We start from the raw sequence: 144,179 nt of genomic DNA, 5'->3' as shown, positions 1-144,179 counted from the left end.
TTTCTACTTTATTATATGAATAGGTTTTTGAAGGTTATGTGCAATGAAGAAAATGTTGGCAAGATAAATAAGTTTAAACTTTTTATGTTAAAATTACTATGCAAGGTGACAAGCCCATTGCTAATTTTTTGAACTTATTATACTGAAATTAAATTCAGCATTTACAGTTTCAAAAAAAAAAAAATCCCAGAGAAGTGCCTGTGATATCCCAGGCATTTTTATTCCAGAGACAAGCCTTAGAATCCACGTAGTAAGAATCTACTTCACTGAGGCAAAATTAAGTGTGGCTTTCAGCAAAAATGTGCTGCAGTGTGGCTGTCACGTGGCACCTAGTAGTTCTGTGGTTTTTGTGGACACAAAGAATAAACAGTGAACTCAGAGAAGTACTACCACATTAGTCTATTTTATATAAGTGCCCTGGTACCAAACATTTGATGCTAACCACAGAGCAAAAAAGTTAGTGTGTAGATTAATACATGGTAAAAATTGAAATGTAAATAATCATAATCACACCACTATAAACCACAGGTTTTTTATAAAATGTCTCCATTTTACTTACTGGCAGGCTAGGTACCTATAATTGGAGAAAGGCTTCAGACTAGAAAAATATCATCTGTCTACTGTAAACGTCAATGATTTGAATTAAGATAGAAGCTATAAGTTTCTTGGTTTTTTTAACAATTTTGTGTTTAACAAAATTTTCTTGGTGTTTTAACTGCTGAATGAAGAGTGGTCCTTTATGTTTTACCAAATCAATATGTTTTAATATAAAAATAAACATGTTGGAGTTATATTTGTAAGAAGAGTTTCCAAAATATAACAGGTTTTTAAAAACAATACTTATCTTTATATTTTCCATTTTCTTTATAACTTGCTTATATAATCTACAAAGATACTTTGAATTATTGGTATCTGGATTCTTCAGTTTTAGTGTTTTGTAAAGTAGCAACACATTGACAGTGGAAAGTGTTAACTCTTAAATGAGTCAGAAACCACTCACAGATTTCTTAAAGCCAAAGAAGTAAACAAGAATGACCTAATCACTACTGCCAAACCAATTTCCAAGTTGTCATCTGTAGTGATCTACAAAATGAGTCGGTTTGGTAAATTATGAATGAGTTAAAGAGATAATATTATTATTTGTACTCTTTTTATACTATAAAAATAAAATATGTCAAGTTATGGAAGCCTATTATGAAAAGAATCTATTGCTTTATGATTAAAATATATCTATTTTTGATAGCTCAAAATTCATTTCACGGTAAGCTTTGATGGGATGAGAATAAGGGAAGCAGAACATACTGGATAACAGTAGTACAGTTCCTGTGACAGCAAATGGAAAATCATCAGATTGCAAGCCTTCTGGGCTGGGCTTTAAACTTAAATAAATACCACACACACGACACTCATTTTCTCCTGCTTGTATTGTCCCAGAGGTAGATACCAAGATGGAGTTAGAAATGCGAGTTACAGTGGAGGTAACACCCATGCAGAAGCAAAAGTGAAAATGATCAGAGAAAGCCTACAATCCACAGCACAAGTCTGATGCCGGTGAAAGTGAAAGGGGAAGGATGAAAAATTGAGGAGGAAGAGCCTCAAACCCCTTGCTGCAGCTCTGAAAAAGTTACAGTCAGCCCAATGGGGTGCACTGGTGCAAAAATTGCCCATAGAGAGTTTCAAATTGGGAGGAAATTGCCATGTTCTAGTACCCTGATGTGCTTAGTCTCTCCAGGGAGCTGCTTGAAGCCAACTTGATCTTGATTTGAACCCTGGGCTATATCCTGAAGGCAGTGTAGTAGGAGGCTGTACCCTTCATGGCAGCTTCTTTCTTGAGGGGTGATCTAAGCAGCTTGCCTTCATGGCTGCCACCTTTCCTATTCAAATTATAGTGATCCATAGAGATATCTTTCTCTTTAACAATAGGATAGAATGTTTTGTTTTGTTTTTCAGTTTTTTTCTTGCTTGTTTTATTGAAGTGTAGTTGATGTGTAATATTATATGTTACAGAGGTACAATATAATGTTTCACAATTTTGAAAGATTATACTCCCTTTATAGTTAATGTAAAACATTGGCTATATTCCCTACGTTGTACAATATATCCTTGTAGCTTATCATCTAGAGGGACATGATACTTTGTACCTCTTAATCCTCAACCCCTGTATTTCCCCTCTACCCTTCCCCACTGGTAACCATTAGTTTGTTCTCTATAACTCTGAGCCTGTTTCTTTATTATTATTATTTTTCACTAGTTTTTAATATTTTTTAGATTCCACATATAAGTATATCATAAAGTATCAGAAGTCTTTGTCTGATTTCACTTGCATAATATTCTCCAAGTCCCTCTATATTGTTGCAAATGGCAAAATTTCATTCATTTTTATGGCTGAAGAGTATTCCATTGTGTGTATATGGGGGAGGGGAAAGATGCATCAATAAGAATTCTGGGATAAACTAATAGTAATGTTAATATGGTTGGAGGCTCCTCGAATGACTGGTGGACATTGAGAGATGGCTAAGGTACTGATTTTCTTTAAAGGGAACATATCAATATTCTTTTGGTTTGCATTTTCCCAGAATCAGACCCTTAGCCAAGGATTTAAGTGGAAATATTTTACTTTGATGGTGACTTCAAAAAGCACAAATAGGGAAATGCAGAAGTGAGACAAGGAGAGGAAGAAAGTCAATACAGGACATACTAACGAACATGTTTTCACTTTGAACGATGAGAGTAAATCCCATTGGGACCCTCTGGGAGACATAGAACAGGCTTCAGATTTGTCCTATTTAAAGAGCAAAAAAACCTGGGTGTTCACCCACCATCTCCAGTTCCTTATTTTTTAACAGCTGTTCCCATGGTCCACACATTTGGTCCATGCAGCTGTTCCCATGGTCCAGTCTGCCACACATTTGGCCAAGCACCCTCCCAAGATCCAAGAAACCCCCTGGCTAAGGGTCACAGTTCTTGGAGTAAGAAATTGTTAGTATGTATAGGAAACATAATTGCACAGGGGATGTGGGTTGGACACCAATAGCAACTGCTGCAATCAACCCCTTGCACTAAAGAGATTTATCTATGCCCACCGTCTAACCACTATTCTTTAATCTAGTGGCAGAATCAATAAACTAGAGAATGACAAAAAGAAAAAAAAAAAAGAAAGTGAAAAGGAGAGATCAGCAAAACCAAGAGCCAGTTCTTTGGGAAGCTGATAAGACAAACAAGTAAATACACATGCAGCCTATGACTCAGAAACCCTACTTCTGGTATAATGCCAAGAGGCCATCTTACACAGGCCTATGCAGAAACAGATACAAGATGGTTTATCTCAGCATTATTTGTGAAAGTGGGCATTTGAAGGGCCTTAGTTGTCCATCACTGAGATAATGGATAAATAAAATATGATGATGCATATTATAGTATGTTCTGAAGTAGTCAGAAATAAATGAACTAGATGTAATCAAAGCCACATGGCTAGATCTTGAAAACATTAAGTGAAAAAATACATAGTGTAATATTATTTGTGTAAATTAAAAACACATGAATACAAAAGAAACACTGTGTGTATTAGGGATATAAACTTCTTCAAAGACATAAAATATATCAGCATATACCTTGAGAGAAAGGGCACCTATATGAGTTGGAATAGGATCTGAAGAGAAAATATAGTAAAATTAAGACAAAACCAAACAAGAGAAGCATTGTGCCAAATGACAGTGTACCATGAACCTAAAAATGAGATGGGCAACTATTTTCACCTGAGGTTAAAAAATAAATTGTATGGCACTAATTAAATGACGTGGAAGTTGTATTTTATATGATGTAAAGATCACATTCTTTCATAGAGTCAGATACATGGACACCTGGCTTTGAAATAATTTGAAATTTCATTTCTGATTCAGGTTTCCCTTGGGTTTTATTATGTTTTTTCTGTGAGCAAAGTTTGGCCATGATATTCTCAGTCCCTAAGGAATTCAAATATCCAACTTAAAACTTCATATAATATTATCATTCCAGAGGAATTAAAATAATGAATAACATTCAGTGAAAAAAGTTCAGAAATATTATTCATAAATTAAAAAATCAGAAAATGTCTTCTACTTAAAGATATCTAAACAAAATATATTTCTTTCTGTTTCAAATGTTACAGGCAGAAATTGCTAGACTTCTGAATTCTTAACATTTATTCACATAATTTGAGGAAACATTTTTCTAGTTAACTTCAAAATAAAAATCTAAAAATAGACACTCAGAATAAAACATTCCCTCAATAGGGTCATAATCAATTTTATCATTATACATTTTCTAAAATTTTTATATATAAACAGAAAAGTTTAATCATGGAAAAAATATATAGTTAACCAAATATCAAAATATCCTAAAAATAATGAATTGCAATATCTGATCCTAAAATCCTAGTTTTAGATGTACATTTTTAATGTTTCAGTTCCATTTTTTTGACCATGAAATATTTTAATGATTTTTAAAGTCAGTGTACGTTTTGGGGTCTACACATTTTGGGGTCAGATTTAACTACAACTTTACTTATGTTGTAAAGTATATATTTTATACATTTTAAAGTATATATTTTCTAACTATAAACATATTTAACAGAGATAATAATTTATCTCTGTTTTGGACACTTTCAGAACATAATAGCCAAATTCACATATTTTTCTTTGTTTTGAATACTAATGATAGCTTTGTCCTAAGCCAAATACAGTTTTGTACAAAAACAGGCATATTTAAGTTTGGTAATCAGTTTTGGAGTAGAAATAGAATAAAATCTTCCTTTAGGCAAAAGCAGTTGTCCTAAAGAAATGTCTCCAGGATCACGTGACTGTATCATCACAGTATATCATTCCCTTTTTAAAGTCCCTTCATTGAACTCTTTTGTCTAGAGTAGCAACAGGAAGGCTCAGGAGGCAGGGGATAGGGCTTGGAGGATGGCGCAGGCGGAGTGAGCATTTGTCTATTCTTTTTCTATTTTCCCATGTTGCCTCTCACTGAAAATATATCAGGAAGTGTACATTCTTAAGGGTACAGATTAGGTGATTTTCAGAGCTGCTGTACCTCAGGTTAAATATACATATGTAAGGCATTCACGTTGGTGATGGGCTACTAAGAATTTATTCCCATTACTTTCACTTTCAGTTTCTCACGGTATAGTGGTCCGGTTTGACAACGAGTGTTGTACTACTGGCACCAACTGTTCAAATTTACCTTGCTTTAAATCTCTTTAACAAGAAAAGCGTCATCTACCAAACCTTTTACAAAATGCTATCCAAAGGCTTATTCTGCACATTTAATTCACTTGGGTATTTGTTACCCAGATTTTATTTAGCAATATTTTTCTTGTTCTCAACTTCTTCTCTGATTATGGTTTTCAGAACATGGTTTGTGTCCAGCTTCATTCTGGGCTTGTAGATAATCTCTCCTGCTGAATTTCACTCTGAATCTTAATAGAGTCCCTGATTTTTGTGTTTTGTTCTTTTGCTGCCATGATGTGCAAATGAGCTCTTGCAGTTCTGCAGGTGGAAGTTGTCTGATTTTACATATGTGATTTAACCTCCAAATTTGATCTCTGAGCTCCTAAAAACCAGAAGCTGTTACTTATCTTTGTACCTCCTATATATATATCAGAGCCTAAAAAAATGGCAAGCATTCAGTAATTGTTGAAGTGATTACAAAGAGAAGCAAATTTGGGACTGGAATCTGGGGGAAACTTATTTTAATCATCAAATTCATTCCATACAATGTCATATTATATGGTCAGGTTATTTTATGGGATACATCTTTGTCAATGAACAATTATCCAGTCGATCTAGGAAAAATGGAAACCTTGATTCAAGCCAAATTTGAGGATTATAACCCAGGAAGAGCAACTCAGTTCTCAGAACACTCTGAGAACTGTTCTGCCCCTTAGAACTCAAGGCACAGCTATGTAAGTTTCTTGAGACAGAAATGATACATGATTGGCATTTTACATAATCCAGATCTAAGAGCCATGTGACCTCTTATGAGATCAAGAAGGAATTTTACTTGTAAGGAGTTGTCTTACTGATGATAGGAGAACGTTGCTCTTTATGGTTGAGCAGGTATTTCTGCCGCTGGGGAAGGTTTGTTTGATGCATAATGCAGATACACAATACACAGTGAGGGAGAGAGAAGACCAAAGAGCAGAGATTTTTGTATTTATATTTTTCTTGTCTTGTCATAAAATATGAGTTTTAGGGGGGTCCCATTGTGGTTCAGCAGTAATGAACCCGACTAGTATCCATGAGGATGTAAGTTCAATTTCTGGCCTTTCCGTGAGCTGTGGTATAGATTGCAGAAACAGCTTGGATCCTGCATTGCTGAGGCTTTGGGGTGGGGTGGCAGTTGCAGCTCTGATTCAAGACCCCGTAGCCTGGGAACTTCCATATGCCACAGGTGTGGTCCTAAAAAGCAATAGATATGTGGTGTGTGTTTGTGTGTGTGTGTGTGTGTGAATTTTATTTCACACTTTGTATGTATATATTGCTACCAACCTCACAACAAAGAAGGAATTATTATCCTCATTTTATTTTTTTAAAGCAAATCTGATACTTAAGAGTGTTTGAGTGATTTGCCTGAGGTGGACAGGGTTAGTATAAGTAGTAAAAAATATCTTTCAGAAGTCTTGGCTCTTCTATATAAATTCAGTCAATAGAAAATAAATATGGTAATAGAAATAGGGAATTTCTCCAGTCCCAATATTCTCGTCACCCATGGAAGTCAGGAATATTGGTAGTGGTGGTGGGTATTGCCAATTTAGAATGAGGTCGTTGAGAGTTCCCATCGTGGCTCAGTGGTTAATGAACACCCAACTAGTATCCATGAGGACGCAGGTTCAATCCCTGGCTTTGGTCAGTGGGTTAAGGATCCGGCATTGCTGTGAACTGTGGTGTAGGTCAAAGACGTGGCTTGTATCCTGCGTTGCTGTGGCTGTGGTGTAGGCTGGCAGCTACAGCTCCAATTCAGCCCCTAGCCTGGGAACCTTCATATGCCACTGGTGTGGCCCTAAAAAGACAAAGACAGAAAAAAAAAAAAAAGAAAAAGAAAGAAAGAATAAGAGGTTGTGGATCTTACCTAATGGAGCGTGGATTTCCATTCAAGACATAAAGAAATTCTGATCCTCTAATTGGCAGGAATCCACCCAAGAGTGTAAAGGAGAAAGAGCAAAAAGATGTGTAGAAGTGATGCCGTTCTCTGTCTAGAGGTAAAACTCAACAAGACATCTAAAAGATCCAAGATTAGAAGATCTGATTCATAAACTGTCTCCCCAGTGTACCACATACCAAATAAAATTCCAAGGGAAAAAAGACTGACTTCTTTTTTTATCATATTGTTTCAGTTACCTATTGCTGCATAACTTACCCCAAGATTCAGGAGTGTCAAACAGCAATTTTGCTGTATCTCACAATTTTGTGAGTAAAGAGGTTGAGCAGGTTTTAGCTAAGAGACACTTCTCTTCCATGTAGGATTGATTGGGATCATCAAGTTACTTAAACTGATAAATGGAATGGTCTGGAGGGTCCTATAAGACCTTTCACTCACATGATTGTTACCATGGTAAGAAATTCTAGATGGCTGAGTTCAGCTGGAGCTATTGACCAGAGCACCAACATGTGATCGTTGTAGCATGAGAAAGTTACAAGGCAGTTGAATTTCATACATAACAAGCCAGGGCTTGCAGAAAGAGTTTTTCAAGAAACAGGAAGTAGAAGCTGCCAGTTTCTTATGGTCTGGTCCTGGAAAATGACATAGTGCTCTTTCTGCCATAATCTAATTGTCAGAGTGGGTCTAGAGCCCACAGTGATTTAAAGTGTGGGTACAGTACATAGATCCTCATTTCTGGATAGGAGGAATGTCAAAGAATTTGGGCTCATTTTTAATTGACCAAACAGCCAAATTAACATTCAGAATTCTTGCTTATAAATGATATCCTGCAATGTATTTTTTCAGTACCCCAAAGAAAGGAACTTTTTTGTTCCTCTCTGTTCTCAGATTACTATTGCTGTAGCTGTATCCCATTGTGCTTTATATTATGGCTACTGTCTAGATTTTAATCAGCACTTCTAAAGTCTACACGAAGATATTTTTACATTTATTCCCAAGTTGTTTACATACCAATATGAATGAAAAGTTAAGGCAGAAATTTTAGAATGCTTATTGTTGTCCCCATTCTTTCCTTCTTGGCCTCCAAATGTTTAAATGCTTCCAGACTCTTTGCTCTTCTAAAGCAGATTGAATATGCCATCCCAGCATGCACAGAATTTTTCTCATTGTCATTGAATGATAGAATGTAAACCCAATAAGTATTTTGGGAACCACATAAACCAGAAGTGAAATCTAAGGCTCAAAGAAGTTTGTATGAACTTGTCCAAATCATGCAAATAATTTATAGGCCTACCAGAACTCACATTGAGGGCTCATTGTCCTCTTCAGTTATACAAATGGCATATGTATTTTGTGTTCGTATTTTTTTTTTCAAATGGTATTTTATTAGAAAACTAAAAATGAAAAACTCTTTTTAAATTACAAATTTACCAAGTCCAGAATACCAAACCATAGAAATGATTGAATTTCCTCTGGTTACCCAGTTGGATCCTTCCTGGTCTTCCTAAGATAGTTCTGGTCACTTGAGCCTGATGGGACCACTGACTCTTAATTGTTCACAAGATAATTTCTTATAGAAAATAAATGCATTCCCCCTCCATAGGAATGCATTAACATGCTAGTCCCTATCTCAGACACCCAGCAGAAAACTTTAACCTCTTTTAAACTCTAAAAGGCAAAATCAACTTTATACTCCATCTTAACTTATAGGCCAACATAGTTTCCCTAAACTTCCTCAGACTACTTGCTTGATGTTGAGGATATAGTTAATAAATAGCACTTAAGTAGATAAGATTGTAACCCCCTGGTTTGTAATTAATGCATTTGTTCATTTAATTGATTTTACAAATAAGAGAAATTCAGTCATAAGAAAACTCATTTTAAGGAAATGGTAAATCTCATTCAGTCAAGGTAGCAAGCAACTCTTTCAAACCACAGAGAGAGAGAGTTTTTTCAGTACTTTTACTGAAGTCTAGTCTCATCACTAAAGAGAGAACACCTACTTTATGTGATCAAAGTCAGTAAGCTCTAGCACTGAAAGTAGGACAAAATTCTTAAATAAATCAATAAACACACTATTTCACTTGACTAATTCTATGAAATACCACACACATGCTAGTGTGTCACAGCAGTAGCTGGGGAAAGAGGGAGGATAAAAAAATGTTATATGATTCCTGCATTTTCAGAGTATCAAGCATACAGTGAAACAATGAACACCTTCTATACAGATCCTCAAGATTTTAATTCCAAATTAATATGATCACCATACCTTGGCCATTTCTCACACTCATAACAGCAGCACATATAAAACAGAATCTCTTAGAGTTCCTGTCATGGCTCAGTGGTTAATGAACCCAACTAGCATCCATGATGACATGGGTTTGATCTTCGACTTTGCTTAGTGGGTTAAGGATCCGGCATTGCCATGAGCTGCGGTGTAGGTCATAGACACAGCTCGTATCCCTCATTGCTGTGGCTGTGGTATAGGCCAGCAGCTACAGCTCTGATTCGACCCCTAGCCTGGGGAACCTCCATATGCCATGGGTGTGGCCCTAAAAGCACAGAAATAAAAGACAAAAAAAAAAAACAAAACAGAATCTCTTCATAATGGATGTGATAGGCTTCCATTTCCCAGTGGTCAATTGTTTACCCGAAAGGACATTTCCAGGTTAGAAAATATAAATATGCATATACCAAGAAATAAAAATCCCTGAGACTCTATTACCCAGAGATAGTGGAAACACTTAAGGATGGATTTATTTGTAATTCATTTTTTCATTTAATATAAAAATATAATGTGAACTTTTTTATGTCTAAATCCTCTTCTACAGCATCTTTTTCTAAAAGCTATATAGTATTCTACCCTCTGGCTGGTTTATAAAAATGTACTAGTTATTGGTCATTTAAATTAATTATAACTTTTTACTAATTATAACAATACTGAATGAATATCCTAGAATTATATTTGTTGCATACATTCATGACTATGCAAAATGACAGAATCAAAGTGGAATCTCTGGGCCAAAAGCTTTGCACATTTTAAGGTTTTTACTGCATATTCCCAAATTGTATCCAGAATCTACCAATTTTTATTCTCTAAGCATTCTATAAGCTATCTATTTTCCCATACACTGACTAACATTAAAAAATGATAGTCATTTTTATTAGCCAAAAATAACTTATCTCACTAATATTTCAATTTTCATTTATTTGACTAGAGTTAACTTACTGTACTATACTGGGATTTTTTTTTTCTTTTTCCATTTTGTCCCCCACTTAGAACTTCTTGAGAATAGGAGCCTAGTCTTGTGTCCCTCAGGTCTAGAGCAAAGAGTGTCTCTTCCAACACTTGATCAGTTCGTACCTAATAATGTATGTTGAATAAATAAATGAAAGTAACATCAGAATAAGTTAGTACAGAAACTTAATAGTGAGTATGGATCAGCCATGATAATGAATTTGTTAGACACACTTACACACAAATATGCAAAAGAGCAATTCACACATGCATAAATGTTATTAAGAATGAAATTCATTGTCTCATGAGTATCATACAGGAAACTTATTTAGTAGTAACTGGAAAAGGACCGGTCCAAAGTAGTGAAAATCTTTAATCTTGGAACTCTTTTATTGTGGTTTTACTAATTTATGACCAAACCTTCAAAACTTGAAGTAGGAGCCTCCAAAATCCTTTCTAAGCCTACTTGTGGGCTTGCTGCAATAAACAGAGGTGATGCATAAATAATTAGGGCTTTCCCTTACCTATATTAAATTCATAGTTTAAACCTCAAAAAAAGTGTATTCTCTTAAGTAATATGATGAATTCTGTTGATTATTCAAATGCTGACAAAAGACAAAACCTAGTTATCAAATAGAACATAATAAAAAGGGATATAGTTCAAATCAGTAGACTACTAGACACAAGTGTGTGGAGTGAGCGGCTGTGTTTCTGTGTGTGTGTCTTTCCATCATGCTACCAATGAATGAAAGAAGTTCACTACCCTGAAGATTTTCTAGGAGGAAATCTTCCTGGATGTCAAGGCAATATGCATCAATATTTGCTATTACCTCCTTGGGAACACAATTCCCCTCCTGAACTTCTTTTGTTTTATCATTCTCATTTTCACTAGAGCCTGGGGTTCAGTAAACAAAGGAGGAAGATAATAGATGATTCATTGCATGATAGAGATTAAAGTTTAAATTCCACTCATATTCCTTGGCCAGGATTCTATCACCTGGGAAAGGAGGCTGGAAAAGGTAATCTCACTATCTGCAGGTGTAGTAAGCCGCTAGCCATTCCATGCCACATCAACTTTTGGTTTTTGTCATATTTGTGTAGCATCACGTGGTGCCTTTGAGTATTTTGCTCTACCCAAGTCTCATAAGTGCTACAATTTCCTTGGTGTGTTTTACATTCACTTGCTTTATATATTTCAAAAGATTTATTTAAAAAGAAAACTATCAAAACTATAATTGGAAAGCCCAACTGAAATATCCATGAATAGAATTGAGCTATAAAAATAAATGTACTAAAAACAAAAAGTTATAAATACTAAGGTGTTAACAGTGCTTTCAGAAGCCTCTAAGCTGAGGTTGGCACTTTCTTTGTTGAGAGGGGGCTTATATAATGATAGAAAGAGGCACAGTGTATATTTGACCAGTATCGAAAAATATTCTTTTTCATTTTACAATTGTGAATTTCATTTGTTCTTGATTATAATATTGACAAAGTTATTCTCGTTTTCTGAACATTTGATTAATATAAAATTTTCAAAGTTTCAGTACAATTTTGTTGTAAGTACAGTTTTTCAATCATAGTTTTTTAAAAAATCTAACCATTCTTTTAAAAAATGTGTTATACTTGATTTACAATGTTCTGTCAAATTCTGTTATATAGCAAAGTGACCCAGTCATACATACATATACATTCTTTTTCTCACACTGTCTTCCATCATGTTACATCACAAGTGATTATACATAGTTCCCTGTGCTATGCGGCAGGACTTCATTGCTTATCCATTCTGAATGCAATAGTTTGCATCTACTAATCCCAAACTCCCAGTCCCTCCCACTCCCTCTCACTCCCTCTTGGCAACCACAAGTTTGCTCTCCATGTGTATTGAGTCTGTACCTGTTCTGTAGATAGGCTCATCTGTGCCGTATTTTATATTCTACATATAAGTGATACATATGACATTTGTCTTTCTCTTTCTGACATACTTAGTATGAGAATCTCTAGTTCCATCCATTTTGCTCCAAATGGCATTACTTTTTTTTTATGGCTGACTAGTATTCCATTGTATATATGCATCACATAGTCTTGGTTTGGTTTGGTTTGGTTTGTTTTGATTTTTAGGGCCACACTTGCGGCATATGGAGGTTCCCAGGCTAGGGGTCATTTCAGAGCTGTAGCTGCTGGCCTATGCCACAGCCACAGTAATGTCAGATCCAAGCTGCATCTGTGACATACACCACACAGCTCACTGCAATGCCAAATCCTTAACCCACTGAGCGAGGCCAGGGTTAGAGCCTTCGTCCCCGTGGATACTAATCAGATTTGTTTCTACTGAGGCACAACAAGAACTTTATACCACATCTTCTTAATCCACTCATCTGTCAGTGGACACTTAGGTATTTCCATGTCTTGACTATTGAGAATAGTGCTGCAGTGAACATAGGGGTGCATGTATCTTTTTGAATGAAATTTTATCCTGATATATGCCCAGGAATGGGACTCCTGGGTCATATGGTGGTTCTATATTTAGTTTTCTGAGATACCGCCATACTGTTTTCCATAGTGGTTGTATCAATTTGTATTCCCATCAACAGTGAAGGAGGGTTCCCATTTCTGTACACTCTCTCCAGTATTTGTTATTGTAGACTTAACAGTGATGGCCATTCTGACCAGTGTGAAGTGGTACCCTATTGTAGTTTTGATTTGCATTTCTCTAATAATTAATGATATTGAATATTTTTTCATGTTCCTATTGGCCAGCTGTATGTCTTCTTTGAGAAATATCTATTTAGGTCTTCTGCACATTTTTCATTTGGGTTGTTTGTTTTTTTGCTGTTGAGTTGTATTATATATTTTGGAGATTAAGCCCTTGGTAAAATACAGTCCCTTCAGCAAGTGGTGCTAGAAAAACTGGATAGCTGCACATAAATCAATGCAACTAGAACGCACTCTCACACCATACACAAAAATAAAGTGGCTTAAAGATTTAAACATAAGACAAGACACCACAAAGCTCCTAGAAGACAATATAGGCAAGACATTCTCTAATATCAACTGTACAAATGTTTTCTTATATCAGTCTCCCAATACAATAGAAATAAAAATAAAAATAAACAAGTGGGACCAGATCAAACTGACAAGACAAGCTTTTGCACAACAAAGGAAACCATTAAAAAAATGAAAAGACAATCTACAGAATGGGAGAAAATAGTTGCAAATGATACAACCAACAGAGGCTTAATTATTCTTTTAATAGAAGACATTTATATGTTATAACATATATTTGAACTTACTTACTTCTGCCATCTCATATTTTGTCTTTGGCACTGCTTTTTTTGTTGTTCTTTTTTTTGGATTTGATGTGCAATGGCTTGATGTGGGATCTCAGTTCCTAGACAGTAGTGAAAGCACCAAGTCCTAACCACTAGGTACCAGGGAACTCCCTTTTTGTTTCTTTCGTGATGTTTGATTGATTGAATTCTTTTTCTAGACTTCTTTTACGTTAATGGGATTGTGCATTTTTCCCCTCAGATGTGGGACACTACACCAATGAAAGGTCCTTCGTGGTACTGAGGAACAAAAAGCCACTGAAACTATAAAACCTGACTCTTGATCAGCCATACTTTCAGAGTAGGATCTTGATCAAAAGGGGAAAAACTAAAAAATTAATGAGCAGGAGTTCTTTTGTGGATCCAGGTTAAGAATCTGGCTTTGTCACTGCAGTGGCTTGGGTCGGTGCCGTGGCACGGATTTGATCCCTGGACTGGGAACTTCCACATGCCATGGGCACAGCCAAAAAAAAAAAAAAAAATTAATGAACAGAAACCTCCATTAAATCGCATATTCTGTGACAATAGCAGAGACCAACAGGGGGAAGAAAGAATCTTTTTTCCTGGCAAGGGCTCTTTGTTTACTATAGCTGTTACAACTTCCTTTAGCCCTCTATAAAGGTGTTCTCCTTACTTTGCACTATGGGGACTTGTATGTGGCTTTCCTTGGTTGAAGACCCCAAATTACAATTCTCTGCTGATCCTGAATAAACTCTTTCCTGGAGAAATATCTGGCAGTCTGTTTGATTTAGGTCAATACCTCCTTATCTGCCCAAAGAAAGAAAGCTTTACTTGGATGACATATTAGAATTCTCCAGAGACACAGAAGTGGTAAGACAGGTAGACAGATTGAGATATCTATATACCTTACTGGTACATATTATATGGATATGTATATATATATGAAGAGATTTATTATAGGGATTTTTTTGGGGGGGGGGTTATAGGTAGGGCCTATGGAATTTCCCAGGAAGGGGTCAAATTAGAGCCACAGCTGCTGGCCCACACCACAGGCAAGGCAGCGCCAAATCTGAGCTGAATCTGTGTCCTACACTGTATCTCGGGACAATGCTGAATCTTTAACCCACTGAACAGGCCCAGGGATTAACCCTGCCTCTTCATGGATACTAGTTGGGTTCATTTCTTCTGAGCCACAATGGGAAATCCTATTATAAAGTGCTTATGCCATTATGGGAGGCTGACAAATCCCAAGAACTGCAGTCAACAAGCTAGGGACTTAACAAGAAAGCCAATGTTGTAATTCCAGACTAAATATTCGTAAGCTTGAGGCCCAAGAAAACCCATGTCCCAGCTCAAGATAGTCAAGCAAGAGAAAATTCTTTCTTAGTCAAAGGAGTATTAGCCTTTTGTTCTATTCAGGCCTTCAACTAATTCGATAAAAGGATAATATTTTTTACTCATTCTACTCATTCAAATGTTAATCTCCTCCAAAACACTCTCACAGACAAATCCAGGATAATTTTTAACTGGGTATCTGTGTACCCCATGGCCTAGTCAAGGTGACACATAAAATTGATCATCACAAGTCCACCTTTTGTCAATTTGGCACCAATATCCATCTCATGAAACCATGCTTAATCTTCAAATAAAAACAATAATAAAGTTATAATTCCTGGAGTTCCCATCGTGGCGCAGTGGTTAACGAATCCGACTAGGAACCATGAGGTTGCGGGTTCGGTCCCTGCCCTTGCTCAGTGGGTTAATGATCCGGCGTTGCCATGAGCTGCGGTGTAGATTGCAGACGCGGCTCGGATCCCACGTTGCTGTGGCTCTGGTGTAGGCCGGTGGCTACAGCTCCGACTGGACCCCTAGCCTGGGAATCTCCATATGCTGTGGGAGCGGCCCAAAGAAATAGCAAAAAAGACAAAAAAAAAAAAAAAGTTATAATTCCACCTAACATGATACAACTATCTTGAGTACAACCAAAAACATACTAACCTCTTCCCTAGATATCTTATAATTTAAATACTATGATGTAAAACTAACAATACTTAAATACTGCAATATAAAGTCAATATACTTGTGTTACAACATAGGGGAATTAAGAAAGAAGACAAAGGTATATAGATATATAGATATACACACAGATGTATTCATAGAAAAATAAGGAGGAACTTCTCAATGACAATTATGGTCCTTAATTCCATCATTGTCGTGTGGTTGTTGTTCATATTTATAATTGCCTTCTTTTATTACCCACTTTATATCCCCTTGCCTTTAGCAAGCACCTCGACTGGTCATTTTTTTTTTACCTGATGGGGTGATCCAAACCTTCATTTCCCAAAGGGTTCAAGCCATTGGTAGTCCTTCCAGGATTGAGTTGTTGTAGTCCTCTATTGGTTTTAATCACAAGGCAAGGTAGTTCTAAGAGATATTTGTATTTCACACACATACTCTTCGATACCTCCATTGTGAGCAACAGTCCAGTTTCCCCTTGGTAGTCAGGATCTGACAGCCAGCACTGTTAACTCCCATCTTGGCCTATTGATTTAGAGGCATGAGGAATCCAAAGCAGCAGAGTGGCAGTCTTAATTTCTAGTTCAATAGAAAATCATGGTCGTGTCTCCTAAGTGAAGCATTCCTCCCTTTGGAACAAAGACCCCTAGGCCAGCAGAAAATAGTTGTAAGAACAGAAAGCTAGAGAAATTTTGCTTGTGGTCAGTAGGGGTAATAATGAGTGGTGCCCATGATTATGGCACTACCTATATGAGAAACTGCCCCACATATTGGATGTTGATTCAGACTATATGCAGCCTTCTAGAGAAGCTTGCCCCAACCCTGTGAGCTATTGCCACCTAGCTGGCCTTATTAGCCATTTACCCTGATGATTACTCAGAGGCAGTATCTCCTACTATTCATGATCATTTTTGAGCTTGCTGTTTTTCTGGATCTGCTCTGAATTCAGCAGTGGTTTTCTTCAGGATGTGGTTTTCTTCAAAACATTTGAGCTTTGGTGTTTCTCACTCTGCTACTTCTCAATCTAATACAAACTACAGTTGTTACTTGAACAATGGAGGAGTTAGGGGCATAGATCCTGCCTCCCCCACTGCTACACAGTTGAAAATCTGGGTATAAGTTATGGTTAGCTCTCATATCTGAGTTTCTACATTCTTGGATTCATCCAACCAAGGATCAGATTGTGTAGTGCTGTAGAATATATTTAGTGAAAAAAAAAAAAATTCCATGTATAAGTGAACCTGCACAGTTTTAACCTGTGTTGATCAGTTTAAACCTGTGTTGTTCAAGGGTAAATTTTTTTCCATCATCTATAAAATTTATTGTTCCATACAATCAATTTTTCCACCATCCAAAAATTCCTTAAGTCTTATCTATTCATGGAACACTTTCTCATTTTATAATGCTACTGTGAATTTCTTCTCAGATTTTAAGGATTTGGGGGCATAAAGTGAAGGAAGTACATGTGTTTAACCTCTTATAGATACCACATTCTGGTTTTTATGTTCAAATGTTACATTTTGAGATCAGAACCAAATGACCTCTGGTTTAAAACAGTGAATTTGCATGTATTTAACTCCTGTATCTCAAAAAACTTCACCAAGATAAAGATACATGAATTTTAAATATATATATGTGTGTGTGTATTTAAAATGCAAGGACAAATGAAATGAAAAAGGACACATAATGTATGAGAAATTTCCTCAACTTTCAGAACATAAAGTGTAGTTGGATAGGTAATAAGTGACTGAATGGAGGGAGTACACAGAGCCAGTCAGATCACCCTGCAGAACCCCTCAGAGGCTCAGCACTCGCAGGCTGCAAGGAACCTCTTGGCATGCTCCAGACCCACTTCCCTGGACTTCACCAGTAGGCGGCTTTTTCTCTACTCATGTCCACACCCCTCACCAAGCAAGGGACCAGAATGTTATTCTCTGAATAATTTGAACCAGAGAAGCTCCAGATTCAGGAAAGCCAGTTGAATAGGGGATTGTGATAGGCAAAAGACTAACAACATGAGATTAAAAGAATTATTACATATTGAACCATAAACTCCTATACTGGTTTCTTTGCACTGCTGTAACAAAGTACCACAAACCACAAAAAATTTGCTGGCTTAAACAACATAAATGTTTTGTCTCACAGTTCTGCAGGGTAAAAGGCTGAGATCAAGGTATAGGCAGGATTGGTTCCTCCTGAGGCTGTGAGGAAAGATCTGTTCTGAATCTCTCTCCTAGCTTCTTGTGTTTTGCTGGCAGTCTCTGATGGTCCTTGACTTCTGCCACATCACCTTGAGCTCTACCTTTATCTTAAGATAGCATTATCTGTGTGTGTGTGTGTGTGTGTGTGTGTGTGTGTGTGTGTGTGTGTGCAAAAGATCCTCTTCTCACAAGCACTAGTCATATCAGATTAAGGGCCCATCCTATTCCAGTATAACCTTATCATGACTAAGTACATTTGCAATGACCCTTTTTCTTTGTAAGTTTATATTCTGAGGTATTGGGTGGGTTAAGGCTTCAAGATAAAAATTCGGTGAGGAGGAAACAATTCAACTCGTAATAGCTCTCTTACTGATCCTGTTCTCAGAATTCCAGTAAGTGGGCATATTACACATTCTTGTGTTAACAGACTATCAGATATTTCTCCACCAAAGCTGGGTTTATTCAGGATCAGGAGAGAATTGCAACTTGGGGCCTGCAACCATGGTGAGCCATGTGCAGGCGAGCCTGGGGCAAGTCCCCACGTGTCAAGAAAGGAGAACGCTTTTATAAAGGGGGAAAGGAAGCTTGAGAGAGCTAGAGTAAACGGAGTCTGTGGCTTTTCATTGGCTGAGTCCTTTCCAGGAAAGAATAGGAGACTTTCTTCTTCCTGTTGAGTTTTGCTCTCATCACAGGGTATGAGAGGCACGAGGGGCATCCCCCTTTTGGTCTCCAGACTCTATTTAATTGAAGTTTCTGTTTGTAATTTTTTTACATTTGTCACCCCTCCCCCTGTGACTTTGAGGAAACTGAAAGCACTTAAGATAAAAGATTTTCAATAACTAACTTACTTTTGGAGTTCTTAAAAAATTGTGTGTTGTTTCTTATTACTCTACCTGTTTCGAGGTCCCATTCATGTGTGTACAGATTACAAATCATTATTTAGTTCTTAAATATGGATGAGCATCTATGAATCAGTAAATACCAGGAAGGGAAAGATTAAAATTAAACACTCTGAAATAGAGGAACCTGGAGAAAACAGAGACCGTGCAGGAGTAGAAGAAAGCTTTTCAAAAATTACAGTTGTCTCAGAGATAAAAGAAAACAGTGCAATTGTAAACCTAAAATGGGATTCTATGAAAAGGAAATGTTCGGAAAACAAGAAATTTTGGAATTCTTGGAAATCAAATTGGAAATTTTGGATTCTTGGAAATTGAAAGCAGTAAGGAATTATAATTCCTTCCATTATTAAAGGATGGAATAAGTGAAGGAGAGTAGATTATTAAAGAAATAATATAATATAAATATATATTCAATTTATTTCCCTAGAGACTTTCTTTCTCAGCCCTCTTTCATCTTGCCTCAATGTGAACCTGTTTTTCAATACAGTGGTTTGCCTAAAAGTTTGGATTAATGACTACATGGATTCTAGACATGAATTTGCTACTTCAACTCTTGTGATCTCACAGGCAGATTTTTTAAATCCCTTTCTACCACTTTGATTTCAGAGAAAACAAGTATAAATTCCATTACTTTATAAATTTGTGTCAGCCAAAGGTATAACATTAAGAATATGAAAGGAGAGGAGTTTCTGCTATTGCACAATGGATTAAGAATCTAATTCAGATCTGGTAAAAGCAGACAGGATTAAGATGGTGGAATAGAAGGACTGGAGCTCAACTTCTCTCCTAAAAACAACAAAATTCACAACTAAAGACTGAGCACTCTTCACCCAAATGGACTGGAAACCTTAAAAAAGATATCCTACTCCAGAAGAAAAAGAGGAGGACACATCAAGAGGCATACATACAAATTGAAAGTGAGAGGATGGAAGAAAACATTTCATGCAAACAGGGATCAAAAGAAAGCTGGAGTAGCAATACTCATATCACCCAAAATAGACTTTAAAATGAAGAATATTTTAAGAGACAAGGAAGGACATTACATAATGATCAAAGGAACAATCCAAGAAGAAGATATAACAATTTTAAATATCTATGCACCCAACATAGGTTGACCACAATATATAAGGCAACTGCTAATGACCTTGAAAGGACAAATCGACAATAACACAATCATAGTGGGGGATTTTAACACCCCACTTACAGCAACGGACAGATCATCCAGATAGAAAATCAATAAGGAAACACAGGCCCTGAATGATGCATTAAACCAGATGGACTTAATGGATATTTATAGGACATTTCATGCAAAAGCAACAGAATAAACATTCTTCTCAAGTGCACATGGAGCATTCTCTAAGACTGGTCATATCCTGGGCTACAAATCCAACCTCGGTAACTTTAAGAAAATTGAAATCTTATCAAGCATCTTTTCCCACCACAACACTATATGACTGGAAATCAACAACAAGAAAAAAATCTGCAAAAACCACAAACACGTGGAGACTAAACAACATGCTACTAAACAACCAATGGATCACTAAAGAAATCAAAGAGGAAATTAAAAAATACCTAGCAGCAAATGACAATGAAGATACGTCACTCCAAAACCTATGGGGTGTGGCAAAAGCCGTCCTAAGAGGAAAGTTTATAGCAATACAAGCCCACCTCAGGAAACAAGAAAAAGCTCAAATAAACAAGCTAACTTTACATCTAAAGCAGCAGGAGAGAGAAGAACAGACAAGACCTAAAGTTAATAGAAGGAAAGAAATCATAAAGATCAGAGCAGAAATCAATGAAATAGAAACAAAGAAAACCATAGAAAAGATCAATGAAACGAAAAGCTGGTTCTTTGAAAAGACCAACAAAATTGATAAACCCCTAGCCAGACTTAATCAAGCAAAAAAGAGCGAGGACTCAAATCAATAAAATTAGAAATGAAAAAGGAGAAGTAACAACAGACATTACAGAAATACAAAGGATCATAAGAGACTACTATATGCAACTATATGCCAATAAAATGGAAAACCCAGAAGAAATGGACAAATTCTTAGAAAATTGCAATCTTCCAAGACTAAACCAAGATGAAATACAAAAGATGAATGGACCAATCACAAGAACTGAAATTGAAACTGTGATTAAAAAACTTCCAACAAACAAAAGTCCAGGACCAGATGGCTTCACAGGTGAATTCTATCAAACATTCAGAGAAGAGCTAACACCTCTCCTTCTGAAACTATTTTCAAAAATTGCAGAGAAACTCAAAACTCATTCAATGAGGCCACCATCACCCTGATACCAAAACCAGACAAAGATACCACAAAAAAAGAAAACTACAGGCCTGTTTCACTGATGAACATCGATGCAAAAATCCTCAACAAAATACTAGCAAACAGCATCCAACAACACATTAAAAGGATTGTACATTATGATCAAGTGGTATTTATCCCAGGGATGCAAGGATTCTTCAATATCCTCAAATCCATCAGTGTGATACACAACATTAACAAACTGAAGAATAAAAACCATATGATCCTCTCAATAGATGCAGAAAAAGCCTTTGACAAAATCCAACACGCATTTCTGATAAAAACCCTTCAGAAAGTGGGCATAACGGGAACCTACCTCAAGATGATAAAAGCCACATACGACAAACCCACAGTGAACATCATTCTCAATGGTGAAAAGCTGAAAGAATTCCTGCTGAGATCAGGAACAAGACAAGGATGTCTGCTCTCACCACTACTCTTCAACATAGTTCTGGAAGTCCTAGCCACAGCAATCAGAGAATTAAAAGAACTGAAAGCAATCCAAATTGGAAAGGAAGAAGTAAAACTATCACTATGTGCAGATGACATGATACTATACCTTGAGAATCCTAAAGACTCTACCAGAAAGCTGTTAGAGCTCATCCACGAATTTGGCAAAGTCGCAGGATACAAAATTAATACACAGAAATTGACGGCATTTCTATACACTAACAATGAAAGAGCAGAAAAACAAATTAGGGAAGCAATCCCACTTACCATCGCATTCAAAAGAATAAAATACATAGGAGTAAACCTACCTAAAGAGACAAAAGAACTGTACTCTGAAAACTATAAGACACTGATGAAAGAAATCAAAGATGACACAAATAGATGGGAAGATATACCATGCTTGTGGATTGGAAGAGTTAATGTTATCAAAATGACTATACTACCTAAGGCAATATACAGATTCAATGCAATCCCTATCAAATTACCAACGATTTTCCACAGAACTCGAACAAAATATTTTAAAGTTTGTTTGGAAGCACAAAAGACCCAGAATAGCCAGACACCCTGAAAAAGAAAAATGGAGCTGGAGGAATCAGGCTCCCTGACTTCAGACTACACTACAAAGCAATCATCAAAGCAATCATCAAAACCATATGGTACTGGCACAAAGACAGAAATATAGATCAGTGGAACAGGAGAGAAAGCCCAGAATTAAACCCATGCAACTACAGCCAACTAATCTATGACAAAGGAGGCAAGGATATACAATGGAGAAAGGACAGCTTGTTCAATAAGTGGTGCTGGGAAAACTGGACAGCCACATGGAAAAGAATGAAATTAGAACACTCCCTAACAGCATACACAAAAATAAACTCCAGGAGTTCCCGTCGTGGCGCAGTGGTTAACGAATCCAACTAGGAACCATGAGGTTGCAGGTTTGGTCCCTGCCCTTGCTCAGTGGGTTAACGATCTGGCGTTGCCATGAGCTGTGGTGTAGTTTGCAGATGCGGCTCAGATCCCACGTTGCTGTAGCTCTGGCATAGGCCGGAGGCTACAGCTCCGATCTGACCCGTAGCCTGGGAATCTCCATATGCCGCGGGAGTGGTCCAAGAAATAGCAAAAAGACAAAAAAAAAAAAAAAAAAAAAAAAAAAAAAAACTCCAAATGGATTAAAGACCTAGATATAAGACAAGACACTGTAAAACTCTTAGAGGAAAACTTAGGCCAAACACTCTCTGACAGAAACGACAACAACATCTTCTCAGATCCACTTCTTAGTGTATTGATAATAAAAACAAAAATGAACAAATGGGACCTAAGCAAACTTAAAAGTTTCTGCACAGCAAAGGAAACTCTAAACAAAATGAAAAGACAACCCACAGAATGGGAGAAAATCTTTGCAAGTGAATCAACTGACAAGGGATTGATCTCAAAAATTTACAAACAACTTCTGCAGCTCCATACCAAATAAACAAACAACCCCATCAAAAAATGGGCAGATCTAAACAGACAGTTCTCCAAAGAAGACATACAGATGGCCAAGAAATACATGAAAAGATGTTCAACATCACTCATTATTAGAGAAATGCAAATCAAAACCACTATGAAGTACCACCTTATACCAGCCAGAATGGCCATCTTCACAATGTCTACAAATAGTAAGTATTGGAAAGGGTGTGGAGAAAAAGGAACCCTAGTACACTGTTGGTGCGATTGTAAATTGGTGCAACCACTGCGGAAAATAGTATGGAGATTCCTCAGAAAACTAAACATAGAACTACCATTTGATCCAGCAATCCCACTCCTGGGCATCTATCCAGAGAAAACCACGACTTGCAAAGACACATGTAGTCCAATATTCATCGCAGCACTATTTACAATAGCCAAGACATGGAAACAACCTAAATGTCCCTCGACAGAGGAGTGGATCAAGAAGAAGTGGTACATATACACAAGGGAATATTACTCAGCCATTAAAAAGAATGAATCACCGGCATTCTTAGCAACATGGATGGACCTAGAAACTATCATGCTATGTGAAGTCAGCCATACAGTGAGACACCAACATCAAATGCTTTCATTTGGTGGAACATGTGGAATCTGAAAAAAGGACAGACGGAACTGCTTTGCAGAACAGATGCTGACTCACAGACATTGAAAAACTTATGGTCTCCAGAGGAGACAGTGTGGGGGGTGGGATGTGCTTGGGCTGTGGGGTGGAAATCCTGTTAAATCAGATTGTTATGATCATTATACAACTACAGATGTGATAAATTCATTTGAGTAAAAAAAAAAAAAAAAAAAAGAATCTAATTCAGTGGCTCAGGTCACTGCGGTAGTGAGGGTTTGATTCCTGGCCCGGGATGGAGCTGGTGTAGTTCACAGCTATGGCTCAGATTCAATCCCTGGCCCAGGAACTTCCATACATGTTCCAAACATACTGCACTTTGTATAGCATTTGTGTTTTTCTTCAAAAGTGAGAAAATTCACTGGATATATGTTTTTAATTTAGCAATGTTGTAGGTGTCTCTTTTGATACATGCTTTTAGATCACTTGAATAGCTCCATAATATGGCTGTGTCATAATTTTTAGACCATCCACTATTGCTGGATATTCATAATATTTGCGATTTTTTATCACTATAATATTAAAATCAACTTCCTTCTACATATATCTTTATATATTGGCTATTTTGCTTCTGATATATTCATAAAAAAGGAATTTGTTAGATTAAAAGGAATACATAAAATTATTATTACTATGGAATAGATACTACATGAACATGGTAAGAAAAAAATCAAAGAGAAGGCATATAAAAACAACATGCTTCATTACGTATTGATTCTTTTTATGCTTAAACAGAAAATTTTGTAGAGTCTGTCATCTAAAATATATACCAGCTCAGGGGGTTGGCTTATAATCATAGGTACACCAGTGACTATCTTAATATCCAGTATTCAATGAAGCTCTTGATTTATCATAGGCATTGAACTAAAATGTGTGGCAGGTTATTTTATAGGCATTTAAATTGGTCAGACCCATTGTTTAATAATTTTAATCTAGAAATCGATATTTTATGGATAACATATACTACCAGATTTTCAAAGGATATGCAGACCATTCAGTTTGGAAATTTTCAATTTTTATTGCTCTTCTTATACAAAATAGGATTTGGAGAATCAAGATGAAACCAGTGATAACTATTTTGTTGGTAATTTACTAGTCTTATGAGGAATGCTTAAAGAAGTTGGCTGGAAAAAAACAGTATGTGCCTTCCCCTGCTCCTGCTCCATCACTGTATTATGACAATGAATCATTTTTATTTTCTCTGATGTATCCCCGGTGGCTAGAGTAAACATCAGACACATGGTAAGAACTCAATCAATACTAGTTGACTGCATATTATTCAAATTTAACCAAGAACTTGAAGCCATGGGCTTTTATATTATCTGGTTCCAACATACAAACAAGAGAGAGCTAAGCATTCATTCTAAAATTGTATGCATATAAAACAAGGGAAATCAAGTAACATATTAGAGGAGCAATCCAATGGAAATAATGCCATAAGTATCAAATTTATTACATCACAAGTTCTAGTCTACTTCCTGTTGTTGTCTTCACAGGGCTAGGTTAGCTAGTCTGATCCCAGGAGCATCCATGCATCATGAGATACTATATTACAGGTATATAATACAACTCAATTTACACACAGGAAAAAAAAAAAAAAGGAACAATTAGGACCCAGAGGCACAAACATTCAATTAATTAACATTTAATTAAGGTTATGAGGAGATACTTCTGGAAAAATCAAGACAAGCCTCTGATAGTTTGGAAACAGAAATGTTGACTAATTTCTTAAAGTCCTTTCTACCATTTTATTTCAGAAAAAAACAAGTCAATTACTTTATAAATTCATGGTTTTCTTCCAAATGGAAGTGAGTAGTAGGAGAAATATTTGCCTTCAAACTGTGTAAAACTAATAAAGGCAAAAGAATTTTCCACTTCTATGCACCCCACCCCCACTGTTGAATAAGAATATAGCAAATCTTTCAAAATCCCAATAAAAATCATGAGATACAAGTTATTTCCTTGTCTTTTATAATTAGTCTAAAAGTAGAAAACTAGAGTCTGTTTCCAATTCAAAGTACTGATTATGCTTATTTAAATATTACCTATATAATTCTAGGGAAGGTGCTGTCTGTAGCTATGATGTGAATCTGATTTGACAGTATACTTTTACATTGGGCACAAGGACTAATAAATCTTATGAGATATACTAGTAGAAAAATATATCTGAATTAGTAAAATTTTATTAATCTTTTGGAATTATGAAATATATGCTATTGACTCACAAAACAACATGCTTTCAAAAACTTCTGAAGCAAATTCTTTTTGAAATTTATTTCTAAAAGTCACAGAGACAAAACTTTAAAAGCGACACATTTATACTAAGGATACATGCATGAGCAAAAAAAAAAAAAAAAGGGAATACAAAAAATGAACATAGTAAAATTTTAATGAATACAGTATTCCAGATACAAGTAGAATACCACTAGATAAGAACTGTATTTACCTCAAAAGTCTATGATAGTATGGATTGAGATAAACCAGGTTTAGGATAGTCAACTTCATTATTCACATTTTAATCAGTGCTGACTAGAAGCCAAAGCAACTTATTTCAGGCTAAGGTTTTCAATGAAGTTATAGGATGAACCTTCTATTTAATAAGCATGTTTTAAGGTGACCTGTACTCATTTAAAGGTGGCTGGGGCAAGTCAAACCATGGAGAGCCCTTACAAAGACTAAGCACCAAATAATAAATTGTCTGTGGCTTTCATTTTGGGCCACCTTAAAGTTTATTTTGTTTAAATGTGTTTTCCATTAACATTTACATACAAATTCTTTTAGGCAAAAGATTTTAATATGGAAATGTCTGCTTGGAGATCTTGCCAAACTGTTACTTACAATAGTTTTTAAGCAATGACTACTTCAGAATAATCCCAAGCTGATGCTTACTTGGTGACAAGTTTAAGATGCAGAACTTTCTTAGTATTCTGGTCCCTGAAATTCAGTAGGGCCAAATGCATTAACTGGAAGTAGCATTTGTTTGTTTTTTAAAATATTACTCAAAGATGATAATGAATAAAGTAACTATTTAGGCTCCAATACACAATCTTCCTAAATTTTCACCCTGTAAGAAATGATTATAATGCCTTTCAGGCTTGTTATCAACAAGAATCAAAAGAACCAACAAGGAATTTAACATTTCAACAAGCTAGGAACTACTTACTGTAAGCATATAGTGAAATTTTGGAAGACATACTACCATACTTTGAGAAAACACTATTAACAGGTAAGCATGTGTTGAAGGCAGTTTATAAATGAAACATTACAAATCTTGTTTATGCATACAACTTATAAAATAGAAAAAAAATGTGCTATTTTTCCAATAGTATAGAATCATACTAACACTATATAGTTAAGATTGAAAGCTTCTGTACACATGTCCACTACACCTCCACAGCAGCACATGCCTCTTAGACATTCTCCATTTGTTATCCAACATATGCCAACCACAGCTTCACGGATTTCTATCAGTTTGAGCAGGCTAAAATGATCACTCTGCCTTATCTATTTAACTATGAAGTAAAGTTATCCAGTTTCAGGGAATAAAGTTTCATAATCAGTAAAGAAACATATTAAACCTCCCCAACAGGATGGAAAACTCTAAGGTCATGATATAATCCTAACAGGAAGATATATTATGCCCCTAGATACAGTGTATGTGGGAAAAGTTAGAAGCCTGGATAAATATATTAAGATATATGGGACCTAAATGATCATCAAATCAGTAATTACTACTAGAAACTCAAATGTAAATTACTGGTGTTTTTCTAGTGCAACGTCATCCAGTTCACCACTTAGGACTACTCACTCAAAGTTGTCCTGCCACTATGTGTTTGCTGTTAGTGCAAATATCCAATAGGGAGCAGTCTAAATCATATGAAATTCTTGAAAAAAATTAGAATGACTGTATATCTAACCTTATCTTTGTATTCTGAAAACAGTGCTATAAAACTCAATTATTTTCATAGCTTCTTAGATCTTCTACCATCTTAGATTCAAATTAAACATGGTTGCCTGTAAGGAAGTAAAAAGCAAAGTACATTTTGGTTATGTTTTGCTGCTGTTCTCCTCTAGCATGTGCTTTATCAATGACAGCACTACTCTAGGCATTTATTGTACTACTTTAGCATAACAGAAGATAAGAAAAACTGGTAGCTGGAATTTTGACAAGTGATTTTTTTTTTTTGCGGGGGGCCTTATTTAAAAATGAGAGCCAAACAAAAAAATCCCACTTAAGATCTAAAATCAGAAGGGCTCTTTGACAACCCAAACTCAGAACTTAAGTCTGTTAAAAAACTTAAGACATGGAAAGCTGTTTCTGAAAAATATATAATCTAACCTTTTTCTTATTCACTTTGGCTTTTTTTTTTTTTTTTTTTTCTTAAATGAAGATTGGTGGTAAAATGACCTCAAAAGATAACTCCAAGTCACATAGGGCATCATTTGTCAGTGCTTTGTAATAGAAATATATTTTATAAATATTAACTTGAATGTTTTCAAAGAATTTAAGATTTTTTTTTTAAAGCTCTAGTCCAAGTTTTTAGCTGTTTAATTTTTTAAAAAATATAATTTGGGTATCCAACAGAAAGAACATAACTGGGCTAATCTACTTTGATAACCTTACAGGACAGTGAGGTTCAGATAGAGATCATTTCCTGAACATGGTTGACCTTTAACAGAACTGATTATTTCCTCACCCAAACAGTTATGCAGGATACTGCCAGATCTCCACTACAAAAATCTTGCCAGTATTTCTAGACAATTACCACCCATGTTTAAAAAAACCTTGTATCACCAGAGGCAAAGCACATAAAAGTGAAAGTAAGTAAACTTGTTCCTAGTCTATCTAAACTCTTATAAAATCATATGGAAAAATTAATGCATAGAAAGTAATTTCCTTAACTATCTCTCAGCCAAAAAGTAGTTACTCGTTCTCTGTAAAAACAGGAAACTCAATCATAAAATACCTACTTGTTTAAATTAAATGCCAATCTTGAAGTCTTTTGACACCATGACATAAAAAAAAAGTATGCAAATTCAAGATGATATTTGAAATGAAAGCTATGGTTCAAAATTTTGTGTTTATAGTAATAGACTAAAATCGTGTCACTGCAAAATTCCCCATGACTTTTGGCACTGACATTAGGAAAGATTTTAGTCTTTTGGTCACTTGAAGCTGCTACTAAATACAACAACAGGCCTTTAAAAAAAGGGAAAAGATAGTGAGGAACTGAAGGATAGTTAGGTAACTACATCATATACAAGCAAAGCATAGTCTGAAACAGTCATTTTCTGCTAGGAATCTGAAGACAGAAGAACAGTTTCCCACCATCCCTTCCTTTTTGAGGATCCTCTAATCAGAAATAATTCCTTTAAGTTACTCTGAGTGGTATTGCCTGGCAGCAGCTTCAATTTCCTAGGCTAGTCTTCAATCCAAGTAATTAAGTAATGTCACAAGGAATAATCATACATGGCAACAGGGTAAAAAAGCAGGGCAGTTCTTCCATGCACAAACATTTCAGGAGAAAAACCATCAATTTTAAAGATAACCATCAGGTTTCAGGTATCCTAGCACACTCTAAACCCTAAGTTTTGCTTTACACCATTGGTGACTAAAATTAACAATACGTTTTGCAGTGAGCTTTTTTTTTTGTTTGTGGTTTTTTTTTTTTTTTGCCTGCAACTATATATATACATTGCAAAACTATTCTGCATCACATGATTTAAAATGAAATAAATATAAAAATGAACCACACAATCAACACATAACTTTAATACTCCACATTATTTATCTTGATCACAATGGTGGTAACCTCCTTGTCAACAATCTTGTGAGTTAAGGAGTTGATTCTCATTCTCGTATCCATCAGGCAGATATGCTCTCCTCAGCTGGTCTGACTTGGGTATGGAGCCTCCATTCTTCACATGGCGAGACAGGAAAGCACGGACTGCTGGGTGATCAGCCTTCTCAAGTGGGATGTTAGCTTCCAGGCACATTTTCACAAAGTCCTGGATAACACTGACTTTCTCTGTTTGCGCAGTACTGTTGCACTGAAGGGATGCAGTTAGAGGCCTCTGCTTCTTTCTCACATTCTGCTCTTCAAATTCTGCCTTTCTCTTTGTGTGAGTCTTTGACTTGAGGTGGTCACTAATGGCAGACTTGCGAACATGATTCAGAACCACATTGCAAGAAGTGCAGAAGAGTTTTCCTCCATCTTCATGCAGCTCACCTCCAAACTCAGTGACTCGATCCAGGGGAGTCACATACAAAGCAGTCTTAGACCGGTTTCTAGCAGGTGGTGCTGTCACTACAAATCTTTCCATTCTGATGAATTAGGTTCTTTCAAGACAAAAGATACAAAGATAAGCTTTATAACAACACTTCATTTGGCAACTAATTAATAATAAAGGGTAGGTATAAATATTTAAAGATTAAAGGTTTCAGAAAACTTAAATTAATAGACTGTGTGTCTATTAGGTCTTAACTTACCTGAAATGTGTAAGAGAAGGCAAAACCAGAGCAAGTTACTAGTAAAACTAGGTCCACTCCTTGATTTTGATGAAATACAAATAAATTATAACTGTGAAAAAAGAACTCCAACTACCCCAGATATCACTATCCTTTAGAAAAACCCAATTACTAGTCAACATTTATGGTATTAATTGTATTACTCTCATCCAATTTATATTGTGTTCAAGTTTAAATTGTTTTAAGAAAATAAGTAAAAACTAAGAAAGAACACAGACCAAAAGCAACTAAAAACAGAAACAATGACATTAAATTTTAAAGTCAAAAATATAAAATATAGAGCTCCAAGTAATTTTATATATATATATATATATATATAGCTCTACTAAGAGAGCTTTCCAAAAGGCGATATAAAGATATGCAAATGCCTGTCCTAACACTTTTCTTTTTTCTATTAGAGACTAATATTTACATTTGTTAATATTTATTTCACTTATTAACTATTAAGTTAGACCAAAATTAAGAACTTAGCACAGTATCTTGTATCTGATAGGTGCTCAGTCACGATTTGTTGATATGGATTAAGTAGACGATTATCTTTACTATTTTTCCAAATATTTAACTCAGAAGCAGCTTAATAATTTCTCAGTTTATCCCAACAACATTTTTTTTGTGATCACTGTCAAAATCATAAAGTTATGGGCACTGAACATTTGAGATCATGAACAAAGACTGTCAGTGATAATTATTTGTTCCCTGGGGCAATTGGAAATTGAGCTCTTATTACATTAACCTAGATACAAGAAATTGACATGAACTTGATAGAATTCAAGATGGAATTCTGTCCTGATAAAAATATATTAGAGAAAGATTTCCAAGTGTGGTCAAGAAACTATGCTTTATAAGTGTAATCAGAAACAATGGAGTATTCCATTAATCTGTGCTAGAAAATTCATAACTGGGCAGCATAAAATCTTTGCTTAAGAATTTGTGTTAGACACCTGTGGACATAACCTGAGAGAATAACTCAACATTTCACAGAAATTGTGGAAAGTATGATTAGTTTAGGTTTTAATATATTTAAATTTTTTTCCATTAAAAGTCTGTTTAATGCAAGGCTCTTAGGTATCAAATATCATTTAGGCTATAGATTTTCAATGGCAGCTAAGACAATTCCCACTTACTAAATAGCGAATTACCATTACATATTTGTGCTTTAAGTTACTGTTATGTGCTTTATAATCATATAGCAAACCAGTGCCAACTATAATTAATGGTTCTAAGCTAGTTATGAAAAAATTACATATTTCTCCCCATTAATGCCTAAATCTTTCTAGGTGAAAAGTCTTCTGTTTTTGGATTTCAAACTCTAAAACATGTTCGTTATTCTTTGAAGCACAGAGCTCTTAATCACTTGTGCTAATGTGAAAGGCCTATACGTTCCAAAATCTTGTATATTTTAAAGTATATTTGTGTTACTTCGGAGTCAAACATCCACCCAGTAGAAGATGCTCGAGTTGAAGATGCTCGAGTTTACAGAACCAAAGAACAAAACTTCTGTGTTTTCTACAGAAGATATTTTAAACAAGGAAGTTAAAAAGTTAAGCGCAGGAATTGGCCAAGAACAACAACAAAGAGAGAGAAGCAACAAATCACTTACTAGATAAAAACAAAACTCATCGTAAGTTTTCAAGTTTAAATGTTTACCGGATTAGTTTCCAGTTTTTTTCGTCTTGATGCCTAGTAGTGATGGGTCTTTAGCGCAAAACCAAAGACGCATAAAATCCTGGCACTTTCCGTTTGTTCAAATCCAGAGATGCCTTCAAATCAGTTTTTCAACAAGTGGTGGTGAGGAAATAGTTTCTGGGCTTGCACCCTATCTTCCCTGAGGTGCCGTGAAGTCATGCCTTTACTGTAAAACACGAAAAGCAAATGGAAAGAAAAAATGGGGGAGGGGATAAAAAAGAAAGGTGGATGAAAAAACGAACAAGTACTTCCACAACAGCCACCACCCAGGTGTGTTTAAAATCGTTCTAGTTAGTCCACACCACAAATCTGGATCCCGACGTTCACTCCAACATTCCTCATCCCGGTCCCTTCTCAGTCGTCCGCCCGGCTCAGCACCTCCTCGCGCGCCCCAGGCCCCAGGGTTCGCGAGGAGGGAAAGGCGGGGCTCGGGACGCTCCCAGCGTCTAGACTCCCTCCTCCCGCGCGAAGCACAGCACGTCGGCGCCCCACAGCCTCTGTCCCGCTAGCTCGGCAGGGCCGAGTCCCAGCTGCCGGTTGTGGGCCCAGGAACTCGACAGCCGAGTTGGCGGCAGTCTCAAGGGAGGACGCGGCAGGCGCCTGGCGGAGGCGGCTGCTGTCAGGCTTCCCGTCTCCTCCCTCTTCCTCCCGCGGACAACGGCGCCCCGGCCCCGCCCCCGGCTCCAGCTTCGGGACTGAAGGCCCCGGGCCCAAAGCCCGCACCAAAGGCCGGGCCCACCCTCGGCCTCCCTAGCTCCTCGGTACCGTAGGATCAGGGCGGCCGCTAGGGGAAGTGGACGATACTCGGCCGGAAAGGAAAGGAGGAGGAAAAAAAGGAGGAGCAATTGAGTGAGGGAGGAGGAGGGCCAGTCGCCGCCGCCGCCGCCGCCGCCGTCGTCGCCGCCGCCGCCGCCGCCGCCGTTGCCCGACCGAGCCCCGCGGTGGCCGCCGTGTCCCCCACCGCGCCCCGTCCTCCTGCGCCGCCAATGGCTGAGCTCGTAGGCGGTCCCCAGCAACGGCCGAGCAACATTGACCAATGGACTGCGGATCTAGCAAACAGATAGCTGATTTGACCAATAGTGATGGAAGGGCGGGCATGCGCATGATTGGCGGCCAGAGTTATCCAATGAAAACTGGGGGCGTGGGTGGGCGGAGCCGGAAGTAGGGACAGCCGAGAGGCCCCTGTCCGGCTGGGGCGGAGGGAAGGGGGAGGGAACTAGAGGAGGAGGAGGAGGAGGTTAGCCTAGGCAGCTACAGCCGCGGCGGCGCAGGGGCTGGTACGCGCTGGGCGGCGAGAGCCTCATGGCGGAAGAAGAGAGCGATCAAGAGGCCGAACGCCTCGGAGAAGAGCTTGTGGCCATTGTGGAGTCCCCGCCAGGCCCTACTGGGCTTAGACCTACGGGCGACGGCAGAGGCGGCGCAGGCGGCGGCAGCTGCGGTGGCGGCGGCGTCGGGATCAGCAGTCGGGATTACTGCCGACGCTTCTGTCAGGTGAGGCGCCGGTCGGCCGCCCGGACTTGTCAGCCGGGTCCTGGGCCTCCCTGCTTCTCTTGGCCTTTTCGTCCCCGAATCGGCTGTGTTCGGCGCTCGCTCCACCAGCCCAAAAAGGAGAGTGAGGGTGAATCTCCTCCCTCCTTCTATCCGGCTTGGGGTGGGGGGCGGGGAGCAGAACGGGGATGACCCGCGCAGGTATAGGGTTGCAGAGAAAGTGAGAGTTTGGACGGGGTGAGGGGCTGGAGAGAAGGAGGGTCGGCTGGCAGGAAAGCTCTGTGCTGACATGCCTCCCCATCTCCATACAGACCCCTTTCTGCCCGAGGGTCCCGCCTTTCTTGTGTTTCCTACTCAATTTCTTGTCACTTCATTTGGAATCTCTGAAACATTTCCTGCCTTCCCTTCTCCGCCCCTTGCCCCCTGTATTCTCCCCTTTTTCGGAGATGAGAGGCTAGCCCTCTCTCTACCGCCCCTCTCCTGTCATCGCCACCCCTCCCCCTCTGCTAGGGTCTCCTGTCATCCCCTCTTGAGATCCCGCTGGGCCAATTCTCCAGTTGGCTTAGGCGCTGACCCACGGTGATTTAGTTACTTTCTTGTGAGGTGGGGTTAAGGCAGTGGAATTGCCATCTCTCCTTTTCTTATCCCCTTTCCCCGACACACAAGCTCTTTTCTAATTAACTGCTAATAAAGTAGTTTTCCTGAAACTATTGCTCCAGTTACATCACCAACGCCCCCTCTTTTAAATTACAATATATTTTATTTAGCCTGTAAAATACACTGTCAAAACAGTGACAGTAAATTATTTACTTGGTTGAGTGCCAATACTCTTTGATGTAAGGTGTTTAACCATAATCAAATATTAAAGCACCAAAGTACTTGTCTAGGGGTAAAATTTGTGTTACTTATATATATTTATAGTTTAAACATTTTGTTCTTATTCACAACACTTATTTTGCAAACTATTTTAGAAAAAAAATTAACTACTCCTTTTTCCATCCCATCCCATTATTCATTTACTACCTTGGATGTATTAATTGGCACTACTACCTCCAGCTCTGTTATCTTGAAGAAATTACTTAACCTCTTTGTATCTTAGTTTCCTCTTTTGTCAAGTAAAGATAGTGATTAAATGAGTGAATATGTGAATATTCTTTATATATTAATTAAAGTTGGCCATTAATTTCATTCTGGTAACAAGTAGGAAATACAGTTAAGCAGAAGTGGGCATCATGTTTGCTGAAATTTGATTTAATGTCTTTCCAAGCCTTGAAAGAAAAAAGGGTGGGGTTGACATTTTCAGGTAAGTTTTTTAATACTTTAAATTGCTTTTGATTTCATCCCTGGCTTCCCACAATATTAAGTTGGTTTGATGGTGAAAATTGTCTTGGTAAAAAGGGTATGTTAATTTTCTTGTCATTGCTCTCTATTTTAAAAAGTAAGTTTATTGGAAAAATTTTTTTTTGGTATTGGCATTCAGGATTTAGAGTTTCAGGTTTAGAGGTTACAGAGCTTGTCTTCTAACTACATTTTACATGTAGAAATCATTTTATCCGTAGACTTTGTATCTATAGGAATTTTAAATTTCTAAAAAATTGGTTTACAGTTGGTCTTTTTAATATACACAGGCAGAAAGTCGTTTTTTTTTTTTTGCTATGTTTTGCTTTTTATATCATTAATGAGCAACTTGGTTTTAGTTACATTTAGCTTTGTTAATTTATGTGATCAGATAACCCTTAATTGCTGTAGAATTTGGAATTTTATTTGTGGACCAGAACATTTTTGGAGAACTTTTTAGCTACTCTTATTCCATTTCTTGAAATCAACTTTAAGAACAAACAAATAAATTTAGCTTGTGAAACACAGTGAATAGTGACAGTAAATTATTTTAAGAACAAATGCAGTTGACTGTTTTGTGAAACTCTGCTACCTCCTAAAATATCCTAGGAAATAAAAGTAAACAGGAAGAACATAATGAACTTTTATTTTATGTTACTAAATTATGAGTGTTATACTGACATACTTTCATTTTGTCAACCTTTTACCTGAAACCTCATAACATATTTTATAATACTTTAGATTACCGGAAAACCTGTTCTTGGGTCTTCTCCTGGTTCCACCTTTCACATGAGCTTTATGAAGCCCCTTTTTGTATTAAAACTTTAGGATGGAATAAAGGATTACTGTATTACATTGAATTTTATAGATTGTTTAATAAAATTCTAGTATACTAGTTCTGTTTTATTTGCCAGTAAGGGAAGCAGTGGATTATGTAATTTAATTCCCAAAGATTTTTTCTTTTTAAACATTTGGTTTCCTAATATTTGCTAAGGGTAACTTACCTTCATTAATAAATGACTTAATTGTGAGTTATTCATAAAATGGATAATATCCATTTGGGTTGGTGATAGTTAACTAAACAGATGAATTATACACACAGTCTTGTGGAGTTGAGAAGAAAGGCTCCAATTTATCTGCCTCCTTTTAGAGAGAAATATGAATCAAAATTTCTTGGCAGTTAGTTGTGTGGGTGAAGGGAGAGAGGAAGGAACACTTCTTTTCAAGAATGGTTCTGTGTCTTTTACCATAAGGAAAAGTAAAACAGAAGACTCTAGATAATATAACTGATAAATTATGCAGGCACTCAATGCATTTCATGATATACTTTTCTATTTGAGAAATAATACCAGTAATTATAAAATCTCAAACAGAATGCTTCTTTAGGTTACAGATGATTTTGAGGGATGATGGGTTTGGGACATTGAAAATGTTACTTTCCAGTTACATTGAATAATGTTAGATTAACTGCTTCATCATGTCCTCCCTTGGCTCTTATTAGACATGCAAAAATGCTTCAATAGAATTGGCCCTTAGCTGATATTTAATTTGAGGATAAAAGGAAGAGAAATGTAATTTTTATTGAGGGCCTGCTAACTCTTACAGCCTTCACATAGGTCTTACCATCCAAGTTATGTCATTGAAATTGAGGCCTAAACAAGTTAACTTATCAGGTGAACAAACTGGGATTTTGAACCCAGCCTTCAATTTCTATTGAAAAACAGATTGAAATTACAAATATCTTCAAACAATTATAAGGTGATTTTTTTTTTTTTCTTGTCAAGTTGTACAAAGGAGAAAAAAAAGTTACTGGAAGAACACAGGGAATCATGGATGAAAAATATAAAAAGTACTCTTTCATTATGCCACAGTGTAAAAAATATTTCAAGAAACAGGTAATTATTTCTCTGACTTGTTAGGTGCTGTGAACATTTCCCCAATTCCTGAAGGTTTTGATAATTCAGCCTAATTTTGTTGGTAGAGATATTGAAATTATTTAATCATAAGTTGTAAATTAAGCAAGTAAAGGTACCGTATTCTTAGCTCAGTACCAGAATGAATACAGTGAATGATAAGTATTTCTGGAAGCACTTTGCTATCTTGATTAAAATACACTTTAAAATTATTTCATATTACAGTGGGGTTAATAGGCATCCCATGAGGATGTCATGAGTATAAATTGAGAGCATGAACATGAAGTGCTCAGTACTATACCTAGCACATAGATAGGCTTAAATAGATAGAAGCTATTAATATTTCTCTCATGTGAAATCCTCTGAAGGTTTAAGAGGGACATTAGAGATAATCTAATCTGTAGGTCACTTAGAGTTTGTATCCTACAGTAAACTTTAGAGAGAATTTAGAAATACTACAATCCTAAAATTCTGTTATTTAACTAGAAAACCCAAGTGTTCCTGATGAAGCACTAAATGATTTGCAAAAATAATTACAATTTTTTTTTCAGATTTTATTTCCTACAGGGGACATTGGACAGTGTCTGGAGATATTTTTGATTGTTTTAGAAGGGGGGCTGCCACTGGCATCTAGTGGATAGAAACCAGAGATGTTGTTGAACATCCTACAATGCACAGGGCAGCCCCAGCAACAAAGAATTACCTGGTCCAAAATACCAATAGTGCCAAAGTTAAGAACGCTGCTATATCTTACTTTGGAACTCTTAGTGGATACTTAATGGCTTAAAAAAAAGTATTTCATGATTCTAACTAATTTTAATCATTTACTGTGTACCAGGCACTTTAATAGATATCTAAGAGACAATCTAACAGAAAAAGGGTTTGCCTCGTAGTTTTATAAAATACATGCTAATGCCCCTTATTTTAGAGAAATTAAATTTTAATTGTTTTAGGAAAACATAGCCCTTATCCCATAGCCTTGAAATAAAGTTTACATAGTATTTATGGTTTCTTAAGTAGTTACTTGTGATAATACATTTTTACTATTCATGCCAGTAATTGGAATTATTATTTTTTATTTTTATTTACATTTTTTTTTTTTTTGCATCTTAGGGCCACCCCTGCGACATATGGAGGTTCCCAGGTGAGGGGTCAAATTGGAGCTACGCCTGCTGGCCTACGCCACAGCCACAGCAACGCAGGATCCAAGCCGTGTCTGCGACCTATACCACAGCTCATGGCAATGCCAGACCCTTAACCCACAGAGCGAGGCCAGGGATTGAACCACGATGGAACTCCTGGAATTATTTTTTTATTTAAATTTTTATATAGGTTTTATATGTACTTGGTTTAAAAAGTCATATAAGGCTAAAATAACAGGAATTATATTTTGCTACTAGTAGAGACATGACTTAAAAAGCTTAAACAATAGTACACATGTATTTCTTATGTGAAAAATCTTGACTGGATAGCATGGGGATGATATGGTAGTATTATCATTATCGTACTACTGTTTGCTCTTTCTCATTTTTGTCTTCCTATCTCAAGTTTGCCTCATGATCCAAAATAGTTGCTGGAGTTCCAGCCATCACATCTGAGTTCCATGTGGCAGGAACAGGGTGTCTCCGGGGTAAGCCAAAAACACTTTGCCCTAAATCCCTACTTAGTAACTTCCATTTCCATCATGTTAGCTATCCCCATCTGAAAAGAATATTGGGATTTTTTTGTTGTTGTTATTTTTCTCCCCTGATACATACATGTCCATGATTCAATTCATAAGTAATGAAGAAAGCAAGAATTAGATATTGTAGAGGCAATTATTTTTTTTAATTTTGTTTTTATTTTTCTATTTTGCCACAGCTTATAATAAAAAAAAAATAGCAGTCATACCTTGTCCCTTTCCTTCCCTGAATATTGTTCAGAGACAATCACTCTTGTAGCAATTATGATATTTACCTTCATGTTTTTTATTTATTATAATTGCTGTAGTTAGGAAAAACAGAACAAAAAAATGAACACTAGATCTTGATGGCTGTATTTTGGGAGCTAAATGCTTTGCTATTTATGCTTTTTTTAGGTTGACTTTCAGAATTGAATGGTACAAATTGTTCATAATGACATTGTTTGTTATAGCAAATTATTGAAAATAACCTAATGACCTAAATTAGGGGAATTGTTACGTGCAATGGAATCCTATGTTCTCCTAATAGTCATGTATTTAAAGTGTATTTATTCATATGGGAAAGTGTTTGTGGTATAATGGCTACTAAAATGACACAGAAAACAGATGATTTCACTTTTGTAAGTAAAAAAGACTGAAAAGAAACATACCAAATTGTTAACAGTGGGCAGTTTATTAGTGATAAGTTTGTAGCTAAAGCTTTTTTCTTTACATTTATTTATTTTTTATATTTTCTTGATTAAACCTACTACCTATATCAGAAGAGAAATAAAATATAAAAAGTACATTTCAATTTTTTCTCTATTTCACAGATAATTTCTGTGAATAAATTTAAGATTATTTTAAGCATGGTGAAATTTTAACTCTTTGTTTCCCAAAAATATGTGAAGTGCTTTTTTTAAAAAAATAATTGTTTATAAGTGAATTTATGAGAGTCTTTTTAGGTTAACTAGTAAGGTTCTAAACTTGTGTAACTTGTTTACACACAGTTTTACATTAGATACATGTGCACTGCTGCTTTCTAAAAACCACCCAAACATTGGCTCGAAAAAATTTATCTCAATTTTAATTTTGTAGATAAAATGGTAGAAAAAAATTAGTTTTTTAGTGATACCATTATTTTGCAGCTCTGCCCAGCAGAAGTAAGGCACCCATTGTACTATTATTGCTGACACTGAATCTTTTTGATTTTCCTGCCAAAATGTGCTAAACTATACCTTAGCAATTACTAACAAAAGCAAAAAAGAGAACTTTAAGTCAAATTTAAGAAAGCTATGGTAAAATGTGTGTTTGGTAAGGTATTTGAAAAAATAAAATATGATCAATAAAATATAGTCAATTAGTATGTCTTTTAAAATATATATTAATATGTAGTGGTAAGGACATTAGGCCATTTAAAATCTAATGTAATTTATTTAACTAAATATTCTAGTTATGTTGTAAATCAGAGTAGTAGCTAGTCTGATTTGGAGAGTATTTTTAAGGTTTGTGATTGTGAATTAATCTAATACAAGGTAGTCTTAACCTTTCATGTAATATATATTACATTGTTTTTTTAGCTCCTTATTTCTCTGACAGGTCAGCTCATCATTTCAGCAGCATACTCTATTCAGTATGGTTCTGCTCTCTAGGATCAGACCCATTCAACGTCATCTGATTAGAGCACTGGAACACTTTGTGGCAACTAAATCTGAAAGGAGGTCCATCTGTGTAATGTACTACATAAGATCCTAAAGTCCAGTGCATTGACACTCTTGTACCAACCACTTAATACCCTCAACTCCCCAAAGCAGCAATGAATGTGAAAATAGCTGAAAGGCTTTCCATTTAAACAGTAGAAAAAGAGAGTCATTGATACTAGGATTGACTTTTATTGTTTATAGACTTGGCCCTCCATATCCTAGGGTTCTGTAGCCTTGATTTCAACCAACTAGGGATGAAAAATTATTGAGGGAAAAAATCCAGGAAGTTCCAAAAAAGGTAAAACTTGAATTTGCTGTGCACCAGCAACTATTTACATAGCATTTACATTGTACTAGGTATTTAAGTAATCTAGAGATGATTTAAAGTATATGGGAGGATATATGTAGATTATATGCAGAAATATTACACGTTTTTATATGAGAGACTTGAGCACCTGCAGATTTTGATCTCTGTGGGTGGGGTGGGGGGTTGGGGGGGTTGTCCTGGAACCAATCTCCCAGATCCTAATGAATGACTTTATGAGGCACTGGGCATATACTCATAATCAAACAGGCATTGTCCATATTTTGGTGTACAGCTATAACTTTAATATGTTCTATGAAGAAAAGATATATAGTATTATAAGATGTGAGCTAATAAAAGACTTGTCTGTTTTTGCATTCTTGGGCAATTGGCTGAGATTCTTTGGTTTAGTTTGAACGTGTTGAATTTAAGATGCCGTTCCTCATCCAGGGAAAGATCTTAAAGATGGCTGGATTTCCACAATCAAGAGCTCAGAAGTGAGATCTGGTCATCAGAGCTATATGGACGGTATTTGAGACCATTTATATGAATGTGCTCATATAAGGAGATAACTTCATTTAGAAGTGAACCTTCACAAACTCCATAGTTAAATGGTCTGGTAGAAAAGGTTGTATCTTCAAATGAAGTCTGAGAAGGATTAAACAGCTTAGAGAAAACCAAGGACCTATGGTATCAGAGAAGCCAAGAGAAAAAAGAATGTTCCAGGGTAGAGTGAATGGTAACTGGCATTGAAAGTCATTGAGATCCAGCCACTGAATTAACATGGAGATCGTTGGTGATTCTAGGCAGAGCTGTTTGGATGTGGTGATGGGAACAGGAGTCAGAATGGAGTAGTTTGAGGAGTGGGAAGCAAAGGCAGTAGTATAGATAACTTAGAATTGATTGTGGATTGAAGGAAAGAAGGGTTTTTTCCTAAAATAAATTGTTGAAAATATGGCATGGTTAAAATCTGATGAGATTGATTCATTCAAAAGAAAGAGGTAAATCTCCAAAAGAAAGAAGGAATAATATATGAAATAAGATTCCAAAAGAGGAAGGAAGGACAAGATTCAAAGTATAAATGGAGGAGTTGCTTTGTATAGGAGCTTTGAGGTAGGTGGATAGTTCATCTGTTGAGAGTACATGGGGATGGTAGTTTCTTAGACAGGCAGATTGAATGAATTGACCTACAGAACCATTTGTGTTTGCTGACTTTGGGTGCTGAGTGACCACTAGTCAGTACATTTATTTCACAGAGTTTGTCTGCGTAGGTAAAGGCATGGAGAATATGATTAGCAACATTCATTCAGAGTTGAGTGATATACTATCATTGATTAGTTAATTAACTTTGAGAAAGAGGGGGACATCCTCATTTTTTGACTACCTTTGTGGTAAAACAGAAGTGAAAAGAGAAAGAGAAGGAAGGAAAGTAGTTCTATCAGTAGATATTAATAGGTGCACAACATTGCTCATTATACCTTGAAAAAATATATGTACATGTGTGGGTATATTTGATACCCCAATAAAACATGTACACAATTTAATAATATTTAGTTCTCTAACTACAGTTTGCTAAAATTAACTTGTATGTGTTTTGGTTACCCTAAAGTTGAAATATTCTAAATATTCACTAATCACTAATTCACTAATCATTGCCAGTGATTGGATATGTGTGTGTTATATTTTTAGTATCTGGAAGATTTATTTATTTTATTGAAGTGCTCTATATATGTATATAACTCATATATAGAGTGTTTCATGTGTGTCAGATACTGTGACAAGTCTTTTACCTGTTCGATCTCATTTAATTCACTCTCCAGTAGGGTATGTGCCATTATTCTCATTTTACAGATCAGGAAATTAAGGCCAGGAGAGATTAAATGGCTTAAGTCAGATTGGAATCCTGGCCAGTTTCTCAAGAGCCTGTGTACTTAGCCATTCCAATATACACATATATTGTATCTTGGTACATGCATTCAATATGTTATACCATCTATGCCTATGAATTGATATATATTATAGCATACTTAAGCAGTTATTGACTAAGTAAAAGTGATTTAGGAGTTCCCGTCGTGGCACAGTGGTTAACGAATCCGACTAGGAACCATGAGGTTGCGGGTTCAGTCCCTGCCCTTCCTCAGTGGGTTAAGGATCTGGCGTTGTCGTGAGCTGTGGTGTAGGTTGCAGACGTGGCTCGGATCCCGCTGTGGCTCGGTTCCCAGGCTACAGCTCCGATTCGACCCCTAGCCTGGGAACCTACATATGTCACGGGAGCGGCCCAAGAAATAGCAAAAAAAGACAAAAAAAAAAAAAAAAAAAAAGTGATTTAAAAAGACTCAAGGCACGAATTCATGAATGTAAAAGAGAGAAAAAGAATCGAACTTAAGCTATCAGAAGTTCCCTGTAAGAAGTGATTCTCAACCCCTTTTATTTTTTACCCCCACCTTCCTGAGTGGGATATACTTTTCTCTGAATCAGTCACTCACTTTAGTGGTTATTTTTAAAATGCAAGAGTTATGCTGATTACAAACCAGTTGAAGGCTGGAAGGTATGGAATACATTTTAGATGCTTATCTTAAAAGATTAAATTTTAAATTTTATCCCTCCATATTATTTAGATTTAACCTTGAATATCTTGAAATATTACTAACCCAGAGTACAGTGGATGTGCATTTTTAGACTTTATTATCTACATCTGTCTTTTACCATGCTTTGAAAACTCTTGCCAAAGATCTCTCAGGTTATAGAACTCATTAGTAAAATTTAAGTTTTGTATTCCATGCTCATGAGAATGTGGTGAAATGGATATCTCATTTTCAGATGGTAGGAGCAAAAATCACTACCTTTCTGAACCATAATTCACCGAAACATATTAGAAACATTTAAAATAATTTGTACCTTTTATTTGTACTTATAGCATTAATTTCTGAGGAAATATAAATTTGGATATAAAGCAGTTTATCATGGCATTAATTGTAATTAATGAAAGGAATGAGTTGAAAATGAAAAAGCAACCAGAACATCTAAAACAGTTGAACGTTTTTCAACCCTCATAAACTAAAATACTATTCGGCCGTAACAAATGATATTTTCATTGACTTATGTTATGACCTAGGAAAATCAAATATAATGACAAAAAAATTAGGTGGCAAAATTTGTTCGTTGGAGGATTACACAATTTGAATATAGGCTGGTCGATTCTCACAGTACTCATGTGAATATTTTAGAGGGGAAAAGTGCTGTAGAGAAAAATCAGATTAGCTGTTTCGCTAGAAATAGAATTTCTTTTCTTCTTTTTTTTTTTCTTTTTTGCATTTTGGGCCCCCACCCTTGGCATATGGAGGTTCCCAGGCTAAGGGTTGAATAAACTGTAGCTGCCGGCCATAGCAACGCAGGATCCAAGCCGAGATCCAAGCCATGTCTGCAACTTGCACCAGAGCTCATGGCAACGCCAGATGCTTAACCCAGAGAGCCAGACCAGGGTTCAAATCCGCATCCTCATGGATCCTAGTCACGCTGGTTAACTGTTGAGCCACAAAGGGAACTTCAGAAACAGGATTTCTTGATGATAATCCTTAGGAGACCTTCGTGTACTTCAGGAAGTGTGTGAACTCTAAGTTTTTTTGCAAAAAAGTTGTATTTGCATTTCCTTGGTGAGCAGATCTAAGAGTTTTTGGTTTGTTTTTTGTTTTTATCAGATTCTCATAAGAATTTCAAAACTTGCTAAACAAACACAGCCCACAATCATCCAAACAGCAGTTTATGGACTTTTGCTGTAAACCATTGATACATATAAGAAGCACTGCCTGCTTTTTGCAAATAAAACTTTATTGAAGTATGCGCATATATTTCTGTATTTTCTATGACTGCTTTCATGATATAACAGGGTTGAGTAGTTGAGATGGAGAATATATGGCCCATAAGTTGCATTCTGGCCCTTTCAGAAAAATTATGTCAGTTCCTGTCCTACTTTCTTATTTATTCATTTCAACAACTCTGCTAGATAGGTACTATTTTTATCTTCATTTTATGAATGGCATAGATCAGACCAGAGAGGTTAAACAACTAACCCCAAGACACACAGCTAGAAAAGAGAAATATACCAAGATGTTAATAGTGGTTATATGTGGGCAAACAATGATGTATGGTTTTTAAAAAAATATATTATCAAGATTTTCTGTAGTGAGTGTACATAACTTTTAATCAAGAGGAAGAAAGGTATAAAAAATTAGATACAACTGAGTTATGAGAATCTTAAAATTCATCCTTTTTTATTATTTTGATTTCCTACATTTCATCCTGTGTTTATGAAGAGGGAATTTGCAATTTCTGCTTCCCTGTATGGGACTTAACTCTTAATACGCAGCCCTTAACTCTTGATTTAAAAAAAAAAAAAGAAAAGAAATTATTCTATTTATAATCCTTAAAAACTATATTAACTGAAGACATTTTGGCCTTTACCTTACGGTGAGACTGTTTTCTCTTTTATATTGTGAACTTTTAACAGTCGTTAAGTACTTGTAGCTTAATAGATGCCATAAAGTGCTGCATACGTGTCTGTCTGAGACACACACATATATCTTACTTTTTCTTAATATCAATTAATTGAATTATTCTTAATTATTTTAGACATAGATCTAGATACATAAAAGTGTTGTAGAAGGTATTCCTAAGAGAAAGAAAATTGGCTGTGTACTGTGTGGAAAGCTTCATCCTAATGATTATAGAGGATTTAAGGAAGAAAAGGTCACAACCCCTTACCTCAAGGAACTGAATCATCTCCTAAGGGAGAAAAGGCATATCTGACTACAGCAACCACCATTAAAACCTTGATTCAAGCCATAGTCATCTTTCCCATAGATAGTTTCATCTCCTTGCTTCCAAGTTTTCTGTTTTTTCACCACACAGGCAAAGTGATCCTTTTAAAGACATGAGAGTGAGGTCTTTTCGAAACCTTCCATGCTTTTCTGTCTGTGTCAAAACCAAAATTCTTATAGTGGAGTGTAGGACTTCATGATCCAAACCCTGTCCCATTCTTTGATTTGTCTCCTATTGCTCTGTCTCCAGTACTTACCTTCTTGCACCTTCTTTCAACTTAAATAATTATTCTTCTGCCATTTGGCCTTGGCTTGTCTGCTAGAAACACTTCATTTGGATCAAATGAATTGTCTCCCATTATTAAGTTCACAAAGAGAGATTAAAATCTAGAGTCCCAAAGAGTTTAAGTTCCCAGATTCCTTCCTTTCTGGAATATTGCTTAATCTGAGCCAGTGTGCTTGGCTAGTTAGGGCTGGGGATTTTTTAGGAGCTGTAGCTTGAGAGTGGCTTCTTTTGCACCTCAAAAGGAGATTTATTTAACCATCAATCTTACTTTTTAAAGAATTCAGAAGGTCAGTAGGGCAAACACTTCTTACTCTATCCAGCCAACACCCATTAAATTTAGAAGCACTAGTAATTCCTTGAACTTAGTACAAAGTATAGTTGACTCTCATTACTTTGTTGGTAGGATTTAGTGATATCACTAAAGATGGATATTAGAGGGAAGAAGCATGCACAAAAAACAAGGTACTGAATCAGTTTTGGTTTCAAACTCACCAGGGTGCCGGTCAGTTATGACAGCTACTGTGTCTATTACCTGTAAAGTTTTACTAGGAAAATTAATCAAGTGGTTGTGCCACTGTATGCTTATGATATTTTCTTGAGGAGTGGGGGAAGCACTTAACCTGAACATTTCTTGTTCCTTGAAAGTTGTATCTGAATTTCTGTCTTGCAAAGTTTACAAATTTCCATGGATGGCAGCCCTAGGCACCAGGTCGTATTTGATGTCCCTTCCTTTAGATCTCCTTCATATTAAAAGCTATACATTTCTGTTTTTTCTGAGTTATGCTGATCCTCCTGTGCTACAGTAAGTGTAGATTTTATTAAGTGGCACAGCTTCTATACTTCCTCTAGTAAAGGGTATATCACTTGAGGTGTGTAAAACTCAAGGCATCATCTCTGTAAGGCTCCGTCCTTGTCGTTTCCATAGCTCTAGTGTTCTGCCTTTGTCTCTGGATTTCTCTGTCCCCAAGCTGTGCCAAGACATTTTTAGTCCTGTGCTGCCTTGGCTGTTGCCAATTCCCCTGAAATTCTTAGGCCTGCTGAGATAAAGTCATAAAAGCACTCCTGTTGCACCCCATATTTGTGTTAATTTGGTAATAACCTTAAGTAGGTATCTGCAAGGAAGCTGCTTTTAATGTTCCCTATGTCTGTACTCATATGAGCCCAGTGCAGACTGTAACTTTTTTGTTACTTGCTCAAGACCCTTTCTTTTTTTCTGCTTTTAACTGTTCTAGGCCTTGCATAATTTATTCTACTAAATTGGCAGTATAAAGATTCAGCTATAATGGGATATGCCATTTCAGATAGACATAGTTGGTCTCTGTTTTTGTTTATATCTTAGCCTGTTCTTAAGTTGTCCCCTCCTGTCTTCCTTTCCTTTTCTCTTTGCTTTTGGGCTTAGGTTTTATTATTCTTTGATTATCTCTTGTAAGATCTCCCATAATGTCAGATATAAAAGCCAAGGTATTCTTTTTTTTTTTTTTTTTCTTTTTCCCATTTTCTTTTTAGGGCCACACCTGCAGCATTTGGAAGTTCCTGGGCTAGGAGTCAAATTGGAACTGCAGCTCCCAACTTACACCACAGTCAAGGTAACATCATATTGGAGCCACATCTGCCTCCTACGCTGCAGCTCATGGCAATGTCAGAGCCAGATCCTTGCCAGGGATTGAACCCGCATCCTCAGAGAGTGTTGGGTTCGTAACCCACTGAACCGCAATGGGAACTCCAGGAATTCTGGGTTTATGAAAAAGCATTCATTATCAGACAGATTTTGCTCACTTTCATCTTCCAGTTTTAAGGAAATCTTACCAGCTCAATGTCAAACCTAGGTCTGACCTCTTATTTTATTTTTCTTCAGTTTTGCTTTTTTTTAATCCATTCCCTGAGGCCTAACTGAGTTCCTGGGGCGCTTTTCTTTGAGAGACCACGCCATACCATACATTGTCCTCTGTAAAAACTAGTAATTTGAAATGCACCTGGAATGCTTCAGGTATTTAAAGATAATCTTACAGGGGATTTCCCTTAGCGGTAACGAACCTGACTAGTAGCCATGAGGACGAGGGTTTAATCTCTGGTGTTGCTTATTGGGTTAAAGATCTGGCATTGCCATGAGCTGTGGTGTAGGTTGCAGATGTGGCTGGGATCTGACATTGCTGTGGTTGTGGCATAGGCCGGAGCTGAAGGAAGCTCTGATTCGGCCCCTAACCTGGGAACTTCAATATGCCACATGTGCAGCCCTATAAAGACAAAAAAAAAAAAATTTCAGCTTTTTTTTTTAACCTTTCAAATCTATGCAAATTTTGTTACCTGTAGCAGTCTTGATCTCCATGGTTTGGTTTTTTAGTTGTTCTTATTATGTAATATCTATTTCTTTAAAAGATCTGTCTTGCTATAGTTGGATTTGCAGTCTGGTTCACTGAGATTTCTGTCCTACAGTTCCTGTGCTCCCTCTGTTAGATACCTTTGGAACCAGTCCTTCCTTTCTAATGAGTAACACTAAACTATTCTTTTTCCACAATTCCATCTTTAAGAATACAGAATTGACAAATGGAAAAAAAGAAAAAAACCTATGGAATGGGAGAAAATATATGCAAATGATGAAACCAACAAGGGGTTAGTATACAGAATATACAAACAGCTCATACAACTCAATATAAAAAAAAAAAAAGAAAAATCCAATCAAAAAATTGGACAGAAGACCTCAATAGACATTTTTCCAAAGAAAACATATAGATAGCCAACAGGCACATAAAAATATGCCCAACATAGCTGAACAAACAATATGCCTTGTTGAACACTGGGTGGGTTTTAGGTTCTTGCTACTAAATATTACATACTTTTGCAGATTCCAAACAACTTTTAACTTATTAGAATCTGTTTAGAATCTGTTTTCTAAATCATTTCGTGGTTTTTTTTTAAGTTTTATTGAAGTATAGTTGATTTACAGTGTTGTAGATTACGCACAACTTTTAACTTATTAGAATCTATTTCTAAACCAGTTTGGCAGATTTTTTTAAAAATTTTATTGACCTCTAGTTGATTTACAATGTTGTGTTAATTTCCGCTGTACAGCAAAGTGATTCGTTTATATGTATATATTCATTTTTGTATTCTTATTCATTATGGTTTATCACAGGATGTTGAATATAGTTCCCTGTGCTATACAGTAGGACCTTGTTATTTATCCATCTGATATATAATAATTTGCATCTGTTAATCCCAAACTCCCAACACCTCCCTCTGCCACCTCCCCTCCCCCTTGGCAATCAGAAGTCTGTTCTTTATATCCGTGAGTCTATTTCTGTTTCGTAGATATGTTCATTTCATTTGTGTTATATTTTAGATTCCACATGTAAGCAATATCTATGGTATTTGTCTTTATTTCACTTATCATATGCATGTATGATAATATCTAGACTGCAAATGGCATTATTTCATTCTTTTTGATGGCTGAGTAATATTCCAATGTATATATTCATATATATATATATATATATGTATGTATGTATGTATTCCATTACACACACACACACACACACACATATCTTTGTCCATTCATCTGTCAGTGGACATTTAGGTTGTTTCCATATCTTGGCTATTATAAATGGTGCTGCTGTGAACATAGGGATACCTATATTTTTTCAAATTATAGTTTTGTCTGGATATTTGCCCAGGAGTAGGATTACTAGATCATATGGCAACTCTTACTTTCAGTTTTTTAGGAACCTCCGTACTGTTTACATTCCCACCAACATGTAGAAAGGTTCCCTTTTCTCCATACCCTCTATGGCACTTGTTACTTGTAGACTTTTCAGTCACGGTCATTCTGATTGTTGTGAGGTGGTACCTCATTGTAGTTTTGATTTGCATTTCTCTACTAATTAGCAGTGATGAACAGCTTTTCCTGTGTCTGTTGGCCATTTGTATGTCTTCTTTGGAGAAATGTCTATTTAGGTCTTGTACCCATTTTTTGATGGGTTGTTTGTTTTTTCGTTGTTGAGGTGTATGAGCTGTTTGTCTATTTTAGATATAAGCCCTTGATAGTTGCATCATTTGCAAATATTTTCTCCTGGTCTGTAATATGTCTTTTTATTTCGTTTATGGTTTCCTTTGCTGTGCAAAAGCTTGTAAGTTTCATTAGGTCCCATTTGCTCATTTTTTGCTTTTATTTCCATTGCCTTGGGAAACTGACTTAAGAAAATATTTGTATGGTTTATGTCAGAGAATGTTTTGCCTTCATTCTTTTCTAGGAGTTTTATGCTGTCATGCTTTTAAGCCTTTAAGCCATTTTTAGTTTATTTTTGTGTGTGGTGTGACGGTGTGTTTTAACTTCGTGGTACTTTTTTATATGACATTAATTTTAGATTTTCTTTATATGATTATCATGATAGGAAAAAATCACATGACAATGACTTTTTTTTCTGACAACTTTATTTTCTTTATTCTCAGTGAAAACTTAAAAAAAAGAGAGAAATCCTCAGCTATCAGTTCAGGCATGAAGTATTTATTTGTATTGCTGTATCTAGGATATCTTTCATTTGTCAGTGAATATTGAACTAAACAGTTGAAACTCAGCGGTAACTTTGAATAGATTTTATTTGGGAGTGGTCTACCTGCTTGCTAAAAGTGAGTAAAGTTTATTGTAATTAATCACATCTGGAAACAAATAATTAACCACTTTATACTGATGCAATGAAATGGTCTCCAAAGTAAGCTTAACCTTGCCACTTTTTAAAAAACATAAAGTACACTGCTAATAATAGCTATTTATTTTGTACCAGGAATTATCCTGGATTTTATCTTTTTTTTTTGCCTTTCTAGGGCCGCTCCCGCGGCATATGGAGGTTTCCAGGCTAGGGGTCTAATCGGAGCTGTAGCTGCCGGCCTACGCCACTGCCACAGCAACTCAGGATCCAAGCTGCATCTTCGACCTACACCACAGCTCACAGCAATGCCGGATCCTTAACCGACCAAGCAAGGCCAGGGATCGATCCACAACCTCATGGTTCCTAGTCAGATTCGTTAACCACTGAGCCGCAACGGGAACTCCGTATCCTGGATTTTAATATATTATCTGTAATTAAGGTAATATTAAATTCATTTACCAGAAACTTAGACTGAGAAACTTAATAACTTTGCTAAGGTTATATAGCTACTAAATGACAAAGCCAAGTCTGTCTGATTCCAAAACCTGTATTCTTTCCACAGTGCTACCACACTACCTGGTTTATTTTGCTAACTGTAAAAACAATCCCCATAGGTAAGAATAAATCTTGGTGTGAAGTTAGATAACTAAGTAAGGAAAATAAATGTAGAATTGTGTTTATATTATAAAATAGCATCCATGAAATAAATGAGAACAATTGATATTTGTTTTTAAATATTTAATATTTTTTAAACTTTTTAAAAACATTTAATTTTTTAATTTAGTTTTTTTTTTTTTCCTTTCTTTTTAGGGCTGCTCCTATAGCATATGGAAGTTCCTGGGCCTAGGGATTGACTTGGAACTGGAGCTGCCAGCCTACACCACAGCTATAGCAACACAGGGTCTGAGCTGCATCTGCAGCCTATACTGCACCTTGTGGCAACATCAGATCCTTAACCCACTGAGCGAGGCCAGGGATCAAACCTGCATTCTTGGGTTTTTAACCTGCTGAACCACAGTGAGAACTCCTAATTCAGCTTTTTAAAATTTTAATTTTTTTATTTAATGTTTTTATTCAAAAAACTGAATTTTATTTTTAAACTTAAAAATTAAACTAATTTTATACTTATTGAAGAGTACACTTGTCAAGATCAGGAAAGTAACATTGTATAATATTCACTAAATTACAGACCTTATTAGAAATTTACCAGTGTTCTAACCAGTGCTCTTTTTCTGTTCCAGAATGTTAATTTCTGATCTTACATTGTATTTAGTTGTTATTTCTCCTTATTCTCTTCTATACTGTAACAATTCTTCAGATCAGTTTTTGTTTGTTTTTAAATATCCTGCAATTTGGGTTCATCTGATAATTTCTCATGATTGGAATGAGGTTATGCATTTTTGGCAAAAGTGCTACAAAAACTCTCTTGTCTTGAGGCATCATAACGAGATTTATGATAATAACATGCTTTATTACTTACTGGTGATATTTACCTTGATGGCTTTGTTAAGTTTGTGCTTGTGGGTTTTCTCCACTCCAAAGTTACTATCTATCTATTTGTAGTTGATAATTCTCTTGGGAGAGATATTTTGAGACTGCAAATCCTACATCTCCTCCAGCTTGGCTCACTAATATTAGTGTTGAACCATGGTTCTTGTATGCAACATTCATTACTTTGTACAGTATTTGCTTAATGGTGATTCTCTATTTTTCTCCTTTCTTCTATGTTTATTGATTGGTATTCTACTGTGAAGAAGAGCTGTCTCATTTCTAGCATTTATTGATAAAATTGATTATTTGTATCAGTATGGACTCATGGATATTTATCTGGTTCCACGGATTAAAGTCCAGTACTATCATCGTATATTTTATTGTTCAAATTGTTCTAGCTTTAGCTGGTTGGAGTGACTTCAGGTTGGTTCCTGCATTCTTTTTTTTTTTTTTTTTTTGGTCTTTTTGCTATTTCTTTGGGCCGCTCCCACGGCATATGGAGGTTCCCAGGCTAGGGGTCCAATCGGAGTTGTAGCCACTGGCCTATGCCAGAGCCACAGCAACGCGGGGTCCGAGCTGCGTCTGCAACCCACACCACAGCCCACGGCAACGCCGGATCCCTAACCCACTGAGCACAGCCAGGGATCGAACCTTCAACCTCATGGTTCCTAGTCAGATTCGTTAACCACTGCGCCATGACGGGAACTCTGGTTCCTGCATTCTTATATCCCATCATTATTTCAGCATTTCATTACTTTCTGGCAGCACAAAATGTTCCAGTCTTTTCTTGATATTTTCCCTGCTCCATTTCTGCCAGAGGGGGGCTTGAGCAGCTCAAGTTCCCTGAGCTTAAGGAGCCCCCCAAGTTCCTCATACTGAAGAATAGTGTTTAGAAACCAAGATTTGGGCCCTAAGAGTGTATATTACTACTGAGGTGTCATTGTTCCTAGGCTCTTTCAATGTACAGAGCTAGGAAATACTTACAGATACAGTAGCTATATTATAAATGAATAGCATAATCATGCTGAAAGGGATATCAAAAAAGGCTAACTTAATATTTCTTACAGTGTTTATTTTAGGTATTTAGGTTTACAGATTTATTCAATGCATAGATTGGCATATAGTATAGCCATTTTTTGAAGCTCTTAGAATGGAAGGTAATTGTGGTGTGACTTCTGGTTTGTTGGTCAACTTTTAAAAGTGCGTGTTTTTAAACTGTGAACTGTGAGGTGTTTGAAATGAAATTGATGCCGATGGGAAGTTTCAGGTGGGAAAATGACAGGGATTTGAATGGCCAAGTAATAGTGAAGTCATGCTTGATTTTGTGTTAATGATCTAGTCTATTATTACCTAGATATAGAAATTAAGAGGATTGTTTGCTTAGTGACAAGCTTGTATTTGTTAGTTTTCATTGTTATGTGAGAAAAAAGGAGAGCTCGGTGAAGAAACAGATAACCATATTTGAGCACTTTACATTTTTTGGTTCCTAAACTCCTACGTTTGTATTATTTTTATAGATTTGTGTATTGGTCAGCTCTGGCTGCCATAACAAAATATCACAAACTTGGCAGCTTAAACAGTAGAAATTTATTTTCTCAGTTCTTGAGGCTAAGAATTCTGAGGTCAGGGTGCCTGCATGGTCAAGTACTGATGAAGATGCTCTTGCTTGCAGACTGCTGTCTTCTCTGTGGCTTCACCATGGCCTTTCCTCAGTGCATAGTTGTGGAGGGACGGAGCACTCTCTCTCTCTCTCCTTCTCATCCTGTAAGGCCAACAATACTATCTGATTAGGACCCCTCCCTTTAGGCATCATTTAACCTTAATTACTTCCTATAATCCTGTCTCCAGATACAGTCACACTAGGGATAAGACTTCAATGTATGAACTTTAAGGGGACACATTTCAGTCTGTAGTAGTTTGGATGGTGTATTTAATGTTTTAAAGTAAAGAATATAACCCTTGATACAGTAATTCTTTAATATAACAGTAAAGGCTGTTACTTGTTATAATACTAAAGAAAAAGAAAAAAATGTAAGATGGGTTGCTTGCTGCACAATGGCCTGGTAGAACACATTCAGATTATGATGTCATGGTGTCAGCTTTCATTAGCTGAGTGCTTAGGAGAACAGTTACAGTGCAGGAGAAAAATTTCAAAAAGACAGTGTAATATATAGTTTTACATATGTTAATATTTAAAAGAGAAGTAGTGTTATAATGAATATTATAGTGTTGTTAGTGTCTGGCATGACATTAAACAAAATAAAACGATACAGTCAGCCCTCTGTATCTAGGCTCCATATTTGTGTATTCAACCAGCTATGGATCAAAAATATTTGGAAAAGAAATTCTAGAAATTTTCAGAAAACATAACTTGAATTTGCTTTGTGCTAGTAGCTATTTACATAGAATTTACATTGCATTAGGCCTTATAAGTAATCTAGAGATGATTTTAAAGTATATGGAAGGATATGTATGTATGTAGTTTATATGCAAATATACCATTTTATATAAAGGACTTGAGCATCTGCAAATTTTGTTATGGGGTGGGGAATCCTGGAACCAATCCTCTGCAGATACTGACAGTCAACTGTATATTAATTTCAGCTAGTGTTGTTTATGTCCCTTCAAGGGTATTGTGGCAAACCTGTTGGAGGTGTGCCCACGGTACTTTTATTGTGTTAGCTTTGGGCTCAGCTGAATCAGGCAGGGTATTAATAGCTAAATTTTGGTGAATAAGGGAAGCTACAATGAGAATAGAACCTAAGAAAGTAGAATGCTTCTCTTCTAAGGAAATAAACCCAGCCCATAAGTAGGAGGTGAATAAGGTTTTAAGTAGAAATGTATTAGGGCACACTATTTGGGACTAAAGATAGGAAAAATGTGAGACGTCAGATATTGATTTTTTAATGTGGCACCAGGATTGTGTTGTGGAGGCCAAAAAGAGGCAATAAAGGTGGTCAGACGCTTTAGTGAAGAGAAAATTTAAAGCCAGGGAACCACTGTTTATCTAACAATCTTTTCTTCTATTTTATTTTTTGCTTGTAGTGGTTTGGAAAAAATCTGTCCTTCTACTTAGAGTCATCATAGTTAGTAGTAGTTTTTACTTCCTAGCAAGTAAAGACTACTAGATATAGAAGGGGACACAGTTTCACAGAGATAATACCCTCTAGCTTTCTTTTTTATCCATATATGTTTCTAGAAACACTGGAGACATGCCAGCCACCTGGCATTGCAGTTTGCAGTTGTCAAAGAACTGTGAAGGGTCTGGGATTTTATCTAAGGCAGTTGCCACAGTTTCATGAATGCTGGCCTAAGACATGAAACTCCTGGGTCAGAGATAACAGACTTTGTTACTCATGGCATAGTAAGCAGCATGAGCTTCAAGTTCATGATGGTTCCCTTTGCCCCTCAAGTTTCACAAAGGTGATGTGAATGGCCCAGGTTGATCCTGAACTCATAGTAAGTTTATATCTCGGCTCAGGAACATCAACTTAGAAAGTCCTATTCTTTCATAGTGGTTTGCAAGCATATCTGTCTGACCTGGGCTCTAGAGGGAGACATTGTCATGCTTATACTGGACAGTAAACAGGTTCACTGCTTTGGAGGGAGACATCATCTGTTTTTCAAGAATGTTTCCTATAAACATCTTTGAAAGGATGAAGGCAGTCAGGGCCTCTTTTAAATTGTGGAAATACATGAGACCCCTGGAAAATTGTCTCCAACAGGAAATGATTAGTATGTAAAGTCCTTGAGCTCGCTCTGAATGTCCTTGGCTTTTCTGCTCTGCTCTGCTCTGCTCTACTCTAGTTTTACCAGCTTTTAAATTATGAGTTGGCAACCATTTTGTGTAAAGAGGCAGATATTAAATATTTTAGATTCTGAGACGTGGTTTCTGTCAGAACTACTCAATGTGTTGTAGTAGGAAAGTAGCTATAGATAATATGTAAGTAGATGAACTGATTGTGTCCCAGTAAGCCTTTATGGACATTGAAATTTGAGTTTCATATGATTTTTATATCACAAAATTTTTTTTCAACCATTTGAAAATGTAACATCCATTCTTAGCTTGTTGATCATACAAAAGTGGGTGTCAGGCCAAATTTGGCCCACATGCCAGTTTGCCAACATGTTTTAAAAGATGAATTTCTAAAATAAAATAGTTTTATTATAGCAGTCGTGCATGCGAGAGATTATAATTAACATTTTGTAGTGATTGATAGTTTTAAAGTGTTTTCTCATAAATTATGCCTGTTTAGCTTCAGAGTAAATCTGCAAGATAAACATTATTACCTCCATTTTATGGTGAGGAAACTAATGCACAGAGAAAGATGACTTAACTGAATTCATAAAACTAGATAAGTGACAGATTGATTATATTCTATATTGTTTTCTCCATAATAAGAACTTTCATAATCAGAGCATCATGCCACTCTTTAATCCTCATTTGTTTCCAGAATGTTTAGAGTTTGGTCTTATAAATAATAATGATAATAATAGATTAACATGCTTATTTATAATTTTATTACTATATTTTGTGGTATAGCTATTTTAATATTTGATAATCGATGATTTGACAAAGGCTAGATATGGGATGTGAAGGCATCTGTTACAACATTTGGCAAAGATTTGGCAGTTGAACAGTGTGGTTGTTCATACATTTTATTTCTTTTCCACATTTTCAAATATAATTTATTTTCAGATGTATACCATGAAACCGTAAACAAAGAACTTTCTTTCCCTTCTCAATTATTTGTGTTCATGTTGAACTAATGTTTTAATTTATCTGATGTTTTTCCAGTTTTTTAAACTTGTGTTGAGAACATTTTCTCTAATAAAGTGCTTTTTTGATTGTTTCCCTATTAGGTGGTTGAAGATTATGCTGGAAGATGGCAGGTCCCTTTGCCACAGCTTCAGGTTCTTCAGACTGCACTTTGCTGTTTTACTTCAGCCAGTGCATCATTCCCAGATGAATGTGAGCACGTACAATATGTTTTGAGTAGCCTTGCTCTGTAAGTACTCTTTACTTATAAAAGTATTTTCTTGATGCATTTGAGAATTCATTTTTGATTATTTTCTCTGTGTAAGGAACCTTTCCTAAAAAAAAAAAAAAAAAAAAACCCGTCCTAAAGTCTTCCCTCAAAAAGGAAATTTCTGTTTCTTAATTTAAGTGTTTAGGTTTAATTTCGAATATTTAACCACTATTTTAGTTTCGGAATTAAATGAAATTGTTATATAGATTCTTAGGGTCACTACCAGCACTTTCCTTTCCCTTTTAATTCCTCAGATTGCCTTAGCAAACTTTAATGGTAAATCCCAGAATGTAGCAATTGAGGCCATCATATTAGCAGAGGGACCTTAAATCAGGCCAAAAAGAGGTTAGGAAACTTTGGTTTTTAAAAATACTTGTAAAGGACTTCAAGTTAAAGATCACAAACTGAGTACTTTATTTGTCCTTTTTGTCATCCTAGATCCTACTAAATTAGTACAGAAATAAAAAAGGGAAGTACAGTGAAAAGAAAATAGAGAAGAGTCATCAATGAATGACAAAATTTTAACAATTTTCTATGGGAAAGAAAACAGATAGAGGAATGATCTTTGAAACATGGCAGAGCAAGTCACAACTTATTTATTTATTTATTTTGGTGCCTCAACTTATATCATAGTATTCATAGTATTCATTTATTAACATTGCAAAATACAATAGAAAATATCAGAGTATGTCTCATAGGATAATTATTATTTTATGAATTTTTTGTTTTATATATTTTTATGCATACATATACTTTATTATTAGTAAAATATTTTTTGAAACTGTGGGTATCGTTAAAAAAAAATTATCCCCTGCCTTAAAAGAAGACTGTCCTGCTTCCCTTCCCTTGGAATCCTAGGGAGGTGTAGAATTTGAACATGCAAGGTATGAAATAGAGAGTAGTGAATGAGATACTTTGGGAAAATACAGATAAAGGAGTTAATTGCAGTTTTTCTATTCAGGCCATTCACCAGACCTTAAGGCCAGGGTAAAGTAGGGAAGCATCATTGCTACTTTCTTTTTCCCTCTAAAGAAATTAATTGACTTTGGAGCAGTTACCTTTGTATGCTGGCAATTAACCGTTCTTCTTTAAGACAGCTAGCTAATCACTTAATTACCCTAAAGACAAACTTACCAGTCCTCAAACTCTAGACAGCTTATAGTGCTCCCTGATTATGGCATTATTCTTAAATATTGATGAATATTCAGTAATCATCAGACATTTGAGGAATGCATGAAAAAAAATACAGTGAAAAAAAACTAAAAAAAATTCTGGGAGTTCCCGTCGTGGCGCAGTGGTTAACGAATCCGACTAGGAACCATGAGGTTGCGGGTTAGGTCCCTGCCCTTGCTCAGTGGGTTAACGATCCGGCGTTGCTGTGGCTCTGGCCTAGGCTGGTGGCTACAGCTCCAATTCGACCTCTAGCCTGGGAACCTCCATATGCCGCGGGTGCAGCCCAAGAAATAGCAACAACAACAACAACAACAAAAGACAAAAAAAAAAAAAAAAAAAAAAAATTCTGGACGAAACAGTGTTAAAGTTGAAAACAAAAAATTTAAAAGAGATATAAATCTGTAATTAGCATTTTCAGAGAAACCTGAGAGGACATTAAAACCTCAACATGCTGTGTAAAAGGAAAAATGAGGTATACCAAAAATGAGTTTGTAGAAATTAAGAAAATATGATAGTTAAAATTTAAAATTCTATAGGAGGGTATTCTTTGGTGGTGTAGTGGTTAAGGATTCAGCCTTGGAAACTTCCACACCCTGTGAGCAAAGCAAAAAAAATAAAATGGGAGTTCCCGTTGTGGCTCAGTGGTTAACGAATCTGAGTAGGAACCATGAGGTTGCAGGTTCGGTCCCTGCCCTTGCTCAGTGGGTTAAGGACCCAGCGTTGCCGTGAGCTGTGGTGTAGGTTGCAGACGCGACTCGGATCACACGTTGCTGTGGCTCTGGTGTAGGCCATCGGCTACAGCTCCGATTAGACCCCTAGCCTGGGAATCTCCATATGCCGCGGGAGCAGCCCAAGAAATGGCAAAAAATAAAATAAAGTAAAATAAAATAAAATAAAATAAAATAAAATAGTTAAAGTGGTAAATTTAAAAAAATTAAATAAGTAAAATTAAATTCTGTAGGGCATTTGAAAGGTAAAATTGAAGAAATAATTCAGAATGTAAAACAAAACCATAGAGAAGAAATGTGTTAAAAAAAATTGATACAGTGGCTTCATAAAGGAGGTTCATTATTGTATGTGCTGGAGTTCCAGAAGAAGAACTTAAAGAATATACATTAGAGAAAAATTTCAAAGACATAATAAAAGAATTTCCCAAAAATAAAAGCCATAAGCTTCCAGACTGAAAGAGCCCAAGAAGTGTTCAGCATAGTGAATATAAAAGATACTCAGCTAAACACTTCATTTTGTGATTTGAAAATACCAAGAATGAAAAAAACAGATTTGAGCACCTTCTAGAGAGAAAAAACTAGGTTACCTACAAAGGAACAAACATCAGATTGATATCAGTCTTCTTATAACCAACAGTACACGGTAGTTTGTAATGAATCAGTGTCTCTAAAGAGTTGAAGAGAAATTATTTTCAGTGTAGAATTTTGTACTCATCCAAACTGTCAGTGAAGTATAAGACTAGAAACAATATTTCTAGGCATGTAAGGACCTGGAAGATTGACTTGTCTACATAATCTTTTTTGGGAAGTTATTAGAGAATGTGCTCCAGAGGAATGGGGTGAAATATCAAAAGACCAGATGACAGTGGATTTAGAAAACCATAGCTTTTAGTTAAGGTAGAGGGAAGAATGGTCCCAGAATCACTGTAGGTCTTACAGATATGTCATCTCCAAGAGGGAACTATCCAGTAAAAATGGAGATTTGTAACTAATCTTGAGGATATGGAACCATATAGTTTTCTTCATGTAAATGATTCTTACTGACATTGTTTTTAAAGTACAAAAATAATTATAGTCATATAACTGAGGAAAATTATTAACCTATATAAGACTGTTTGATGGAAGGTGTGGGTTGAAAGTGAAGGACAAGGACACTAGTTCTCTTCCTTTAATTCTTATTTTACCAAATGGAGTGTCAGTAGTACATGAAACCATAAATAAACGTATAAGTAAAGTTATAAAAATAAAAGAAAAAATAATAATGAATAACTTTTGGGAAGATGGAACTGGTTGTATGAGGGGTTAAATTCTCTCACAGCAGGAAGTTGAGTAATACTGAAAATTGGTAAATCAAGAAATACTAGGAAAGCTTATTATCAGCAGCTATTAAAAATATTAGAAGTTGTTAATTCCGAGGCATTGGACTAGTGAGAGAGGGCTGAAGCCTTTCTGTATACTATATTGTTAAATCTTGAAGATATGTAAATTTCATATTTATATATGAACTGTATTTTTTGCATAAAGATTTTAAAGAGTACATGTACATGGTGCTGCTTTAAAAGTTTATTTATATGTGTTTAAAGTTGTAGGAGGGAGCTATGTGAAGTGATAGATATGTTAAAACTGGCTTAATTGTGATCAATTCACTATTTCTGTATACCAAAATATCAAGTTGTATACCTTATATATAATTTTTGTCAATTATGCCTCAGTAAAACTGAGAAAAAAAAATGTGGGAGAAAAGAGTTTAGAATATAATGTTATTTAGATTTGTAAGAGCATGGCAGTTTATTTTTTTTAAATATTTATTTTGTGATGCCTAAATGAATATGAGAAATATTAGGAGTTCTTGATTATAATTTAGAAATCTTAGGCTATTAGATGACTAAATCATGGAAGGTCAAGGGCTAGAACCAGTTTCATGATTCTCTAAATCCAGAGAATAAAATACCATCTAGAACTGTTCCTTTCCATCATTCTTTTGGCTTCATTCTCTTAGGGCTGCTGACTGTCTGGAGATTAAGTTTAGTTTAATAACCAAGGGAGAAGAAATCTCTGCTCCCACTTCTAATCCTCAAAATATTTTGGGAACTCAGGCCTAGCTTTGGTTATGTTCCCATTACTTGAACTAATCACCGTGTTGAGGACAGTATGGTAAGATTTTTGGCCGAGTGATGGCAAGGCAAGCCCATCCCATGGCTAGGGAAAATGGGACACTATGTTGGTGGCCCCGTGAGGACCACAGAAATGTTGGAGGGATAAGCAGTTTCCTCAAGAAGTGAGTGTAATAGTGTGAAAGAGAGGTAGTAGCTAGGTAGACAAAAATAATAGATGTCACTACAAAGAATATTTTTATATGATATTTTGAAAGGTACCAAAACAATTTCAATTATTTTCTGCTGATTTCTGAGGAAAATTAAATAAGTGTTGAAAGAATTACATTATTTGTAAGCAAGAAGTAGTATTCTTGATCCAGTGTCTATTTGGATATTTTCCCCCCTTTCATCTCTATAATCTTTGTCAACTTTAGTGTTGTAATGTAAAAATGTACTTTAAAAAAATTAAGTCATTTATTGACTTGTTTCATTTTTTGCTAGCTTTTTTACTTCTGCTTATGAAAAGAATAATGAATTAAGCAAAAGCAAATCTTATCTATCTTTCTAGGCAAAAGAAAATAAATTATCTTGGTGGTTTGTTAAATAGTAATGTTTCTTGTAAGGAAAACTTTCTGCATTATTTAAATTTACTTTAACTGAAAAGATAATTTTACTTTTGATACCAGAAGAAAAATGGGGAAATAGCAACATGATAGTACCATTCAAAGAGCAGTAAGTCTATAATAGTGTTCTATTTAAATATTTAAGCCAGAAAACTAAAAATTATTATTATTCCATAATTATTCCTTCATTCATTCTATAAATCTCTGTACTTGGTTCTAGGAATAAAATAGAAAAGATAGATAAGTTCTTGTTTTCACAGATCTTATAGAGCTAAGTTATTACACAAGCAGCTCCACTATTATGTGTTGAAATTATGAAAGAATTACAGGGTACAGTGAGAGAGTATAACAGGAGACCTGACTTGGTCTGGGAGGTAGGGAGAATTTGCTTGGTTAACTAATACTTGAGCTGAGCTCTGAAGGAATGATGGAAATAAATTTGATGAAGGAGCAAGAGACTCCAAGGAATGGCAAATAGAATGTTCAAGGTACCTGGAAAGGATGTCAGGATATTAATGTAGTTCATATGCCTCGTATCTGTTTGCAGAATTCTTATGATGTATATCATGTATTTTATATTTTTATTTATAACAAAAAAGTATAGATAAGCTAAATAAGTAGTGTCTCTAATATTGTCATATACTTGTGTGTGTGTGTGTGTGTGTGTGTGTGTGTGTGTGTGTGTGGTATGAGTATAAAAGATATATCAAGAAACAATAAATGGAGTTCCCGTCATCCCTCAGCGATTAATGAACCCGACTAGTATTCATGGGGATGCGGGTTCGATCCCTGGCCTTGCTCAGTGGGTTAAGGATCCGACGTTGCTGTGAGGTGGTATAGATTGCAGACATGGCTCCTATCTTGCATTGCTGTGGCTGTGGTGTAGGCCAGCAGCTACAGCTTGGATTCGACCCCTAGCCTGGGAACCTCCATATGCTGTGGGTGCAGCTCTAAAAAGACAAAGAAAAGAAAAGAAAAAAAAAGAACTCCAACAAACAGCCTAACTTTAGATGCCAAGGAATCATAGTAAGAGGAACAAACAAAGCTCAGAGTTAGCAGAAGGAAGGAAATAAAGATCAGAGTGGAACTAAATGAAATAGGGACTGAAAAGGCAGTAAAAAGATTGATGAAACTAAGAGTTGGTTCTTTGAGAAGATAAACAAAATTGACAAACCTTTAGCTAGACTCACCAAGAAAAAAAGAGGCCTCACAATCATAACTGAAATAGGAGAGAGTATAAGCTGATTCCACAATACAAAGGATCATGAGACCACATTCATCTCATGGTATGCATGGGGGCTTGGTTCCAGCACTTCACTGATACCGAAATCCATGGATGCTCAAATCTCATATATAAAATGGCATATTTACATATTTACATATAACCTAAGCACATTCTCTGATATGCTTTAAATCATTTCTATATCATTTATAATATCTAGTACAATGTAAATGCTATGTAAATCATTATATGTTGTGAGCCACATGGGAAGTCCAGTAAATCATTATAAATACAAAGTAAATGCTATATAAATCATTGCCAGTGCTCAGCAAATTCAAGAATTCTGGATTTTTTTTTACCCAAATGTTTTCCATCTGTGGTGGACTGAATCCATGAATGTTGAGTGTACAGATATGCAGGGCTGACTACTATGAAGACTTATACTCCAGTAAATTGGACACCTGGGAAGATGTGGATAAATTCCTGCAAACATACTGTTTACCAGAACTGAATCATGAAGAAATAGAAAATCTAGGTAGTCCAGTTACTAGTATGGAGATTGCATCAGTAATTCAAAACTTCTCAACAAACAAAAATCTAGGACCAGACAGTTTTACTGGTGAATTCTACCAAATAGTCAGACAACTAATACCAGTCTTTCTCAAACTCTTCCAAAATGTAGAAGCAAAGCAAACACTTACAGGCTCATTTTACAAGGCCAGTATTACCTTAATATCAAAACCAGACAAGGACATCATGAAAGAAAAGTGCAAGTCACTGTCCCTGATGAACATAGATGCAAAAATCCTCAACGAAATATTAGTAAAATGAATGCAACAATACATTAAAATTTTGACAGAAATAGAAATAATCTTTAAAATTCCTAAAATTTGTATGGAACTACAAAGAAACCCTTAAGAGGCAAGGCATTCTTGAGAAAGAAGGACAGAGCTGGAGGCATCATGCTTCCTGATTTCAAACTACAGTTGATCCTTGAACAGTGTGGGGATTTGGGGGACCAATTCTCCCACCTCTTATGCAGTTGAAAGTTATTTCTGTTTATGTAAAAACCCAGGTATAAGTGCAGTTCAAACTTCTGTTGTTTGAGCATCAACTGTATATTACAAATCTATAGTAATTAACAAAGTATGGTACTGACATAAAAACAGACACGTAGATCATTGAACAGAATAGACCAAAATTAAACCAACACATATAGGGTCAATTAATTTATAACACAGCAGCTAAGACTATACAGTGGGAAATGGATAGTCTCTTTAATAAATGGTGTTGGGAAACTGGACAGCCAAGTGAAAAAGAATGAAGTTGGATCACTATTTCATATCATATATAAAAATCAGCTAAAAATGGATTAAAGAATTGAATGTTAGACCTGAAACTGTGAAACTACTAGAAGAAAACATAGGTGGTAAGCGTCTTGATATTGTTCTTGGTGATAATTTTTTTTGGATTTGACACTAAAGGCAAATGAAAGAAACCAAAAAATCATCATTTGGGACTACATCAAACTAAGACATTTCTGCATAGCAAAGGTAATAACCATCAATAGAATGAAAAGCAGCTTTACTGAATGAGAGAAGAGATTTGCAAATTATATATCTGTTAAGGAGTTAATATCCAAAACATGAAGAACTCATACAACTAAAAAAAAAAAAAAAAAAAATCAGATTTTTTTTAAAAAGGGCAGATCTAAATAGACAGTATCGCAAACAAAACATATAGATGGCCAACAGGTACATGAACATGAGTTCATCATTACTGATCATCAGGGAAATGCAAATCAAAACCACAAGGGGTTATTACTTCACACTTACTAGAATGATTGTTATCAAAAAGACAAGAAAGAGTAAACATTGCAAAGATGTGGAAAGAAGAATCCCTGTGTGCTGTTTTGGGATATGTAAATTGGTGCAGCCACTATGGAAAGGACTGTGGAAGTTCCTCAAAAAGTTAAAAATAGAACTACCATATGATCCAATAATTCTACTTCTGAGTATTTATATGAAGGAAACAAAAACACTAACGCAAAAAGATTTTGCCACTCCTATGTTCATTGCTGCATTATTTACAGTAGCCAAGATATGGAAGCAACATAAGTGTCCATTAGTAGATGAAAGGATAAGGATGTGTGTGTGTGTGTGTGTGTAAAATTGACCATAAAAAAGAATGGAGTCTGGTCATTTGGGTCAGTGTAGATGGACCTTGAGAGTGTTATTCTAAGTGAAGTTAGTCAAATAGAGAAAATCAAATATCCTAATGATTTCAGTTACATGTGGAATCTAAAAATAAAATAAAACTGAACTCATGGATACAGAGAACAGATTGGTGGTTGCCATGGGTTGGGGTTGGGAGTGGGCCAAATGGGTGAAGGTAGTTAAAAGGTACAAAATTCCAGTTATTAAATAAATACATCATTGGATCTTTTGTATAGCATGGTGACTGTAAAATATAATAATAACTGTATTATAAATGTGTAAGATGCTAAGAGTAGATTTTGTAAGCTCTTACGATAGAAGAAACATTGTGGCTATGTGTGGTGGTGGTTGTCAGACTTACTGTGATCATTTTGTAATATATGCAAGTATCAAATTATTATATTGTATACCTGAAATTAATATAATGTTGTATGTAAATTATATCTCAATTTTTAAAATTTACCAAGATGAAGGCACCAAGACATTTTTAAAATATTTAGTAAAAATAAATATGTGACTCATCTTGACTGTAGCCTATTGGTTATATTTTTCTTAAGCCATGGACTTGAAAAAGTGTTTCATTCTTATTTTGGACCTGGGGAGATAGAATATAATTTCCTGCTGGTCTTATAGGGAATAATCACAGATTTATTTTTGTTTCCTTTTTAATTTTCTTTTTGATTAAGATAGGTTTATACAAGTTTAAGATAAGTTTATGAGTAATTGATAAAATTTATAGATTACTTAAGTGAAGATCTAGTTAGGGAAATGTAAGTCTTGCTAGATAATTCAGTAGGGGGAATTTGATTTAATTCATAGAACCAGTTTCATAATTGTTAGATGATCTGAGAGAATAGACCAAGAAGATGCTGAGCCTAGACTTGGCAACTGTAGTTAATTTGCTGTTAGCCCTGGAAATGGAAGGATGAAGGAATGATGATGGAATGCTAAATTCAGAGACTGGAGATGGATGGTTGCTGAGGGAAAGAAGCATTGACCTGCGTGAGAGGAGACCTTAAAAGAGATATAATCACCGCTAAAGAGGATCCAGAAGAAGAAGGGCAGAGGCAAAAGACCCCTCATTGCTCCCTTCCTTCTAACTTTCAGTTTTCCACCACTGCCTCCCTTGGCCAAACCTAACCAATTAGCCAGTTGGTTTCTGCATGACATAGAGCTCTGTTCCCCAGCATCCCCTCAGTTTAGGTAATATAAATGTATTGAGAAGTTTTGGGATGGTGGTTATTGCCTTCCAGCCTTAAGGGAGGAACCAGCACCATTGGAAACCACTGAAGAATCACACACTGACCCAACATCCCTGGCCAGCACAGTGAGGAAGAAAGTTATTCCCCTGAAAATGGATCAGTCTTCCTTCATCCAAAAACGGCTGGGAGAACAGGAGCAGAGGGGACCATCACATGATTCTGGGGGCTGGGAGAGGTTTGCTGGACCCCAACGGTGGCTCCTTAAACACTAAGGGAGAAACAGATTCCTTCTCTGTGGGCAGAATTCCTCACCAGAGCCAATTCTTACCCTTTATAAGGCTGTTACTTCCCTAACACTTTCATCCTGTAGGTTCAGCACAAGTTTGTCAGCAGTGATGTAGATATGATTCTGTGGTGTACTGATTGTCTTGGAGATCAGAAACCTTTATTTTTGAAAGCTATTTCCACTGTTTTATTGAATTTTTGGTTGATAGATTTTTTAAAACAATGGACACCACTGTTTTTTGTTGTTTTGTTTTCTGATGAAGAGTCTGCCATCCTTATTTTTGTTTCCTTGTATATAGTGTGCCCTTTTTGGGAAGCTGTGTATGGTTCAGAATTCAAAAAGTATGGTGAGCATACAAAGAGATATCCTTCAATTTACATCTCCATGCACCTTAGTTTCCATTTCCTTAGGCAACTAATGTAATCATTCTCTTGGATTTCCTTCAAGAGTATTTTATGCAAATATAAGAAAAAAATCATATTTTACTTTTCTTCCATTTAACAAAAATGCTAATATGTATCCACACTGTCTGGAACCATTTCTTCACTTGGATGTCTTTCCCATCATAGAAAGATCATCATCAGTCACTAAAATGGCTGCAGAGTAGAGTTCCCATTATGGCACAGTGGAAACGAATCTAACTAGTAACCATGAGGTTGCAGGTTCGATCCCTGACTTTTCTCAGTGCATTAAGGATCTGGTGTTGCCGTGAGCTGTGGTCACAGATACAGCTCGGATCCTGCGTTGCTGTGGCAAAGCCCGGCAGCTATAGATCCGATTAGACCCCTAGCCTGGGAACCTCGATATGCCACGGATGTAGCATCCCCCCCAAAAAAAATGGCTGCAGAGTATTTCACTGTTACGGATATATAAAAATATAATTAACTGGCACTCTGTTAATGGGTATTTAGATTTTGTTCCATTCTGTCGCTATTACCAAAACCCTTTAATGAATTACCACACGTGTGGCCCTTGGAATATGTACAGGCATACCTTGTTTTGTTGAGTTTTACTTTATTCGATTCACAGATAATAGTTTTTTACAAATTGAAGGTTTCTGGCCAAACCGGAAACCTGGTTTCTCAAACCCTGTGTTGAGAAGGTCTGTTGGTGCCCAACAGAATTTGCTGATTTCATGTTTCTTTGTCATATTTTGGTAATTATCATAATGTTGCAAACTTTTTCATTATTACTACATTTGTTGTGATCTGTGATCAGTGATCTTTGATGTTACTGCCATGACCCAGTGAAGGCACAGGTGATGGTTAGCAATTTTAGCAGTAAAGTAGTTTTTAAATTAAGGTATATACCTTGTTTTTCTTATATATAATATTATTGACACCTTAATAGACTACAGTATAGTGTAAACATAACTTTTATATGTACTGGGAAACCAAAAAATTTGTGTGACTTGATTTATTGCAACATTCACTTTATTGTGGTGCTCTGGAATTGAATCTCTAGTATCTGAGGTATACCTATACAATGATATTTGTATATCATACAGGTATCCTAGAGTAGAATTGCTAGATCAGAATCTAAAGTTTGTCACTTTGGTAGTTCCCGTCGTGGCGCAGTGGTTAACAAATCCGACTAGGAACCATGAGGTTGCGGGTTCGGTCCCTGGCCTTGCTCAGTGGGTTAACGATCCGGTGTTGCCATGACCTGTGGTGTAGGTTGCAGACGCGGCTCGGATCCCGCGTTGCTGTGGCTCTGGCGTAGGCCGGCGGCTACAGCTCCAATTAGACCCTTAGCTGGGAACCTCCATATGCCGCAGAAGTGGCCCAAAGAAATAGCAAAAAGACAAAAAATAAAATAAAATAAAATAAAGTTTGTCACTTTGAAAGTGCCACATTTTCTCTATAGGAGTTGAACCATTTGTTATTAAGACCTAATTCCTACATCTTTGTCAATGCAGTGTTTTAAAACTTTTTAAAAATTATGATTATTTTCAAACCTACACAAAAGTAGAATACCATAATAACCTGCCCTTACCCATCATCAGGTTCAATAATTAATTACCAGTATATCATCAGTCTTATTTCATCTGTACCTCCACACTCCTTACCCATTGCTAGTTCTTTTTTTTATAATTTTATTGAGGGATAATTTCCATGTCATTAAGTTTATGCAATTTAAGTATAATTATATAGATTATAGTAAATTTATAAAGTTGTGCAGCCATCACCACAATCCAGTTTTATTACATTTTCTTCACCTTAAAAATTTCCCTCATGGCTCACTTTCAGGCAGTCCCCAGTCTGTCACCAGTCCAAGGCAACTACTGATCTGTTTTCTATCTTAGTAAGCTGCTATATCTAGACATTTCATGTAAACAATATCACATAATATGTAGGCTTTTACATATGAGTGTTTTCACTTAGAATAATGTTTTCGAGGTTCATTCATGTGTTAGCACTTATCAGTAGCTCATTCATATTTGTGCTGGATATAACCCATTGTACCTTTTGTTTATGCTTTCAGCAATTGATGAATATTTAGATTGTTTTCAGTTTTTTGGCTATGAATATTGGTGTAAAAGTGGACAAATGTTATTTCTCTTGAGTAGATACTTAGGAATGGAACTGCTAGATGCTGTGATAAGTTTATGTTTAACATCTTTTTAACATAGAACTGTTAAACTGTTTCCAAAGTGAGTATACCATTTAAAATTCTAACCCGCTGTCTGTAAGTGTTCCAGTGTCTGTACATCTTTACTAACCCTTGTTATTATTTGTCTTTTTCATAATAGCTGTTCTAGTAACTGTGTAGTGGTATGGCATTTTGCTTTTAATTTGCATATCCTCAGTGCTGTGCAAATATGTTTTCATGTACTTTTTTGTTATTGCATACCTTTGGCAAAATATTCACATCTTCTCACCATTTTTAAATTGGATTGTTTGTCTTCTAATTCAGTTATAAGAGTTCTTTATATATTCTGGACATATTTCCTATCAGATCAGATATGTGATTCGTAAATACTTTTTCCCACTCTGTGGCTTGTCTTTTCATTTTCTTATTCAAAAAGTTTATTGGTGCTTTTAAGAAATTTAATTTTGATGTTCCTTGTGCAGTCTCTCACATTTCTTATTCTTAAGCATTTTAGAATTTTTGGTTTCTACTTTTTACCAAATTTAAGAAATTTCTTCAAAAGTTTTTTTAGAAGCCACAATTATGTTTTCTTAAAGGACGCCACTTGAAGGGAATCCATGTTTGACCCACACCTTACTGATTGTTCTGTTCATTTTTTTCAGTCTTTTTAAAATTTATTTATTTATTTAGGGCCACACCTGTGGCATACGGAAGTTTCCAGGCTAGGGGTCAAATCAGAGCTGCAGCTGACAGCACATGCCACAGACACAGCAGCATGGCATCTGAGTTGTACCTGTGACCTACACCATAGTTTGTGGCAACGCAGGATCCTTAACCCACTGAGCAAGGCTAGGCGTTGAGTTCGCATCCTCAAGGACCCTGTTGGCTTCTTAACTCACTGATCCACAGCAAGAACTCCCCTTTTTTAGAGTGTGTTTTATTTTAGTAATGCTATATTTTGTTTTCACTGATATTGTCTTCTGCAGTATAATTTGGCAGTAATCCCACAAAATGTTTTTTTCATCTCAGATATATTTTTTATCTATAAAAGTTTTAATTGGGTCTTTTATGTCTTCCATTTCTCTGCTTAACATGATTATTCTTTACCTCGGAGTTGGCAGACTTTGGCCCATCAGATCAAATGCTGTCCATGGCCATTTTTTTGTTTTTGCTTTTAATAATGGCTCCCAAGCTAAGATGGTCTATGTATTTTTATTTATTTTTTTATCTTTTTATTTTTTTGCCTTTTCTTGGGCTGCTCCTATGGCACATGGAAGTTCCCAGGCTAGGGGTCTAATTGGAGCTGGCTTATGCCAGAGCCACAGCAACGTGGGATCCAAGCTGCGTCTGCGACCTATAGTACAGCTCATGGCAACGCCGGATCCCTAACCCACTGAGTGATGCCAGGGATCGAACCCACAACCTCACGGTTCCTAGTCGGATTCGTTAACCACTGCGCCACAATGGGAACTCCTAGTTTATGTATTTTTAAATAGTGGTGTTAAAACAAAAATGTGAGAGAGACCTTAATGTTGCCCAGAAAGCCTAAAATATTATCTAGCAACCCAGACTCCACCATAAACACAATTTAACAGTGGAAGAATTTGAAGCCAGTGGTGCACTGAATGAAGGTCATGATAGCAGTAGCCCATGTGATAGCAATAACACAAATCCACTTAACTCTTGACCAGACTTATTTAAATCCTCCACAGTAAAAGTAAGTGGAAGAAAAGGCATGTCTGTTTCCAGGCTCAAATATTAACATCAGTCTATACTTTTGTATATCATGAAATCCAATTTTTGGCTAAAAAAATACAAACACATAAAAAAGAGCAAGAAAAAATGCACTATCAAGAGTCAAAGCAATTTGTAGAATCAAATTCAGATATAAAGGTCTGGGGAGGAGTTCCTGTTGAGGCTCAGTGTGTTAAGAACCTGACTGTTATCCATGAGGATGTATATTTAATCCCTGGCCTCAGTAGGTGGATTAAGGATCTAGCATTGCTGCAAGCTGCACCATAGGTCCCAGGTGCGGCCTGGATCTGGCATTGCTGAGACTGTGGCACAGGCCAGGAGGTGCAGCCCTGATTTGATACCTGGCCTTGGAATTTCCATATGCTGCAGGTGTGGCCGTAAAAAAAAAATTATGTGAAAAAAAAAAGGTCTAGGGGAAATAGTGGATAAAATGGTTGAACATACTGAGAATTTCAACAGAGAGCAGGGACACTTTAAGTCTGATTCAAATAGAAATGCTGGAAATGGAAAAATAAAGTAACAAATGAATAATGCCTCTGCTGGGCTCATCAGTGAAGTCAACACAAATGAGGAAAGAATGCATGAACTTGAATACAATATAGGTAAAAAAAAAAAATTAAACTAAATGACAAAAAGGAAGAGAGAAGAAAGAACAGAATATCTGAGAACTTTGGGAATATATGAAACTGTATAAAATGTATCTGCTAGAATCCCAGAAGGAGAAGAAATACAAAGTAGTAGCCATGAATTTTCCAAATATAATGAAATTTAAACCACAAATCTAAGAAACTCAACAACAAGCAGGATAATTTTAAACACACACGTACATCCACACATTCATTCATTCATTCTCTCTTTCTCCCTGCCTTCTCTCTCTCTCTCTTTCCATATCTTTCTTCTTCTCAGACTACCATATAGATTCCCAGATGCAGCACATTCAAACTCAGAAAATTACATAGAAAATCTTGAAGGCTACCAAAGAACAAAGACATTACCAACTTTAGAAGACTACAGCAGATATCTCAGATTATACAAGAAGGAATAGTTAAATGACATTGTTAAAGTGCTGAAAGGGCAACAGTCTTTTAACTTTCAATTCAAGAGGGAGAAATAAAGATGTTTTCAAGGAAGCAAAAATTGATAGTCTTTATTCCCAGAAGATCTCAACTACCAAAAAAAAATATGTAGCACAAATATGCCAGACGAAAAATCTACCTAAAGAAATTCAGACATCTGAAAAGGGTACAAGCTTAAGATACATTCGACCCTTGAACAATTCAGGGGCTAGGGGTGCCACCCTCTTACACAATTGAACATTCATGTAGAACTTTACAGTTAGGCTTCCATTTCTGGTATTTTGCATCCATGGATTCAGCCAACCACAGATTGTATAGTACTTTAGTACATGTTTATTGAAAAAAAAATCTACATATAAGTGGACCTGCACAGTTCAAATCCATGTTGTTCAAAGGCCATCTATAAATATAAAATAGAATTTTAAAAAATTTTAGTGAAACAACTGTCCATTGAAGAGGTTGGCAAACAGTTTTTTTTTTTTTTTTTCTTAAAGTTTAGATATTTTAGACCTGTAGATCAGTGTCTGGTATAACTACGCAGTTCTGCTCATGTAGCACCAAAGCAGCCATGGTCTGAGAGCATAAATGAATGCATGTGGCTTTGTTCCAGTAAAAGTTTAGAAAAACTGGCAATCTGCCTATGGGTCATGTCTTTTAAATGCTGAGATTAAAGCAAAAATTGGAATGAACTATTATTGGTTTATAGCATTAAAATTAAAAAGAATTATAAAGATAGGATTATTATCGTATAAGTAAAGCAGTATATATATTTTGAAGCTAGGCTGGGACTTATTAAATATATAAATGTGTATATATAGTTATATATATAGAGAGAGAATGATATATAGATATAAAAATATAGAGAGACATATAGTAAACGCTAAGATAAACACTAAAAACATTGAATACAGTGGTGGGTAAAATGGAGTCATAAAATTACTCAATCCAAAGGAAGGTGGAAGAAGAGTGAAATGGAGCACGGAACAGAGAACAAATAGAAAACAACTATTAAGATAGTAGGTTTTACTCCTACACCTTTGGTGGGACTGTAAATTAGTGCAACCACAACGGAGAACAGTATGGAAGTTCCTTAAAAAACTAAAAATAGAGCTACAGTATGGTCCTGCAATCCCACTCCTGGGCATATATCCTGAGAAAACTATAATCCAAAAAGATACATGCACCTCTATATTCATAGCAGCACTATTCACAATAGCCAAGACATGAAAACAACCTAAATGCCCATTGACGAATGAATAAAGAATATACACACACACATATGTACACTATATATACTATATTATATATATATGTGTGTGGGTGGGGGCGGTGTATTAGCCTTAAAAAAGAATGAAATAATGCCATTTGCAAAAATTTGGATGAACCTAATTATCATGTTAAATGAAGTAAGGCAGACAGTGAAAAACAAATATATCACTTGTATGAGGAACCTAAAAAGGAAAAAGAAAAGTGCAAATGAACTTATTTTCAAAATAGAAATATATCCACAGACATAGAAAAGAAACTTACGGTTACCAAAGGAGAAAGGGGTGAGGGATATATTAGAGGCTTGGGATTAACATATACACACTGATGTATATAAAATAGATGACCAACAAGGACCTACTTATAGCACAGGGAACTATGCTCAATATTTTGCAGTAATCTATAAGGAAAAAGAATCTGAGAAAGAATGTATTCATATATATATATAACTGAATCATTTGACAGTACATCTAAAACTAAGACAACATTGTAAATCAACTATACTTCAATTAAGATAGGTTTTAATCCAAGCATGTTAAAAATTATATTACATATAAATTGTCCAAACCTATTAAAAGAGACAAATTAGTTGGTAAAAAGCAAGTTCTAAGACATATATCCATACCTCATACCCTTTTTTATATAAGCAGTCACACACTTTTCTACACTCTGCTTTTTTCACTTAATATTATATCTTGGAGATTACTCTATAGTGAAATAGACATAGTCCAAATTCCTTTTTACAACTTACAGTATTATGTAGATGCATCATAATTCATTCAGGGTGTCTTCCTGTTAAGTATTTGGATTGCTCCCATTCTTTTACAAATAATGCTATGATTAAAATCTTTTTGCTTATATCTTTTTGTGTGTTTGCCAGTAGATTTTGGGAGTAGGCTCCTAGAATCTGTGTCAAAGGATGAATAGATATGTAAATTTGCTAAATGGTCTCACAGTTCCCTTTATACAGCTTGTGCCATTTTGCAGTCTTACCCATAAAATGAGGCTTTTTTTTTTTTTGTACCTCTGAACTCACCATAGTTTTTGTTATCAAACATTTGATATTTTGCTGAACTAATAGAAAAGAAATAGAATGTCAATGTGATTTTAATTTGTATTTCTTTTTTCACATTTTTTCTCCAGCCCTTTCTCTCTCTCCTTTCCTCTGGGACCCCTATAATGTGAATGTAGATGTATTTAATGTTGTCCCAGAAGTCTCTTAGACAGTCTCTCTCTCTCTTTTTTTTTTTTTTTTTTTCTTTATTCTGTTCCATGGCAGTGATTTCCACCATTCTTTCAGCTCACTTGTTCATTCTACTGCATCATGTATTCTGCTCTTGATTTCTTTCTAGGGTATTTTTCATTGTAGTTATTGTATTGTTCATATCTGTTTGTTCTTTAAATCTAGCTCTTTGTTAAACCTTTACTTGTAATTTCTGTTTCTGTGCATCAGTTTTTTTTCTTGAGATCTTGGATCATATTTACAATCATTATTCTGAATTCTTTTTCAGATAGGTTGCCTGTCTCTACTTAGTTGTTCTTAAGGGATTTTGTCTTGTTCCTTTGTCTGGAACATTTATCTTTGCCATCTCATTTCATCTAACTTCTCTGTGGTCTCCATTCTACAGGCTGCAGTGATATAGCCTCTCTTGCTTCTGGTGTCTGCCCCCTGGTGGGTGAGGTTGTTCCATGGACTTGTGTAGGCTGCCTGGTGGGAGGGATTGGTGCCTGCCCCACTGATGTAGAGCTGGGTTTTGTCCCTCTTGTGGGCAGGGCCATGTTGAGGGGTTTGTTTAGAGCCAGCTACGTGTCCAGAAGGACTTTAAACGGCTTGACGCTGATGGGCGGGTCTCTGTTCCCACTGTTTGTTGTTTGGCCTGAGGCTTCCCAGCACTGGTGCCTAGAGGCTCTTGGGTGGGGCTGGTTCTTGTTTCCAAAATGGCCAATTCCCAGGGAGCTCATGCCAATGATTATTCCCTGGTGGCCTCTGCCTCCACTGCCTGCCCCCACAGTGAGCCACAGCTGACCTTTGCCTCACCAGGATATCCTCCAAGACACACAGCTAGGTCTGGCCCAGATTCCTATAAATTTACTGCTTTGCCCTGGGACCAGTGCATGTGAAACCTTGTTTGTGTACTCCTAGAGTGGAGTTGCTGTTTACTCCAGTCCTGTGGAACTCTTGCATTCAAGCCCCACTGACCTTCACGTGCTCTGGGGGTTCCTCTTCCTGATATAAGACCTCCAGGCTGGGGAACCTCATATGGAATTCAGAATTTGCACTCCTGTGGAGGACCTCCACAATATAGTTATTTTCCAGTTTGTGTGTCACCAATCTGGGGGATATGGGATTTGCTTATTATCATGAAAGCACCCATCTTACCATCTTATTGTGACTTCTTTGTCTTTGGGTGTAGAATACCTTTTTTTTTTCTTTTTTATTTGAGGTAATTTCTAGTTTTTTTTTTTTTTTGTTAATGGTTGTTCAGCAATTAGTTGTGATTTTGGTGTTTATGTGAGATGAGTTAAGTACTATTCTGCCATCTTCTTCCTCTTGTATTTCTCTTAATGTGAGTTAAAGTGAACATCTTTTTGCATATCTTGAAAGACCATTTATGAATTTCATAAGCTACCTGTTTATAGCTCAAGCCCATTTTCTATAAGTTAGTTGGACTTTTTCTGCTCAGTTTTCATTAGCTCTTTATGTATTAGGGATATTAACACCTTCCTGTGATGTAAGTTGTGAATATGTATTTTTTCATTTTATGTTTTCCTCTCCTTATGGCATTTATAGACATTTTTAAATGTAATTAAAATCTATTGGTATTATTCTATTGCTTCTAACTTTTGAATCATAGTTAAGAAAGATTTCTCTATAACCAAGTTATTTAGGATTTTTTTTCTGACATTTGTACTTTTTTATGTTTTTAATCCATTTTGTATTTTTTTTATGTTTGGAAGTTGGAACAAAGCAATTTGTTTTTTTAATTTTGGGTTATCTGATACGAAGTCAATATTTTCCCTATTGATTTTAGATACTGCTTTTGTCATATACATTTTTCACATGAAATTGCCCTATTTGGGAATTTTCTATTTGATTTCATTAGGCCACTTGTCCATGTGCCAATATAATGCTGGTTCAATTATAAAGGCTTTACAAAATGTTTTAATACTGGCTAGTTGCTTCTCATTGCTCATGCTATTTCATGGTTTTCCTAGATATTCAACTTTGTAATCAACTTGCTACTTTCAGAAAAACTTGAAGGTATGTAAATTTATAAATTAGTTAAGGAGAATTTAACTTACTGAAGTGTATTTTTTTATATACTATTTATCTTCCTTCAGTTCAAGAACACTGGAACACCAAGGCTGAAACTTCTTCATACATAAATGCTATTGATATCATATATTTTTGCTATATTTTTTAAAAGCCCAGATGAAATTATAATTATGGCTTCATGCTGTCTAAATTTTTTAACCTATATGTTTACTAATTTGCATCTTAGACTCATCTTGCTAATTTAATTTCTCATGTCTTTGTAAAGAATCTGTATTTTTTTCTCTAGTTGTTTATACATTGTTCTTTGTATTTGGTATTTTATTGTTTATTATGATTAGGTATAGATTTATTTTTATTAATCATTATTGTGATTTCCTAGGCTTCCTAGATCTGAAGATTGGTATCTTTCATCAGTTATGAAACATTCTTATGCAGTTTTGTCTTTGCCTTATTCTCTCATTCTTTCTCTTCCCCTCTTTTCTTTGCTTCCACATGCATGTGTGTATAAGTATGAATAGATGTGTACACTTCATTCCCATGTCTTTAACTCTTGCTTGTATTTTCCATTTCTTTGTCTCTCTGTTTGCACTTTAGTTATTTTTTCCCAGATCTTTCAATCTACAAGTTTTTTTTTCTTTAGCACTGTCTAATCTGTGATTAAATATGTCTATTGACTTTTAATTTCATTGAATTTACTTTTTATTTCTAGAAGTTATTTTTGACTGCTATCAATTATTGTTGTTTATGTTTTTAATATTTCTTTATTCTTTAAACTATGCTATACTCATTTTATATTCTGGGTCTAGTTTAAATATATAAAGGCTTTGTGAACTTTCTGTTGCTTCTTGCTTGTGGTGTTTTGTTTCCTTATATGTTGTGTTTTTTATTATCATCATTGTTTATTTATATTCTGATTGTATTTTCCTGGAATTAATTCACTTCTAAAAATTGAAATATGGATTTGAAGTGGGTATTCAGAAAGGATTTACATTTTGTTTCTGCCAAGGACCTGAAGGTATTACTAGTTCGGGACCAGTCTTATCTAAATTCTTGGCTTGAGAATTTTTAGACCATGTATGTAATGAATTCAGGTGACATCCTATATGAGAAGATTTTAAATGAAAGGTATTTTTTTTCCTCTATTTCTGTCTGGTTCAAAGTACAGCCAGGAAGTTTTCCTTATAGTCTAGAAATGTGGTGAACTGGATGGGAGAAGCATATTAGAATAGCATTTGAAGTTTTAGTTAAGTAAAAGGCCAGCTATTTTATCTAACATTTTACTTATTTTCAGAGAGTGAATCATTAAGAGTACATAGTCTGTCATATTTGAAATAAAGTAATGTACATTTCTTTTTCAGTATATATTTGATAGAAAATTATAAACCTTTTCTTTCCTCAGTAAAGGCATTACTGAAGAAAGTATTTTGAAGATAAATGCATTGGAATGCTTGAGTATGACAAAGTAAATGCTCTTTGTTAAGATTAAGTAGTGCTGAGTTGAAATATCTATATGATCAAAGATTTAGAGTTAATAAGTGTAGAATTTGATAAAAATTGAATGTTTAAAGTGTTAGCAATGACATTTTATTCTAGTCTTATTTAATTCATGTACAATAGACCTAATTTTCTTTGGCTTAAGTTAGTAAGTGGATTTTCTTATATCTAGATAGTTAGACATTATAATTTAAAGGCATTTGCCTATGGTGGATAAATGTACAAATCCACATTTTTGTACTTCAGTGTGAAAATTGCTTATTTGCTTCAGAGACCCCAAAAAAGAAAAGTAATTCTGGTCATAATTACCAAACACTTTATTTATGTGTTTCTGTATTTTAGGAAGTCTGGTACTTTATTAACATAATGTGAAAATGTGGTCTGAATTCTAAGCAACACAATGACAATATAGTTTGTTTCATAAATGGGGACTCTAGTTGTACTGCAGTTATTTAAGCTTGGGTAACAGGAATATACTGATTGATGAAAGTCAAATAAAAATGACTAAAAGCTTTAATTTTTTAAATTCAAAAGGCATACCATCTGTAATATATTGGTCCAACTACAAATAATTTATGTTTTTGTATAAATCATTTTGTTTACATAATTCTGTTTTCAATAATTATTTCAACATAGGTGAATGAACTGGAGGTAGCACAAAATTTAGATTAATGTTAATTATAAATTGGTTAATGTACAGAATCTTATATACTAAACATTATACTAAATATGTATTTTATTATACAATTATATTAAACATTGTACTGATCACATTCAACATCAAAAACCAGTATAACATTATAAAATAATAAGTTTTTGGAAGGAAACCTTTTGATGAATTTAGTTAGGTATCTTAAAAATTTTTGAAGTTGCCATCATGGCTCAGTGGTTAACGAATCTGACTAGGAACCATGAGGTTGCAGGTTCCATCCCTGGCCTTGCTCAGTGGGTTAACGATCCGGCGTTGCCATGAGTTGTGGTGTAGGTTGCAGATGCGGCTCGGATCCCACGTTGCTGTGGCTGTAGTGTAGGCCGGTGGCTACAGCTCCCATTGGACCCCTAGCCTGGGAACCTCCATATGCCGCAGGAGTAGCCCAAGAAATGGCAAAAAGACAAAAAATAAAATAAAATTAAATTAAAAAGTTCATCCTCTTTAAAAAAAAATCTATTATTTAAGTGAAGAAAAATTGGTGTCTTATATTTCAACAAAATTGACATTCACAGCTGAGAAGAACAAATCTTTGAAGATAGGTTTCTTCTTAGATTGTTGAAGGAAACTTTGACAGCAATGTTAATAATAAAAATAGTACTACTATATTATTATTAGCAAGTGCCTTTAGCAGTACCAAGGATTGATTTAAGTGCTTTATAAAAGGTAGCTATTATTATTGTTCCTGTTTTATAAATATATAAACTGAGACACAGATATTAAGTGACTTAACCAAGGTTACATGTCAAGAAAGTGATGGAGCTGAGATTGAAATCCATTGTGGTTCTAGACCATGGGTGAGTAAAGGGCCAGATAGCTAATATTTTTAGGCTTAACCTATAAGATTTCTGTTGCCACTACATAGTTGTGTCATCTTAATGTGAAAGCAGTCATAGTCAACATGTAAATATCTGGGTGTGGTTGTGTCCTAATAAGGTACTTACTCACAGTGATATTTAAATTGCATGTCATTTTTGCTTGTTATGAAATATTATTCTCTTGTGTTTTGTGTTTTTTTAACAATTTAAATATAGCTTACTATTCTTAATCTCATGCATTTTGCAAAAACAGGTCTTCCTTAGGTCAGATTTGGCCCATGGCTGGTAGTAGTTTGCCAGCCCTGCTCTAGACTGGTACAATCTATTTTGGAGTCCTACCTTGTTCTATTGTGAACTCATTTACCCTGACCCTTGTAGAGTTTGCTTCCAGAGAGCTAGTCAAATTGATCTCTAAACATTTGGCTGATCCTTCACACTAGGCAATAGGAAATTCAACAGGTTTGAAACATGAAATTTCTTTTTTTTTTTTTTTTCAATAATTTTTTTATTTTCCCACTGTATAGCAAGGGGGTCAGGTTATCCTTACATGTGTACTTTACAATTACATTTTTCCCCCACCCTTTCTTCTGTTGCAACATGAGTATCTAGACAAAGTTCTCAATGCTATTCAGCAGGATCTCCTTGTAAATCTATTCTAAGTTGTGTCTGATAAGCCCAAGCTCCCGATCCCTCCCACTCCCTCCCCCTCCCATCAGGCAGCCACAAGTCTCTTCTCCAAGTCCATGATTTTCTTTTCTGAGGAGATGTTCATTTGTGCTGGATATTAGAGTCCAGTTATAAGTGATATCATATGGTATTTGTCTTTGTCTTTCTGGCTCATTTCACTCAGTATGAGATTCTCTAGTTCCATCCATGTTGCTGCAAATGGCATTATGTCATTCTTTTTTATGGCTGAGTAGTATTCCATTGTGTATATATACCACCTCTTCCGAATCCAATCATCTGTCGATGGACATTTGGGTTGTTTCCATGTCCTGTGCTGCAATGAACATGCGGGTGCACGTGTCTCTTTTAAGTAGAGTTTTGTCCGGATAGATGCCCAAGAGTGGGGTTGCGGGGTCATATGGAAATTCTCTGTATAGATTTCTAAGGTATCTCCAAACTGTTCTCCATGGTGGCTGTACCAGTTTACATTCCCACCAACAGTGCAGGAGGGCTCCCTTTTCTCCACAGCCCCTCCAGCACTTGTTATTTGTGGATTTATTAATGATGGCCATTCTGACTGGTGTGAGGTGATATCTCATGGTTTTGATTTGCATTTCTCTTATAACCAGCAATGTTGAGCATTTTTTCATGTGTTTGCTGGCCAACTGCATATCCTATTTGGAGAAATGTCTATTTAGGTCTTTTGCCCATTTTTCCATTGATTGATTGGCTTTTTTGCTGTTGGGTTGTATAAGTTGTTTATATATTCTAGAGATTAAGCCCTTGTCAGTTGCATCATTTGAAACTATTTTCTCCCATTCTGTGAGTTGTCTTTTTGTTTTCTTTTTGGTTTCCTTTGCTGTGCAAAAGCTTTTCAGTTTGATTAGGTCCCATGGGTTTATTTTTGCTCTAATTTCTATTGCTTTGGGAGACTGCCCTGAGAAAATATTCATAATGTTGATGTCAGAGAGTGTTTTGCCTGTGTTCTCTTCTAGGAGTTTGATGGTGTCTTGTCTTATATTTAAGTCTTTCAGCCATTTGGAGTTTATTTTTGTGCATGGTGTGAGGGTGTGTTCTAGTTTCATTGCTTTGCATGCAGCTGTCTAGGTTTCCCAGCCATGCTTGCTGAATAGACTTTCTTTTTCCCATTTTATGTTCTTGTCTCCTTTGCCAAAGATTAATTGACCATAGGTGTCAGGGTTTATTTCCGGATTCTCTATCCTGTTCCATTGGTCTGTCTGTCTGTTTTGGTACCTGTACCACACTGTTTTGATGACTGTGGCTTTGTAGTATTTCTTGAAGTCTGGGAGAGTGATGCCTCCTGCTTGGCTTTTGTTTCTCGCCAATTGCTTTGGCGATTCTGGGTCTTTTGTGGTTCCATATAAATGTTTGGATTGTTTGTTCTAGTTCTGTGAAAAATGTCATGAGTCATTTGATAGGGATTGCATTGAATCTGTAGATTGCTTTGGGTGGTACGGCCATTTTTACAATATTAATGTTTCCAGCCCAGGAGCATGGAATATCTTTCCATTTCTTTACATCTTCTTTGATTTCTTTGACTAAAGTTTTATAGTTCTCGGCATATATGTCCTTTACCTCCTTGGTCAGGTGTATTCCGAGGTATTTGATTTTGTGAGGTGCAATTTTAAAGGGTATTGTATTTTTGTATTCCTTTTCTAATATTTCATTGCTGGTATACAGAAATGAGACTGACTTCTGAATGTTAATCTTATATCCTGCTACTTTGCTGCATTTATTAATCAGTTCAAGTAGTTTTGGGGTTGAGTCCTTAGGGTTTTCTATGTATAGTATCATGTCATCTGCATACAGTGACAGTTTTATCTCTTCTCTTCCTATATGGATACCTTTTATTTCTTTTGTTTGTCTAATTGCTGTGGCTAGGACTTCCAAAACTATGTTGAAGAAGAGTGGTGAGAGTGGGCATCCCTGAAACATGAAATTTCTATTTGTACATATGGTCTAGTTTCTTCCCCTAGTTATTTTACTACTTCGTAAATGCTAGTTTACTTCCCTGAATCTTACCCTAAGGCAGAGCTAGCTAGACCATGTTGTTTTGTCATTATTTACTCTTTACCTATTTTGAATGTAATTTTCCTCATTTCAGTGTCATTATTATGGAGTTGGGCCTTGTTATTGAGGTAGCTGATAGTGAGACATGTACAAATCTCTTGTAATGTTGGCTCCCCTTTCATGTTCACGTAACACAGACATAATTCTGCATGTTTGGTAAATTATCTACAGGGTCATATTAATCTGCACACTCATCTACATTTATTGCCATAGCATATTTTATTTCTACTAAAAATCTTTGTATCTCTACCTCCTTCAGTAGAATTCAGTGTTCCACTAGTCAATACTATCTACTCAGTGTAATGATACAATTTCTACTCCATTCTACCCAGTGCAAATTTAACACATTCATGTTTCAACATAATAGAGATAAATGCTAAGTACAGTACTATGATAATACAGAAGAATCACCTATATATTTGGATAGAAGGAAGGGAGTATTTAGGCTAAGTTTCTAGGTGAAATCTTATAAATAATTCTTAAGGAAGCAGTAGATCTGAAGACCTTTAAGCACACAGTAAGTCTAGGAAATGTAGGGAAGTTTGCTGCAGTTGGAGAATATGGGATTTGGTAAAAACTATGTGTGTAAGAGTAGTTTTGGATCATACATAAAGGTTCTTTTTTTATTTTTATTTTTTTGCCATTTCTTGGGCTGCTCCTGCTGCATATGGAGGTTCCCAGGTTGGGGGTCGAATCGGAGCTGTAGCCACCGGCCTATGCCAGAGCCACAGCAATGTGGGATCCGAGCCGCATCTGCAGCCTACACCACAACTCACGGCAACACCGGATCCTTAACCCACTGAGCAACGCCAGGGATCAAACCTGCAACCTCATGGTTTCTAGTCGGATTTGTTAACCACTAAGCCATGACGGGAACTCCAGACATAAAGTTTCTTATGTCAAGATAAGGAATTCGAATTTCCTGCTCTACATCAGTGATTTCAAATACCTAAACAGAATGGGAAGAGAATATAAATAGTACATATTTCAGGTAGGCCATGTGTGAGAGAAATGAGAAGTGGATGGAGACTGGCAAATTCGAAGAGGTCTCTGCGCTGAATCAAGGCAGTAGCTGCTCAGCTTATTTTGCTATGGAGAGTTGCATGCCCTGTGTTAACAGGGGTTTCTATTTTTCAAAAGCTCAGATAAATAACACCATTTTTTAAATATTGGCAATTAAAATACTTTAAAATAATATTTTAGTCATATAAAACAACTGTGTCAGCTGAAGGTCTTTGCTTTAGGTGGTACAACCTAAACAGCAATTGATAAATTTGGTAAATCTGTAAGTAGTCAGGTAATTCTGTGTTTTAGAAACATAACAATGGTAGCCATGTTGAACATGGATTTTAGGTAAATGTGGAATAACAAGACAAGAGATAGGGTCTGTTAGAAGTTTTAAGGTAAAATAGATGTGAATTGATGCTTTCTTAATAGGAATAGAGATCCAGAGGCACATTGGTGGGGCTATTTTATACTTATCAATGGTAAAATAAATGCATAATTAATTAATACATAATTGATATTTCTTAATAGGAATAGAGATCCAGAGGCACATTGGTGGGGCTATTTTATACTTATCAATGGTAAAATAAATGCATAATTAATTAACACATAATTGATAGTGAAAAATAATTCTCCTTTTCATTCCTGATCCCTAGTTTCTGTTTCCTCTGTGTAGAGGTATCTGTTTTTACCAGGTCATTGCATAATATCCCTCTAGCAGTATGGCAGTACATGCATTGGTATATATGTGCCCACTGCTCTCTCCCTTCCTTTACACCAGTGATAATGTAATGAACAGATTTCTGCTTAACATATCTTGGAAATTTTTCCCTTATCTATTCACATAGACATAAGTATATTCTCATTAATATTTGTGTTATGTTTCATGGTTTGGGTATGTTATAATTAATTTTCCCAATCTTCTGTGGTAGACGTTTGGTATGTTTCCATTCTTTTTACTATTATAAACCATTTGTGGATTCGTACCCATATGTGTGTGTGTGTGTGTGTGTGCGTCTTTGAACTTATGTGTGTATTATTTGGAGAATTCTTTGGAGGATTAAATTCTTACAAGGGGAAATGGTAAGTCAAATGTTATGTGTGCATTTAAAATTTTGTTGACTATTACTGTGTTGCGTTTAAAACAGTACCACTTAACCATCCCTTCAGCAGGATATCAAAGCCTGTTCTGTACATACATCATAGCCATCATGGAATTTATCACCACTTTTAGTTTTGTAAATATGATGGGAGAGAGAGAGATATTTTATCTTTATATTTTCACTTATGTAATTATAGTAAAGTAGAGGATCTTTTCATATTTGAAAAAATATCCACCTGCAATTTCTTTTCTGTAGTCTTCTCCCAGTTTTCTACTAGGTTGTTGAATTAAAAAAAAAAAATTACTTGTAGAACCTTTTTTTTTTTTTTTAAGGGCTGCACCCATGGCAAATGGTAATTCCCAGGCTAGGGGTCGAATCAGAGCTACAGTTGCTGGCCTACACCACAGCCACAGCAACGTGGGATCCAAGCCACGTCTGCTACCTATACCACAGCTCACTGCAATGCCAGATCCTTAACCCACTGACCGAGGTCAGGAATCAAACCCACATCCTCATGGATCCTAGTTGGGTTTGTTAACTGCTGAGCCATAAAGAGAATTCCTTGTAGAACCTTTTTAATTGAGGAAATTAGTGTATCATTTTGCTTTTGACTGCTTTTGTTTTTGGTGCATTGGCATTTAGAAATTTGAAGTAGTCAAATTTATAAATATATCAATTTATGGGATATGGTCACTATGCTCTATCTAGAAGAGTCTTTATCATTATTATGTAATACTTAGGTCTTTTATACAGTTTTTTAAATTCTCAGTTATATTCTTATCTTTGCATTTAAAAATTTGTCTTTAGTGATTTATTTTGATTAGAGGCAGAAAGTGAAAAGTGAAAAGACAAGAAATAACACTTGTTGGCAAGCATGTGGAAAAAAGGGAACCTTTTGTATACTGTTGTTAAGAACTGTAAATTGGTGCAGAAGTTATGGAATTTCCTTGCAAAATTAAAAAAGGAACTGTATTTGATCTAGCAATTCAACTTGGGTATTTATCCAAAGAAAATGAAAACAATAACCCAAAGAAATATATGCACCCCATGTTTAGTATAGCATTATTTACAATAGCTAAGATATGGATACAAGTGTCCACCAATGGATTAATGATAAAGAAGATGCAGTATATACATATATATATATACACACACATACACACACACACATACAAATAGAATATTATTTAGTCATAAAAAAGAATGCTGTATTGCCACGTGTGATAACATGGATGACCCTTAAGGGCATTATGCTAAGTGAAGTAAATCAGATAGAGAAAGTCAAATACTGTATGATTTCACCTAGGTGTGGAAACTTTAAAACAAAAATCCCCAAATACCAAGCTCATAGATAAGGAGAGCAGATTGTTGATTGCCAGAGGTAGGGAGTGAGGCATAGGTAAAATGGGTGAAGGGAGTCAAAAGATAACCCCCCTCCCCCAAAAAAATGACTACAAGGGAAAAAAAGGTTCAAACTTCAGTTAGAAAATAAATAAATCATGGGAATATAATGCAGAGTATGATGACTACAGTAAATACTGCATTGTATATTTGAAAGTTGCTAAAAGAGTAAATCTTAAGATTTCTTATCACAAGAAAAAAATGCCATATGATGGATATTAACTAGACTTGTTGCAGTCATTTCACAGTATATTTAAGTAGTGAATCTATTGTACACATCATATGTCAAGTATGGTTCCAAAAAAAGGATAAAAAGTGTTTTAAAAAAAACTTTAGGTATTCCTAGTTGAGTGTTTTCTAGATTAATAAAATTTAAATATTTTCAGGGATTTGTGGTATGTGCTACTTTAGAATTACTAAACAATATTAAATAATTTTTAATAGTTTTCCATGCTCATGATTATGAAATAAATCATATATCTTCCCATGTGAACTCATGAATTATTGAAGAAACGAAGTATTTAGTATTAGTATTTTCCAAATAACTTATTTAAAAAGGAGGAACCAGAGTTTGGACAATTTATCATCAGTGGGATTATCAAGGTAAGCTTAGGATTTGAGGACTCATCTGTCATTTATTAGATATAGAATTGGCGATGGTGCTATAATACAAATATTGGCTGGAAGTTTTCATTGTGACTCTAACTTGTATTTTTGTGTCAGTTTTACCCATTCCCTTTATCTCTCTGAGAAAAATTAGATTTTGAATTTTCTCTGGGGTCCTTATACTGGGGTGAGGCTGGACTCTGCTCAGTTTGAATCATTTTGACACTTGTAGACACATTTTTGCCACCTGGTATACCATTGCATTTTTTCCACCACTGTGAACACTGGTAGGCATAAGTAATATAATTGTTCATTCTATAGTTGTAGAACTTTAGGTTTCTTTTTTATTATAATTTTACTGAAAATATGATATGAATCCAAAATGATCAATACAATTTTTCATAGCCAATTATTGTAAAACTAAATATCTGATATTATATAACTAGTATCTCTTGAGAATCTTTTAAATTGGGGCAAAAAAAAAATCAAAGAAGCAATGCATGTTATCTTTCACTTATTCTTTCTAGGAGTTTCTTTGAGTTGCTGCTGTTCTTTGGAAGAGATGAGTTTTATGAAGAGCCCTTAAAGGATATTCTTGGATCATTCCAGGTAAAACAGTTTACTACTTAACGTTTTGTCTACATTTAAAACATTTATTTCCCCCCTAAAAGTATTTCATTGATTAAGTTTTTATATTTACTAAGGTGGCAATACTTAAGATTCTGTCATGCTGGGGCAGAAAAAGTTCTTAAAATTAACTTTTAGCTGTATTTTTAAGCAGTTCATATCTAGGATTCTAATTCCACATTGACTAGAGCTTGCTGCCACCACCCTTGTAGATTCCCAAGCACATCTTGGATATATACTTGCTTTTTATATCAAAAGCCCTGTGTAGACCTCAGCCCTAGAAAAAGAACTCTTTTTACCTGTCCCATGCCACTTCTTCCCTTGGCTGTTTGCCGATTTTCTTGCCTGTTTTCTTAATAGCTTTCCCCAATAGGAGGCAGATTTTTTTTTTTTTTGCACATGCTCTATGAGTGAAGAGTAAATCCAGAAGAGAATGACAAAAGATCTAAGACTTCACCTGTAGATACAAGAATATTTGATGTTTTTATCATTTAGTTGGGAAGCAATACCTAATACTATATGTAGCTCACTTATGTGTACTTAGCTGTATCATTGCACCTCTCTCTGGGGGCCTAAAGGAAGGTGTACTTTGAGCTCCCCCTAGGGGTAAAGTTGTTCACAGGGTTAACATTGCTCAGACAACAAATTGCATTCTACCTTGAGGAAGGAAATCGGAGTAACAGAAAAGTTGTGCAGTGCTTTCTCTCACCTAGAATTTTTATTTCATGTTTATAGAAAGGGCTTTTAGACTAAATTAAAATGTATTTTTGTAATCGATCACTCTTGTACATATATAAAATAGGAAAATTCTAAGCAAGCGTAATTGGCTAAGGTGGGCCTAAAACTTCTTCACATTCAGAATCTGACTCTAAAATTGCTTTTCCACTCCAGTAATCAGTGTCTGTTTTTCTATACCATTTTAATCTTGAGTGGTATCAAAAGTGTTGGTGATACAGCATTTCCTAAAATAATTAATAAAATAACTAAAAGCCATTGGTACTGAGCTTTTAAAATCTTAAGGTTGTTTTATAATAAGTTCTGTTTAACCAGTCAATTTTGGACTCGTGCTTCAGGGGTACTGTTAAATTAGGTTAATTACCCGATACCATTTGATAGCCAAGAGTTAAAGGAGTGGTCTCCTAGTCTCTTGGATTTTATTCTGAGTCACCAATATACCTTTTGGCAAATTTTCATGCATGCAGAATGTCTAAATCCATCATGACCATTACCAGACTGACATGGATTTAAAGATAACACTGTATATGAAACATTATCTTACTTCAAAGTTATAAAAACCAAACCCACACCATAGTAGCAACCCAAGTCACTGCAGTGACAATGCTGGATCCTTAACCCACTGCAAGAGAACTCCATGGCAGTCCATTCTTGAACTTTTACTTCATCAAGTTTTCATATAGTCCCTACTATTTGCTAGGCACTAAGCTCTGGGGAAAAAAAAAAAAAAAGACAAAAAAACAGTAATAAGCAAAAACATAAAAACCTTGCTGTTGTGAGTTTAATTCTAGTATAGAAACAGAAAGACAAAAAGTCAAACCTTTGTAAATGAAGGGTATTTTAGAAAGTGGCACATGACTTCACTGGGAACCACTGAAGTTGTTTATAGAGGAGATGAGAGACAATATTTGCCTTCTGTTTTAAATGTGTGAAATCATAACATTTGTGAAGGGATATATCCTTTTTTTTCTCCTTGTGAACAGGGTTATCAAAATAGTTAATTCCTCAAGGGAGATTTCATGGTTTTACACTGTTTTTTATCTCTTACTTAAATTCTAAAGCTCACCCCTTCTATTTTTTGTTTTTAATCTCTGCCATTTCTGCTACTTTTGTTGCTGTGGCTTCTTTCTCTGAATTTTTCCTGCCTCCTTGGAGAGTTTTCACCTTTTGTTACCACTTTAGCTTTACCTGGAGAATTGTCTTTCATTTTCTAACCGAGCTGCTGCTGCTAGTGCTTCCCAGACTTGTACTCTGAGGGACCCAGGAAGGGCCATATTCTTTTAAAACTTCACATTTGCTAAGCTTTGTGAATTCTTCAGGCTTTTGACTGACCTTTGATAATCCAATGACAATTCCAATGCCACATTTTGAAACTTGATTAAAGATTACTAGTGCAAACCCTATTCCCAAGTAGGTCATTTCTATCCTTTCATACAAAGTCACACCAGCTTAAGATCATGCTCTTTCTCCTTTGCTAGAAGTAGGACAAGCTGCTGTTCATACTGCAATGTACATAAAGATCACCTGGGAATCTTTTAAATCCAAATTATAATTCATAGTTCTGGGGTGGGGCCTGAGAATCTTCATTTCTGACAAGCTTTGAGGTGATTCTCATGGTTCTGGTCCCTGAACCTCACTTTGAGTTAGGAAGGGACTCATATTCTTTGCTGGATTTCAGTTAATTGTTCCTTCTTTTCTTCTCTTCTCTCCTCTCCCATTTTCCAACTGTGAGTATCCCAAATTTTCCACTCAGTCATCTTGGGCAAGTTACATTATTTCTTTAGTTTCCTCATTTGTAAAATGGGGACAATAAAGTACTTAATATATAGGGTCACCACTTTGGCATTGCTCATAGCAAAATGATCAGGCTTAAGGCTTAAGCCTGGCTGGGAAAGTGTGTGACCTCTGAGGTCATAACTGTCTGGATTTCTGTTTTTCACAATGAGACCAAAAACCTGGCTCTTAAGCTTATTCTGTTCTTCCATGGATTTTGGGTTTCCTAAAACTTGGGCAGTTCAAGTAGAAATTATTAATTATTCTTCTTCTTCTACTATAATTTTGCCTCTGCTTTATTCCAAGGGGAAACTTCATTCTTAGAGCCAAATGTTCCATCTATAGATGGTCCCCTACTTAAGGAAGGTTCAACTTAACGATTTTTCAGTTTTACAACAGTGTGAAAGAATACCATTCAGTAAAAATTTTAGATTGAATTTTGAATTTTGATCTTTTCCCAGGTTAGTGATATGCCATGTGATACTGTCTCCTGATGATGGGCGGCAGTAGCAAGTTGCAGCTCTCAGCCGTGCCATCATGAGAGTAAACAATCAATACACTTACCAATCATTCTGTTTTTCACTTTCAGTATAATATTTAATAAATTACATGAGATGTTCATCTTTTTATTATAAAATAGGATTTGTGGTAGATGACTTTGCTCAACTGTAGGCTAATGTCAGTGTTCTGAGCATGTTTAAAGTAAGCTAAACTAAGCTATGTGATGTTTGGGAGATTAGGTGTATTAAACGCATTTTTAACTTACGGTGTTTTCCAGTGGTGGTTTATTGGGACTTAACCCCAGTGTAGCCTGAGAAAGATCTGTGCTGGCTTCTAAAAGCTTGCTTTCTTGGCACTTGGCTTCCAACAGTTTTTCTTTACCTCAACACAGGACGATGACAAATTTCTCATATGATGAGCCTACCTCATTATTATTTTTAAATGTGTTCATTTGTGAGCTTTCCATAGGCTTGTAGTTGAATTCATGCACTTTTTCTCCAAAACCCATAATTAAATATTTTAGATTCCCAATGAAATAACAAAAATAAAATAAAATTTGGAAAAAAAGCTCCTTGTGAATGCTGGAAACTAGGATGAGGGTTTATTAATAGTTGACAAACTGAATGTGATTAAATAGGGAAATGAGATAAAAGAGAGACCTTACAGTCCTATCTAGTAATACCCTGCTCCCCGCACCAGTTTGTAACAATAGGGGCTGGAGGAAATAGCAGATGGTGGAATATTTGGTGTGTGGCCAATCTCAGTTTTGTTGGTGCTTCTTGAAAATGACTGGGTGTGTATTGGAACTGACAGAGTAGGAATCTCGATGTGACTGTTTTACCTACATTAAAAATGGAATCCATGGCTCTGCAGGAGGGCATTCTTTCCATTGAGAGAATAATAATACAACCCAAACTAAATGCAGCCAGCCCCAATACCAGAGGTGAGAAAGTTTTGTAAAGAGGTGTGGTTCTTTTCCACTGTAGCTTCATCAAAATTTACTGCCTCATGGGCCATTAATCTATAAACATAAATTTCTTCCTTCTCTCTTTGACTTTGAAGGATTTGACAGAGACCTATTTACTCACTAGTAAAATGGCTGTCTGCTCTAAATTCTCTAGGTAAGGAGGAATAAAGAGACTAATACCAGTTACCATCAGTTACATGGTAAGACACCACAGTTTAAAGAAAAAAAGGATCAGTTATGTTCTTGCTGTGGTTGAGTCTAGGGTATTGTCCATGAAACTGGAAATGAAATTGTAAAGAAGGGACAGCCCCAAAGAATGTATGGAAGTAAATTATTGTATGGAGATGAAACTATGAAATTAAAAGTGTCATGAGGCAATCAACAGAAGATTAGCTTCAGAAAAAAAGTAAAATAAATCAGTGAAGGAAACTTTCTACAAATTTATTTTCAATTAAAGCTACATGCAACCCTATCTTCTTATAGTCTTGAGTTTTCAGAATAAACAAAAGTTTCTACAGATGCAGGACTCATGTAGAACAAATAGGACTCCCACAAAGGAAAAAATAAAATCAGGCCTGCAACAGACTTCTCCATCATAACAAATGCCAGAATAAATAAATAATGTCTGGAGTTTTTCAAGGGAAAAATATATTATTTAATAATACAGCTGCCAAGCCCTATAGTTTATGAGAGAGAGCAACAGAAAATAAACAGTCCAAATGCTTGGAAGACCAACCAGCTACACATCTTTTGTTTGGAAAACAAGTAAGTATTCCAGCTGATTTAGAAATGATCAAAACAAAAGAATTTACACATACAGTTGTTGCAGAATAAAAGAAATAGGACTGAGCTGAAGAAACAGGTAAAAATTAGTACACTGTTGTTAATATAGTTATTATGAAAATCCTATTAATATCAGAAATGATTCCAGAAAAAGAAAATACTAGTTTTAAATAAAAGCACACACACATAATTGGGAAATAAAGTCTCATTATGGTATTGACTGAATGGAAGTAAAGGAAGATAGGGAGGAATCTTGGGCACCTAAGCTGAAGTAACCACATGGAGTAGTGCCATTCACTAAGTGAGCAGTGATTAAGGGGAAAGAGGAGGGATATAAAAAGAAGATAAGTTCCATTCTAGACAAAAGAGTTTTAGATATCTTTGGAACATCCAAATACTAATACGTAATGTTAGATTTTTGGTTTGCATATGAATCTTCCTAATTTTTTTAAACTAAGACCTTTTATTAATCAAGAGAAAAACATATATTTTTGCTCACTTATTTAATTTAGGGGGAAAAAAGAACAAGAGAGAGATCCTGAAGTAGTCAATAAGATGCTAACCAATAAGCTAAAAGTGTTACTGCTAGAGCTCTGAAAATGTTTTAATGAGCCTGCCTTGATCTCAGAGGAAACTCTCTCCATCCCTTGGGGTCAGTGTGTAAGTCACAAAGATCTTTTCTGTTCAGACTATAAGTTTGCCTTAGTTAAGCTTTTTTTCCTGGGACTCCACCCAATTTTTTAATCTTGCATGCTTCAGTTGAGTGGAGAAAGGTGGAAGGGGGTAGTTCTTGTTATGGCTCAGCTGCTTAAGAACCCAACTAGTATCCATAAGAATGCGGGTTTTGTCCTGGCCTAGCTGACTCAGTGATTAAGTATCTGGCATTGCTGCCAGCTGAGGTGTAGGTCACAGATGGGGCTCGGATCTGGTGTTGCTGTGGCTATGGCCTAGGCCAGCAGCTGCAGCCCTGACTCAGTCCTTAGCCCGGGGACTTCCATATGTTGCAGATGTGGCCCTAAAGAGTGAGGAAAAAAAAAAAAAAAAAGGCAAAAGTAAAAGACCAGACCAGACGCAAGAGAGAATTTTAAATAAATGATTATACCCATCCTGTTTCAGTGGGGGAAGTATCCATCTCCCCTAAGAAGTTAGAGTAAATAAATAGTCATCATCATAAGACCAGCAGGTCTCTGAGATTTTATTATTTTTAGCTAATATGAATAAGTTTAGAACTATTGACACTAAAATCTTATCAATCTTATCTTTTAGCTAATATGAATAAGTTTAGAACTATTGACACTAAAACCTTATCAAAACCTGGATCATGTCCCCTCCCCTAAGCTACTTGGAATAAATTTTTCAAAGACTTAATTGGACAAATTCCTCCTCTTAGTATTCAAAACCACCTTTGTAGTGCCAATGAAAGGCTTTTAAATACAACCATACCAGCTTACGGGCAAGAAATTTTCTGAGAAACAATTTAAAAATTGTGTTCGCATATTTTCTGCTCGAATAGAGCCTCTCCTGTCTCTGCTCAACTCCATTTTGACTGCATATGCCTTGTCCCACCTAAGGTTTTCCACAGTTAGCAAAGCACTAATCCGTCTATACTGTGATTTGATAATCTCTCCAACTACATTATTAAATTGGGTGGGCGAAGAACTTTCATCCTGATGTTTCCAATGCTACTTTAGTAGTCTAAGTACTGGTGTGTTTGCCAGTACAAAAGAAGGATAAATAAGTCCTCAGACATTTCTGTCTGATGTCTAGCTATTTCTTTCTTTTAAAAAAATTCTATTTAGAGGTGTATTATCCTTGCTGAACTGTTTAAAAAAGATAGGAAATAATGAGGTATATTGTTGAAGCTGCTTACTTCATGGTCCATTGGTTACCAATGTGTAGAGTAAGATGGGGGGAGCTGAATAAATGTATTCAGAGGATGAAACCATCAAATTTTTACTTGTTGATTCCCATTGATAATGTGTAGAAAAAAGAGAAACTGAAGTATGCTTAATTTTGAGAAAAATATAAGGGAAAAGATTTCACTATCTATGAAAGAAATGTATTTGACAAGTGAGCCACATATTTAGCATTGGGAATAAAAGGGATTGATGTTAAAATTAAAGTTTCAGGTTCTGAAATCATTTTGCAAAGATTGTATTCTTTAGATAAATCTTGTGTTGAAATGGGTAAAGCTTTAATATTTTTCCTCTGGCATTTTTATTTGAAATTTACTAATAATTTTTTATATCACAACCCCAGAAATATTTTCACTTTCTGTGTGTATTTTTTTAATAATCTGTTTGAGTAGAAACCATTTCTGTTCGGCTGTTGAAGTTCTGTAATCACTTTGAAGAGATAAAAGACCCAGAGTTATTTCAAGCATAAAATATATAATAAACCTGAGATAGTTAAACTCAAGGGACCAAGAGCAAGCCTCCAAAAGATAGGGGTGTCAACATCAGTAAGTTGCATATCTCAGGAAAGGCCAGTATACTCGGACACATGGAAGAGCAATCATCTCAAAAGAAATGTGCATTGACAGTTATTCACACCATAGTATCCAACCATAAATAAAGATCTTATGTATTCTATGCAATTTTGTGTTGTCAGGAGTAGATATGTAAGTGCCTTTAAAATCAATGATAGGACTTTTTGAAACTACCTATGAAAGCATATCAGGTTCTTTGAGGCATTCATTATTCATTGAAAGCTGATTGTGTAGTGTCCTGATACATAATAATTAGAATTATCAGCATATTAGTGCTGAAGTAGTTTCTATTTTCTCAGAGAAAACTTACCTGTAAAGAACTATAGAGGGTATTAAGTCCAATCTAATTTTTAAATAAATGATGAAACCAAGAACCAGAGATATTCACTCATTCATCCATTCAACAGTATTTAGTAGAGATAAGTAACTTGCTCAATCTGAGGCATAGCCTATACTGTGACACGTTCTCTTGACTGACTCCAGTGCTCTTTCTCCTGAATAAGATTTTATATTTATTTCTCTGCATAGTATCCTGTACTCAAATAAATCTTGCATATAATTCTGCTTTAGGGTCTATCTTACAGGTAGGAACCATAACAGTAGCACTTCTCTGCTGGCCATGTTATTTCATTACTTGTTTTAAAATATTGATGGTAGGATTGTGATTTCATTAGCGTGGCAACCACCAGTTAATTCTGAAACCCAATTATACTTCCCCTTCAGAAGGAAATTGATAATTTCACATTTACATTGTTACCTAAATTCTTTCAAAATGTAATTAGGTTTATTAAACAGGAAGTAATTACTCATAATTAAATATTCATTTTTAAAAAAGCCTCAAAAGATCTATCTTAAATACTTGACTAAGTGCATGATTCCAGTTATTTACAAAAACTTAATATGTGTAATTTATAGGCTTAATGCATTTTTATAATTTTGATACTGAGAGTCATCTTAGAAACTATTTAATTCAACAGTCCCTTATTTTATAGATAAGAAAATTAAGGTCCAGTGGAGGTGAGGTTTATAGAAGCAGAACAAGGACCTAAATCCTATTCTCAGCCCAGCATTCTTTCCAGTATTTCCTGATCTATTATTTGAAATTATATACCTGTGTGTTTGCAATAATATATACATCAAAAAAATAGGTTTAAAGACATGTTTCTTATTTATACTACTATCTTAAATGCTTCAGAGCCCTAACGTTTTAAAACCTTTTCAAGACTGCCTTACTGGGGAGAGGGTGGAATAAAACTTTAGTGTGGTTATCTGAGTGAGAGCAGATGAAGGCCTAGACTAGAGTGTAAGTTAAAGAAATGGCAAGGAAGAAGCAGATCAGATCAGGAGATATTAAAGAAAGCTGACATGACATTAGGGTCAATGGAAAATGAGTTTTATATTTGATTCCAAACACAGATATAAAAACAAATAATACCTAAAACCAGGAATCCCCAGACTTCTGATATCATACCCATCTAGATTTTTTTAAAGTTTGAGCACATATCCCCCAAATTAGTATAATTTGTCATTTAGTACATGTACTAATACTATATACATTATAAAACATAAAACTATATTTTAAAAGGATAAAAATAAAATAATATTTTAACAGCATTGACTTTAATGACACAAGTATGACTGAATGTATTTTTGAAAAATTTTAACAGTTGGTCATAGAGTAGTTCGGTCTGACTTTTAAGTTCAGTTTACTTTGATACTTGGTTTTAACAGTTGTCATAGGTAAAAAGTAAACCTTTGGTCCAAATGGAGACATTTTCTATTTGATACTCAGTTTTAAATGCTCTCCATCAAACTTACAATTTTATTGCAATTTGACTACTAAATTTCTATTGTTTCTAAAAGCATTGTTTTCTTGAACACTAATAATTTTTTAACAAATAAATTGAAAACTCATTAAAATGTTCCAGATGAAGGATATATAAACAGAAATTTCTAATTTTAGTTTTTAAATGTCAGTGGATACAAGCATTATATGTGACATCGATTTTCAGCAACAGTCATATAATGATGCAAATACGTTGAAACATCCATTTACAATTATTTTCTCCTTAAGAACTTCTTTTACAAAGCAGTAGCTTTTTTCATTGTGTACTATTGTCTTTATATGAGCAAATTTATTTCCTCAAAAACATGGTAAATACTTCTTAGGAACTTAGCCCAGAAAAACAGCAAATTTGTGAGAATTGTCTTTATGTAAAAGAAAGTTGCATAACATCTTTGAATTTAAAAGTGTTTTGCCATAAGATAACCAATGAAAGCATAATAATAAAAGATATGATCATTCTTATCTCACTTCAAAGTATTATAAAAATTTTACTGTATTTTTAAGGCTTCATTTTCGTAAAGTTAACCACACTGAATACCTTTTTATATTTTTTCCTTTGATTTGCTGCGATAGCTTGCTTATGAATGAGTTTGACTTGGTATTTTGTAAGTTTATTCTGGAATCTGTATTTCACTTAAAATAAGACAGATGTTTCATAGTGCTTCTATGTATACAGATTTCCATAAACCCTGTTTTGATTTTAAAAGTTATTTATTACTGAGAATGACTTCTCTGGTGTACCTTTCCTTCTCTGATTCTGTTGAAGCTTTTAACTACCTACGAAGTAAGATAGCAACACTTAATAATGCAGGGCCTTCCTCCTTTATGGTAAGTACTAGAAGAGTGGAGTAGTACAAATTTTGAATATTGCAGGAGAAAAATTATTATGAATTGAAGTAGTTACTGGAGGCTTTTCTATGTGGAAAGATGCTTAGAAAAGGATTTAGTTAAGTTTATATGAAGTTGTAGGAGAAAAAGAGTGATACAGAAAAGGCATAAGCAAGAAAGTACAAGGTTAAGTTTGGGAAACAAGGAAGAAACTAGACTGGAGAAAGAGTCACGATGTGCAATAGTAAGTGAATGAATAGGTAGGTAAATTGAGAGGTCCTTAATCAGAGCATTAAGAACTTTCATCCTATGAGAAGTGAAAGCGTTCAGATCAAGTTTGTGAAATGGCCAGAACACTGACCTGCAGCTTCACAGACATGTTGTAGTGGCCAACTCTAAAGTGGCAACAGGTTCAAGGAAGAAGAGTCTTTTAAAACTAAACAGATTCCGAAAGAAGAGTGAGGAAAGTTATGTTTTCTGCAAAGACACAAGATTGTCTTTTTTTTTTTTTTTTTTTTTTTTTGTCATTTTTCCAGGGCCGCACCCAGGGCATATAGAGGTTCCCAGGTTAGGGGTCCAATCGGAGCTGTAGCCGGCAGCCTATACCAGAGCCACAGCAACGCCAGATCCGAGCTGTGTCTGCAGCCTACACCATAGCTTACAGCAACGCTGGATCCTTAACCCACTGAGTGAGGCCAGGGATCGAACCCACAACCTCATGGTTCCTAGTCGGATTCGTTAACCACTGAGCCACGATGGGAACTCCAAAAGACACAACATTGAATGGAAGTTTCTGAGGGAATTATATTTAGTACACTGCAGTGGGTAAATAAAGGATTACATTCATATACAGGCCCAATTTTTTACTTCAGGAAAGCATTCTTTAAAAATACAATATGAATATACTCTAGAAAAGTTGTAAATTCTGTAGTGATTTAAGTGCTTCCTTTTTCACTTGGAGGGCTTTTAAACTGAATATCATCCAAAAAGCCTCTATACTATTTAGAGAAAGAGCCAAAAGATACTTAGAAATTTGTTTTCTTTCATCCTATGAAAGACCAAAATGAAATCTTATTTCATCTCTTTTTTTTTTTTTTTTTTTTTTTTTTTTTTTGTCTTTTTGGTATTTCTTGGGCCGCTCCCACGGCATATGGAGGTTCCCAGGCTAGGGTCTAATCAGAGCTGTAGCTGCCAGCCTATGCCACAGCCATAGCAACGTGAGATCCGATCCTTGTCTGTGACCTACACCACAGCTCAGGGCAACGCCTGATCTTTAACCCACTGAGCAAGGGCAGGGATCAAACCTGCAACCTCATGGTTCCTAGTCGGATTTGTTAACCACTGCGCCACGACGGGGACTCCTCATCTCTATTTCTTATCCAGAGTTATTTCCCCATAGAAGTGGTCTCCAAAATATGATGTACTTGACTCAAGGAGTGTCCACACACAAAAAACAAACCTTTCATTTATAATTTTTATCTTAGAAAAATGAACTTAAGCTAGTTTATTAATTTTAGTGAAGGATTGATAGGTATACAAGTATATAATTTATAGTATAAACATTTATGAAAATGCACAGTAAATGTAGCCGGGTGCAGTCAAAAAGTATGCCAGAGTTGACTCTGGGGTGAGGATTGTTAAATATAGATTATCAGGGTTTTCCCCTAAAAACTTTGATTCAGTAAGTTGGAGTTGGGACCTGGGAATCTGTTAACAAGACCTCCAAGTGTTTTTGTTTGTTTGTTTATCCAGTTTTCCAGCTTTAAGAAATCAGCAGTAGATCTATTCACCATATATTGACTTAGGCCCAAATCCTTTTCTAGGCCCCACAGTGCTGATGGCTGTGTGATTGGTGCCTCATACACTTTAACACTGTTAGAAAGATAGGCTGTCCAAGAGCTCAGCTGCAGAGCTAAAGCCTAGTTAGTGAATCAGAGGCTGGCATCTAGGTCACCTTATTTCTTATGCTTTAATTGGACCAAAAGCCAGTTTACAATAGTTTAATTTTATGGACATCAATATGTATGTCTACATGAGTAGACATACATGAGAGTAATTTAGGAGTTTGTTTATGGTGAGGTTTGAAATTGATGATTGTTTTTAACCATGAAGCTGTTGCCACAGATGATTATGTTACATGTGTTAAAAAATCATGGCTGATCAGTAACTTTAAACCTTATTTTAATGACTGTTGTAACATGCTAACACAAGAAGTGTAAAAATTAATTTTATGCTAAGAATTAGGTGTCCTAAATAAAATATTTACTCAGAATCTTAAACTAGAAAAAATAATAGCTAACTTTTTTTTTTTTTTTTTTTTTTTTTTTTTACTTTTTAGGGCCACACCCATGGCACATGGAGGTTCCCAGGCTAGGGGTCCAGTTGGAGCTGTAGCTGCTGGCCCACACCACAGCCACAGCAATGCGGGATCCAAGCCACATCTGCAACCTACACCACAGTTCACAGCAACGCTGGATCCTTAACCCACTGATCAAGACCAGGGATTGAACCTGCATCCTCATGTATGCTAGTTGGGTTCGTTAATTGCTGAGCCACGACGGGAACCCCAATAATAGCTAACATGTATTAAGTGCTCATTATGTGCCAGGCATTATCCCAAGCACTTTTCAATAATGTGTATTATTGAATCCTCACAACAATCCTATGAAGTAGGTGTTATTAGTATCCACTATGCAGAGGAGTTAACTGAAGGAGCAGAGAAGGTTAAGTAACTTGCCCATTGTTTATAGTTTCTTCTTGCTTGCTCATTTTAATTTGGAATGCCCTAAATAACTTTTAGAAGATACTTCCATGTTTTGACTTCTTTGAATGATTCTTTATCTTGAAACTTGATTTCTTCTACTTCTTTGTTCTTTTATAAAACAAAACCTTTTATGTATTTTAATAATGAATGAAAAGTGGCATATAGATATCATTTTGGAATGCTAAATGATGAAAACATGGCAATTTAATAAAAGCAGAGTGTTTATTGCCACTTTGAATATGTAACCTAATGATTAATCTGATAAGTAAAATTTATAAATATATATGGTTTTATCCTTAAACTTCACTTTATAACTGTTATTAAGTTTTTCATGTCTGAGTGATTTTTTTTAGTACAATTCTGACACATGTTTGTGTTTTGATGTGCAGGTTATTCTAATTTTTACCATTGCCAATTTCAATATTTACTTTTTTCTTAAGGCCTTAGGCTCAATTTATGCATTTAAAAAAAAATCTGCCTATACCTCCACTAGGCCTTTAGTTAATCTTTTTAAATTATGAAATTAAATTCCATGAAACATTTTAAAAAATATCTAACAAAGTATATAATGAATCAAGAAAGCATAAACAAATGATTAAACCTTATAAAATTTAAGTCTAATAAATCTATAAATTCAGTAAACCATGTTCTCCTGAATATTAAATATTATTTACAAACTTATGTTGCATAATTAATATTTTAATCACAAGGCTAAGATAACAGATTCTCTAAAATCATTTCTAATACCTTTAAATTCCCCCAGAGGACATAGACAAATTATCAGTTAATGCCCAACTTATCAATAATGCCTTTATCTTAGATCTAATGCAAAGTCTTCATATTATAAGCTGGATTTATTCCTTCAACCTGTCCTTTTTCAGCCCAAGACTATAAATTTATTTACATAACAAAGGGGAATAGAATTTCCATCTTCCAACCTTCTACCACATCTAAAATTCTACCTTGGGAATCAGAGAAGGGTACCTGTACCTACCTGCCAACCAGAGTTTGCATTGGACAGGGACCTCTCCATTCCCTTATTGTCAGGCTCTTGCCTGCCATAATTAAAAACTTAAACTTTATGAGCCCTCACATAAATTTACTGAACATACACGTTTTACATTTTTGCAACCTGGTTCTTTTCCTAGAAACGCTGCATCCTGTGAGTTTTTCCATTAGGTTTTTGAAATCTTTTCTTTGCAATGATGCATCCCTTATGTTTTTCCCTTAGGTTACACTCCATCCCTGATGAAATGGGATTTTCTAAGTTCAATTATGTACAAACTGTGTAACCTTTGGCATTAAAGCCTATTTGTGTACTCATGGGGCTTTGACACCCTACTTAGGTTACTAAAGCAACCCTTTCTCTTTTAATAGTTTATCAGCTGCCTCATTGACCATCAGTCATTTTACTGACAATGATGATCAAGTTTAGTTTTTAACCCCTTTAAATTTACAAAGCCAAAATGATTTTTCTCTCCTAGGAATGCCAGAATCACCTCCGCAGATATGGAAATGTGAATCTGGAACTGGTGACTCGAATCATTAGAGATGGTGGCCCATGGGAAGATCCAGTGTTGCAAGCTGTTCTTAAAGCCCAGCCAGCATCTCAGGAGATAGGTACTTCAGGAGACTCAAAATCTAAACCAACATTTGTGAGAAGCAAACACAATTTCATTTTCTAACTAGAGCAGTAATAATGATTTTTCTTTATTTTATAATATTGAATAAGAGTAATGTATTTTCACATGAAGTGTGTTTAATTTGTTATATTAACTCAACGAAAGAGTGATTTTTTTTTTTTTTTTTTTTTAAGGAGTTAGGAGAACCTCTGTTCTTCTTCTTTCTTTCTTTTTTTTTTAATAATTTTTTGGCCATGGCTTGCAGTAGCTTGATATGGGATCTCAGTTCCCAGACCAGAGATTGAACCTGGGCCACAGTAGTGAATGTGCTGGATCCTAACCTCTGGTCCACGGGGGAACTGCCCTAAGAGTGATTTTTTTAACAGAAGACTATGTACAATTATTTCTACTAATCTCCCATTTATTAATGGGAATTCAGTGTTAACACATTTACCATCCAGATATTGCTTATTTACAAATTTTTTTTTTTTTGGTCACTTTATATTTTAAAAATCTAATTAAGTAGGAACACTCTTAAAATGCCCTGTTTAAGCACATAGAATCTCCATTATATAGGAAACTCTGTGAAGGATGGAACTCAGTGTTTCAGTTTTTGTTTTGATATACACTACTGTGTATCCTGTATCTAGCCCAGTGCCTAGTACAGAGTAGGCACTCAGTATAAGTAATAGTTCATTGAATGAATCACCACATGATGAATGCATAAGTGAATGAATGACTTAATTATGTGAATAAGTAAATTTCAATTCCAAATACTCTAAAAGCAGTATTTCCCAAATATTCATTAATAGAAATTGTTTGTCTTATTCCCTTACCACCTGCATACTTTTTTTTTGACATTACTTCCTCTCCAACCTAGATCCACAGTGGTTCCTGTTAGCCAAAATTTCCTTTTGAGTCAGGAAGCTCTGTCAACTACTTCTAGTTAAATCTTAAAAAAAAAATTTTTTTTTTTTTGCCATATTAGTCCTGAGCCCCAAAACATTTTGGTCACCAAAACTTAGAGTGTAAGCTCAGTAGCAGTGAATAAGCACAAAGTGAGAGCATGGTGAGAGCCTGTGGAGTGCAAGACAAGACCTCCCAGCCCTGGAACCATTCAGACAATGGTCTGGTGAGAAAGACATTTCACATCACTGATTGTCATGAGTAGGCTAAGATCTTTCCATTTGTCCCAGGTAAAGGGGTGGGAGTGGGTTTTGAATAGAACTGAGTGGAGAAGGGGCTATGATTCTAGGGCTTAAGAGCAAGCTGACCCTGGATACAAGTGTAGAGGACTAGAACAAAGATGTGAGAGCAGATGAAAAAAGAGATAAGATCAGAAGTAGTACATAGTGGTGGAATGAGATGGAAAGTAGGCCAAGACTATAGAAGTAAAGAGCTAAGGTATATGTGACAGTGGTATAGTAGTATAAATATAAGGAATAATGCAAAGGAGACTAGCACTTCATGTGAGGGTCTCAGAATGGAATTAAAAAAAAAAAAACTGAGATCAGAGGAGGAAGAGTTGGATCATTGAGAAAAGGTATGAACCATCAAATACAAGGAAGGTAAGGGTGACAGTATGAAGGAATCTCTGAGGAAACTGGGGAATGTGGCTGCAGGGGTCAGGAGCTATGCAAAGGCAGATTCATAGGGATTGAGAACAGAAGAAAAGAATTTGGGCTTTTAAAGTAGCTTTAGGCTTCTCTGAGTAGGAGCTAGAACCACAAAGGAGTAGAAAGGAAATAGGAGCTGGTTGGTGTGGGGGCTGATGGGCTTAGTATATACAGTTTATGTATAGGTATGTATGTATGTGTGTATGTGTACATATACACATTAATAGTCCTTTTATATTTAAACTAGCATACCTCACTTTGGGAAAAGCTGCTCTAGAATCTCACTAATGTGGATGACTCTCCTCTAGTTGGTGATCATTAGGGTAAAAATAAGTCTGAAGTTTATCTTTGCATTAGAAGTTTATATATACATATTAGTGTCTGCTTATATGTTATAAACAGAATTATAAGGCAAATGTTGAAGCTCAAACAAAACAGTATTTGTAGGCATTTCAGAAGCTAGTGATTAACCATGTGTAACCAATTAAAACACTTTTGGATTCGAAGTCATGAAAATGGGTTCCAGTTGCTGCTCTGCCACTTATTTAATTAATTCTTTGTCCTTGGGCAAGTCATTTGACCTCTCTGAGACTCAGTTTTGTGATCTATAAAACAATGATTATACCTGTCATGAGGTTGTTGTTAGGTCTAAATGATTATATAAAGGTGTTTGTATATTTTAAAATTGTGTAAAAGCAAGTATTAATTAGTAGTTATCCTTAAGGATGCATGAGCATATATAAGCAGTCCTATTTGGCACTACTGTTAGCTTAATTTTTTTTTGGAAAGTGATAAAACATATTTCTTTTAATGATTGAACTTCATTAATTCAGATTACATTTCTCTATAACTAATCTGAATTAATGTGATTTTAATGACAAATTAGGATTTGGCCTTTTAATCTTACAGTAATGAAAATACTGGGCAGCAAGAAGATAACATACATAATCTTAGACTGGAAAGAAATTCCAGACCTCATGTCATTTGAAATATATTTTAACATAATAGTGTATATTAAAAAAATTTCATGTTTTTTTCTTTTTATAATTTTGTTTACTTTTTAGACTGAGAAAGAATCTGCAGATATTTCTTGAGCACAGCTTTGATGTCACTCATATTTCCGTTTTTCCAGTCATTTAAATGAATATTCTTTTCACAAATAAACTCTAAGGAAAGTGATATTTAATTAAATAACTAGTTAGTTTAGTTAGATACCACATGTTACTGCTAAAGTTTCAAAGAACAAAGTTTGTGACAGTCTTTTTTTGAGAGTAATAAGAGTCTGTTTTCTTTTTAATATAGTGAACAAATATTTAAGTTCTGAAAATCCACTATTCTTTGAACTACGTGCCAGATACCTAATTGCCTGTGAACGCATACCTGAAGCAATGGCTCTTATTAAATGTTGTATAAATCACCCAGAAATCAGTAAAGACTTGTACTTCCATCAAGCACTCTTCACGTGTCTGTTTATGTCACCTGTAGAAGATCAGCTATTCCGGGAGGTATTGTTTGAGATTATGTTTGCCTATTACCATTTGCACCTTACCAAAAAAAAAAAGTACCCATTCTTATTAAATTCCCTTTACAGTAAAAACAAAAGTTTTAAGATTACAATATTTAGATGTGTTCCCCTTGGTTCCATTCTTTATGCTCATATTGAATTATACTGAGTCTGATATGAACAAATGATGAAATAAAAATTTTCTTTGACAAGCCTTATTTGGGTTGAATGAGCTTCTGATGTGACAGAGAAGAGGTTAAATAAAAACTGTGAAGCATGATTTTTGCTTCTTAAATAAATAGTAAGAAATTAAATGCTTATATTTGTTATTTTGTTGTGTTTTTTTAAAGCTGAAAGAATTAATCTTTTCCTAATATGAACCCTGTGTTCCTACAAGTTGTGGACATTAGTGAGATTAAAAGTAGTCACTGTAAACTGTAGGTGCTGTATAGTGAAACTATGAAACCATGAAAATATTTCTATACAGTTCATCATTGTCTTTGTAGAAGAAAACTAGAAATCTCATTTCTGAATGCTCAATTTAAATATTTATTGCAGCTGTCTTTCTAAATATTTTTAACGATACAAGTTGATTTTTCTTTTTCTCTTATAGCATTTACTGAAAACTGATTGTAAGAGTGGAATTGATATCATCTGTAACACTGAGAAAGAAGGCAAGACTATGTTAGCCTTGCAACTCTGCGAATCCTTTCTTATTTCACAGCTCCAGAATGGGGATATGTATTGTATCTGGTAAGTATTCCTAATACATAAATTGAAATGGTGAGATGGGGAAAAGAATTGTTTAGCAGAGACTGTACTTAATATTTTTTAAAAAGTTATGTGAAAATGTTAAGCCACTGTCTTTTTCTTGTTTACTATACAAGAAACAGTAGTAGGTTGCAAGACCTAAAGGATTAAAAAAGTGATCATGTACCAGCAATTGTGTTAATGTTTAAGGAATGTATTATAGTGAAATGATTATGTTTTAAATTTAGTATTTTTTTAGTTTATTTTTTAGAGCAGTTTTAGGTTTACAACCAAATCAAGAGGGAGGTACAGACTTTCCCATATACTCTCTGTCCCCACAAATGCATATCCTCCCCCATTATCAAGATCACTCACTGTGAATAGCACATTTTTCACCAAGGATGAACCTACACTGACACATATTAGTCATCCAAAGTCCACAGTTTACCTTAGGGCTCACTCTTGGTGTTAATTATTCTGAGTTTGAGCAAATATATAATGACATATATTCATCATTATAGTATCATAGAGTATTTCCACTGCCCTAAAAAATCCTCTGTGCTCTACCTATTCATCTCTCCCTCCCACCCTGCCCCCACCTCTGGAAACCACTTTTTTTTTTCTTTTCCCTATCTCCATAGTGTTACCTTTCCAGAATATCATATAGTTGGAATCATACAGTATGTAGCCTTTCAGATAGGCTTCTTTCATTTAGTAATATTCATTTAAGGTTCCTCCAAGTCTTTTTACAACTTGATAGCTCATTTCTTTTTAGTGAATAATATTCCATTATCTGGATGTACAGTTTATTTATCCATCACCTCAAAGGACCTCTTGGTTGCTTCCAAGATTTTGCAGTTATGAATAAAGCTGCTCTAAACATCTGTGTGCAGGTTTTTGTGTGGACATAAGTTTTCAACTCCTTTGGGTAAATACCAAGGAGCATGATTGCTAGATCATATGGTAAGGGTATGTTTAGTTTTGTAAGAAATTGCCAAACTGTCTTCCAGAGTGGCTGTACCATTTTTCATTTCCATCAGCAACGTGTGAGAGTTCCTTTGCCACATCCTCACCAGCATTTGTTATTTTCAATGTCCCAGATTTTGGCCATTTTAATAGGTGTGTAGTGGTATTTCGTTGTTTTAATTTGCATTTCCCTGATGACATACAATGTGAAGCATCTTTTCATATGCTTATTTTCTATCTGTATATCTTCTTTGATGAAGTGTCTGTTAAGGTCTTTGGCCCACTTTTTAACTGGGTTGTTTTCTTGTTGAAATTTTTTTTTGTCTTTTGCCATTTCTTGGGCCACTGCCACAGCACATGGGAGGTTCCCAGGCTAGGGGTCTAATCGGTGCTGTAGCCACCGGCCTACGCCAGAGCCACAGCAACGCGGGATCCGAGCCGCGTCTGCGACTTACCCCACAGCTCACGGCAACGCCAGATCGTTAACCCACTGAGCAAGGGCAGGGATCGAACCCGCAACCTTATGGTTCCTAGTTGGGTTCGTTAACCACTGCGCCACGACGGGAACTCCCGAATTTTAAGAGTTCTTTGTATGTTGTGAATAATAGTAATTTATCTGATGTGTCTTTAACAAACATTTTCTCCCAATCTGTGGTTTGTCTTTTAAGTCTCTTGATATTGTCTTAAATGGAGAATCTTTTAATCTAAATGAATTTCAGCTTATCAATTATTTCTTTCATAGATCATGTCTTGGTATTGTATCTAAAAAGGCACCATCATATGCAAGGTTATCTAGGTATTCTCCTGTGTTATCTTCTAGGAGTTTTATTATAAGTTTTGGCATTTTCTATTTAGACCATGATCCATTTTTAATTTTTGTAAAAGGTGTAAGGTCTGTGTCTAGATTCATTTTTTTTTTTCTAATGTGGATGTCTAGTTGCTCTAGCACCATTTCTTAAAAAGGCCATCTTTGTTCTATTGTATTGCCTTTGCTCCTTCATCAAAGAACAGTGACTGTATTTATATAGGTCTATTTCTAGGCTCTCTGTTCTCTTCCATTGATCTATATGTTTGTTCTTTTTCTAGTACAACACTGTCTTCATTATGTTTGATTTATATTAAGTCTTGAAGTAGGGTAGCATCAGTCCTCCAACTTTGTTCTTCAGTGTTGTATTGGCTATTCTGGGTGTTTTGTCTCTCCATATAAACTTTAGAATAAGTTTGTTGATATTTATAAAATAACCTGTTGGGATTTAGACTGGGATTGAACCTGGGATTGATTAAATTGGGAAGAACTGATAACCAACAGTATTGAGTCTTCCTACCCATGAACATGGAATCTCTCTCCATTTGTTCAGTCCTTTGATTTCATTTGTAAGAGTTTTGTAGTTTTCCTAATACAGATCTTGTAACCTTGTACATATTTAGTTAGATTGATACCTAAGAATTTCATTTGGGGGGTGCTGGTATAAATAGTAGTATGTGACTATTAGTTTTTCTCAACATTTTTAAAACACTTAAAAGTTATTAGCAGAATATATGAAGCATCCAATTTACCCACCAATCATGTAATTAAGAATGTGGTTTGAGAGTACGTTTATTATCAACCCTTCAAGTGCTATTAGGTGAAATCATGAATAATAATTAGGAAATATTCTGACAACTTCTGCCTCTCCTACCCCAGTACACACAAACACAACCCTACCACTCTGACATATCATTAATTCTTAAGAGAAAACTAGGTTTCATTTGCCTAACATCATAATATGATATGGGCTATAAACATTTTTAAATAAATGCTTTCAAATTTTTAAGTTCTTAAATACTTAAAAAATAATAGCTTGAAGAGGTTTTAAACTTATTTAACATATTATAGATTTTATAGATTAAAATCTTCGGACTCAGAGATAAGGGTCAAATAGCTGATTAAAAGCACAGGGTCTAGAAATTAGTGGACTTATCTTTTACTCTTATTATACAAACTTTTATTAAAAAGTTTACCATGTACATAGGAGATGGTGGTAAGACATAAATTTAAATAATTTTTTTTTTTTTTTTTTTTTTTGTCTTTTTGCCATTTCCTGGGCCGCTCCCACGGCATATGGAGGTTCCCAGGCTAGGGGTCGAATCGGAGCTGTAGCCACCGGCCTACACCAGGGCCACAGCAACGCGGGATCCGAGCCGCGTCTGCAACCTACACCACAGCTCACGGCAACGCCGGATCCTTAACCCACTGAGTAAGGGCAGGGACCGAACCCTCAACCTCATGGTTCCTAGTCGGGTTCGTTAATCACTGCACCACGACGAGAACTCCAAATTTAAATAATTTTCAAAGTATTTGAGTTCCCATCATGGCACAGCTGAAACAAATCTGACTAGGAACCATGAAGTTGCGGGTTTGATCCCTGGCCTCACTCAGTGGGTTAAGGATCTGGCGTTGCTGAGAGCTGTGGTGTAGGTCGCAGACGCGGCTCAGGTCTGGCATTGCTATGGCTGTAGTGTAGGCCAGCAGCTCCAGCTCCAGTTAGACCCCTAGCCCGGAAACCTTCATGTGCCACGGGTACGGCCCTAAAAAGACAAATAAATAAATGAGTCGTTTTCAAAGTATTATTTCTTGATATGTAGTTATTCTGAAAGGGGACATAGTCATGACTATTATAGTATATATTTTCCTATGGTGATAGGAATGTTCTCTGTCCTAGTCTGTAAGCTATTTAAACAGGATATCGTTAGTCTTTTCATTTTAACATATTCATAAGTAAACTGGAATCAGGTGTAAACAAACCAAAAAAAAAAAAAGGAAAATATATTTTCTTCTCTTAGCTAAGCAATTTCTCCTCTTTAGGAAGGAACTTTAAAAATAGAACAGTGCCTATCTTTCCTGCTCCTGGCCACAGTCACCTTCTAAGAATAGAAGCTGCCTAACTGAAAAGAAACCTTTAGCCTTCTTCTTTGTCCTTCCTTCTTAATTGGTTGAGTTCTGATCACCTACCCTCTTATTTCTTCTACCTCTCCTTTATATTTCTGAGTGCTGGGTCTTTTTCTTGCTTTTAAAAGTTGATTTTCACTGTAACTTGAAGAGCAAGATTCTTTCCAGCTTACTAAGTCTGTGTTGTCTGTTTCATCTTGGTCTTAAGCTTACTCTTCATTTCCCCTCTATGAGAACAAAACCTGATTCACGGTCCAGTTTTGCTCTATCTCAAGCCAGTGAAGCAAGCTTCTAATCCATTTCTCTCACCATCAATGACAATAATAATAATGATGATGATTATAATAGCAACTACTTACATTTGCTGAGTGCTTCTCTTAGTCTATGCTTTATGTATACATTATCTCATTTACTCCAGTAGTTTTATGGGGTAGATAATAGCCCAAGCTACTGAAATAGTAAATAATGAAGCCAAGATTCAAACTCAGGCAACCTGACTCACAGACTCTTCCATTAAACATTACTTACACTAAATGGGTATACTATGAAAAAAAAATTTTATGTGGTGAGGGTGGCTGTAGTCCTTGTTATAAGTCTCTCTGCAACTAGATAACTTGATGGTTGTATTAGTAGTTAGGTGCCTTGGAAATGTGTTTGTACACCAAATCAGTGCTCTATTTTCCTTTAAGGTCCTTTGTTTGTAAAGAAAATGTAAGCTTCATTAAACTTTGGTCTTTGCAAAGGTTACCAGTGAGTGATTTATGAAACATCAGTATATACGAGACATTTCACTTACATGTTTTCACTTACCTCTCTTAATTCTTTTTATGTATAAGAAAACCATGGGTAAAAGAGATAAAAGCCACACAGCTAGTAATAAAATGGAGGTGGAATTTATACTAGTCAGTTTGCAAATGATATCATCCTATGTCTAACAAGTGTAGGGGAAAGGTAGTATTTATAGAACAGATACTAAGGTGTATGACATGAGCCACAAAAAAGGGCAAGGATATAGGTGGTCCTTGAAGATAACTGTTAATAGTGAGATTGCTTTTTTTTTTTTTTTTTTTTTTTTAACTGCCAGTTGATTTCAATCTTTCCTTGTTGCAGACCAGAAGGAATGCCAACAGACCCCAAGTGTTATAGTTTAGAGTTGTGAATATTCCAGAGATTCCCTAACTGACTTAATTGGGGTCAGTTTCCCATCCCTTAGTTAATATTTGAAGGAGAGTGAGGAGGGTCACATAGGAGGCATGGCCACTGTGGTTCCAACCCTGTGTAGCAGGGCTATTCTTAGAAAATGGTTGTTTAGCTGTGAACTGGGTAGTGCCATGCCAGTTGGTATGTAATGCTCTGTTGAGATATAGGTCTCTCTTATTTCTAAGCTTCTGTTCTCTCCACTTCTTCCACAACACAGTGTGTCGTCAGGGAAATAGGACTTAAATAAGGAAGTATATGAAAGGCATGAAATCAATGAGAGATAAAATCTGTTCTGAAGTAGTTATTACTTTAGTTCAAGGTATATCATGAAGGTTTTCATGAAGAAAAAGCACTTGATGTGGACTTTGAAAGATTAGCTCATCTTAGAAATAAAGAAGTATTTTTCCAGGTAAAGCAATAAGCAAAAAAAGTGAGAGTAAATGAAGTACATTAACTGACACTTGAAGAAAGCAACCTAGAAGAATGCCCAGGATTCAAATCTTGATCCTACTAACTCTAAAACTCATGTTTCTGTTCCTTTTTTTTTTTAAAACTCTATAAAGCATATTGAACAAGTACTTAGTGAAAAAATCTTGGAGGCTGGAAGCAGATTGGTTTAGCAACTCTTGAAGAAGTACATATGGAAAATTAAAGGGCCAAACATGGTACCATTGAGAAAGAGTAACTGTGGGCATCCTCTGTTAGTCCCAAATAGGTAATAAAAGCAACTTTGGAGTTAACTTAAAAGCCATTTACACCCACTTCGTATACATCCAGACAGGGAACTATCGAATCAGGGAAAGATAGCTAATGTCTATATTTGAATAAACTGTATTTTTGATATTTCTCTTTTTTTTCTCATTTACAGGGAGTTGATTTTCATCTGGAGTAAACTTCAGCTTAAGTCTAATCCTTCAAAACAAGTTTTTGTAGATCAATGCTACCAGCTTTTACGAACAGCAACTAATGTGAGAGTCATATTTCCTTTCATGAAAATCATTAAAGATGAGGTAAATAGGCTATATTTAGCCCTATATTTTAAATTAAATTTAAATGACACTTCACGGAAACTTGAATCTCTTTTATGGTAAAATTTATTTGATTATATAATTGAAGAAAGGGAAGATTTTAAGGCCACATTCTCCATTTACTATATCCTCCCCTCCTCCCAACTATAAACTCCCAACAGGGTATATACATAAATGGTATACTTGTAAAGAGTATACATAAATGAAAATAACTGAAAAAAGGAAAAAAAAAAGCCAATTTGGTGTTATATAAAGTTTAATATGGGAACAACTGCTTCTGTAAGAAGCTGTCTTTTTTTTTTATATAATGATTTTTATTTTTTTCCATCATAGCTGGTTTACAGTGTTCTGTCAATTTTCTACTGTACAGCATGGTGACCCAGTTACACATACATGTATACTTTTTTTCTCACATTATCATGCTCCATCATAAGTGACCAGACATAGTTCCCAGTGCTACACAGCAGGATCTCATTGCTAATCCATTCCAAAGGCATCTGTTAATCCCAAGCACCATCTATCCCACTCCCTCCTCCTCCCTCTTGGCAACCACAAGTCTATTCTCCAAGTCCATGATTTTCTTTTCTGTGGAAAGGTTCATTTGTGCTGTATATTGCGTGTTCACTGCAGCACTATTCACAATAGCCAAGACATAGAAACAACCCAAATGTCCATTGACAGATGATTGAAGCTGTCTTATCTTAAACTTAAATAAGCCTGTCACTTTTAACATCATTCTAAATCCTGTTTGTAGAATCTTAATTTATAAATGAACTTTGTGTACCTATAGGTATTACCTGATTGGTGTCATAGAGAAATACAGTTCATAGTTTGAAGTATGTTTTTTAGGTGAAAAGCAACAATAAATTGAGGCATTTTTGAAACCTAAGGAGAGATTTTTTAAAAGTGTTTATTTAAAATAATAGTTAAAAATCCATTACCTGTTTTTGAAAATAGTTCTGAAGTAAGTTTTTCATGGGCCACTGGCAAGTGAATACGATTCTACATATAATTCCTCTGAAAGTGGATCCTACTGATCCTTTTACTTTTTCTCCTCAAATAGTAACAGAACTTTGAATACAAAGATAGGAAGATAAAGCTACCTTACATTTTAGGTAGCTCCATTTAACTGAATCTTTATGTGGGTTACTTTTAAATATATAAGGAGGCATCCATTAAATAATATATTTTAATTTTTTAATATATTTATGCATTTATCACATTCATTATCACATTACTCATTATATGTATGACCACAAATAGTCATAGTCTTATATTGTACAGTTAGCATTCTATCAGATGGGTTTTTTTGGTCTTTTTAGGGCCATACCCATGGCATATGGAGGTTCCCAGGCTAGAGGTCAAATCAGAGCTGTAGCCACTGGCCTATACCACGGCCACAGCAATGCCAGATCCAAGCCACATCTGTGACCTACACCACAGCTCATGGCAACACTGGATCCTTAACCCACTGAGCAAGGTGAGGGATCAAACCTGTGTCCTCAAGGATGCTAGTCAGATTCTTTTCTGCTGAGTCACAATGGAACTCCCAGAGGGTTTTTTTTAAGTTTTCTGTTTTGCTGACTGCATTAATAGCTTCATTATTAATGAAATGTCATTCAAATGCATTGTCAAAGTAAACCTTTCTCCTCACCAAAAAAAAAAACCCAAATAACAACAAACAAAAAACCACTATGCTATAGAGTACTTCTTAACATTTGAAGTGCATCTGAACCACTTGTAAAACTTTAAACAAATTAAAAAATGTATCTTTTTTTAAAACATATGATTCTCATTTATACCAAAACTGAGATACTTCATTTTAGAAAGTTTACAACAAAGGTGAAGTTCAACCACTATCATAGAGCTTTCTCGTTTTCATATGTCTGGTCAACCTAAGAATACATGATAAGAGGGAAAAGTTCAAAGATGAAATAAATGTTTAAAATGTGCTTTTGATAATATACTCTACTAAAAACATTTTTTTTTTTTCCTGCTGGAATAGATCATTCATATGCCTCAGTGCTGGGAAAAGAGGCATAGGCAATGCTGTTTGAGTTCAGAAGCAGACATTACAGTTAGCATACCTGAAAAGGCTTCACAGAGGAAGATGCTTTCAGCTGGGTTTTGAATGATAGATGAGGATAATATTAATACTTGTAGAGGATTCTGTAGTTTATAGAGCCCTCTTTTGTCATTTTATTAGTTGGTTCTCACAACTATCCAGTGGCATTAATAGGGTACCAGAGAAATGTGGGGAAGTCTGTGGAAGATGAAACTAATCAAAGAGTTTAATTTCTGTGGGGTGGGGCTGAGTTTGCTAGAGGTCCTGATACCACACTGAAAGTTGAAACTTTAGCCCATAAATATACTGGAATTGTTAAAGGATTTCACATAAGAAAATAAATAGCCTGTTCCCTTTTGTAATGATGCTGAAATTTTTAAACCTCAGCAACTAAGTACATTATAATTTCATGAGGAGAGATAGAAATATAGATAGAACTTTTTGAAAGAAAATGAATTCTGTTTTTCAGCGGTGGATTTGAATTTGCTATATTTGGAAAATATAGGTAGGAATATCTAATCTAGAAAGAAGGACAGACAGAAATAAGAAATTTGAAATCAGTAAAGGATTCCAAGCTGGAAATGGATTTATACGATACCAAAGTCAATGGAATACATCTGATCTCTTTCATTCTGCAAACATTCATTTTTAAGGTCACTATATGCCAAGCCCTATGCTAACCCCAAAAGCATGTAAAAAAAAAAAAAAAAATGAGATACTGCTCCTGTGATTTAGAAATTCAAAGTCAAGGAGTAGGAACATAGTTATAAAAAATATGTACGTGCTTATTAGAAGTAAGTATAATTTATTCTCAATGGAAAGAATAGAGAATGTTTAACCCTACCCCAGGGCAGGAGCCAGAATAAGAAAAACTTTCAAAGCAGAAAGAATGAGCAAGAAATGGGTAGGAATTTACTAGCTAGGTAAAGTGATGTGCAAAGTTAAAGGCTGCTTGTGGAACTGCTAAGAGTTGCTTAGCATATAAAGAACTAAGAGGACACAAGACTGGCAATGTAGTGTTGCTTCCTGTCATCTGTAATATACCATATGCAGGCAGTATGATATACACACACACACACTTTTAAAGACATACTATTATCTTTTTCTATTCAAACAAGCATTTAGATCATTCCAACTCACTAGAGCATTATTTATAGTTTGAATTAAGGTAGATAGACAACAAATTACCAACTTAAGGCTGATGCAGTTATCTTTGAGTCACCAGTAAATGTTTCAAAGCTTTAATACTTTTCAGATAACTTCCAGTAAGTTCATTATTCTGATAACTTATTAGATTTGGAAAGTTGATAACTGCTTTCTTCGTGTGGGTCACACTTCTCCCCTTATTTGGATAAATAATATTATTTAATAAGTAAGTAATATGATTTAGTACAGCTTTATGAAAGCATTTACATAAGCAGTTTTTTTTAACATCAAAAATTGCTGTGTTTTTAGAATACATATAATTTAACCCTTCTGCCACAGAATGTGAAATTAGTACCTTAAAACAGGGGCCTGGATTTGTAAGAAACTTTTAATCTCCATATGTTTATAAAGTATTTTGTATTTTTTTTTTTTTTTTTTTTTGTCTTTTTGTTGTTGTTGCTATTTCTTGGGCTGCACCCGCGGCATATGGAGGTTCCCAGGCTAGGGGTCTAATTGGAGCTGTAGCCACTGGCCTACGCCAGAGCCACAGCAACGCGGGATCCGAGCCGCGTCTGCAACCTACACCACAGCTCACGGCAACGCCGGATCGTTAACCCACTGAGCAAGGACAGGGACCAAACCCGCAACCTCATGGTTCCTAGTCGGATTCGTTAACCACTGCGCCACAACGGGAACTCCAGTATTTTGTATTTTAATCACCATAAGGTTATGAAGCATTTTATATTATGGTTAGTAGGGCTTGTCAGACATAAAAATTCAATCCATTGGAAGCTAAAATGCTATCTTTTCCAGAGTATTCTCAAGTTAATGAAGACATATATTTTAAAAAGTTTAACAAGACTACCCACTGAGGAAATTGCACATTTGGAATATTGTACTATTCAGCTTTCATTTCAGAGTTATATTTTAGAAGGATACTAGCAAGTGTTAATAATGTCTTTGCAAAGATATTTAGTAGTAATATTTTTCTTTTTATAGGTTGAAGAAGAAGGCTTACAAATTTGTGTTGAAATATGTGGTTGTGCTCTACAACTAGACCTTCATGATGATCCCAAAACTAAATGTCTAATTTATAAAACAATTGCACATTTTTTGCCAAATGATTTGGAGATCCTCAGGATTTGTGCACTCTCAATATTTTTTCTTGAGCGCTCCTTGGAAGCTTATCATACTGTTGAAGAGCTTTACAAACGTCCAGATGAAGAATATAATGAAGGCACAAGTAGTGTTCAAAATCGTGTTCGTTTTGAATTACTTCCTATTTTGAAAAAGGGATTATTTTTTGATCCTGAATTCTGGAACTTCATAATGATTAAGAAAAACTGTGTAGCGTTACTGAGTGATAAATCAGCAGTTAGCTTTCTAAATGAAAGTACACTGGAAAATTCTACAGGTAATGTAAAAAAGGCAGTAGAACAGCAAGGTTTAGCTGAAGGGCTTGACTCTTTTACAGATCAGAGCACTGGAGAGCTTGATCCTGATGAATTATCTGGAGTACAACTAAAAGGTCATATTAACGCAAAGAAAAACCTTACAGCTCTTAATGCTTCCAAAGTAGATCACAGTGTCCCAAGGCATCGGTGTATGTTATGTAACAAGGAATTTCTAGGTGGTCACATTGTAAGGCACGCCCAGGCTCATCAGAAAAAAGGCAGTTTTTCATGTGTGATATGTGGTAGAAAATTTAGAAACAGAGGACTTATGCAGAAACATTTAAAGAATCATGTTAAGAAAATACAGAGGCAGCAAATTGCTGCAGCTCAACAGGAGGACCAGGAGAATCCTGCTTTGGAAGAAATAAAATGTTCTGATACTTTCATTTCATTTGAAAACGGGAATTCTGATAATAAGGATTTGGAAGTAGAGACCATTACTGCTTCCAGTGATGGAAACAAAGACATCATCTCTGCACATGTGGGTGAATTCACTGCAGTTCCTGTAAGTGAATCGGAAGATGTCATTGAAAGCATTATTGAAAATGGCAGGCCTGATACTTCTTTAAATAATGTGTCGGAGCCATTACCTATTTGTGTGGATGACTATGAGGAGGAAGAAGATGAAGAAGGTGATTATGAAGAAGATGATTACGATCTAAATCAAGAAACTTCAGTACTTCATAAAATCAATGGAACTGTGTGCCATCCCAAAGACATATATGCGACAGATCAAGAAGGAAACTTTAAGTGCCCTGCTCTTGGCTGTGTCAGGATATTTAAAAGAATTGGATTTCTAAATAAGCATGCAAGGACTGTACATCCAACTGATTTAAATGTGCGGCAAACAGTAATGAAGTGGAGCAAAGGAAAATGCAAATTTTGTCAAAGGCAATTTGAAGATTCTCAGCATTTTATAGATCACCTTAATAGACACAGCTATCCAAATGTGTACTTTTGTTTGCATTTTAATTGCAATGAGTCATTTAAGCTGCCATTCCAACTTGCTCAGCACACAAAAAGTCACAGGATATTTCAAGCTCAGTGTAGTTTTCCAGAATGCCATGAGCTTTTTGAAGATCTTCCTCTGCTCTATGAACATGAAGCTCAACACTATTTAAGTAAAACACCAGAATCATCTGCACAACCAAGTGAAGCAATTCTTTGGGATGTTCTTACAGACTCAAAATCTAATCATCAGGAAAAAGACTCATCTAGTAATGAGAAACAAACTATTAGTCTGCCAGTTTCTACTAGCAAATCAAGGAAAGATTCTACAGAACCAAAGACATGTATAGAAAGTACAGAAAAGAAAACAGACCGTTTAATTCAGAATGGAAATGAACATTCTGATGACACTGTTTCTGATATAAGCTTGATAGACCAAAAGATGCCTAACATAGAGCCAAATTCTGAAAATAATTGTAGTGTTAGTGATTTAGTCAATGGACACAGTGGAATAGAGCAAACACCTTTAGTTTCATCAAATCCTGCTTTGAAAATTGATACAAACAGAATCAGGACAGAAAACGGTTCCATTTTACCCAGTGTTGTACCACAAGAACACAGTACCCTGCCAGTATCTCAGGCACCTTCCAAACCAAATCTGACAAGTGAACATACTTCATATGGCTTAATTTTAACAAAGCCATATGTCAGACCATTGCCTCCCAGTTACCTTGATGAGCGGTACCTTAGTATGCCAAAACGCAGAAAATTTCTGACTGATAGGGTAGATGCCTGTTCTGATCAAGATAACGTTTGTAAAAAATCTGTGAAAAGATTAAGATGTGGCAAATGCCTGACCACCTACTGTAATGCAGAAGCACTTGAGGCTCACCTTGCACAAAAGAAATGTCAGACACTCTTTGGATTTGATTCAGATGATGAAAGTAAGTCTTCTATCTTCTCAGTAGGTATATCTGTAGAAATAGAAAATGCCATAGATCTTTATGAGGTTAAAAAAATTAAAATTTGTATAACACAGATAATAAAGCTCTACCCCATACATTATTTTCTTTAATCTATACAACCACCATGAGGTGATATTACTGTTCCTGTCTTATAGATTAAGCAACCGACATTCACAAGTTAAGTAATTTGCATAGGCACAGGCTTGTGAACTTAAGGAAGCCAGAACTTGAACACAGGTTTTTCCTGCTTTTAGATGATATTCTTTAACTGTATTTGAGGCTTTCCTTCATTCCAAGTTTCATATAATTAAAGGTCTAAAAACAAAGTAATTACGATGGAAATGTTTTTCATCTGCATGCCAGAATGTAAATCGAGTGAAGCTGAGCCTCTATTACTGAAACAAAAATATAAAAGAACCAGAAAATAATCAAAAAACAAAATTGAGCAAAAGAGGAGCTTGCCTTTTGACTAATATCAATGTTCTTTGAATGAATAAGGGTATAAATAAACAGGAAATTAACCTAAAAACATCTATAGAATTTGAATTAACAGACATGTTCTGTTTTACAGGTGCCTGATAAAAAATGTTTCAGAAAGATCTGTCGATCAAGCAGTAGTGTGCAAAAAGCACTACAAGAAAATGCATCATCAGTTTGCTATTTCCCTGATGGCCTTAATTTTAGAGCGGTCTTGGATTACTAAAGATAAAGACAAAGCACATTTTCTAGAATGAACTCACAAAGATGTGCTGGGTTAGACTCCAAAAGGGTTATTACAAAACTCCCAAAGTACCAGTTATCCAGAAAACCACATTTTTAAAAAAGTTGATGATGATTAATAGCAGCATGTTCAGTTTCACTTATGTGAAAAACATGTTCAGGCAACTAGTCAAAAAGAATAACCAGCTATGGCCTTACAGAAAGGGAAAAAACTAACCTGTTATAAAAAAAAAATGGTGGGGATGGTTTACAATAAACAACTTAAAGTATTTTACAAATGGGATTTGTTTTCTTGTCATGCAGATTATATTCTCCTTTCTGGTCATGCTTTAAGGAACTCTTTGGTTTATTATTATTTAGAAACTGATAGATGAAAATAAAACTTGACTTATTACCATGTTAGCCATTAAAAGAGTGTAACTTGTTTCCAGATGATTAAGTCAAAGTTCAGTGAATGACATGCCAGCACTGAAAATTTAAAAACAAAAGAAAACAAAACAACAGTGCTTTGCTAATAAGCTCTTGACTTCCACTTTCTATATTTATAATATCAATGAGTTAGATATAAAAGGCAGTATCAGTACAAAATGTATCATCAGGAACTCTGAGGAGAGATGGGAGAAATCTAAGACATTAAAGGCTATCTTAGTTGAAGGAAAACACTGAATTGCAAATTCCTCAATGTGAATAATGGTATAAGCACACTGGGATATTTCTATTTGTATATAGAGTAGTATTAGGACATTGCTTGATGATTCATAGTAAGGTCCTTTAGACATTAATATGAGTTATCTAAGTACAGTCCTAAATAGCTGGCTGTAAAAAAAAAATACGCAGCTAAGAATCAGGTCAAGAATCCATTGGTTTTATTCCATTAGAAGAGTTAATTTTAAAATAAGCCATATTACTCGTGCTTTCTTATTTATTTCTGATGAATTTGGTCTGAATAGTAATTTTTATATATAAAAAGAAATATTTACACAAAAATTTGCACAGCAAGAACACAGTAAGATATAATGATGCATTTATTTTCTTTGATGACCAGTAATTTCCCTAAGGAAGATTTTAATTTAGGTCAATAAATTGTTAAAACAAAAAAATTTTTTTTTAAATACCCTCTCAGATGTGTTCTACTTGTTCGTCTCTAAAAGAGGAAGCTCAAGACCTCCTTTTATCTAATAGTGTTTTAATTTATACCAAGGGTAAATGAACACAAATGCAAAGGCAAATTCTTCAAAAATAGAGCTATTAATAATGTACTAATGTCAACCAAATATTTCAGTTATTCCAACTGATACATTCTTGTTCAAAGCATATAATTTCATCAGACCCTACTATTAATTTTGGATATTAAAGCTTCTTTAATGAAAATACACTAAGTGGGACTCCTCTTCTAGGGTAGCATCCAGACTTTATTAAATTAGGATTTCCAGGTCATGACAAATCCAGATATATTAAAATTTTTTCCAATTTTATTATTTATCATAGGCATTCACTACTATGCAATTGATAGTCATAAGTCCATTCCAGTCAAATCAGGTTTTTGTTTTGTTATGTAGCCTACATTAGGCTGTGGAATTTACATTTAAATAACAGAAGTAAACACAACTTGATCAGATTTTTAAATCCTTTAAGGTCAACTAACAAAATATTTTCCATACTTCCTAAAACTATAATACTTGAGTTCTATTTCAGTTCACTCTAAAATACATCATGTAACAAAAAGTCTGTTTGGAAACTAGTTCATATGAACAGTGAAGTTACTCTGAAATATTTCTGCTTTGTACACTTTTCAGATGTTTAATATCACAGCTTAACATTTTATCACATTTTTAACTTTTATTTTTTATAAGTTGTAACTATTGACATAAATCCATGTCTGCAAATTACTCTTCATTCATTTTGCAGTTCATACCAAGATGTTTTAAACATACTTCACTTATTATTTTTTTGTCTTCTAGGTTTTGTTTCTACTTTTGTGTTGCTAAGGGAAAACTGTTTCTGAGATCAAATTGGTTTATATATAACTAAATCAAGGAATGTTTTATAAAATCTATTTGACCACATTGTTCTAACCTCTCTATACGTATCAAATAACTGCTATTGAAAGAATGTGTATATGTTCTTATGTATGCCTTATAAAACATAAACTTAGATCATTTTGTTTTTATGGGGTGCATAAGCTTCCAACAGTTCTAATGTGAGATTCAGAAGACAAGAAAGCTTTTTTTCCCTCAAATTCTTTTCTTTTCTACTTCTATTTTGAGGATATGTTTGTCTTACATGGACCAAGTTTCAGTACTTTTTTGTTTTTAAATAAAAACTTCCTTTGAAACATTAAATAGTAACTTTTTGCTATGTTTCAGTAAGGTCAAAAAAACAGCAAATCTTAAATTTTTGCTGCTCAAATATTATGGAGAAGATAGAAAAGGAGAACTTCCGTGGACAAGGACACTGGTACTTTGGGCTTTAGCCATATTCATTTTTTTAAACCACCAATTACATAATGAATAGATAACTTATAACACTGAACTTGTGATTGTTTTCAAATCACCCTTGAAAGTTCAGCTGTACTCCTTTCATGTTTGGTTTAAACTGTAGTATGGACGAAAAACCTAAAAGGGATAATAGTGTTTATTTTTTAATTTATTTGGTACTGTAAAACACCTTTTCAGAATGACTAAATGCTGCATATGCATTTTGGAATTGTTAATATGTGAAAGATATTACAGATTCAGCAAGAAAGGAAATTTGTGCTTCCTTGTTGAATATTAAATTATTTTACTTTGCATTTTATAAGAGTACAAATCAAAACTGAGCCATTGAACTGCAATAAATCAACAATAGTGTCTCATTTCAAGAAATTTTTTGTATTGTACATAGATTTGTTCAATAAAACATTGTCCTTGTTGGTAATGAAGTGTTCAGTTTTATGTAGCACATTGCTTCAAAAGGAATTAGGCTTAAGGTATACATAGTAAATAAGAAATTTCTATTATGTCTCATATTCAATTACTGAATGAGTTTTAAAAACATAAAAAATAAAACTAAAGGTTTATGCAAAGTATTTTTCGACATAAACTAATATCCATATGCAGGAATTACAGGCTGATAGATTTCTGGTTACTGAAGTCATTTCAGGTAAATGATTTTGGTATTATATAGTAAGTACCCTCTGCAAACTTAGTAGGTGGAAGACAAATAACAGAACTCTCCAAAATGCAAGAAAGTGGATGGACTGATCTACATTGGTAATTCTTCAGAGATGAAGAGCCTCTGATGGAATTTTAAAAGACTGTGAAGTCATTTTGAAATAAGATGTAAATTATGAAAATTATTTCCTATAAAAGCATTTCAGTGGGAAAAATGTTTAAGCTGATTAGTAATCTGTACTTAAAAGTGAGGTCCTTGGGCATGAGGGTTCCTACTCTTGGTTCATTGACAAAGGAAAACCCCCTACATTTTTTTTGCTGTAACTTGCAACTTGAAAAAGTGGAGGCTGAAGTAGGAAGAGAATATGTTGCCAGCACTGCAAATAAAGAATAGATACTGTATTAAATACAGTGATTTGCACATACTACAATGTTATGCTTTGAAAAACACTATGAGAAAGTTACTAAAGCATTCTAGAGTTGAAATCTAGTATTTGCCATCTATGATTTATGGTCATATGATCTTAGACAAATAAATGTATTAAGATATTTAGATTGGAGTTCCCATCGTGGTGCAGTGGTTAACGAATCCGACTAGGAACCATGAGGTTGCGGGTTCGGTCCCTGCCCTTGCTCAGTGGGTTAACGATCCGGCGTTGCCATGAGCTCTGGTGTAGGTTGCAGACTTGGCTCCGATCCCGCGTTGCTGTGGCTCCGGCGTAGGCCAGTGGCTACAGCTCCGATTCGACCCCTAGCCTGGGAACCTCCATATGCTGCAGGAGCGGCCCAAAGAAATAGCAAAAAGACAAAAAAAAAAAAAAAAAAAAAAGATATTTAGATAATGTTATTGGGGTTATCTAGACTTTCAATTTTTTTTTCTGAAATTTGAGGAATGCTGGGAAGCAAATATACTTTGAAGATAAATTAGATTGCTTTCACAGCATAATATAAGAACCATACTGATTTCAAAAATCATAACAGGCCAGAAGTTTGGGCTGTTTATCAATATTTGAAATGGAGGTAATCCAATACTACATGGAATAAAAACAAAAAACGGGAGAGGGGTTCCTGCCTTATTTATGGGTGCTGCACACTGGAGAAGAAATGGTTTCTGTTTTACTAAATTACTGTGTACCAGCTTACTTTTATATGTATTGCCTCTAATTATTAACCCAGAGGTATGAAGACTGCTTTTTAGACACCAAGGCTCAGAAAGGTTAAATAATTTGACTAATCACACAGCCAATAAATGAAAAGGTGGGACTGAAAAATCAGACTTTTTCCTCCCAAAACCACAATGCCACACAGATTCCATTCTGCCACGTGGTTTTCCTTATAAAAGTAGAGCATGAGTGGATCTAATATATCCAAATGGCGAGAGGTAGACTTGCCTGAGGATGTGATTTCAGAGACAAAAGATGAAGTCTGTAAGGACATGGCTGGTTGATTTTCATTTTCTTCTACTGGCAGTGATTCTTAACAGTGTGATCCCTGGAACAGGAGAGTAAGCATCACCTAAGAATTTTTTAGAAATATTAAATTTCTGATAAGGTGGGGGACCAGTCTGTCATTTAACAAATTCTCCAGGTGATTTTGATAGAGTTTGAAAGCTGCAGATCTAAAGCAAAGAGGTTCTTCATTATTTCCCTAGAAGGTAAACTATTAAATTCATAGAGCCCTCTTAGAAACTCAATTTCCAGGACATTTTTAAAAGTCCCCTTTTCAGAGGTATTTAAAATAAATATGTTGAATGAATGGGTATTTTAACAGGGCAAATACCCCCAAGTCACTCTAATCCAGAGAACTTTTTCTCAAAAAGTGTTCAGTAATTGAAACTACTAGAGTGCAATTAAAACAGCTCAAAGAAGTGTGGTGATCAGTTGTAGTCAAATTCTAGAATGCATCCCACTGAGCTCAGACTTCCTCACCGGTTAAAAGGGGAGAGCCATTCTTGCAAGGTTAAGAATTAAATCCATGGGAGTTCCCGTCGTGGCGCAGTGGTTAACGAATCCGACTAGGAACCATGAGGTTGCGGGTTCGGTCCCGGTCCTTGCTCAGTGGGTTAACGATCCGGCGTTGCCGTGAGCTGTGGTGTAGGTTGCAGACGCGGCTCGGATCCCGTGTTGCTGTGGTGGCTCTGGCGTAGGCCGGTGGCTACAGCTCCGATTCAACCCCTAGCCTGGGAACCTCCATATGCCCCAGGAGCGGACCAAGAAATAGCAACAACAAAAAGACAAAAGACAAAAAAAAAAAAAAAAGAATTAAATCCATGAGGGGCCTGATACTGAGCCCTTTCTGTCATGATGTTACTAAATTTCTCTTCATGTTATGGCTCCTGTACTATCCTTGGCTCCAGCCAAAAATAGCCTCACAGTTTTATTCCATGCATTTTTTCACTACTGCTCTCTCTTACCTGTAATTCTTTTTCTGCCCCACTCCTCATTCTTTGCTTAATCTTTCTGGGCATCACCACACTCTCCAGAAAGCCTAATCTCTCTTGATAATTCCTGATTTCTCTATTGAAACCTATTTCCCCCAGTCTTTCTTCTCTCAGTAAATATCAACTCCAGTTGCTCAAACCAAAGCCTTGCGATAATCCCTAACTTGTCACATCCTCCACTCTCACCTAGGCTACTGTATTAGTCTTCTAGTTGGGTTCTCTGCCCTCTGGCAGTCTGTTGTGAACACCAGCAATTAAAATGATCCAGTTTGAAACAAGTCAGATCATGCTATTCCTCAGTTTAAAATCCTCCAATGGCCTTAATTCACTCGTTTATTCAAATATTTTATTGCATGTTTACTATGAGCCAGGCTTTGTAATAGGCAATGAAAAAAGAAGATAAAAACGCCTGGCTCACAGAATTCATATTCTACCAGGGGGCCAAAAACACAGTATAAATGCTAAACAGAAAAATTAAGTGGGTAGAGAAGATATCAGTAAGTTAGTTTAACCATGTTTTGAAAACTTAAAGACTGTATTTACAGTGTATTTTGTTACTGGTATTTAGCTGTGATATTAATAAAAAAAGTTAAACTTGCTCACCTGGATCTGCAGATGTGTACATTTCGCCTATTAACTGGCAATAATCTAATTAAATGTTAAATCTAAAATATAGCTAAAACAATCGAAGGAGACAGAACCAAGTGACAATGTGTCTTTTAAGTTCCCCTCTCATGAATGTGGCTGGCTGTCATACTAGTTAGCAGTAATAGCAAGAGCTAATATATACTGGTCTCTTCCCCGGCACCAGGCACAGTTCTTCGCCCCCCCCCCCCCCCCACGCAGCAACAACGCTATGAAGTAGGTATCTCTACTAGATCCACTTCCAGACAGAAAACTGGGGGACCAAAGAGCTTGCTTACAGTCACAGTAAATGACGGAATAAAACCCTGGCAGTCTGACGTCCAGTGTTCCCAACCTTACACTAAAGTCAAGCTCCCGAGGATTAGAAGGGAAGCCACAGACGAGCCCAGCATTTTGGAAAGTCAGCTGGAAGGCAGGCAGAAGTGGCAAATGACAGATGACGTTTCCCTTAAATCTTCCAAGTATAATGTTTTTCAAAACAAATTATTTTAACACAGAACTATGTAATTTTAGAATATGAAACTATAGGTCCACCCAACTCAGAAGTGGCTGCGGAGAACTTTCAAGTGCTCCGAGGGGCTGGGCCTGCGGGAGGGGAGGAGTTGCCTTCACTGGGCGGCCCAGCGGAATGACGGGAGTTCGCCGTGCGCGGGGCCGCCGTTCGCTTTCCACGCACCTGCGTAGCTCTGCCAGGCGCTCTTCTGGAGGAGGGTCTTTTGAAGAGCTCAGAGATTCGTTTTCCTTTGTGGAAGGTCAGTGTCCCTGGTGTAAACGCGGTGCTTCCTTAAAGTGAAGTCCCTGGGAATGCACTTAGTCCCAGCCAGCCCGGAACAACAGGTTGGAGCACGGCGTTTCCTGATCGCCCTCACTGACGATCACTTCCGCCCACGGGCCTGGAATACCCGAGGCCCTTTGGCGGCGAACTGAAGGAAAGACACTTCCGGTATCTGTTGCCTAGGCGCTGGCCCAGTGGGCCTGAGGGAAGCGACGTTCTTGGCGTCGTCTTCTCCACCCCCCTCTTCCTGGGGGTCGAGATGTCCGGGCTTAGTCATGCAGAGATGGAGGGCTGTCGTAACCTGCTCGGCCTGCTGAACAACGACGAAATCCTGGCCCTATGTGACACCATCACCAACCGCCTAGTGCAGCCTGAAGACCGCCAAGGTAAGGGTAGACCCTACTCCCCGAGGGCGGCCGGCCCTTCCCACGCCTCCCCGGTCCCTAGCTTGCGGGAACGTGTGAGTGCAGGCCCTCCCGGGCCTTGCCTGCAGCCCGCCCGGGATCGCGCTGGTGCGGAACCTTAGGGGAATCAAGGCCACCGCGCTGCTCTGTGTCTTTGGAACCACGGTGCAGCCTGGGGTGGTCCCGCCGCGCCTAGGCCGTGGGGGAAGTGGAGGCGCTGAAAACGACGCAGCTTCCAGGTTTTAATCATTAAATGTTATGGGGCAAATGCTGCTTGTTTCGAGAATTCAAAGTTCGTGAATAGTGATTTTTTTTTTTTTTTTTTTTTTTTTGGTAAAGATTTCAGTTGAGTCACGGTGTTTCCTTTTTCAGTTTCGTTTAGGAGTGTCAGCTGTTGCCAATTTTTTTCTACGTACTTGGGAGAAGATACCATAAACACTTTGTATCAGTCTACTACGTAAAATCACTGTTGTAAAAGAGCAGATAGTTTGAAGCCATGTCTCCTTTTGGATCCAGTTTTTTCTGAGATAATTCTGTGAACTAGGACTGAATTACTTTCAGAGCCAAATAAACATTTCAGTAGAGTAGGTTTGTTTCATGGATTAACTAACCCATATAAAAATTCAATGAGTAGTTTAATTGTATCATCTTGTATATTACCTAGCTAGTTTTATTTTAAATTTGCTGAGTTTTACTTTAAAATGTGTAAATTTCCGACTCATACTAGCGTATGACTTAAGTATCTACAAAAGACTCGCCTTTTAAAACTTTTTCTGCTTTTAAGTCGCTTTTACATTTTCGCCATTTAATAAGGTCATTCATTTGAAAGTGAACTATGAACATGAAACGAATAAATTTCTAATAACTCAGACCGAAAATAATTTTAGGCTTAAAGTAGTTCTTTAGCACTTACATAATCACCTTCTAATAATTTAGTGAATGTGAATTTAAAATCATAGTCTATAAAAATGCTGCATTTAATTGATGGTGGTTCTAAAAGCAAACAAGAAGAAACGAAACTACCCAGTACAAAAATGTTAAATGATTTGAAGTTATTTTTCAGAGAGGAAAAAAATAAGCACATGAAAAGATAGCTCTTTAGAAAGCAGTGAAATGAAAACCAAAAATATAGTGTCTTTTATATATACCAAATTGGCAAAAACATCTAAATTTCAGGTGTTGTTGCTTTTGTGAAGTCAGTCTTTGACCATTACTGGGGAGTGTAAATTAGAACACTACTTTGGAAAACAAGTTTGATATTTATCTTCCAGAATGGGAAGACTGCCTACCCGAGCTTCTCAGACTTGAATATGCCTATAAATCTCTCAGGATCTTGTTAAAATTCAGTCTGATTGAGTAGTTTTGGAGTGGGCCCAGAAGTTCCACATTTCTAACAAGTTCCAGGTAATACTCATGTTGCTCCGCCCCTCTGTGCTGGGAGACAGATATGGAAATGTTCAAAAGTAACAGTGTTTGCAATTGGATACACAGGATAAGTCTAACAAAAGGATACCTTGGGGTATAGTCATATACCTGTGGTACAGCAGTGAAAATGAATTAACTACAGCTGTGTCTGTCCACATAATTAATCTCAAACATTAAGCTAATTACAAAAGACTATTGATGGATTAGATTTATAGACTAGTTTGAAAAACACTGTATTGTGTAGAGATATAGTTATGCTGTACAAGTATAAAAAAATTGAGGGAGCGATAAACACCATTTAGGGTAGCAGCTTCATGGGAGGTGAGTGAGGAGAGAGGGAATAGCACTAGGTAGGGAGAGGTAAAAACAAAGGCCTCAGAATTCCTGTCGTGGCGCAGCGGAAACAAATCCGACTAGGAACCATGAGGTTGCAGGTTCAATCCCTGGCCTCACTCACTTGGTTAAGGATCCAGTGTAACTGTGAGCTGTGGTGTAGGTTGGAGACACGGCTCAGATCTGGCATTGCTATGGCTGTAGTATAGGCTGGCGGCAACAGCTGCGATTAGACCCCTAGCCTGGAAACCTCCCTATGCCACAGGTGTGGCCCTAAAAAAAAAAAAAAAAAAAGATAAATAATAAAGGCCTCAGAGATACTAGTAATTCCTATGTCTTAAGTTATGTGATGTGTACATAGGAGTTCATTTTATTGCCATCCTGTATATCTTATATGTTAAACAATAATCTTTAGTCTGTTGTTTAAAATAAATTCTTTAAAAATAAGAGAGAATACAAATTTTGCTTTTGCCACTTCTTAGAAGTATTTACATAATGTATTCTTGACTTTCATTATCTGTAGAGTGAGAAGATTGAACTGAAAGCTCTTGCACACTTTTTGCACTTTAAAGTTATCTATTGTAATTTTACTTATTTATAAGGATTAAAAATAAATTTGGGTCCACTGACCTACTAGACTTCCTCTTATTCAAATTTTCTCTCAAAATACAACCACTCTTTTTTTTAAAAGTAAGTGCTTACATTTACAATCTCTTGAGAGAAGTGAAAGGAAGGAGGAAGTTTAGATACAGAAATTTACAGAAGTTACAGCATAAAGAAATTTTTTTAAAACCTCAAACCTGACAATCTACTTCTCGGCTTTTTAAAGTGATAACCATCTCATACAAAAGCTTATGCCATGGCAAGAATTTATAAATATTATTTGATAGAGTTTTTGCTGACCATGAACAAATTTACAAGTGATTCATAATTTTCTATTAATCTTTACAATTTTCTTCTAGATGCCATTCGTGCAATATTAGTGTACAGTCAAAGTGTAGAAGAACTTTTGAAACGTAGAAAAGTCCACCGCGAAGTCATATTTAAGTACTTGGCAACACAAGGGGTTATTATACCTCCAGCTACAGAAAAACACAATCTTATTCAGCATGCAAAGGATTACTGGAAAAAACAATTACACTGGAAATTGAAGGAAACACCAGAGCCAGTTAAGACAGAGGACGTTAGAGTCTTTGAACAGGTAAAATCGATCTTATGGTCATATCCTAAACCGTAGTTCTGAGTAAAAATCTCTAGATAAACCTAGATTGGGGTGAAATGGTTGTTTTATTTTTTGTAATTCTAGCTTTACTTTATTATATCTTTTGCATCCTAAAGAGCAGTTAAGCATCTGAGATCAATTATATTTAATATTTAGTAATGTTTATATAATATTCTATTGATACGTGAGAAAAAAATGGGAGTTCCCGTAGTGGCGCAGTGGTTAACAAATCCGACTAGGAACCGTGAGGTTGTGGGTTCAATCCCTGGCCTTGCTCAGTGGGTTAAGGATCCGGCGTTGCCGTGATCTGTGGTGTAGGTCACAGACGAGGCTCGGATCTCACGTTGCTGTGGCTGTGGCGCAGGCCAGTGGCTACAGCTCCAATTGGACCCCTAGCCTGAGAACCTCCATGTGCTGCGGGAGCGGCCCTAGAAAAAGGCAAAAAGACCAAAAAAAAAAAAAAAAAATGTTTTCTATCTCTTTAGCAGATGAGGACTATTAATTTTTAAAGAGCGGATAAACTATAGGATCTACTGAATTTTAATTTACCCCGTGGTTCTCTAATTTTTTTCCCCCACTTTAAAAAAATACTATTGTAAGTCCTTTCTCATTTTGAAGATTTTCTTTGGTATTAAGTGGCAAAAATTTCATGAAAGAAACGTAGATTTATTTATTTTTTAAATTTTTTAGCTAGAAAAAATCTTATTTTAGTAATTTTCTCCATTTGACATTGGCTGTTCCTGTTTCTTTGGTGTATCTCCACTGTACATTTTAGATATTGTGTAAATATTTAAATATCAATTGAATCTTTAGGTAATTTGCAGTTTTTAATTAGACTACATACCTCTTTGAATTAATGGGGTTTTACAGTGAGAGATGCTTACCATCACATTAGGAAAAGGTCTTCCAAGGGCTTCCTTAAGGTACTGAAAAGAATGTTGACTTTGAAATCATATAGATATGACTTCAAATTAGAGTCTGCTGTATACTAGGTGTAAATGAACAAGTAAGGTCCTGAACCTTGTTTTCTTTATAAAATGGGCATAACAGGAGTTCCCGGCGTGGCACAGTGGTTAACGAATCCAATTAGGAACCACGAGGTTGTGGGTTTGATCTCTGGCCTTGCTCAGTGGGTTAAGGATCCGGCATTGCCGTGAGCTGTGGTGTAGGTCGCAGATGCGGCTCGGATCCTGAGGTTGCTGTGGCTGTGGCGTAGGCCAGTGGCTACAGCTCTGATTAGACCCCTAGCCTGGTAATCTCCATATGCCACAGGAGCGGCCCTAGAAAAGGCAAAAAGGCAAAAAAAAAAGGCATATCAGGAATAATTCTGTCATAAGGCTTATGAAGATAAATGGAACTAGTACTGAAATGCCATGTACTGTGCCCAGTAAATACAGTACCTTTGGTATAAATGAGGTACTGTGCTCTGGAATACACAATTGAACATAAAATCTAACCTATCAGGTATATTTTTGTAATTATTTCCTTTGGGAAAAATAGTATAAAATTAATCCTAATTCTAGAAAATACCCTGTTTCATTCATTAGAAGTTCTCTGTTTAAAGACTTATTAATTAATCCACAAAGTGTACCCACAGTTAAAGAAAATGCTATGTAAATCATTATTATTGACTCTTTCTTCATGCTGATATTTCAAGAGATTTTGTTGAACCTTAATTTCTTAGCAGAATTTTCAGAAGTTTAAGCTAAGAAATTCTAAAATGATTTTTCCCCTTTTTGAGAAAAAGTTTACTGGGCATGATGGATTTATATTTTATTTATCTGTTTTTTGTGTGTCTTTTTAGGTCTCCACCCACAGCATGTGGAAGTTCCCAGGCTAGGAGTTGAATTGGTGCTACATCTGTGGCCTGCACCACAGCACAGCAATGTCAGATCCATCAGAGCCGTGTCTTCGACCTACACCACAGCTCACAGCATATTTTATTTATCTTAATCAGCAGGAAAAAGAAGATAAAAAAGCTGAAAAGATTGATTTTCGTCGATTAGGTGAAGAATTCTGTCACTGGTTCTTTGAACTTCTTAATTCTCAGAATCCTTTTCTGGGACCACCTCAAGATGAATGGGGGCCACAGCACTTCTGGCATGATGTCAAGCTTAGGTTTTATTATAACACATCTGAACAAAATGTGATAGACTACCATGGAGCAGAAATTGTGAGCCTTCGTTTGCTGTCACTAGTGAAAGAAGAATATCTTTTTCTCAGTCCCAACCTAGATTCCCATGGACTGAAATGTGCTTCTTCTCCCCATGGTCTAGTTATGGTTGGAGTTGCTGGGACTGTCCACCGAGGGAACACTTGTTTGGGCATTTTTGAACAAATTTTTGGACTCATCCGCTGCCCTTTTGTGGAGAATACTTGGAAAATCAAATTTATCAACCTGAGAATTATTGGAGAGAGTTCCCTTGCTCCTGGAACATTAACGAAACCAGCTATTACACTTGAACCAAGCGATCTAGAAGCCTTTTATGATATAAACAGTTTATGTGGTCCAGTGAAGTACGACTTGTAAGGCAGGCATTGGATAGTGGGACTGGAGACCAAGCTTTATCTAGTGGAAATGAGGCAGTGTTGAACAAAAGAAAACTAATAACAGGCCTTAAAGCATTGAGTACTGTATGTCAGTCTGAAAAATCTCTACAGAAATTCTTCCAAATACTACATCAGTAATGTCTAAGTGATTTCAGATTTGGGGATTGACATATTTTAGTTGAAATGTCTTTATTGACAACAGGCCAACATATTTTGTGAATACTTGCCTCTTTCTACCTGAGCTGCAGCAAATGTTTGAAAGTTTCATCCAATTTGTCAAATAAATCCTACTTTAGATGTTATAACTACGGTGTGCCTTAGAAACCAGTTAATATTTTCATTGTACTTACTGGATATTCTCCTAATATCTGTACTTTTCATGTGGGGGGAAAAATTGTGTTCAAGGCTTCCCCTTTTAAGTTTTTCTTAGTTACTCTTACCTAAATCTGGATAATTTGACAAATGCATCTTATAACATTATTGCTTAAGAAGTAATACATATTTTAGAGATGTTTAATGTAAACTCACTTCTCATTTTAGAAACCTTGAATGACATATCTATACAAAAAGTCCAGTGATTTAGTTGGTGGAGCAAAATTTAACTTGCCTTTTTAAATATTAGAGGGACATTTTTCAAAATTATCTATTGTTGTCCAAGCTAAATATTTTAACAATCTGCAACATTTTCTGAAATATTTTGGGCAATGATAACGTGCTGTTCTCAAAAAGCAGACCTTTTTCTTATCTAAGGCTTCAGCTAACAGTTTTATAAAGCATTTTATTATACACCATAAAGAAAACATACTGTTGACATTTTTTAAAGTTCCTAACTTAAATTACTTTTTTTTTTTCCTCTTGAATGACATTGGAGAAAGGGACCCCCCCAAAAAAAATACCAAGATATACTCTAACATCATAAAGTTATTAGAATTTTTTCACCTCTAATTTGTTTTACTAGATTTGAGTTACAAAGTTAAATTGCCAGATTACACAGTTGGCTTTCAAGTTTAAATTCCTCATCACCCAGCACCTACTTGCTGAATCTGAATTTAGTTAGGAATTTCAATTACAAAAATGCCTTTTGGAAAAAAATTCAGCTGGGAAATGTGACGAGGTATTGTGCATATTAATTTTTAAATTTTAATTCTGTTCGTGATCATCTAGGGTAACAGAACATTTTGGAGGTGGGAGGAAAAATTTCATTTGGGGTTTTTTTTTAAATGCCATGCCTCTAATGAGTAGTACAAGTTGATATGTCTTAAAATAAGAACTTAATAAAGAAGGGAAATCCCTTTTGTCTGTTGTAAGAATTGTGTATTGTTTAGATTTAAACCCAAGTTATCTTTTTCTTTAAGCTTGAAATATTATCATAACATGCAGTTGATAAATATCCTAAGGAAAGGATGAAATATAAAACTATTCTCATCTGTTTTCTTTGTGCTATTGATGTCAAATACTGCAGAAATAATAGTGAAGATGCTCAGTATGGGCAGAAATTGCCTATAGATATCTTCAGTATTGAAATTTTGAACGTGTAACACTCAAGTAAGGCCGCATGTTCTTTTAATCATCCTTAAAAATCTGAAGTCTTTCTGATAGACTAAATGAGGTTAAAAGCTGTATTTTATTTCCTTTGAGTCCCCACAGCTGGGTACACAGTACGAACTAATGTCTTAAATGAATGGGTGAATGAATGAGCAAAAGAAGCTTACATACTGTATAAGACACTTTTTTGCATATGGATTTTCTTTGGTTCTGGTCATTAGTGATTTTTTTTGGGGGGGGTCATAGCATCTGTTTGAATTTAATATACAGATATATAAACTCATAGGCCCCAAACTAAGATTAGGATAAAATTTAACTTTCCATTAAAATTTTCTGACATTCAAAAGTCAAAGGTCAGAGAAGGATATACTGGAGGGCCCTAAGATACAATAAATCCTTACAGGGGAAGTGTATACTTCCTATTCAGAGAGAAGACCTAGCGGAATTGGGAATTGTTTACGAAGCTTAAAGTTTGGTCGGGTCTTGAGAAGGTCCGAAGGCACAATGCAGATTGAGCACTACTTTTACTACCACCCACTGCTTGGTTTATGTTAGGGAATGGCAGGGCATGCAGCTGTGGCTCTTATTTCCTTACACTCAGCTGGTATTTGTGAAGTTTGTGGAGTCAAGTAATAAAGAATACTCATAATTCATTGTAATTGGATGGTCAAACTAGGGGACATCTGGGCTTAAAATTAATAGTTGGATTGTGGGATGTTTTACTAGTATCTAGAATACCACAAAACATTTAATGGTTTTTAACTAAAATACCAAATAGGAAAAAAGCCATCTCTAATTTATTAAATCAACTTGAAACAACAGGAAAATGTTCTTGGGTTTTCAGAAAGGAAACATTTTATGCTAAAGGCAGGCCAGTTAGCTAGTTACAGTAAGCAATTGTAACAGCACCAGAAAAAGATTTAAAGAATAGTGGTTTAATTAAATTTAAAAAGGTAATCAGAAACATTGTGTTTTAACAAAATGGCTCTTAGGGCTTAAAAGATCAAAATTGAACGAAAACCCTATCTTAACACTTTTTTTCAGCATCTGTTTTCACAAATGTAAGTGCCCTTTTCTCCACCCTTTTTTTCCCCTTTTTTTTCTTGGTGAAAGTTCCCAAGTCAAGGATTGAACCGGAGCCACAGCAGTGACAATACCAAGTCCTTAACCCACTGGGCTACCAGGGAACACTTGTTCACTATATTTTAATTTGGGCTGTAGGGGATGGTCATTGACCTTTTGAAAAATGAGAGCTGTGTTCTTTTTGCATATAGTATTAGGATTTTTGTATATTTCATTCATGGACTTCCCTAAAGCACATCTGTGAGTCCTATAGGGATCCTCATACTCCATATTCAAATCCTGCCTTAATCATTTTATTTCTCCCAGACTATTATTCTACTGTATTAAAAATTAAAATTATTTTTTAACACAGTGTCCTTGCAAGAGTCCTTAAGCTAGATGGAGGGCTGAATCTTAATGAAAGAATAGTCTCTAGCAAATTTGTTAGTTTATGATAGTTAACTTGTGTATTTTATTTTTCAGTAGATTCTAGATAACAAGAAAAAAAACCTGAAATACTGTCAAGTGAAATGAAATATTCAGAATTCACTTTTTTTGACAAGTTTAATGAACATACTTTGAAGAAAGTGATAAAAATGAAAAAAAAAATAAGTAATGTTCTCAAGATCTTTACAAAACTTTATCCTAAGATGTTTATTTGATAATGATTGTATATTGCTAATTCTGATGAAAGATTTGAAAAAAACAAGCATTTCTTCTGCTGGTTCTATATTTGTGATCACCTACCTACACCCCTCCCTCCCCAACCCTATTTTTTAACCTTTGTATATAGCCAATTTGAATGCAGGTAGCACAGCTGCAGTGCTGGGAAACACAACGTTCTGGATCTGGGTTCTCTTCAAGTTTATATGCATATTATTTTTTGAGCACCTACAATCTGGAAGTCACCAAACCAAGCGCAAGATAAAATACATCAATAGGTTATTTACTTCTCACGTTGAATTCAGATCTCAGTGTCTGGTTTAGAGATCTTAAAGTGAGAACCAGATTAGGCCCTTTGCTAGAGTTGGAAGGAAAATATTCCAGAACTGTATCAGAGAGCATTAAAAATCCTTTCAACCTTATTTTTCCTAGTTTGAACCTTTCTTAGTCTTTCATTTAAGAGTTAATAATAGAATTGTGATTTTGAGTTATGATGGGGCCCAAAATATTAACTTGGAAACTCCACAATTACTTGTATTAGTCATGAAATGTTAATAGAATTACTGGCCTAATCTCATTTACCTTTTCAGTGAGTCATTTAATGAGGGTTCTTTTTTTTTTTTTTTTTGTCATTTTGTAATGAGGGTTCTTTTGTTAGTAGTTTTCATCTTCAGTTTTTAGATACCCTAGTTGTCAAGTAGGAAATTAGTTATATTTGAATTAATGAATTTAAGGATTGACGGGATCTCCTGCTGCCCACTGCCAGCTGTTACTTATCTGATGTGATGTTTTCTGAACAACAACAAAAAATTTAGAAAAGCCTTTGCAAGCATTTAGTTTCCTAAACTTTGCTTTTCCATCCCTTCTATCTTTAACTATAGGAATAATTAGTATCAATTGTTCTAAAATTGTTACATGTTCTAAAATTGTTACATGTAATATATTTTTGCTTACCTAGATGGTGTATTCCTAGAACTGGTGATTCTTACTATTTCACAACCTTTTCCCCCCATGCCTTGCATAGGATAAATAATAGCTAAATTTGGAGAGCTTATATGGCAGTTACTTTTTGGCACATGATGCATATATTCATTCAGTCCTATTCATAGCTGAATGTGGCAGATGCCATTCATAATTCTTCCCAAGCTTTCAGAGCTACTGGTAGAGCCCAGGTTTTAGAGCCTGAGAGCCATGTGGTAACTGGTACATTATATTGCCTCTTATATACAGTAGATTTTTGAGGAATCCTTTTTGACTAGTTGTCATTTGCTGGTGCATATTTTCAAAGGAAAGGTGCCCTTAATTTGAGTTGTTTTATCTCGAGTTAAGTGGGAATGTTAATACATTCTGTATCTCCTTATACATCTTAAGATGGCTCATTTAGTAATTTAAGACTACTTGAAGACAGACAATATTCCTGATGAGAAAAAATAAATTGAATAATTGGGAAAGAAAATATGTGCAGTTTACATCAAATCTCTTCAACTCACTATGTCACCACAATCTCTATTCCTCTTTCCTTCCTGTTTGTGACTTTCAGCCTCAAAAATAGTCTTTGTTTTACACAGTTTCTTGTCATGTCTAGATGCAGCGTATTTCCGGTACTGTTTTCTATTTCAATGCTGTGATTAGACCCTCTCTATCTACACCTTGACTTACATAATTTCCTATTTTTTGCTTTAATATTTCCTACATATCCATGACATCCATTTTCTTTAGGTACAGCTTTCATAATATCTTCCATGTTCCTCTCAGTGCTGTTATATTACCTCCAAAAATAAAATCCAAATTTCATAATTTTTTTTAATCACTCTCTAGCTTTGATTCCATTCTTTTTCATACGTGGTTTGGTCCAGCTGACATCTACTGCTAGGTAGTCTTTGTATTTATCCTGTGCTTATTCAGCCCTCTGCTTTTATTGGCAAGGACCCACAATTTTAGAATTTCATTTTTTTGTTTTGCAGACAGACTAATACTATAGAAAGAAAAGGACCTTGATTGAAATTGAGTTTAAAAACTGGAAATTTCTTCAATACGTCAGGCTTTTTTTTGCTTAAGAGTTTTGTAGACATTGTCTAGGATAATCTTCCCCCAGCTTTTTCGTGGCTGCTTCGTTTTCACCTTTGAAGAGTTGGCTTAAATGTTTTCTCCTTTCTAAGTGGACCCTCTTGTTAAATTACCAAAACACCTTGTTTGTTTCAGTTTTTAGCACTTTAGATGTTCTTGTTAACTGATTTTCCTTGCTATATTTTAAGCTGAGAGTGGGGATTTAACTGTTTTAATTTCCTTGTATTTCCATTGCTTTGCACAAAGACTAGGTATTCAGTTATTAAAAATATAAGTAAGGGCACCATACCAGTTTATATTCAGAGCCTCATATATATTTCTGGTCCTTTGACTATCTGCCAAAGATAATGCCTAGCATATATATTAGATACCAAGAAATATTTGTTGAATGAATAAGGCCAAACTTATCTTCTTGAATAATGATATCTGAACTCAAATTAACAACACTCTTTGGTAAATGGAATTACTAAAGTCTTATGCTTTTGTAAAAGATAACTGAGGTCCTAGAAGTTAAATAATGTGCTGAAGTGCACATAGTTTTGTTGTAGAGATTTTTTCCTCTGGCTTTTATTTTTTAAACTACAAAGCCTATGTTTTTTTCTTGGCACTTTATTTCTAGTCTGACTACTCCTACTTCCTTTATTTTGAAAGAATTTAAACTGTAATCCACAATTTCTTCACAAGTAAAAATGAAGCAGGTGATTTCTAAGGTCTGCTAGAATTCTGAAGTTACTTGATCTTGTGATTGTATGCCTTCTGAGCAACTTCAAAGATGTTACTTTTTTTTTTTTTTTTGTCTTTTCCAGGGCTGCAGTGGTGGCATATGGAGGTTCCCAGGCTAGGGGTCTAATCAGAGCTGTTGCTGCTGGCCTACACCAGACCTGAGCTGTGTCTGGGACCTACACCACAGCTCACGGCAACGCCGGATCCTTAACCCACTAAGGTCAGGGATTGAACCCGAAACCTCATGGATCCTAGTTGGATTCATTAACCACTGATCCACAAAGGGAACACCAAAGATGTTGCTTTTAAATGAACTTGTAGTTCATTGTTAAGGATATTATTATTTTGTTTCCTCATAATTCATACTCATTGAAAAATACACTTCTTATTCTTTGTTTTTTCCAGACACTTGAAAGGATATGAGTGTAGTGTGTATGTGTATCTATTTACAGAGGAAATAAAAGATAAAGGGGAAAAATGTATGAAGCCTTTAAAATACTCCTACTTTTTTTTTTTTTTTTTTCCTCGTCTTTTTAGGGCCACACCCATGGCATATGGAAGTTCCCAGGCTGGGGTCCATTTGGAGCTGTAGCTACCGGCCTGTGCCACAGCCATAGCAATACCAGATCTGAGCTGCCTCTGTGACCTACACACAGCTCACAGCAAAGCCAGATCCTCAACCCACTGAGGGAGGCCAGGGATTGAACCCACATCCCCATGGATACTAGTCCCTCATGGTTAGTAGTCAGGTTCATTGCTGCTGAGCCATGATGGGACTCCCAAAATACTGTTCTACTTTCTAATCACTAGAAATGCTTCAGTTGTTTTTAAAATTACTGCTCTGTAAAACTTTATAGCTTTGTTGCATATGGTTAAAATATATTTCCATATTTTAATCAAGAAAAGAATTTGACAGAAGGCAAAATTATAGACTACTAGTAAACCCTAGTAAAAATAAAGGTATTAATCAAATAATGATTATTCCCTCCAAGAGATTGAGTAATAGGAGTTGGCAAATATTTAAGAGTGACACTGGAGATAAGTGGCAGATTTGGGATAGAATTTTTCTGTAGAAAGAATGGCCCTCAATGGATATGGTGTTTAAGGTCATTGAAAGTTATTCCAGGAAGTGTAATGGAAAACCTTTGTTTAGTAGACAGGGGGTTTTGCTGTAATGACTGCACTGATTGGAGAAGTACAGCTTTGTGATAAAGTTTAGAGTGCAGAAACAAGGTAATGATAAAAAATTTACGCATGTCAGAGGCTTTAATGTTCAAACTACTAACAAAGCAATCATCAAATCATTGAACATAAATTGCTAGGGATTAAGAAATTGTAGAATAAGCCATATTTTCATTCTAAGAGCAACCTTATATTAGAGCAAGAGTTTAGGTAGGACTGAAAGTGATTTACATAACAATGTTTTTAAATATTCTTTGAATTTGGTAGACATTTATTGAGCACTTAGTATGTACCAGGTATTTTAACAGAAGATTCTTGGTACATAAAATAGCTTACTGTTTGTAGTTTATGTATTTCTTCTCACTTTAATTTGTATAAAATAATGTTTACTGTTTAATAAAGAATTTTTTTAGAAAGTGCTTCTCTGTGTTCTCTCATTAACGCCCTCTTAATACTATAACCATTGCCATCTTTTGGTGCTTAACCTGAATTATAGATAGAAGTCCTAACCTTTAGATTAGAGCAGTGTTGCGAAAAGAATGAAAACTGGAGTTCCCGTCGTGGTACAGTGGTTAACAAATCTGACTAGGAACCATGAGGTTGCGGGTTCCATCCCTGGCCTTGCTCAGTGTCTTAAGGATCCGGCGTTGCCGTGATCTGTGGTGTAGGTTGCAGATGCGGCTTGGATCCCGTGTTGCTATGGCTCTGGTGTAGGCCAGTGGCTACAGCTCCGATAAGACCCCTACCCTGGGAACTTCCATGTGCCTTGGGTGCGGCCCTAGAAAAGACAAAAAGACCAAAAAAAAAAAAAAAAAAGAATGAAAACCCCAGTAAATAGCTTCACAGTTCAGAAGAAAAAAGCACACTCATTTTTTCATGTAATTCACATGTTTTACAAATTTTCAATGTAAGATGTTGTTTCATAAAAATCTCATTGTTTTTAACAGTGTTCTTACTGTTTGGTCATTAGGTATACATGTACACGACAAGGACTGTGTTGGTCAAATTACTTTAGCCAACGTGAAGTCAACAGTGCTCATCTTCACTAATGTACTCTATTGTTTATTTTCATGTCTATTAAATTGGCATTTTACAATCTTCCTTTATTCCCAATTCACAAAAATGACTTACTAAAAAATGAAATACTAATATTGCCATTCATAAAAATTCCATAATGTAAACAATAGAAGGAACTTTAGTGTGAATGCAGAATTAGAATCTGTATTGTGCAGGAGATCCTGTGAGTGTGGTGTTTTCAAAACATCAGCTGAACCATATAAGGAAGGACAATGATAAACATCTGAAATTTGTTTTGGCCTGCAATTCATTTACCACTGGTCAATAGCAGATAGCCTGTCAAGTGCTTACACGTTGTCAAAGTTTTCACAATATTTTTAAAACACAATTTCTCCAGTAAACGAATTTAGGTAATTTTTTTTAATAAGTGTAAAATAATGCATCTCAGTTTAAAATTTGTTATGCAAGATGGGAAAGAGTCCAAAATTATAGAAGCATCCAACATCACTAATTATTAAAAAAATGCAAATCAAAGCTATAAGGAGATACCACCTCACACCAATGAGAAGTGCCATCATTAACAATATAAAAAATAACAAAATCTGGAAAGGATTTGGAGAAGAGGGAACCCTCCTACACTGTTGGTGGGAATGTAATTTGGAAATTATTATGGAGATTCCTCAGAAAACTAAAAATACAAGTACAGTATGATCCAGCAATCCCACCCCTGGGCATATATCCAAACAAAACTATAACAAAAAAAGACACATGCACCCCTATGTTCATAGCAGCACTATTCACAGTAGCCAAGACATGGAAACAGCCTAAATGTCCATCAACAGATAAATGAATTAAGATGTGGTACATATATGCAATGGAATACTACTCAGCCGTAAAAAGAATGAATTAATGTCATTTGCAGCAACATGGATGCAACTAGAGATTCTCATACTAAGAAGGGCATACTATATGATATCAGTTATATGTGGAATCTAAAATATGGCACAAATGAACCTATCTACAAAACAGAAACAGACTCACATAGAGAACAGACTGGTGGTTGCCAAGGGGGAAGAGGGAGGGAGTGGAATGGACTGGAAGTTTGCAGTTAGTAAATGCAAACTATTATATTTAGAATGGATAAGTAATGAGATCATGCTATATAGCACAGGGAGCTGTATCTAATCTCTTGGGATAGACCATGATGGAAGATAATATAAGAAAAAGAATGCATATATGTATATAACTGAGTCACTTTACCATACAGCAGAATTTGACACAACATTGTGAATCAGATATACTTAAAAATTATATATATATATATATATATAGCTTTTTTTCAGGGCTGCACCTGTGGCAAATGGAGGTTCCCAGGCTAAGGGTCAAATCAGAGCTACAGCTGCCGGCCTATGCCACAGCCACAGCAATGTGGGATTTGAGCCGTGTCTGCCACCTACAACAGAGCTCATGGCAACACCAGATCCTTAACCCACTGAGCAAGACCATGGATCAAACCTCATGGATACTGATTAGATTTGTTACCAGTGAGCCATGATGGGAACTCCAAAAAAATAATTTTTAAAAAATTATAGGAGCAGCATCCAGAGTTACATTCCCTAAAGCTGAGTATAAGCACTGTTGCCAGTTTCTGTCCCAGGCATCTAGCTCACACAGCTCACTCAAAACCTGGTGGTGTGAAGACCCTTCCCTTTAGACCATAACTAGAATCCATGACTTAGAATGTTCCTTGCCTTAGATCAATCACTTGGACACTAAGCCACACTTTTGCATCTCTTAGTGATTGTCTATCTGCCCTTTATTTTCTGTATCATGCCATCAGATGTAATCCTCAGAAGTAATGCACACTTGCCTCTAACAACCATTAGCAATCCATTACATGTGGGTCTGAACTTGTAGATTCAGTTCAAATATCAAATCTCTAACAGAAGGTAATAATAATAAAGATTTAAAAAAACTTTGAGAGCTTGGAAAAACATTTTCAATATTAATAACAAATATAATCAGAACAAAACGAAAGCTATTGTGAAAGTTCTATCAGAAAGTAAATTTTGTAATTCAGTGACAACATGGAAGAGGAATTCCTTTCATGTGTGTTATAGAGGATATTTTATTTTGCAGACAGAACCACTGATGTGCAGTGTTGGAATCATTTTCTTTTTTGGTATATTCATGTTACATGTATTAAGGGAGAAGTCCTTAACAACTTGTTCTATTCATCCCTGAAAACCATGAATGGAGAAAACAAGGTTACACTGAGAAGTAAGTTTTGGTGAGGACTAGAAAGGATGTGTCATGATCTTTAACGATGGAACACCAGCCATTTGGGGAGCAACGAATATGATGTTTAGGTAAATAAAAGTGTTATGCTCATTCCCTTCTTAAAAGAGAACTGTTACTATCAACAGTAAACTGTCAAGATGTTGATTCAGTGCCTAAGGGGAAAGAAAATATCGAATTTTATTCCTATGTCTACACCATGCTTAGAATGCTGTATGAAAAACTGGGCAGAAGGTTGAACAAAACTTTTTCCTCAATACTGTGTTTTCAGAGGAAAGGTGTCTATTCCACGTGAGTTTTGTTTTATTTTGTTAAGGGCTGCATCTGCAGCATATGGAAGTTCCTAGTCTAGGGGTCGAATCAGAGCTGCAGCTGCCAGCCCACCCCACAAGCCACAGCAATGCCAGATCTGAGCTGCATCTGCAACCTACACCACAGCTCACAGCAATGCCGATCCTTAAGCCAGTGAGCGAGACCTGGGATAGAACCCACATCCTCATGGTTATTAGTTAGGTTCCTTACCACTGAGCCACAACAGGAATTCTCATGTGAGTTTTGAGATAAGTACAGAGATTAAAAGTATTTCTTTGAGACACTGTAAAGGGCTTTTCTCCTTGGTTTTAGGTGCCTTGGTCATTTGGCACATCAACCAGTTGACCTACTGACTTAAAGAGACATCCCTCCAAGGAGGTGAATTGTAATGGCAAAGAGATCAGATATTTTAAGATTACACAACTCTTTTGCAAATGATTTAGCAGTGCAGAGCTTTATCCCCATTCAATTTCCATCTCATTTTCTTGACCTAATGCAAGCATATGACTGAAAAAGTTTTTGTACAGAGCAAAAGGTTTTGTATATCACATGCCTATTATAATACCACAGCAATGACAAGCTTCCTCTTTCTGTATGAACATGGTAATACATAACAATTGTGGGGAAAAATAAAACTGCTTACATATCATTCTTACAGAAGTTCAACAAACTGTACACTAAAAACTTATGCTGACTTTTTTTTTCTTTCAGAGTTTGGAACAGAGAAAGGTTATTGCAAAGCCATGCAAGGAGAATGGTGGCTCATGCCCCTAAAACCCTGAACTCAATTCATGTTGACTTTATTATATACAGAAAAAAAAAGCAATCATTTTTTCTTACAAACAATTTAACTGGGATTATAACCTATTACCTGCATTTTTAAGAAACCATTCAATACTCTTATTTGCTGTCCTTTTATCACTCCTATATTCTGGCAGTTTGCCAGAGAGCATTTCATTATCTCTTTTTATTTTCTACTCAAGGCAACTTTGAAACAATTTTCAGTACTGGAGTGAAAAAACTTAAAAACAAAAACAAAAACAAAACCCAGGGAGTTCCCATTGTGGCTCAGCTGGTTAAGAACCCAAGTGTCCTTGAGGATGTGGGTTCAATCCCTGGCCTCACTAGGTAGGTTAAGGATCCAGCATTTTTCCAAGCTGCAGCATGGGTCTCAGATGCAGCTCAGATCTGGTGTTGCTGTGGCTACGGTGTAGGCTGACAGCTGCAACTCCAATTTGACCCCTACTCCTCCAGGACTTCCATGTGCTAAAGATGCTCCCTTAAATAAAAACAAAAAAACAACTATTTTCAGGGGTCAGATCACTAAGGCAGAGTAGGAGAACATGGAACTCCCATCCACCCCCCACCAAACACATCAAAAATACATCTAGGAGTTCCCGTCGTGGCGCAGTAGTTAACGAATCCGACTAGGAACCATGAGGTTGTGGGTTCCATCCCTGGCCTTGCTCAGTGGGTTAACGATCCGGCGTTGCCGTGAGCTGTGGTGTAGGTTGCAGACGCGGCTCAGATCCCGCGTTGCTGTGGCTCTGGAGTAGGCCGGTGGCTACAGCTCCGATTAGACCCCTAGCCTGGGAACCTCCATATGCCGAGGGAGCGGCCCAAGAAATAGCAACAACAACAACAAAAAGACAAAAGACAAAAAAAAAAAAAAAAAAAAAGAATCACATCCTCAGGGATCCTGGTCAGGTTCTTTAACCACTGAGCTAGGAAGGGAATTCCCAAGACAAAAATGTAAATATAAAAATTCTCTGCCCTTCAGCCTCCTCTCCCTCCACTATGCATTGTGTGTCTGCATTACGAATTGACAGAACCTTCCCCATCAGCGGAAATACCTGCTCAACTACAAAGAGCAATACCATCAATGGGACAGCTCCTTAAAGATAGCGTTCCTTCTTCATCTCATAAGGGGTCACATGGCGTTTAGATCTGGATTATGTAAACTGTCATTAATCTGTCATTTAACAAACAGCCCTCTGTCTTAAAAATCTTATATAACTGCCTTGACTTCTAACAGGCAGAACAGTTCTCAGCTTTCTGAGATGCTCTTCCCAGGCTATAATTCTCAAATTTTGGCTCAATTCTTTCTTAAATTGACTGATTAATTTTTTTGTTGACATATGCTTGGTACAGCCAGCAGGATATTAGAACCTGGCCAGAGGA

General features: G+C 35.8%; 3 protein-coding genes and 1 long non-coding RNA gene across 14 annotated transcripts; 2 read left to right on the top strand and 2 right to left on the bottom strand.

Moving 5' to 3' along the window:
• Positions 1-25,915: 25,915 nt before the first annotated feature.
• On the bottom strand, positions 25,916-32,510 carry CGGBP1 (CGG triplet repeat binding protein 1). 2 transcript variants are annotated; one of them, XM_021070751.2, is made up of 2 exons: positions 31,795-32,510; positions 25,916-30,005 (listed from the first exon to the last, which is right to left on the bottom strand). In XM_021070751.2, the coding sequence occupies exon 2, from the start codon at positions 29,987-29,989 to the stop codon at positions 29,486-29,488; it is 504 nt and encodes a 167-aa protein (XP_020926410.1). In that variant the 5' UTR covers positions 29,990-30,005; positions 31,795-32,510; the 3' UTR covers positions 25,916-29,485. The 2 variants fall into 2 exon arrangements, with proteins under 2 accessions (XP_020926410.1, XP_020926409.1); XM_021070750.2 differs by having other exon boundaries at positions 31,842-32,009.
• A 588-nt stretch (positions 32,511-33,098) lies between these two features.
• ZNF654 (zinc finger protein 654) lies at positions 33,099-121,099 on the top strand. 8 transcript variants are annotated; one of them, XM_084989155.1, is made up of 10 exons: positions 33,099-33,371; positions 56,387-56,532; positions 76,005-76,050; positions 86,486-86,567; positions 100,755-100,890; positions 103,811-104,013; positions 104,626-104,765; positions 110,726-110,867; positions 115,096-117,442; positions 118,035-121,099. In XM_084989155.1, exons 6-10 carry the CDS (start codon positions 103,897-103,899, stop codon positions 118,040-118,042), a joined length of 2,754 nt encoding a protein of 917 aa, XP_084845281.1. In that variant the 5' UTR covers positions 33,099-33,371; positions 56,387-56,532; positions 76,005-76,050; positions 86,486-86,567; positions 100,755-100,890; positions 103,811-103,896; the 3' UTR covers positions 118,043-121,099. The 8 variants fall into 8 exon arrangements, with proteins under 8 accessions (XP_084845281.1, XP_020926399.1, XP_084845282.1 ...); XM_021070740.2 differs by lacking the exon at positions 76,005-76,050; XM_084989156.1 differs by lacking the exon at positions 100,755-100,890.
• Positions 53,091-125,228, bottom strand: LOC146397798 (uncharacterized). 3 transcript variants are annotated; one of them, XR_014823608.1, is made up of 5 exons: positions 125,097-125,228; positions 122,727-122,826; positions 117,391-117,472; positions 86,885-87,042; positions 53,091-53,285 (listed from the first exon to the last, which is right to left on the bottom strand). It is a non-coding gene; the product is annotated as an uncharacterized LOC146397798 (long non-coding RNA). The 3 variants fall into 3 exon arrangements; XR_014823606.1 differs by lacking the exon at positions 86,885-87,042; XR_014823607.1 differs by lacking the exons at positions 53,091-53,285; positions 86,885-87,042 and adding an exon at positions 110,936-116,053.
• A 128-nt stretch (positions 125,229-125,356) lies between these two features.
• On the top strand, positions 125,357-138,787 carry C13H3orf38 (chromosome 13 C3orf38 homolog). The gene is given in 4 exon segments (XM_021070748.2): positions 125,357-125,581; positions 128,320-128,558; positions 130,537-131,086; positions 131,089-138,787. Coding segments are annotated over 4 exon segments (1,095 nt in total). The 5' UTR covers positions 125,357-125,454; the 3' UTR covers positions 131,268-138,787.
• The last annotated feature ends 5,392 nt before the right edge of the window (positions 138,788-144,179 follow it).

The sequence above is a fragment of the Sus scrofa genome, chromosome 13, assembly GCF_054392235.1.
Source record: "Sus scrofa isolate SSC_HxYL_T2T_F1_AM1 chromosome 13, Sscrofa_HxYL_maternal_Yorkshire_Landrace_v2.0, whole genome shotgun sequence".
Lineage (NCBI taxonomy): Eukaryota > Metazoa > Chordata > Mammalia > Artiodactyla > Suidae > Sus > Sus scrofa.
Note: the sequence above shows the minus strand (reverse complement) of the source record. Positions and strands in the feature narration are given on the sequence as shown.

Coding starts and splice junctions, on each gene's coding strand:
- CGGBP1 (XM_021070751.2), bottom strand. CDS start 29,989: ATGGAAAGATTTGTAGTGACAGCACCACCTGCTAGAAACCGGTCTAAG.
- ZNF654 (XM_021070739.2), top strand. CDS start 33,183: ATGGCGGAAGAAGAGAGCGATCAAGAGGCCGAACGCCTCGGAGAAGAG. Junction 33,372..56,386: donor ACTGCCGACGCTTCTGTCAG/GTGAGGCGCCGG, acceptor TTTCCCTATTAG/GTGGTTGAAGATTATGCTGG. Junction 104,766..110,725: donor GGGGATATGTATTGTATCTG/GTAAGTATTCCT, acceptor TCTCATTTACAG/GGAGTTGATTTTCATCTGGA.